Consider the following 122,625-nt stretch of genomic DNA (forward strand, 5'->3'; position numbering starts at 1 on the left):
GCCTACCCTCCACTCTTTTGCTATTTGCATTCTCCCTCTTCTCTCCAGAAGCTTCTCTTAGTTTCTTTTGCTGGCGACTGTTGTCACGTTGGTCTCAGCTACTGTGTGTTTGGGGACATCCGAGTGACACCTGCCATGTCCTTCGACTTTGGTATAGAGTTGTTAGGCGGCTAGGCTTTTACAGCCCTGCATTTTTACTTCAGGAGGGGTCTTCCCTCCCTTGACTCAAGTATTGGACAGTTAGTTATTTTACTTAGGAATCCGTACGTCAAGGCCAGAGCCAGGTGAATGTGAAGTTATGAACCAAGTTATAGCAGACTGCATATAGTTTTGGCTTCTTCTCCCCTTCTTGAAAAAATAATGTCTGCAATTTTTCATCTCAAGTATAATAAATTTAGTGTTTGCCATAGAACATTTGGTAAGGACTGCCCATGTTGTGGTGCTCAGATCCACTGGGAGAAATCAGACATTTGGACTCAATCCAAACTTAGATTAAATGAACTTAATTCATTTAATAGAATTGTATTGTATATATTGTAGAGCAAATACAGCATGCCATGCAAAAAGTGAATTAAGGTGGATTTTTAAGGTGGACATCCGAAAGGTGTATATTACCGATATCCATGGAAACCACATCTGATCAGAAAAATTGTCTTCTCTAAGTTGTTTCTTCTGTTTTTTTTTTTTTTTTTTTTTTTGTTTTTTTTTTTTCGAGCTGGGGACCGTAACCCAGGGCCTTGCTTCCCTAGGCACACCACTTTAAATCCCCCTGTTTCTTCTGTTCTTGCTTATAGTAATAGAAAGACAACTTTATCCCTTTCCCATAGCAATAGTACTTATACAAAAACAAATCAGCTGTTAATGCCTCACAGCCCATTAGCTGATTCTTATCTCACGTGCAGGCCATTAGGATCTCCCAGGTATTCCAGAGCAAAAAGTCAATACCCTTAAGGGATGCCTAGCTCCAGGTTAAGTCATCACAGAGGACTTGTGTAAATTATAACTCGGGCCTGAGCTCTAATGACTAAGATAGAGCAGTTCATTTCTCAGTGGGCAAAAACATAATGCCATTAGGTTATGGCTGACTGTCTTGTCACCATACCCAAATTTGAACCAAATCAAAAAGCAGGAAGAGCAGCCCATTTTTCTTTCTTTCTTTTTTTTTTTTGAAATTAATTTTTGATTACTTATTTTATGTATATGAGTAATCTGTCGCTGTCTTCACACACACCAGAAGAGGGCATTAGATTCCATTACAGATGGTTGTAAGCCACCATGTGGTTGCTGGGAATTGAACTCAGGACCTCTGGAAGAGCAGTCAGTGCTCTTAACCGCTGAGCCATCTCTCCAGCCCCAAGAGAATATTGTTTTCTTTCAAGTTTTTTTTTTTTTTTTTTTAAGATTTATTATGTATACAGCGTTCCACCTGCGTGTATGCCTGCAGGCCAGAAGAGGGCACCAGATCTCATTACAGATGGTTGTGAGCCACTATGTGGTTGCTGAAAATTGAACTCAGGACCTCTGAAGAGTAGACAATGCTCTTAACCGCTGAGCCATCTCTCCTGCCCCCATTTTTCATTTCTATAAGTTTTCTCTAAGACTCAACACTATTAAAGAAAATAACATTGTTCTTGAACTGATGTGTTGTTCATTACCTTAGCACTTCTTAATATTTAATGTGTGTCAGGAACTGGGGTTGGTAAGCTGGAGAATAAATGGGCTCCTGTCATTTGTATCTCATTTTCTAGCACGGGAGATTATACAAATGAATAATTATGAACTAGAGGGCTGGATAAATGGTTCAGTTATTAAGAGTACTGGTAGTTAGCGTCCCAAACACTCACACGGAGGCAGACTCTAATTATCTATAACTCCAGTTTGAGATCTGACACACACACAGATATGCACAACACAAAACACACAATAGTAATAATAATAATAATGATAGAACCATAAAAATTTCTAACTAGATAGGATAATACTTAACACTTATTACTTAGTTTCTGTAATCATAATACGACTATAAATACTTCTATTGCATTAAGGAGTCTAATCTTTATGAATCAGGTTCTGTGGATTTTGTGGATAAATGGATGTTGGGATGAAGATAAAAAGAAGGAACTAAAGAACTCCAGACTTGGACAGAAAAGGTGTCCCAGGGGAGATGACACTAGAACTGACTAAAGGGTTTATAGGGGCTGGAGAGATGGCTCAATGGTTAAGGGCACTGACTATTCCTCTAGCGGTTGTGAGTTCAATTCCCAGCAACCACATGGTGGCTCACAACCATCTTCAATGAGACGTGTCTGAAGACAGGGACAGTGTACTCAAATAAATAAAATAAATAAATCTAAAAAAAAGGTTTTATAGGATTTCATTAGGCAGTAGGGAAAGTGTGTTGAATCTTTAGATTGTCCATTAGTGCTTTTTGGTGTGGTCAGAGGACAAGGTGAGATAGAATGCAGCAGGAGATTGGAACTATTGAGGAAGAGAGAGTTGGTTCAAGAATGTTGCCTAAGTGTCAAAGAAGGCTCTGAGCTTTTTAAAAATAGGTCAGTACTTTCTTTTGGTCTGAAACTCTATATGTAGCTTGGCTGACCTTCCATTAAAAATCTTTATTTTATTTATGTATATGGATATTTTGCCTCCAAGTGTGTCTGTGTACCACATAGATGCAGTGCCTGTAGAGGACAGAAGAGGGTATTGGATTCTTTGGAATTGGAGTTAGAGATGATTGTTAGCCTTCATGTCTGGGAATCAAACTTGGGTCCTCTTGAAGACCAGCTAGTTCTTTTAACCTTTGAGCCATCTTTCCAGTTTCTTGGCCTTGTTTTTGTAATCCCGAGCCTCTCACATGCTGGGGAGGTCAGAACTCTATGAGGTGGTAGACTTTGCATTGGAATCATTTGAGGGTATGTCTGTTTTCAAACCTTCAGAGCAAATAGAGATGACTCAATGGATTAAATGTTTGAATGGCCATAAAAAAGAGGAAAACTTAGAGGAGTAGTTGTATAATTGGTGTTTAAGGTGTTAAATAGTTGTCCCTGCTTCGGACTCTGAGATTCTGTTGATTGAATATGCTGTCAGTGGATCTTAGGTTCAAGTAAGGAAGAAATATAAGTAAAATAATTTCTAAATGCTGCAAAGAAACTAGGTTTAAGTGAAAGAGAATGCCACTGGTGTGTATGGTGTATGGTAAGTGGTCTCATACCTAAGCAGGTAGGTGTCTGGAAGGAAGTGGCACTTCTGATTTGCCTTGAATGGTGACAAGAGGAGAACTACATAGAAATGTCTAGGCAGAAGCCTGAGGCAAGAATGAGGTTGGCCTGTGTGGTGGTTTGAATATGCTTGGCCAATGGGAAGTGGCACTATTAGGAGGTGTGGCCTCGTTGGAAAGTGAGGCACTGTGGGGGTGAGCTTTGAGGGCTCCTATTGTTTAAGCTCCACCCAGTGTGGAAAAGAGAGCCTCCTTCTGGCTGCCTGTGGAAGGAAGTTCTTGACTGCCTTCAGATTAAGATATACCATTCTCAACTCTTCCTCCAGCACCATGTCTGCCTGCTGTGTGCTGCCATGCTTCCCTCCATGGTGTTAATGGACTGAACCTCTGAAACTGTAAACCAGCCCCAATGAAATGCTTTTCTTTATTTCTTTTTTTCTTTTTTTTGGGGCTGGGGACCGAACCCAGGACCTTATGCTTTTCTTTATAAGAGTTGCCTTTGTCATAGTGTCTTTTCATTGCACTGAAACTGTAACTAAGACAGCTTGTTTGAAGGCCAGTATAGCTGGTGTACAAGAAAACTGTGCCAAGAAATAATGTTGGAGAGGCAGGAAGAAGTTATTTGAACACAACCTTGTAGGCTAGACAAGGCCTGATGTAAATTTAGGAAGACCATTCTGGTTGCTGTATGGAAAAGTGATTTTGGGGGCTGTTTTCGTTGAATATGTAGACACTTCTAGTATGTAGACATTTCCTAATCTTCAGAACCCACATATAAACTAATTGGAAATAAAATATTTATAGTTGTAATTCACCTTAAGACGAGGTCAAAATGAATTAGGTTGGGCCTTAATCCAATGACTAAAATCTTTTTAAGAAGAGTGAAATTTGGGGTTGGGGATTTAGCTCAGTGGTAGAGCGCTTGCCTAGCAACCGCAAGGCCTTGGGTTCGGTCCCCAGCTCCGAAAAAAAAAAAAAAAGAAAACAAAACAAACAAACAAGAAGAGTGAAATTTGAACTTAGACACACAAGGAAAATGCCATGTAAAGGAAGCAGAGGTTCGAGCAATCTCTCTACAAAAGCTTGGGTAGCATAGCAATAGAGGAGAGGTATAATCAGACATACTTTTTATTTATATGTACACGATAACAGCAGTTTCTGTCTAAAATTGTATTATTATTGTTATGTATGTGTATGGGGGGGGATGGGTGCATGTCCCAGGAAGGACCACTTATTGAACATTTGGGTGAGACAATGTTAAGAGGCTGGGTCAGGTGGTAAATGACCACTGTGTGAAACAGCACAGAATGGGATTACAGGGAAAGATAGAGCTGACTTGTGCTGGCTAGTTTTATATCTACTTGGTACAGCTTTGACACCTTTTAGAAGACGGAACCTCAACTGAGAACACGCCCTACCAGATTGGCCTGAGGGCAAGCTTTTGGTGCATTTCCTTGATTGCTGATTGATGTGGGAGGCCCACATGATCTTATTGTCCCAGGTGTGATAATAAAACAGGATGAGCAAGTGATGAGGAGCAAACCAGTAAGTGACTTCTGCTATGTCTTCTCTGATTCCTGCCTTCAGGTTTCTGCTTTGAGTTCCTGCCTCTATGACTTCTGCTCCAATTTCTGTCCTGGCTTCTCTCAGTGATGGACTTAGAGCTGTGAGCTAAAATAAATTCTTTCCTTCCAAAGTTGCCTTTGGTCATGGTGCTTCAACACATTAATAGAAATCCCAACTAAGCCATGACTGGATTAAATAGAAATCAGGAACTTGCAAAGTGATATTAATGAAAGCAATCTTGTATTTTGGAGAGGTTAGAACAAGGTATTCTCAACCTTGGTACTACTATTGGTAGTTTGGCTGGAATGTTTCTTTATATGAAGTGCTATACTGTGTTCTACACGTTTCTTTATGTGAAGTGCTATACTGTGTTCTATATGTTTCTTTATGTGTAGTGCTATACTGTGTTCTACACGTTTGCTATCCTTGCGATGGGTTTACCAGATGCCAGTAACAATTGCTGACTTTTCCATACCCCAGTTTGTGACACTAAAAAATACCCTCAGATATTTTCAAATGTCCTCTGCAGACAAAATAGGCTGTGGTTGAGAACAACTAGTCTAGACTTTTAAATAAGACACATGCCTAGCTATTAACTTACTGAGTGAGAAAATCTTTATTGTGTGTATAACCTTATTACTCCAAGAATTTGGTAGGAAATGAGTCCTTCCTATGTATTAATGTCCATATTCTATCTGTAATGATATCTCATTTTACCTCGTATTGGTGTCATCATAACATATTAGATCTTCTCTGTCATTTGCTTCCCTCACTGCTGTGATCTAATACCCAACAGAAACAACTCACAAATGCAAACATTTATTTTGGTTCCTAGTTCAGAAAGTATAGTCCATCTTGGCAGGGAATTCATGGCAATTGAGGCAGTTCTCTCCTCAGCCATCAGCGGGAACTTGATATACAGTTTGGTCATATGCTTGGGGATCAAGAATTAGGTGGCTCTATAGGGAAGCATATCTGGACTGTTGCCCTCAGTGGCCACCCCAGTTGCCACCTCTACTTCTGCCAGCTGCGTTTCTTCTCCAAAGGTTCACAATCCCCCCACAAAGAGCTACTAGCTGGGACAAAATACTAAGCAATGAAGGCCTGTGGGAGACATACATCTGTCATTCAAAACATATGGCTGAAAAGGATTTTGAATGTAAATATGTAGACAATTGTCTGAATCTGTATTTATCCCAGAAATTATTTTGGAAAAAGCCCCCACAAAAGTCATATTACTTTGAAGGGGCTCAAGACCCCTTATGAACAACAATGCCAAGCAACCAGAGCTTCCAGGGACTAAGCCATTACCTAAAGACTATACATGGACTGACCCTGGACTCTGACCTCATAGGTAGCAATGAATATCCTAGTAAAATGAATATCCTAGCAATGAATATCCTAGTATCACCAGTGGAAGGGGAAGCCCTTGGTCCTGCTAAGACTGAACCCCCCAGTGAACGTGATTGTTGGGGGGAGGGGGGTAATGGGGGGAGGATGGGGAGGGGAACACCCATAAAGAAGGGGAGGGGGAGGGGTTAGGGGGATGTTTGCCCTGGAAACCGGGAAAGGGAATAACATTCGAAATGTAAATAAGAAATACTCAAGTTAATAAAAAAAAAAAAAAAGTCATATTACTTTCTTTTTCTCTTCTAGACTTTTCCTTACCAGAATGGTATAAGAACAAATAACCTAAAATTTCATTTAACTTTCTGTTTTTTGGGTCTAGATAAAATCTGATTTGTTTTGCAAGTTAATTTCTCCATAAAGGGAATTAGCTGTAATGAAACAGCTCTTACTGAGTTCAATGACAGCAAGTTGTACACTTTCTCATCTAACAGCCTGTTGGAAGGCATTGTTGTAGTTGTGTAGATAATAAGGCTATTTAATTGATTAGATACAGATCAAGAGGTCGGTCAGTGTTGGGATTATAGACATGAATTTCCAGAGTTTGCTGAGAGTAAATTTTAAATTTCTCATAAAGAGATCATTTTGATTTGCATTTCCCTGATGACTAAGGACTTTGAACATTTCTTTAATTGCTTCTCCACCATTTGAGATTCCTCTGTTGAGAATTCTTTGTTTAGCTATGTACCCCATTTTATATTGGGTTGTTTAATTCAGTTTTTTGGGATTTTTGGAGGTTAACTTCTTGAGTCCTTTATATATTTTGAATATTAGCCTTCTATTAGATGTAGGGTTAGTGAAGATCTTTTCCCAATTTGTAGGTTGACAGTTTGTCCTGTTGATTATATCCTTTGCTTTGCAGAAGCTTTTCAGTTTCAAGAGGTCTCTTTCTCAATTGTTGATCTTAGAGCCTGAGCCATTGGTGTTCTGTTCAGGAAAATTTCCCCTGTGCCAATGTGTTCTAGGCTCTTTCCCACTTTCTCTTCTTTTAGATTCAGTGTATCTGGTTTTATGTTGAGTTTTTTGATCCACTTGGACTTGAGCTTTGTACAAGGTGATAAATATGGATCAATTTGCATTCTTCTACATGCAGACCATCAGTTAGTCTAGCACCATTTGTTGAAGATGCTTTCTTTTTTCCACTGTATGGTTTTGGGTTCTTTGTCAAAAATCAAGTGCCTATAATTGTATGGTTTTATTTTTGGGTCTTGGATTCTATTCCACTAATTGTAGTGTCTCTCTCTTACCAATAACATTAAATTTTTATCACTATTGCTCTGTACTATAGCTTGAGGTCAGGATAATGATTCCCCCAGAAAATTTTTATTGTTCAAAATTGTTTTGGCTGTCTTGGGTTTTTGTGTTTCCATATGAAGTTGAGAATTGCTCTTTTGCATGTCTGTAGAATTGTGTTGGAATTTTGTTGTGAATTGCATTAACTCTGTTGATTGCTTTTGGTAAGACATGCATTTTTCACTGTTATTCCTACTGATTCATGAGAATGAGAGATCTTTCCATTTTTGACATCTTTTTTGCTTTCTTTCTGGTAGGACTTGAAGTTCTTTTCATACAGCTTTTTTTACTTTTTTTTAAATATTATTTGTGGCTATTGTGAATGGTGTTTCCCTAATTTCTTTGTCAACCGGTTTATCATTTGTGTAAAGGAAGGCTTTGTTTCACTTTGGTCTCCTTTAGTCATTTTATTGCTCTAGGTAGAACTTCAAGTATTGGATGAGGAGAGAGTGGGCAGCCTTGTTTTGTCCCTCATTTTAGAGGGATTGCATCAACTTTCTCTCCATTTAATTTGATGTTGACTATTGTTTTGTTGTATGTTGCTTTTATTAAGTTTAGGTCTGTGCCATGAATTCCTGTTCTCTCCAAGACTTTTAATACGAAGGGGTGTAGGATTTTGTCAAAGGCCTTTTTGGCATCTAATGAGATGAGAATGTGACTTTTTTAAATATATTTTTTATTAGATATATTTCTTTATACTTCAAATGTTATTCTCTTTCCCGGTTTCCTGTCCATAAGCCCCCTATCATCTCCCCGTCCCCCATACGAGTATTTCCCCCACTCTAACCATCCCCCTTACCACACCAAGACATTCCCCTGCACTGGGGGTCCAACCTTGGCAGGACCAAGGGCTTCCCCTTCCACTGGTGCCCCAACAAGGCTACTGTCGGCTACATATGCAGTTGTAGCCCTGAGTCAGTCCATGAATAATCTTTGGGTAGTGGTTTAGTCCCTGGAATCTCTGGTTGGTTGGTATTGTTGTGATTTCTTTATCATTTCTATTTCCCTTTTAGGTCTTGGAACATTTTGTTCTATTCCTTCACATGTTTGATTGTATCTTCCTGCATTTCTTAAGGGGTTTATTTGTTTCTTTCTTAAAGGCTTCTACTTGTTTGCTGGTCTTTTCCTGTATTTCTTTAAGAGAATTGTTTATATCCTTCTTAAAGGCCTCTATTATCTGCATGAGATGGGATCTTAGCTCAGAATCTTGGGGTTTAAGTGTGTTAGGGTAGCCAGTGCTTTTCTGTGGTAAGATGGTGCCAAATTATATTGACCTTTTTTGCTTATGTGCTTGCTCTTGCCTTTTGCCATCTGGTTATCTCAGGTGTTACCTGGCCTGGGTGTTTCCAATTGGAGCCTTCTTGGAGGCAGGCAGTGCTGTGCCTGATTATAGAAGGCCTTCTGTGTCTCTGGTTAGAGAAGTCCTCCTGGCATACAGACTGGGCTCTGGGGTGGGGGCACAGGCAGGCTCATCTGCTGTGGGTGCAGGTGGCGATGCAGTGGTGATGGGGCTCCCGCAGGGCAGGGTGGGACAGATCTCATGTCTGCTGGGCTCTGTGAGAGTCTTACCTGGCATGTGTATTGGGGCATGGGTTTCACCTTGTCCTAGGTTAGCAGACCTCCTAGGAGACAGACAGGGCTGTGGGATCAGGGAACAGGCAGGCCTGTAATCAAACTCTTTTTTTCCCCTTGTGGAAAGGTTTAATGAGAGAAGAAGAGGAGAAGAGGAGAGGAATAAAGGCCAGCCATGGAGGGAAGAGGGGAGGGGAATGAGGAGAGAAGGGACAAAGGGGAAGAAGGGAAGAGCAAGAGCAAGAAGCAAAAGAGTGAGAGCGTAATCAAACTCCTAAACTAAGTTTTGACAAAATAGATCAATTGATGTTTTCAAATTGAGTTGAAAACTGCCACTGCCTTAACTTTTCTGTGTGGAGTCATGTCTAGGTAGTCCCTAGCTATCTGACAAATGAATGTATTGCTTGAGAATAAAAAAAAACCTAACAATAATAGTTGACTAGAATAAGAGTAGAAAAATCTGGGCTTGGCCAGGTGGCACATACTTTTAATACCAGCACTTGGGAGGCACAGACACATGGGTCTATGTGTTTGAGGCCCACATAGTGAGTATACATACATACATAGTGAGTTCCAGGATAGCCAGAACTACATAGTTAGACCCTGCCTCAAAAACCCAAACAAAATAAAAAATAAAACAAACAAACAAAAGAACCCAACCAAACCAAACAAATAAAACAACCTAAACTGAAAGAGAAGAAAGTCAAATTTTAAAAATTACTCAAGGGTCATCTAGGTGGCTCAATGATTAAAAAAAAAATGCCCAGAGTGCCCACTATGAAAACCTGATAGCATGAGTTTCACCTCCAGAACCCATAGAAGTGTAAAAGAAGAGAAATAACTTAATAGAGTTGTCCACTGGACAGTGAATGCTATGACAAGCATATTGTCCCTACATACATTTCTCAGTCTTCTTGCTTACACACACACACACACACACACACACACACACACACACACACACACACACACACACACACAATTAAAAAGGCCTCTTTAGGCCAGACATTGTGGCATATATCTTTTATCCTTGAGTTTCAGGCCAGCTCAACTGAACAGCAAGACCATGCCTCAAAAGCGAAACCAAATAAAACCAAGCCTGATAGAATAGTTTCTATTATAAATGCAATGTCATTGCTCGTACTTTTGTTAATGCCTAGCTATTATTTCTACCTCGAGGAATGAGAGCCTGAGTCAGCTTATGTAATTAGGTCAAAAAGAATCAGAACATTTTGAAATTGCAATTGGAGGGCTGTAAAGAGAGACTTGTTCTTCTTAAGACATTATACCACAGTGATGATTCTTATTAGGTTGGAGACTCTAAATCCCATCTTTTGCTTTTAGTGCTACTTAATTTCTTCAGTGTCAACTCTAGCTTAACTGAAAGTCTTGAAAGGCACAAATAGAAATTCCAGAGTTAATTCCTCTTGATATTTTATAACTTGCTTAAATTTATTAAATAGTAGCTTAACATCCCTGGGGAATCTCAGACTCCTTAGGATTATGATTGATTGATTGATTGATTTGTAAAATGGTTAGCTGTACCTTCCAATTGACCTGTGATTTTGAAGCTTGTCAATCTTGTCATTTTATTGGTGGGAACAGATATAGAGCTGTCAAAATTTACTTGAACATCTTTGTATAAATATGTTAATCTCTTTATTTCCTGAGTAAAAAATTCTGGGTAGTAAAAAGGCTAGGTTCTGGTGGATTTTTAAATATACTGTAGGATTTTGTGTTTTGGAGAGACATAGATTTCTATATTTGTTAGGTCTGTAACTGATTGCAAATGATTATAGAAACAGGTTTTAGAGGGATTCTTAAAAACTGGGACTATGTTTCCCTATGTAAAGCACTTATCATGTTATTAGGTATTAATTAATGGTAGCAGTCTTCTGTAGTACCAGACACATGGAATACTGGCTGGAATAGTAAATATTGAAAATGTTGGAAAATACTCAATATAGTTATATATCTGAATAAAGTGCTAAGTAGCTAATTACTAAACAGAAAAACAGGAAAGGACAACTTTCAACTGTATTCTTTCATGTGAAATATTTCTGTATTAGTTGAGAAATTGTTTACTTTTGAAAAATTAATTATCCCCTCTTGGATAATCCCCCCACCCTGGTACATCAAGTCTTTGTCAAATTAAGTGCACCCTCTCCCACTGAGGCCAGACAGAGCAGCCATGAAAACTGAGCTTCTTGTCTGCTACATATGTGCCAGAGTTCTTATTCCAGCCAGTGTATGTTTTTGGTCAGTGGTTCAGATTCTGAGGGCTCCCCGGGGTCCAGGTTTGTTGGCTCTGTTGGTCTTCCTGTGGGTTCTATCTACTTCTAGGCCTTCAATCCTTCCCCCCCCAACACACACACCCCCAACTCTTCCATACATGCTCCAGACCTCCGTCTAATGTTTGGTTGTGGGTATCTGCTTCTGTTTCAGTTCACTGCTGTGTTGAGACAGAAGACAGTTATGCTAGGCAGTCTGCCAGCATAATAAGAAAATCATTAATATAGGGGCTGGAGAGATGGCTCAGTGGTTAAGAGCACTGACTGCTCTCCATAGGTCCTGAGTTCAATCCCCAGCAGCCACATGGTGGCTCACAACCATCTGTAATGGGATCTGATGCCTTCTTCTGGTGTGTCTGAATTTACAGTGTACTCTACTCATATACATAAAACAAATAAATCTTTAAAAAAATCATTAATAATGTCAGAGATTGGTTTCAAGTTGGGCATGTTATTGGTCGGCCTTTCGTTTGGTCTCTGCTCCATTCCTGCATTTCTTTCAGGCAGGATAAATTTTGGGTCGAAAGTTTTGTGGGTGGGTTTGCATCCTTATCCTTCCACTGGGAGTCCTGCCTGGCTACAGGAGGTGGCCTCTTCAGGTTTTGTGTCCCTGCTACTAGACATCTTGGCTAAGATCTTCAGCACTGAGTCCTGGGAGCTTCCCCTATGCCATATCTCTGAGACTTCCTAATAATTTTCCCCTCCCCACCACCCCAGGCAGCTGCAGATTTCCATTCATTCTTTTTGTCCACTAGGACTATCTCCTGTTTCTCTCCACACCTAATTCTGCCTCTCTATTCCCCACTCCCTCTTCTCCCTCCCCACTCCCCAAATTCCCTTCCTCCCTCTGCCTCCTATCTCCTTCTTAAGTGTGATTCAAGCATCCTTTCTTGGGCCTTCCTTGTTTAATTTCTTTGGGTCTGTGGGGTGTATCATGGGTTTTCTGTTCTTTATGGTTAATATCCACTTACAAATGAGTACATACCATGCATGTCCTTTTGAGTCTGGATTAGGTCATTCAAAACGATCTTTTCTAGTCCAATTCTTTTGCCTGCAAAATTCATGATGTCCTTGTTTTTAATAGCTGTATAGTATTCCATTGTGTAAATGAACCACTGTCAGGAGTCATCTATGTGAGGCTAAGGCTGGCAGGTGGCCTTCCTGGAGGTGGCTTTTGCATGGCTTACGATGAATAAGCTCTATGATGCAAGGAACCATAGAGACTTCATCCTAGGTTTGCTGCTTGCAGCTAATATGCCTTTCCTGTTATTGTTAAATATTATGTTACAATCACTAGGTACTAGCCCACACTGTTGAACAGATTTCTGCAGATCAGCAAAGATGTACTGTCTTGTAGTGATGCTGTATAGACATATAGATGATTTCTTAATTCTTAATGATGATCCTATAAGAATTTCTCAGATCATACTAATAATTATTAAGTCTTTTATCATAGGACTATTATAAAAGCCTTCTCTGATAGGAATTCTGCAATGAACTCTGCTAGTCTTCAACTGTCATGAGTTAATTGCTTCTGAGATAGAATTTAGAACATATCTCAAGAGGTAATAAAACGATTAACCAAAGGTCATAAACAGGGACTAATGGTTTACTATAGATGCAAGGACAGAAGATAAAATATTGACTGGACTTATCTGTACAAAACTTCGATAACTTAGTCACAAAACTTATGTAGAGCTAGTGACAGAAAATTAATGTTTAGCCAGATAATTAATTACTCTTAATTGAAAACATGTGTAAACATCTCTGTTGTAAACCTCTTATTCAATTTATGATTTGAATTTATGTTTGAACTTTTAGTGAACTTTTGTAAAAAAAAAAAAAAAGATACTTGAAAAAAACATGTGATCTACTCCCCCAAGAAAGGTAGAAAAACAAACAAAGGATGATTACATTGCATGACATTATTGTTACATCAGAGCCAGAGTAGAGAGCAAGATTAGGAGGAAGGACAACAGAGTAGACTAACTTAAAAAATTAAAAGGGAACTTAGTCGTTAAGAGCAATACAACAGAAATACAGAGAGAAAGAGGGACAAAGAAGAAGCTGCAGAGAGAGCAGGAAGAAAGAGCAGGCAGGCTTCTCCCAGCCATGGGACAGAACAGGTCTTTTCTTAACATTAAGGCACACATGTCCTTACTAAAGAGAAGTAAGGTTTAATTCATTTAGCAATAAAAGGGTAGATAGAAGCTTTTTGGAAGAAAACTTCCCTAACCTAAAGAGATGGCCATAAATGTACAAGAAGTTTACAGAACACCAAATAGATTGGACCAAAAAGGGAAATCCTCCTGTCATATAGTAATCAAAATACTAAATGCACAGAACAAAGAAAGGATATTAAAAGCTGCAAGGGAAACAGGCCAAGTAACATATAATAGCACATCTATTAGAATTATACTCAACTTTTCAACAGAGTTGAAAGTTCAAAGGGCCTGGACATCTAGATATTTTATGGTCTCTAAGAGACCATAGATGTCAGCCCATACTACTATACCTAGGTATATACTTTCAGTCACTGTAGATAGAGAAAACAAGTTATTCCATGACAAAACCAAATTTAAACAATATCTATCTATAAATCCAGCCCTACAGAAGATACTGGAAGGAAACTCTAACCCGAGGAGGTTAATTACAACCTCCCAAAAATCCTTACCGGACATAAATAATTTCACACCAACAAAACCAAAAGAAGGGAAGTGTGCACATACCTGCATGTACCTCCCCCCATCTCACACTATCACCACCTACCTCAAAATAACAGTAATTAACAATCAAGACTTTAATATTGCTCAACATCAATGGACTCAATTCCCCAATAAAGAGACACAGACTATCAAAATGGATGAGAAAACAGGATCCACCATACTGGTGCATACAAGAAACATAACTCAACATCCAACATAAACATTACCTCAGAGCAGAGGGCAGGAGAAAGTTTTTTCAAGAAAAAGGTCCCAAGGAGCAAGCTGGAGTAGCCACTCTAAAATCTAATAAAATATACGTTCAACCAAAATTAATTAAAAGAGATGGAGGATACACTTCATACTAATCAAAGGAAAAATCCACCAATACTGATGACTCAAATTCAGAATATCTGTACCCTAAATGAAAGGGTATCCACATTTGTAAAAGAAACATTACTAAGATTAAGTCACACATGAACAATAGGAGACTAAACCCAGGATAACTAAAACAATCCTGTACAATAAAAGAACTTCTGGAGGTATCACCATTCCCAATTTCAAACCGTACTAAGGAGCAATAGAAATAAGAACCCCATGGTATTAGAATAAAAATAGACAGGTTTTATCAGTGGAATTGAATGGAAGAACCAGAAGGAAATCCACACACTTAATGGACACTTGATTTTTGGCAAAGAAGCCAAAACTCTACCATGGAAAAAAAGAAAGCATATTTAACAAATGGTGCTGGTCCAACTGGATGTCTGCATGTGGAAGAAGGTAAATAGATCCATATCTACCACCTTGAACAAAACTCAAATTCAAATGGATCAAAGACCTCAACATAAAACCATATACACTAAACCTGCAAGAACAGAAAGTAGGGGATAGCTTTGAATTCATTGGCACAGGAGACAACTTTCTGAACAGAACACCAACATCTCAGGCTCTTAGAGTAACAATTAATAAATGAGGCCTCATGGAACTGAAAAGCTTCTGTATGTCAAAGGACACTGCCAAAAGGACAATATAGCAGCCTACAAATGGGAAATTATTTTCACTAACTCCATACCTGACAGATCTGACTTCCAAAAATATATAAAGAACTCAAGGAAACTAGACATCAAGAAACCGAATAACCCAATTAAAAACAGGGTACAGATCTTAACAAAATTTTCAACAGAGGAATCTCTAATGGCTGAGGACAATTTAAAGGTATAACATCCTTAGCAATCAGGGAAATGGAAATCAAAGTGACTCTAAGATTCTATCTTACAACCATCAGAATGTCTAAGATCAAAAATTCAAGCCTCAAAAACTCAACACCTGCTTGTGAGGATGTGGAGCATGGGGAACACTTCTCCAGTGCTGGTAGGAGTGCAAACTTGTACAACTTTGGAAATCAATTTGGTGGTTTCTCAGAAAACTGAGAATGGAATTACCTCAAGACTCAGCTATACCTGTCACTTTAATGTTTCAAACCTTATTTTTAATGATGGGTCTTAATGCTTTAATCTCCCTTGTAGCCCACCACCCACCAAAGGAAGTGGAAAAGAAGGAATATAGGGAAGTGGACTTGCTTAGAAAGGTTATTTGGAGCAGCTCCCATATGTGTTGCCTGGAAATCAGCAGTTCAGTTCACAGGTTAGCAGTCAGCAGCAGGCTCAATCCACTCACAAACACTTCACAGAAATATTAGCAGTCCTGTGTTTGCAGAGTCGGGGGAGCAAACAGGAATCAGCAGCCAGTGGTGGCACAACTTAGCCAAGACAGCAGGAGGGGTCAGGAGTTGACATAAGGCTGCGCCTCTTTCAGGGAAGCGAAGATCAGCAAAGATGCAGGACCCACAAGCATTGCATAGCTAACTGTACCCGCAAGGCCAAGCTCTGTCTCTGTTACTCCATGAAGTCCTATTTATACCCTCCAAACATCACATGTCCTCCACGTACCTTGCCTCAGCATGGGTCTTGTCTCAGCATGTGCATTCAATCAGCCTGAGTCTGTGGAAACTGCAAGAAACTGTGGTATACCACCAGAATTTGGCGGGGGTGGGGGGGGGTACGGTACGTTTCTCTCTATGGAGTTCCAACAAATGCAGCTCAACTATGCAATGTAAGGTGAACCAGTACATGCATGTTGTTAGTAAACAATCCTTCATCACGTTTTCTTTTCACGTGCTTGCTTTAGCAGAACATCTCTCTACTGTGTCTGCTTCAGTGCAACGTTCCTTCACAATTTGCTTTAGCCTTTCACACCTTTGTCCACGTAAATGTAATGTTTCTTCATGTGTTTGCCCCGGCAAAACACCACCCAACCAACTTTCCAAAGAACCCTTAAGTTTCCACTTCATATACCATTTCTGGACATATACCTAAAAGAAGTCCCACCATCCTACAAAGACACTTGCTTAACTATATTCAAAACAGCTTTATTCATATTAGCCAGAAACTGGAAACAAACCTAGATGTCCTTCAACTAAGAATGGATGAAAATGTGGCACATTTACACAATGGAGTATGACTCAACCATTAAAAACAATGACATCATAAAATTTGCAGGCAAATGGATCAATCTAGAAAATATCATCCTGAGTGAGATAACCCAGACCCAGAAAGACAAACATGGTATGTACTCACAAGCAGATAATAGGATAGCTATAATGAATATCCTGGAGCACCAGTGGAAGGAAGCCCTGGTCCTGCTAAGACTGAACCCCTAGTGAACTAGACTGTTGGGAAACAATGGGGGGAGGTTGGGAGGAACACCCATAAAGGAAGGGGAGGGGGGGGGATGTTTGCCCCGGAAACCGGGAAAGGGAATAACAAAATGTATATAAGAAATACTCAAGATAATAATAATAAAAAAAAAGGATAGCTATGCTACAAACCACAGACCCAAAGAAGCTAAGTAACAAGGAGGGGCTAAGGGGGTATGCTTGAATCTCACTGAGAAGAGGAAATATGGGACTAGGTGGGAAAGGAGATGGGGAATGGGAATAGGAGGGACAAGTTTGAGAGAGCTCAGAGGGAGAAAGTCCTGGGAGAGAGAATGGATTGGGAAGGAGGCATCTCTTATGAGATAGGACAATGGAAACTCTCAGGAATCTATGAGGGTGACTCTTAGCAATGGGGGATATGGGTCTTGAACTGGCCATCTCTTGTAACCAGGCAAGGCTCTAATGGAAAGACTAGAACACCAACCCAGCCACAAAACCTCAGACCCTCAATTTTTCCTGCCAACAAGATATCCAGGGGTAAAATATGGAGCAGAATTTGAGGGAATGGCCAACTAATGTCTGTCAGCTTGAGACCCATGTCATGAGAGAGAACCCACTCCTGACCCGAGCCTAGCATAAATGAAATGTCATCAGAAAGATTTTACCCAGCAACTGGTTGAAATTGATGCAGAGAGTCACAGCCAAACATTAAGTGGAGCTTGGGGAATCCTGTGGGAGAAGGAGAGGAAGGATTGAAGGAGCAAGAAGTGTCACAGACACCACAGGACAACCTGGGCACAATAGGGGCCCAACCAGAGAACATGTGGGGGACTGACCTAGGCCCTCTGCACACAGGTAATAGTTGTGCAACTGGTTCTTCATATGGGACTCCAAAAGTGGGAGCAGGGGCTCTTTGACTACACTGCATGGCTTTGAATCCCCCTCCCCTAATTAGGCTGCCTGGTCTATCCACAAAAGAAGATGTGCCTCGTCTTACTACACTTGATATGCCAAGGCCAGGTGATATCCATGGGAGGCCCTTCCTTTTTCTGAGGAGTAGGGGGAAGTGAGGTGAGAGGGAAGGACTGGGAGGAGAGAGAAAGGAAGCTGCAACTTCCCTTTTACATGGGGATGTAAAGTAAATAACCAATTTAAAAAAAAGAAAAAAATCATGACTAACTTTATGAAATTAATAATTTAAGAATTAGCTTCCCGATTATGTAGCCACATAGTTGATGCTCCTATTTATGTGACAAGATATTAATAAGAAAAAAATATAGGATATAATCAGGAAATGATACTACTTAGAGAAATTATAATTATAAAATCTGTTTTTATTATGTTTCCACCAGAAAAACCTATCTTTTATTTTAAAGTTTCATTATGAGATAAATACAAAGTAAATATCATTATCATTAGTGGATTGATATATGTATAGCTATGTAGAGTTTTTCTTTGTAATAAAATACCTTTTTACCCCAAAGGAGAAGAAAGCACATTATAATTCCAAAGGAACAATTTATATTAAAAAAAAAAATCCAATTTCTTTTGGTCTAAATCTGATCTTCATTTAACTCCAAGTAACGAGGAAATTAACAATCAGTGCTGGAACCTTACTTCTTACTATATATTTCTAATAACATTATTTTAAACTTATATACAACAAACCATGGTAACCATGTTTCTAATAGAAACAGGAAGTTAAGACCTATATTTGTAATGAACAAATGTTGAAATGTCATATAATTAGGAAATCACTTGTACAACATGAATACTTTTTTTTTCCTTTATAAAAATCTTTTAAATATGTTTTAGGACACTTGCAAATAAATTGTAAATTTAGGTGATAGTTCAGTTACAATATTAAATAGTAATATCTTCAAGTAAGAATGTCTAAAACATACTGCTGTTCTGTACTGATGTTATTCTCTGAAGACTAGAACTCTTGCCTCTTTTGGGGGAGTTGGTGACTGTGTGTGCAAATCAGGTTCTATTTTCCTTCTAAGCGTTCCTTTACTAATTTTTCCAAAGAGAAGAGATGCTCGTCTGCATCTTCTGGCACAAGTTTCCTAATAGAATCTGCAAGTTCAAAAAGATATTCTGTATTTCTTCCACTTGGACCAGCTGCATTAAAAATTTGTTCAGCAATGTCTTCCAGAGGTGCGGGTCCAAGATAGTTAGGATTGTCACATGTTCCAATGTAGAGCAAAACACTGAATGGTTTTGTTGTGGAATCTTTTGGATAAAAAATGACTGTTGTAGTTCTGTAGCCTCCTTTCTCTCTGAAGTCAAGGTATGTTTTTACTTCCTCTTCTTTCCCGACTGGTAGTTTGTAAGCAACACCCCATACACTGCCCTGTTGAAAAATGAAAAGAATATACTGTTTTGTATTTGTAAGGCTATCATAATATGTGAAGATAATTTTGTGACCTAAGATATCTTGTAATCTTAGAAGTCAATGAAGTTTTGTTTCCACATGTCTCAAAGGGGTAGATTGTAAACAATTAAGAAAAACAGCATTTAAAATGCTGGTTTTAGAAAGTAAATAAAATGCTTCATTTTTAATAAATAATTGAAGCAAGCACAGCAAGTCCCTTCCATCAAAAGTTTATAGTAGATCTTATTTCTAAATTATTATCAAATGTTCACTGATCATTAAACTCTGTGGAAGCCATTTGCTCACTAGGAGTTACAGTCATTGGTTTGAGAATAAAGTACTTTTAGATGGCTTTCCCACTATAAACTCTTAGAATCATTTTGTAACCAAGACTATATAATTAATGGTACCAATGGTTTCCTGATTCTTTTTTTTTTTTAATTTTTAGATAACTTCTAGCATTTTTGAATAAGGCTGGCCTTTAGCCTTTCATTCTTCTGCCTTAGCTTGCTGATTATAGGCAGGTGGTAGTATTGGTGCTGCTTGATTTTTGTTTTGTATAATTTTTCCCCCAACTTTAAAGAAACTGGGTACTACTGTCCATGAAGTTTTGAGTGCTTCAAACTCATTTCAAAATCACAAGTGCTGTTTATAAAATCAGTTAGAAATTTTTTTTTTAACTGAAAAATAACTGATTCCAGGCAAGTTTCAAGAGTGCTTGAAGGATTCTATTTGATTCTTAGTCATAATCTGGCTGTACGGTGCCTGTTCCCATTACAATTAAAGAGGATCATAAAATTCTCCATCGTAAAAAGGAGATTACATATAATTTAGTTGTACTTGGTTGCTTTTTGAGTTCTGAGTGTTAACTTTCCCATTGGTACAGAAAAGAAGCTGGGCAGTGGGTGGTGATGGTGCATGCCTTTAATCTAAGACAGTCAGGACTACACAAAGAACCCCTGTCCACCCCCAAACCACCGAACCCGAACAACTACACAAACCCCAAAACCTAGGTCAAACTCATGTTTTATCTGTTATAGAGTAGCTTGATCTTCTTGTACTACTCTTAACAGTGCCAGCAGGGCTGTATCTGACTCTTTTGCCTGCCTTTGGGACCCTTTTTCTCCTACTGGATTGCCCTGTGAGTCTTACTGCAACCTGATATGCCCTGTTTGGTTGAGATCCTTGGGATGCCTGTCCTTTTCTGAAGGGTAATGGAGGAGAGATAGATTGGAGGAAAGAGGATATGGGAGGAAATATGAGGGAGGGGAAACTGATTTAGATATTATATACATAAAATAAATAATTAAGTAAACAAACAAACCTCAAAAACCAATACAGAAAGAGTTCTCGACTTAGTTTAATTCAAATTTTCTGTGATGACTAATAAAATTTCACTGATTATTAAAACACAGAGCTAACATTTTATTTAATTAGAACTATGTAAAAAAAAAAAATATCATACCCCAGGATCTTCAACAAGGGTCACAACTCTTCCAGGCTGTTTTGAAAAAGGTAGAAAAAAGTATTTTTTTCTGAATTAAAGTTCATTAAATCACTAAACATTAGCAACTTGTCATACAGTAAAACCCTACTACATCTAAGAAGCATTTTACTTAGGGAGTGGGTTAAAGCATTGCTAAGCCACACCTCTAACAGATCTGATTCTGTAGGTTTGAGCCTGATAATAGTTATTTACAATAGCATGCCAGCTGGCTTAGTCAAACTCTTGGGTTCGTGTTTTCAGAACCTCTACTAGGCTATACTTAGGTCTTAGGTGTGAATGGATGAATGATTTTTACCTGTAGCTATGAGGTACCTTTATTTTTGTATTTATGCCACAGGGTGCTTCAAGGTGGCTGTTTTTAAACCCTCATAAATAAATGTTACATTGACTTATTTAGAGGCTAACACAGATTGACCATTGTATCTATCCTGCTTTTCCCTCTGAAGTGCTAGCATTATAGGCATGCCCACCAAGCCTAGCTTAGAAAAAAACATTTTGTTTTTCTGGGGGTTTTTTTGTTTTTTTGTTTTTTTTTTTTTTTGCTTCTTAAACTGTTCACTGTTCTTATACAAGACAGACTACCTGGCAGGACAAATGCATTTTAATTAATTACATTTTTATTGATTAATCACTTGTTCTTTCAGATAGTCTTCGGTGTGTAGCCTGGGCTGGCCTAAAACTCACTATGAAACACAGGCTTGCCTTGAATTTCTGGTGAGCTTTCTGTCTCAGGTTCCTGGGACTGGTGTTTGTAGCAGAGGGTTCCCCTATGTAAGAGAGACAATTCAAAAAGATGACTGGAGATTGCATAGAGTCAGATTTGTAAAGTGAGAGGGCAGAGTTGAGGAAATGGAGGTGCAGTTAGTAGTAGAAGTAAATAACTTGCCTATCTTGGACCTTGGGCTTGAAAAACAAACAAAGGCAGACTTGAAGTTAGTGGAACAATGGAAACAAGAAACCACTAAAATGTGAGAAAAATTAGAAATTAAAACCTGTAGCACTTGGGTAGCAGGTGATTGATAGAAGTATTTTGGGAATATCAGATTGGTAAAATGCAGAGTGATTACAATAGAAGGAGGAAGAAATACCTTCAGTGAGAGTGACACATTTTGTATTTCAGTTCATTTCCCCTTCTGCCCAGCTGATCCAGTTCTTGATAGTTTTGTCTTTTAAAATTATATGTATGTATACCCCTACCCCCCATAGATAAGTAAATATTTGAAAAACTGTGTCTGTGTGGGGGCATGTGCATGTGAGGCCAGAAGAGGGCAGCAGATCCCCCTGGGAGCTGGAGTTAGATTGTGTTCTTGCTGTCCATTGTTAGACGCTGAGAACTGAACTTGGGTGCTGTGCAAGAACAGTATGAGACCCAAAGCCATCACTTTACCCCAATTTGGTTCTTTTCTATTATTTGGTTATCTCCTTAGACATTTCTCTGCCTGCTTCTGATTTTAATTCCTTCTAGTCAAGAATAGCTTTCTGGCTTTAAATCTTTCAGGGTTGTTTATAGAATAAAACTAAAGGTGCTTTGCTAAACTAGGAAACATTCCTTCCCACTTTTCTCATTAAGGTATATTGACTTACTTAAAAGTCTTATTTATATAACTCTTACTGCCACACCTTTGAACATTTATATTCAGAAACAGTATATGTTTCTATTTTTTTTTAAATAAGGAAACAATGAAACTGAAGAAAAGGTTCTTTTCTTATTTTATTTTATTTTTTTTTTTAAGATAGGGTCATGTGTAGCCCAGGCTTGCCAGCTATTCACAGTGTAGCTGAGAATAATCTAGAACTAACTTCTGATATACCACCTCGATCTCTTGAATGTAGGAGTGAGGTTTCCTCACACCCCAGTTCATGTGGTAGTAGGGTTAACATTAACTGAGCTACAAGTTGTCCCTTTCTTTCCCATCTTCATTTTTGAGATAAGACAGTGTCTTGCAGTATAGCCAAGGCTGGCCACAAAGTGGCAATCCTCTTGCCTCAGCCTCCTGAATTCAGTGATTACAAGTGTGCATCTGTGGCTAAGAAGAGGTCGTTCAAACTGAGTAGGATTAGAAGTTTTTTTATTAATAAGTCATGATTGGTGTTTTTATTGGACAATGAGAAATGCTTTTAATCTAGAAAAGTTAAGGATTTAGCAAGTATTCCTGATTTTTTTCAAATTAAAATGATTTTTTTGCTAGGTGTGATGATATACATTTGTACTCTAGAGTACTTGGGAGGTGGAGAGAGGAGAATCAGGAATTCATGGTCATGTTTGCAATACAGCAAGTTTCAAACCAGCTTGGGCTATACAAGATTCTATAGCAAAGAAAACAAAATAAAACAAGCTTCCTTTTTTTTTTTTTTTTTTTTTTTTTTTTTTTTTTTTTTTTTTTTTTTTTTGTTATAATTTTGGAGAAAAATTCCCTTAAGTCAAATCTTTGTTTTGTTGAGAAACAATCATTTTTATTATACAGATTTATACTTAAATAAATTTAGAAGATAGGTATGGTGGCACAGGCCTTTAAACCCTGCATTTTGGGAGGCAGAGAAAGTTGGATCTCTGAGTTTGAGGTTAGCTTGGTCTACACAATGACTTCCATGCCAGCCAGGAATACATAGTGAGACTCTGTCTCTAAAAACAAATAAACAGAAACCTAGGAAGAAGTTAAAATCTAATGAAGAAATTAAAACAAACTATTTTCTCTACTATAGTATATGAAACAAGCCTTCCATCTGTATAGCTGATTTTCTTACAACTAACTTATTGGGTGCATACTTTTGTAAAAATACAGTTTATATCCTAAGAACTGAGTCATTCTAAGTGGCTGAATAGTTCTGGAATAGTCTTCTGTATTTTTGTCCAGATAGTTAACATTTAGACAAATGAATATCAAAATGTGAAGTCAAGTTAGGATGTTTTTTTCTAGTTCTTTAATAGAATACTATATTTGGAATATATTTAGTGCTAAATAGTTCCTTTAATTTTCTAGGATGGATTCTGTTGTTGTTTTGAAATGAAAGATGTAAAACTATTAGCCAATACAACTCCCTTTCTTAAGTCTTAGTAAGTTGAAGCACAAAGAAACATTGGCTTTTATATGTTATAGATCTCTGCTGGCATTAAAGGCATGTACCATTCATTATGCTGGGGTCTCTGGCCCTATTTTTTAAAAGTGATACACACATAAACAACACTATCACCACCACCACCACCACCAACGACAACAACAAAACCTGAAAACAAACTGTGGACTTTTGAAATATTGAATTGATTAGACAATTTCTTCCCAGCAGTCTGCTTGACAGTACACATATCTTAATGTGCTATGTAAGAAACATACCCTTTGATTGAGCCTAGGTAGCAAAATATGCAGTCATAACTACATAACTGCCCGCTTAATGTTTGGTCATTAAAATGAAAACTCAGATATATCTCAAAACCGATACCTACAAGGCATTTTATTTGCTTTAATTCTTTAATGTCTTAAATATTGTTTTATAATAGTCTTGGTAATTCTTTGGTTATGATGTTTCTGTTGGTGTAAATAACATTTGCCCTCCGTCTGGGTTCCAGTACCTTAATGCTTAATTGACAAACTGTAGTTAGAATGGTTCTAACTCAGATGCTTTTTCCTGATTTAAAGCTTGTGTCTTTTGAGCAAGTATAAACTACTTCAGAACTATGATCTTTCCCTTCTAAAATCTTTTCTGATATCTGGCTTTCAGCATTTCAGAATATTATGCTTTAGAGTATTTTTTAAAATGGTGCTGGGAATTGAACTCAGAGTCTTACATGTGGTAGGCAAGAACTACTAAGCTATAGCCCCAGCTCCTTTTTAATTTCTAAGTTTGATGTCCAGGCAGGTATTGAACTTGCGATATTCTTTATAATTACAAAGTTGTATCAGCAGACTAGGCTAATTTTAAGAGTATTTTAGAGAACACATAAGCATTCAAAATGTAGTACTCCAAAGGTTAGATGTTAACCAAACAAGTTACTAGTTACTTCATACTTGTTTTATTTATTTATTTCAGATTAGTTGTTTTGCAGCCAAGGCAAAACTGGTTTGATAAATAGCGAGCTGCTTCTAACACTCTGAACCCCTAGTGAGCTGAATGCCTTATATGACTGACTGAAAAACAGATCAAATGATTTGTATTTACATTAATAATTCAAGAGAACTATGGAGAAGGAACCACTAAAGTAATGGAGATTTTCACTGTATTACTCAAAATGAACTGCAAACCTCACATAACTTTGCTTATACCTCCCAATCAAAATAGTCACCACTGGCATAAAAATTGGAAATGACTTTAGGAACTAGTTCTTTTGTGCTCTTAGGCATTTTAAAACTAAAACATTGGAAACATAAATTGGAAATTTACATGCACATGTAAATTCAGACCAGTAAAAACCTGGTAAATGTAGACATAACAACGAATTTACACACTGACCATGTGGTGACATGAAAACTCAACTTTATTAATTTTCTGGGGCGGCAAAGGTTGCTAAAACAAGGGTGCCGTCCTGGCCACTTCAGTCTTGGTCGAGATCGTGTGTCTGTGCTTTCTGCTTTAGAAACTAATTACTGGCTTCTGAAGCGGCCTAAAGATGCCCAGTTCTGGAGAGAGGTAAGGGCCAGTGGCCAGTGAAGTTGAGGAGAGCTTTATCCTCTTCCAGTTCTCAGCTGGGTAGGTGGGCATGCAGTGCTGGCTCCTTACCTTGCCGGGGACCCCGCGGTGGTCGGTGCTGCCTTGCCAGAAGCGCCGGCTGTAGTTTGTGATGTAACCAACCAGCTTGTCCTGGTAGGGGAAGTCCACCTTCCAAATGAGGGACCCATAACCAAACACCCACATCTTGCTGGACCGGCACCCGGACTTCAGAACGAGACTGCTGCGGAGGGGAGTAACCGGCTGCTAGGGCAGTGCCAGGTGCACTGGCCACGCCTGATGTGCTGCGCAAAGCACCCTGGGTTTTCAGATCTTCTACCGTGCGGGAGGGGTGGGAGTAGGGAATGGGAGGCAGGGGACTACATTACCCACAATTCTTTAGAGATTTATGGCGCTCGTGTTGGAGCAGCACCCCTCCCACCTTTTTTCCTAGTGAGACTAGGAAGAGGAGAAAAGGCAGGACGCCTGTCTTAAAGGGCACGCGTATGGTTACCACAGTTAGCACGTAGGTATTTTGTTGTGTTTTGAAAATTGGCCAGCTGCCCACATGTAACAGCAGCCAGAGTAGCAGATCCCGGAAGTATCTGTATGACCAAATACTTTGTCCTTTGCCTTTCAAATAGAAGGAGAAATTTTGCAACAGTTTTATGTCTGTGAAAAATCAACTGGATTCTAATGGAAGTTGCTTACAGGATTGGCGGCGGGGTGGGGGGTATGTCTGGGCCTAGGTATGGTGAAAGAGAGAGGTTTTTATACAGTTAGAGACCTCTGGAAGAGTCCGCAGTGGACAAGACCATCTGAGAAGAGAGAGGGAAAGAGAAGATAAGAGAGGGGAACCAGGTGCAACAGCAAGAGGTTCAAAGGGGATTTGGTTAGATTATATAAGGAAGGGCCACTGGTAGAAGGGTAGTACAGCCCTTGGGCTGAAAGAGTTTGGAGTAGGGGCTGGGGTATGCCAGCAGGAGAGTCCAGAAACAGGTAGGGACTGAAAGATGCATGAAGAATTTGGTAGCCAGTGTCTATTTTGATGCTAAATAGGCGCCTGGGCCATTTCCCCCACTTAAACCTACCACATACTTAAACTTCCAAGAACAGTTCTCAATCTCTGTGGCTCGGCGAAGAGAAGTTCCGTTCTTCCATTACATATACTTCATCAATGGTTTTTACAATGTTGTATATAGAATCCTTTTCTCAGATGAATAGGTGCTGTTTTGTTTAATGAAAAACTTTGAGAATAATGCATATTCTTTACTGAACACTTAACTGGATGGTTGAGGAGGATTCTTATATTTAGTTTCAAATGTATTGTTTTTCCTGGATTTCCTTCTTAACTTTTAAGTTTTTTCATTGCCTCCCCATCAGGCAGTTCGAATCTTGCAGAACTATGGCAGGACATCTTAAATTTTAGGTAAAAACACTAGTGGGAAAATCTGTAGAATCACTGGTGACTATTGGGAAAGATGTTTTCTTAGTATTCCTTTGGGTTGTGTTCTTTGTACTCTTAAGGTTATAATTTATTTAAAAAGATTATAATATATCGTATATTTTAATTTCTCAAAAATTGAAAATTAAGTGATATATACACACTCCCCATTCCCCAAAAGACCAGAGGGTTGGGGTTTTGTTCTTTGTCTTTGATTGGCACCGCACTGAAAAGCAAGCTAATGTCCTAAATGTTGCTATAGTGATATAAATAGTAAGGAAGCAAAACAATCTGCGTAAGTTGTTGAGATTTTTAAAATACATACTCTAGGGGAAGGTTCCTAACACTGAACTTATTTATATACAGGCTTTTGAAAGAGCTGTAGAGGTAACTACTGAAACTAGAAAATTTGGCTTGGATGTGCATTTTTCTGGAGAGAAACTTGTTTCATGCATCTCTCTGAGAGGTCAAACATTCTAAGAAATTGTAGCATCCGTTGAATTAGTGCTATTTCTCACTTCAGCCATCCTGGTTCTTTCTGGAGGTATAAGACTAGAAATGTTGGGTCCATTTGTGAGGATTTCTGTTTTTGATCTTTAGCATTGTAGAGGAGAATGCTAATACACATAAGTTCAGAGAGTATTTCTTGAAAAGCAGTCAACAAAAGCTGCTACAAAGAAAAGCTCAGCTTAAGAATAAGCACTCCTTTCCATAGTTTTTCTAAGTTGTGGTTTCACAACGCCTGGCATAATTATTTTTCTTAACCTCTTTGTTGTCATTTTTCTTAAATATCTTCCTCATTTGGAAAAATTCAGATATACAGAAAAGCTTATAAAAGTGTAACTACTATTCATGTACTTTCTCTGGTAAACTTGTCTTGAATATTTATTTACCAACAGTTAATGCATTTGGATTAAGTTGCATGTGCTATAACTTTTTACTACTAAATACTCTTATACATATCGTTTAAAATATAAGAAAATTATTAAAAATTGTATTATAAAATGTCTATCATATCCAAATTTCCTTAATTATCTTAAAATTGTTCTGGAGTCACTAGAGAATAGGTAGGTGTTGTAAAAGGTGATATCTTACACACAGCTTATGTTGACTAGTTGGTGTTAGAGATTGAAAGGAAGGCTGCTGTTCTTACAGCATATTTTATCTGGACTTGTTTTTCTTTTACAAAGCTCAGAGATATTACTAAGTCCTCTTTTTTTTTTTTAGGTTATTATATATTGTTCTGAATCCACTAACATTATTTGTAACAAAGAGAGAAGCCAGTACATTGGAAAGGGAATCATATCTACATATTTTTACCTAAATGGTGTTCTTTAAATATTTTCATAGTTGTACCCTTGTGTGTGTTTTCAGAATAGAAATATATTTTCCTTTATTAAACAAACACACTTAATGCATTATCAGTATGTTATTTGTTTTCTTTTATGTATATAATTATTTTGGCAAGAAGTTAGCAAGGTTCAGCATAGGTTAGCATTTCAATATCCTCCAGTTTAGCCATAAGCTACCTCTGTAGTCTTATTTTTCTACTGCTGTTTGTTTATCTAATCCTTCTTCCAAAGTGAGCTGTTTTGCTTACTCATTGTGCCTTTCCCTTTGCTTACTCACCTCCTTTTTGTTTATAATTTTCCTTCTATCCAAGGTCTGCCTATTATGTAATTTTGAAATGTTCTCTTATGTATGGAACAACTCACATCCCTCATCAAGTAGAAGTAGATTTTAATTTATATGGTTTTTATTCTGTTTTACTTCCTATTATAATGTGTATTTTCTGGGTTGGATCACATATTTATCCTTCCTATGAGGCTGCAAACAACTTGACATAGTATCTGTGTGACTCTATAGTCCTCATTGCTGATCACTTAACTGGTGTTTAAAAATTAACTGCTAATTGAAAATTATGTTTGTTTAGTAATAAATATTCTTACTTATTCTAATGGAGCATTTGACCTGATGAGATTAACTTATTCATAGCTGACATTAGAAATTTGCTTGTTATAGAATGAACTTCTGCAGTTACAGTTTAAGTTTTATTTTAAAGGTGACCATGAATAAGTTTAAATTTATGAAAGTTTAAATTTATAATTGAATCTATTTTATGCTTGTTTTTAATGTCTTTCCTTAAACCTTTTCTTTTTTGATAAATTGCTTAGAATAGGTTCTAGAAAGTTTGTTTTGTTTTTTTTTTTATCAGTATTGGACTAGATATGCTTGCATTTTCTGACAACTCTCCTTCCCCAAGGGCCATTAGGAAAACTAAAAAGTGGGATGAGAATGGGACTGAGAAGGTTGCTCCTTGGGACATCAGGATTCCCCAAGACTCCTGAATCTCAGATCAACATATGTGACTAGTTTGCAATCTTATACTGAGCTCTGTGTTGGGCTTTGCTTGCTGGAGAACATGAAATGAGCTGTGAAGGGAGGTGAGGTGGTAATGCTTGTGTATGAAGGCTGCTATCTGTTGGTTTTGCTGGTTTCATTCACTTGGACATTTTCAAAGATGGAGCTCCTGAGTGTTTTATCCCCTTCTGGAAAGGACCAACAAGAGTAGGAAAATATCTCTACTTATCCTTGTTTTCCTCTAACACCATTCCCTCCTTCCTTTTTATTTTAAAAGACATTTTGAGGTTTAACTGTTTCCTACAAAGAGTAGTAAGATGGGATTACAAGTGGTGGTCTGCTCTTAGCAGTAGACTCTGTGCTTTAGTGTGCTGTGATTAGGTAGCCTGCTGGAAAGATCTGATAGACATTTTCAGAGGGAGAAAGATAGAACAGTAAAAACTCCCTTGATATTTTAAATAATATTGCTAGGAACTGATGTGAGAGATGTACGGGTTGGACTATATCAGAGGCTGTGTGTGATATAAGAGTTTCTCTAATTTTCTCTTGTGAGAAATACAAGACAGGTCTACTGTGGTGGTCTAATATCTAGTTCAGTGTTATTTTACTGACTATAGCACTGTCTTCCTGTCTTGTTTTATAGACTGATCAAAAAGATGGATTTTACAGAGGCTTATTCAGACACATGTTCTACAGTTGGACTTGCTGCCAGAGAAGGCAATGTTAAAATTTTAAGGAAATTGCTCAAAAAAGGTCGAAGTGTGGATGTTGCTGATAACAGGGGATGGATGCCAATTCATGAAGCAGCTTATCACAATGCTGTAGAATGTTTGCAGATGTTAATTCATACAGGTAAAGTAAATGCAAGCTATGGGAGGCTGTATATGTAAACTAAAATAGGAAAATGGGAGGATGGTAATAAGTGATTTGTTTTCTGTAATCCTAAAATAAGTCCCTCTCCTATTAAGGATGCTAAGATGGTATTCCATCTAGACATCTATCAATATTGCCCTTTATACTGGAAGTGTTTATACTTTACTTATTCTATATTTATTTATTACATACCTTTTAATTTGTGTGCGCAAGGAATGCATATACTATCCTATGCCTATGGAGTTCAGAGGGAGGGAGTCAGTTCTCCCCTTTCATCATGTAGGTTCTGGGGATTAAATTTAGCTTATCAGTCTCGGCAGCAAGCATCCTTACCCACTAAGCTATTTCACTGGCTTGCTTATTTATTTATTTATTTATTTATTTATTTATTTATTTACTTATTTATTTAGAGACAGAGTCTTACTGTAGCTCTGTAGCTCTGGGTAGTCTGGAACTCAGAGATTTGCTTGCCTGCTTCACCTGAGTGCTAGGATTAAAGGCATCCACCACTGTACCTAGCGTCTTTGTTTATTTTTATTAATTATGCTAGGTGATATGTAAGAGTAGACTGCCATTTTAACTGTATTTGGAAATTACTCAGGCTATAGATTCTCTCTCCCTCTCCCTCTTTTGGCCTGGAAAAGGAAATAAACAACAGGCATTAATTTTTATTTGCATTAATCTTTTTGAAAACTAAAATTTTTATTTATATATATCAGTGCTTTGCTTGCATACACATGTGCATGCCTGGCGCTCTCAGTGGTCAGAAGAGAAAGTTGTATCCCATGGAATTAGAGACACAGAGAGAGGGTTATAAGCCATTGTCTTGATAGTGGGAACTAAACCCGGGCTCTCTTAAAGGGCAACAAGTTCTCTTATCCACTGAGCCATCTATCCAGCCCCTAATCTTTAAAAAACAACACAACACACTTCTCATTATCCTTATTTTTGAGAATTTTTTTTAATTACTTGGACTTTATATTTGCAGTACAGCATAGACCAGAGTACCTCTCTCTATAGTGCTTGTTATGTTGTGAGGAAAGACAGATAATAAATACAGAAAAAACATTAAGCAGGATTATTTCACTTTTGAGGAAATAAAGCCCATGTGGTATTATACATATTTTCCTAACTTTACATACTGAATGCTCAAAGCTTGAACAGTGCTATAGTCAGCTTGAACTATACTTGGCAGCAGTTTTTACTCTGAAGGAGTTACAGGTAGTAATCTGTTGCCTGATGTGGATACTAGGAACTAAACTCAGGTCTCTTATAAGAGGTGTGTGCTCTTAGCCCCTGAGCTCTCTATTTAGACTCTGCACATTAATTTTTGAGGCAGAATCTCTCAATGAACTTAGAGCTTATTGATTAGGCTAGGCTATTTGGCCAGTAAGTTTTAGAGTTCATTCTGTGGTGGACAAGGAAACATCAGTGCTGGCATTCCAAACTTGGTCCTCATGCTGGTGTAGCAAACACTTTTACTAACTGAGCTTTGTCCCAGTGCCAAGGTAGCCTATTGTAAAATGAAGATGGGTGATTGAGGCCCGGGGTTATGGATTTAAGTTGCATTCAGTAACATGTTTCTATGCAGATGTGGTCTCATGTTAAGATTATAGGTTCTATGAGGTTGATGGACTAATTAAACATTGTGATTTTGGCATGCTGGAATATTACAGATAGAGAGACAAAATTATCTAGGACTATCTTTAGTTTTTAAAAATAATATCCATTTATCAACCCCCCACATCTGTATCTGGGCTAACATCCTTTTAGCTACTGGGTAAAAGTTTTGGAGGCTACTAATGTAATAGGCTATTAGCTTCCAGAAACCCAAAGCTAAGAATGTCATCAGTTAACATCTAAAACCTGTAGTGAGCATTTTCTGTCTTTCTGTAATCCAAATATCTGATATTTTCACCAATGTATTTGGAAAATATGTACGTGTTTGATATGTTTGGTCTATGAATATAAAAGTTCATGTGCCTGTTTTCATACTTGAACAAGGTAACCTGAATCCATGTCTCCAGACCATGGTCATTGATATTTGGCTCAAAATATCTCTTATTCCCATTGACACAGGGCTGTATTTTGCATTGATAAAGCTTGATAATGTAATCTGTTTGACACAGGCTTTTCTGACTTTTATGAACCACTCTTTTGGGATTTGGCCTTACCAAACTTAGCTCAATTTAATCAGTCTTCTACCAAGAACTATGTAGTTTTGTTTTTCCTCTTAGTGGTCAGTAAAACTCAGAATAGTTTGCTACCTATCACTGTAGTAAGTGATAATAAGTCAAGTTATTATTCATAAGTGAAACTATACCTGTGTCAACAGATGTTTGGCTACATAGATGGCTGACCCAATTCCAGCTCACATGGTCCCAGCTCTCAGGTGTAACCAAGAACTCACAAGGTTTATGGAAGATGTATGTAATCACAGTGTTTGCCATTAGGGAGTCTTTCATGCTTCCTTTGTTCAAAGTTTAGTAAGTATGAGGCGCAGAAACTACTCTGCCTTTAATAGAAAAATGAGCAGAAGCTAAGGCATAGAGAGCTGAGCCATTTTCAAGTAGCATTCTCATCAGGAAAGGAAGAAAGTCAGAGTAATAGTTGAGTTCATTACAAAACTAAAAGGTTCCTTTGGTAAAATTTACACATTGATGTGAGGAAGCAAGTTAATCATTGAAACATCAAACCAATTTATATTGGGTTCTGATAGGCTAACCTTGAACTCAGATTCATTTTGTTTTAGCCTATCTAGTACTAGAATTGCAAGTGTACAGCCTTTTACCTGGCTGAACTCTTTTTTAAGTTGTCGTTGAATCTGTTTGTATGTTCATGTGTTGGCATGTGTGTGCATGATGTATGTTTGAGAGGGTGAGCGTACAATGGTGCATGCGTGGCAGTAGACAACTTTGTGTAGTTGGTTCTCTCTTTCCACCTTTATGTGGGTGCCCAGTATAGAACTCAGGTTGCAAGGCTTATGTTTCTAGTGCTTTTGACCACTGAGCCAGCTCACTGAAAACCTTAGAATGATACTTTGATGACTTTACTAAATTTATAGCAACTTTTTAGTACATAAATAGCAAAGTGATTGCATATCTACCTGTGTTTATTGTTTCATAAAATTCAAATTGTACTCATAATTCCATTGAGACTCACTAAAGATTAGGTCATCTATCCTTGTTTCATAGTTATTGAATCTGAGTCATAGAGAATTTAAATAGCCTGCCTAAAGTGTAATCCAAATTATAACTGGCAAAGCCAGGATTGTAGCCTAACTCTTCTAATTCCAAATCTTCTAACTCTTAATGTTACCTTTTGAACCACTGTTTTGGGGTTTTGTTTTGTTTTTTATTAGAACTTTTATCCAAGTCACTGTCTAAACAGAATTCTTTTCAGTGTTCTAGTAAGTTAGTACAGAGAACATCCCACGGTGACACTAACTGGTTGCCAAAGGCACTCCACTGAGTCACTTGGTGCAAACTTGTTTCCCCCTTTACTTCTGCTATAAGGATAGACAGTAATGTAAGGTGCAAAGTGAAGTACACAATGCTAGCGAGCTGGGTCTGTGGATCCAGCTTAATAGAGATCCAAACTCATTATTAGGATAAGTTCTGTTCTATTCACAGGAAGTGAGCTCAAGTGACACAACTTAAAATTTTAGGCTGAAGAGTAATCAGCTTCCAGAGCACTGATCATCCTTTCTTGAACACACACAAAGCAGAGCCTTGGAATTTGATTACCAGCTCCACGTCTTCTAACTCTGACTTCATTTTTGATTCCTCTCACAAGAGAAGCTACTCTGCAGAAGAAAACTTGAATCACATTGAAGAGTTTCTTTGTATAGAAATACAGAATTTCATATTTCTAGAACAAATGAGATTTCCCAAAGGAAATGGAAGTTATCCAGTTGTTTCTCTTTTAGTTTTGTGCCATTAATTCTTGTATGAAATTCTGAAATGTTGGTTCTTCATACTTTCCTCTGTAACTTTGTGGTCAGTGTTATGACATCACTGTCAGGTTCTTCATCTTTTTCATCCAAAGTTTGATTGAAGATCAAGTTTGAAGGTCCTAGCACAGGAGCTAGTGACTTTGTTAGTCTCCATTCCAAGTCTGCAGAGCCCATATCTTTCTAAAGGCATGCTGGTTACTCTTTCTGCTCTGGCAAATGCACAGAGTGAACTTCAAATGTTCACATTCAGATGATATTTCCTTTAAGTTTCTGCAGCATTAGTGATTTGCACAGAGTTCATAGAAACTGTATCCACTCAAGCAGAGACACTTTGTTCATGACGGCAGTGAGAGCCAGCTTAGTTTTATATAAGTAAGATTTTGCATGCATACAGCATATTGAACATAAAGACCACTGGGTTTGTGTTTTGTGGAATATTCATTAAATAGTTAAATCCTGTTGGAAGTGAGGATGCCAGGGCCTCAATGATGTTTGTCCTGGAAGCTGACCAGGTGAATATCACAACCTGTCTAAGTGTACCAATGAAGACACACCTTAAACATAATAATGTCTATAATAGTACTTTGATTCACCTTTACTTTTACATGCAGTCTCAAGATACCTTCCAAGTCTTTTTCCAGGCATAAAATAGATAGGAAGCCTATTGCCTATCTGTTTGATCCGTATAAGCAGAAAAATTCTCAAATAAATGAAAGATAGGCTACTTTGGATAGTGGCAAAAGGCAGTCTTGGCCAGTGAATCAATTTCCAGATTTGAGCCAGTTTGTAGATCCAGAACCCCTTTAATGAAGAGGTGGCCAGGTTCCCTAGGAAGGATCTTGATAAGACATCTAGAAGTTTTGCTGTTAGCCTTTCTTCAGTTTTTTCCCAGAGAAACCTATGGCCTTTTACAAGGGTAACTGTACACTGGAGGAAAGGAAATGATAAGACTTTCTGGAGTCTGTTGGATATTGGTTCTGAATTGACGCCGATCCCAGGAGATACCAAGAAATATTGTGGCCTTCCAGTTAAAGTAGGGGCTTATGGAAGGCAGGTGATTAATGGAGTTTTGACTGATGTCTGACACAGTAGGTTCAGTAGGTCCCCAAAAACATCCTGTGGTCATTTCCCCAGTTCCAGAATGTATAATTGGGATAGATATACTAAGAAGTTGGCAGAATTCTCACATTGATACCCTGACCTGTGGAGTGAGGGCTATTATATTTGGAAAGGCTAAATGGAAACTTTTAGAGTTGCCTTTGCCAAAGAAAATAGTGAATCAAAAACAATATTGTATTCCTGGAGGAATTGCAGGAAGTACTGCCACCATCAAGAACTTGAAAGTCACAGGGTGGTGGTTCCCACCACATCTCCCATTAACTCTGCTACCTGGCCAGTCCAGAAGTCAAATGGATCATGAAGAATGACAGCTGACTATAGAAAACTAAATCAGATAATAACTCCTATTGCAGCTGCTGTACCAGATGTAGTTTTGTTACTTGAGCAAATTAATACATCTCCCAGTACCTGGTATACAGCTATTGATCTAGCAAATGCCTTCTTTCCAGTACCTGTCCATAAGGACCACCGGAAGCAATTTGCTTTCAGTTGGCAGGGCCAGCAGCAGTATACTTTTACAGTTTTGCCTCAAGGATATATTAACTCTCCTGACCTATGTCATAACTTAGAAGGGATCTTGTTTGTACCAAGTGAGTAGGAAGTAGCAACCACTTTGGACTCATTGGTAACATATGTGTGTATCAGAGGATGGGAAATAAACTCAACCAAAATTCAAGGACCATCTATGTCAGTGAAATTCTTAGGAGTCCAGTAGTGTGGGGTATGCAGAGATATTCCTTCTAAGATGAAATATAAGTTATCGCACCTGGTCCCTCCCAACACCAAGAAAGAAACACAACGTTTAGTGGGTCTATTTGGATTCTGGCAACAGCACATTCCCCACTTGGGTGTGTTACTCAGGCCCATTTATCAAGTGACTTGGAAAGCTTTGTGTGGGGCCTGGAACAGGAGAAGGCTCTTCATCAGGTCCAGACTGCTGTGCAGGCTGCTCTACCACTCGGACCATGTGATCCAGCAGACCGGACGGTACTTGAGGTGTCGGTGGCAGATAGAGGTGCTGTTTGGAGCCCCTGGCAGGCCTCTGTAGGTGAATCACAGAAGAGACCTTTGGGATTCTGGAACAAAGCTCTATTTGCAGACAACTATTCTCCCTTTAGAAAACAGCTCCTCCAAATTTTATCTTCTCATTCCAAACCCTCCCCCCATCCATACATAGCTATATATTCTATTTACTTTTCCTGATCTGTTCCCACTAGTCCCTATATGTGACCTTTGTGGTTCTTGGATTTTAGCTTGCACATTGTTGATTTACAGCTAATATCCATGTTTAAGCAAATGCATACCACATTTCCCTTTCTAGGTCTGGGATGCCTCACTCAAAATTATTTTTCTAGCTCTATCATTTATCTGCAAATTTCATGATTTCATTTTTTTAAAAATGACTGACTAATACTCCATTGTGTAAATGCACCATATTTCATTCATTCTTCTGTGGGGGATATCTAGGTTGTTTCTAATTTCTGGCTATTATGAATAGAACATGGTTGAGCAAGTATTTGTGTGGTAGGATGAAGTGTCCTTTGGGTGTATGGCTAAGAGCAGTATTGCTGGGTCTCGATTGATCCCCATCTTAGCGAGGAACCACTGTGTGGGATGATTGCATCACACAGGTGACGGCAGGTACAGGACAGAAGGCGGCTGTCATAGGACAAGAAGGAAGGCGGCTGTCATAGGACAAGAAGGAAGGCGGCTGTCATAGGACAAGAAGGAAGGCGGCTGTCATAGGACAAGAAGGAAGGCGGCTGTCATAGGACAAGAAGGAAGGCGGCTGTCATAGGACAAGAAGGAAGGATGGCGGGAGAAGCGTTTGAGGGAAGTGGAGGAGACTGGAGGAGACAGAAGAGACGCTGCGGAGAGAACATGGAGGCTGATGTTAAGATCCACCTGTGGTTTTACAGGATGGAAGTGTAGGCTTTGTATGTTTTAGGACAATTATGTCTTATCAATTGGATCAGAGGTTATAGTGTTGTGGGTTCTTTCTTGTGGAGAATTGAGTTTGGGAGAGTGTGTGGCGGCACAGACTCTGGGCTGCCAGAGAGTTGGGATGTGTGATTCTGGCAAGATATCTACGAGATATCATGGGGCACTGTGGTGCCGGACCCAGTGGGGAAAAAGAAAGCCAATTAATATAACTTTACAGCAACACCACTGCACTGTTTTTCATAGTGGCTGTACAAGTTTGCACTCTCACCAGAAATCCATGAGAGATCCCTTTACTCCACATTGTCCCCAGCGCGAGGTGTCACTTGTTTTATTATCTTACTCATTCTGATGGGTGTAACACGAAATCTCAAAGTAGTTTTTATTTACATTTCCCTGATGAACTTTGTGTTGTGGTTTGCCCTGAAGTTATCTGTATTTTGATGCTAATTCCACTGCCCCAAGGACAGCTGCCCTTTTAGTACTCAGGACTCAGGTGACTTCACCAGAACCTTCTCCCCATTGAATTTGTAAAGTACAGGTGAGGGACAGGTACAGGACAGAAGGAGGCCTGTCATTGGAGGAGAAGGAAGGATGGGCGGGAGAGAAGTTTGAAGGAAGAGGAGGAGGCGGGAAGAGAAGGAGAGACAGGAGGGAGAGAGGGGAGAAGCCATGGCAGGTGATGTTAAGATTCTGCTCTGTGTATTTACAGGTTGTTATCAATGTTCCTAAGGAATAGATGGTACCGGGCTTTGTATGTTTAAGTGGGCAATTATATCTTACCAATTGGGTCAAAGATTATTGTGTTGTGTGTTCTTTTATGTGGGGGTTTGAGTGTAGGAAAGTACGGCTGGGATGTGTTTCCGCCCAGATAGCTAGCAGATACCTTGGGCACCGCGGTGCAGGACCTAGCGAGGTAAAAGACAACCGCACTTTTTTATTAATATATATTTACAACAACAACATTGCTTTGTGTTTTTCAGTTGTTTGAGTTTCTCCCTTTGAGAATTATAAGAAATAAAGGGGAAGAGGTGATTAGATAGCTCAGTGGATTAGGCACTTACCACCAAGTCTTTTATTCTGATTTTGTTCTCTGGTACCCACATAATGGAAGGAGAACACTGATTCCTTCAAATTGTCCTCTGACCTGCATCCATATACATACTCCTTTTTTTCTTTTTCTTTACATCATAGGTGCATAGATTTGTACAGCAGAGGGTTTTTTATTTATTTTTGTTTTGTTTCTGTTTTTGTTTTTTGTTTTACACTATGGACCAAATCCCAGGGCCACATGCTAATCAGATAGTGCTTTTTTATTGAACTGTACCCCTAACCCAATGTCAGGAGTTTTGTTTCCTTTAGTAGACTGTGTGTGTATTTAAATTGTACCAGTGGTTTGTACTTAAGGGTTGGTAATTAATCTCTAGTTTTATGGGATGAATCTCTACATAGATTATTATTTCCCTCTCTAGTGGTGGGGATTGAAACATGGACCTTGTACATGCTAGGTCAATGCTGTAACAACTTAATTATCTACCCCTGGGATTTTTGTTGTTTTTGTTATTTGGGTGATTTATCTCTTCTCATCATTCATTCACTCATCCGTGTGTGTGTGTGTGTGTGTGTGTGTGTGTGTGTGTGTGTGTGTGTGTGTGTGTGATGTGTGTGCGTGGGACTCAGGGATATTGGTTTTGTACTTTGGCTTATAGCTTTATACAATTTTATCATTATTGTCTTAAATATTCTTGGCTATCTAGACTTCAATGTCCCTTCAAAATACTTGATTTTTTCTTTTCCAAGTACTTTTTTACTTTATGGCCCTATAAATATGCTTCATGTTCATTTTATATATTAGGCCCAATGCTGGAATCAGCCATTTTTATGAGACCTGGTTTCTTTTATTGGAGAATGATATTCTAAACCAAGATCTGGGGACTGAATACCACTGGTATATGATTGCCGTTAAGCCCTTTCTGGAATTAGAAAATGAAATTATTGATTATAACTCATATGTGCATAATTATAGTTATTTCTGCATATTAAGTTAGTACTTTTAAATGGTTTTGTGTCAATGTTTGGACTGTGAAGTGGAAACTTTGGTTTCTTTGCAAAGTCAGTTTGCGGCACACAGGTGAAAGGATGCTATGCTTAAGCAGACGTGAAAGGGTACATAATGATTAGAAGGAAAATAAATATCACCCCACAGACAGTGGGAGGTAGAGCATTGGTTTGCCTTGTTCCACCTCACTAGTCTTCACTGTAGACACACATGTATTGGTTCACCTTTCATTGCATTGCTGAGCTCTGCTTATGGTGACTTCATAGCGAGGAACTTGCCAAAGAAATTCTTGTGAGGTTCCTGTGGCTTCTTGCTGGTTGGGGAGCCTTGCAGTTTCTTTTGTATTGAACTGCCCTTGCTGATTCATGGATGGTGTCCATTGATTGGACTAGACTGTAGCTGTTGGTTTGTGTGCAGTGTCTGCCAAGTGAAGTGGACTGCAGCTGTTGATTCAAGTGTGGTGTTTGCTGCTGGATTGAACTGCTGATAGCCTGACAAAGAAGATTAAAATCTCCCCCTAAGAAATATTGTTAAACAGGTCTACTTCTCCCATGTCCTAATAACTTTTCTAATATCTTCAGTGGGTGATGGGCTAGAGGAGAGGTTGAACACTTATTAAAGTAAGCTGAGAAAAATTTTTTGCCTACAAGATTGTAAACTAGAATTACATTCTAGATTCATTCTTCATTCTGGCTTTTCCATGGTTTAAATGAAATCTCCATTTCCAGCAAATCTACAGTGCATGGTTTGATGTAGTCTGTGCATAAATATAGTTTTAGAATTGTTCATCAATATCTTGTAAAGAAAAACCAACCCATTATCAGCTCCTAGACAGTGTTCATATACAGTTATGTATTATTTATAATCATAACATTATTTCCAAAATTATGTCTCCTCCTTCTTATAGAGTTTATGATATGTTTTAAATACAATTAGATTCTTTTTGTCACAATCTATACTCTTTTTTTTTTTTTTTTTTTTTTTGAGCTGGGGACCCGAACCCAGGGCCTTAACTTCTAGGCAGCGCTCTACCACTGAAACTAAATCCCCAACCCCTACTCTTTTTTTTTTTTTTTTTTTTTTGATTCCTCCTTTCTTCTACATAGTTGATTTAAAAAACAAGAAAGGGGCCATTGATATGGTTTTGCTGTCAAGATTGATGACCTGTTTGACCCTTGACTCCCACAGGTTGTTCTTCACATGAGTGCTATGGCACATGAATGTGCACATGCACGCATGTGTGCAGACAACTAAATATGTGATATAATGTAAAAAATTAAATGGATAGATTAAGAATTAATCTTCCTTTCCTTCAGTGGTGTAGCACATTCTTACTCCTTCCCCCAAAATTCCTTTCTTCTCATGGTCTGCTACCTTGGCCTAGGTGTCCTGTTGTCAGATGTCATGTCTGAGTCCTGGCACTTTCTTTGGGAGGTGCTTTCTTCTTTGTGCTTGTAGCACTACCACACTATTTTGCTTTTCCAACTTTTAAAGAATGGTTTTTATTGCACAAAGACCTTATGCTCCTCTCCATATTGGTCCTCTTTTATTTTTTGTCTTCTAAATTAGTTTACTATTTTTACCTTTCTTACCTATTATCAGCAACCAGAGTCACTTTATCAAGTTTAAAACTAATAAGTAGTTCTAGCAACAATTTTTGTTGAAATTATATTGCATTTTCTAATTATTTGGGGAAGAATTATTTGTTTAATGTTGAAATTTTAAACTGTTACCAATTGAATACAGTGTTTCTAGTTTCTCATGTCTTTATATCTATAAAACTATAAGTTATACCTGAAATACTCTCAGTAAACTGATCTGATTAAGCATCCAATTCTGATCACTTCTGCAACATTTTCTGTGATAAAGCACTTTGGTGAGTATCTTATGAAATGTGAGGCTGTATTTGTGAATACTTACAAACTGTGTTTTGAATGTTTAGGCTTAGACTGCCTCTTCATCAGTGAGTTACAATTATAAGAATTACTTAAAATAGATGACTAGTTTTGTCAGGAGAATTAATTTCAATTGTATTATTCAAGAAAAATGTCATTGTTTTATATATTCTTACTTGTTGAAGTGCCTTCACCATTTATCTTTGAATTTTTGGGGCTTAGAATTTTTTTATATATAAAAGCAGAGATAAGAAGAAACCTCTTACTATTATTGCTGAGCATTTTAAAGTATATATATATAATTTACATAATTTTCATGTTAACTAGAACCTTTAGTTTTTAATCAGAATTTTCAACTTAAATTAACTCCTAAGTTTTTTTGTCAATTGTATGTAACTGTTTAATAACTGTTTCTTTGAAATGTTTTTCTTTCTTTTATAAGTACAATCTTCTTTAACTACTAAATGATGGTCTTAAATTAGAAAGGGACTATATAAGGGCTAGGAAGACAGTTGGTAAAGTACTTGTCTCAGGGCTTACCACCAAGAAATAGACAAAATAGTATAGAGAGTCGATACTTTCCTAGTTCTAATATTTTTTTCTTTATTCCCCTTCCTGGTTTCCTGTCCATGAGCCCCCATTCCCTCCCCTCCCCATCCCCCTCCCCCATACAGGTATTCCGAAGGACCAAGGGCTTCCCCTTCCCCTGGTGCCCCAACAAGGCTATTCTCTGCTACACATGCAGTTGGAACCCTGGGTCAGTCCATGTATAGTCTTTTGATAGTGGTTTAGTCCCTGGAAGCTCTAATACTTCCTCTAATTCCCCCCAAGGGGATCCTATTCTCAGTTCTGTGGTTTGCTGCTAGTATTGACCTCTGTATTGGACATGCTCTGGATGTGTCTCTCAGGAGAGATCTATATCCGGTCCCTTTCAGCATGCATTTTTTAGCTTCATCAATCTTATCTAGTTTTGGTGGCCGTGTGTGTGTGTGTGTGGTGTGTGTGTGTGTGTGTGTGTGTGTGTGTGTGTGGCCACATGTGGGTCAGGCTCTGAATGGCCATTCCTTGAGTCGCTGCTCTAAACTTTGTCTCCATATCACCTCCTATGGATATTTTTTCCCCTTTTAAGGAGTGGGAGCATCCGCATTTTGGTCATCCTTCTTGAGCTTCCTGTGGCCTGTGGATTATGTCTTGGATAATTCGAGCTTTTTGCTAATATCCACTTATCAATGAGTGCATACCAAGTGTGTTTTTCTGTGATTGAGTAACCTCACTCAGGATGATATTTTCTAGTTCATTCCATTTGCCTGTGAACTTCATGAAGTCATTGTTTTTGATAGCTGAGTAGTACTCCATTGTGTGGATGTACCACATTTTCTGTATCCATTCCTCTGTTGAAGGGCATCTGGGTTCTTTCCAACTTCTGGCTATTATAAATAAGCCTGCTATGAACATAGTGGAGCATGTGTCTTTGTTGTATTTTATTTTTGTATTTTATGCATCTTTTGGGTATTTGCCCGAGAGAGGTATAGCTGGGTCCTCAGGTAGTGCAATGTCCAATTTTCTGAGGAACCTCCAGACTGATTTCCAGAGTGGTTGTACCAGTTTGCAATCCCACCAACAATGGAGGAGTGTTCTCTTTCTACACATCCTCGCCAGCATCTGCTGCCACCGGAGTTTGGCTGTGACATCTGTCACCCATTGATCTCCAGGGTTGATTCGGCTGATCTGGCTGACTAGGCGGGTGTCCCCTTCCTCCCTCACTGCTCCATGTGTGTCCCTCCCGAAGGTGCATGCTCGGTCGAAGAGGATGACCTGCCCTGAGTAGAGAAGGACCGGTCTTCGGTCAAGGGTATATGAGTAGCTGCGCTCCCCTGCTAGAACCTCCAAGCAAGCTCTCAAGGTCCTAGTCCTAATATTTTTAAGCTTATTATAAATCTAAAGGTTTTTGTGTCTTTTATTTGGGAATGATATGGTCTAAGTTGGCTAGAAACCCCTAATAAATAGATAAGGCATCAAGGAGGTAAAGCAAACCATAATAATAAAAATAAAATAATAATAATAATAAACCATAATAAACAATAATAATAATAATAATAGTGATAATAAGAACAACAACAGCAACTGCAACAAATTGGTGCCCAAAGTAGGGCAAGAAATAACTTATGGTTCCAAGGAGGTCATAGGTCAGATTAAGGTACAGCTGTACCCCTGGCTGACTGTAATCCAAGCCTTCCTTGCTTGTTTTCACCCAGAGCTGGGACACTCAGCCTCTGAGCCAAGCAAACACAGGACTGGCAGGGGCTGCAGAGGCTGTGGAGCTCTCTGCATGCCTCCTAGAGATTGAGGGTTGACAACCACTCATGCCAAACTAGCATGCATTCTGACACTATCTGGAACCTTGCAAGGCTTGGGGGGAAAATGTTTCAAAATATGAAATTTTAACTTGGTTCTAAGTAACTTCTTGTCCCATGCTGGGGCAGTTATTGTTGTTATTATGGATGTTTCTTCACCTCTTTGATGCCTTATCTCTTCATGAGGGGCTGGGACATGAACGTGCAAGCTGCATGCCTCCTACAGTCCAGCTCATGAGAGTTAACATGAAATAGGGTGTCATGCTGCTCTGAACCACCAACCAGTTTCCTTAAGATGTGGGGCTAATGAGGTATCTAGATAGGCCCCAAGTGTTTAATCAATAAGCTTTCCTTCCAGGGCATCCCTTCCTACAAAAGGTATTTAATCTCTGGTCCACCCTGAATAAGACATATGCATCTTCATCTACCATGAATAAAACTGTTGGGACAAGCAAGGACTGTCTCCTTCATCAAGGACCACCACAGGGGAGGCCCTCCTCATGCAGGAGCCATGCCTAAGTCTCTTGGCACTCACTTGGAGCTAAATTGGATTCTGTCCTGCCCTGTAGACTCCCATTCCCAACTCCTCAAGGTCCCCAGTGGTGTACACTAGAGGATGGCAACCACTGTTCTCAATTTCATGAGGTTCCCAGTGTCGTCTGGGTGCCCAGGAGTTTGAGAACCACAGCATCCATCCCAGCCCCTGTGGTTTCTCACCTGGCGAAATACATGTTGGAACCCCTATCATAGACTGTTTTGCCTTGCCTGAGTGGCATGTTGGCACCCCAGTGGTGAGGAAAGACCACAATGTAACACCCCTGCATTTTGCCCTCTCCTAAGGTGCATATTGGCAGGGATCTGACACCCCAGCAGTAAGGTGGAAATGCAGACCCACAAATATGTATCATTGTAGAGAAGGCTATTTGGACTCAATATAGTTTTGTTTTGATTTGTCAACATAAAAATGATTATATGTTCAATGATAATGGTGACTTTATATATACTCTTTGAAAAAAGTCAAAATGGAGCAGACCTGCACAAAAAGGGGCTGCCAGATTGGATCTGTTTATACTTATACTTCAAACTGCTGGACAAAATGTATATTATGTTGGGAGAAGGGCTTTATGTTTGTGTTAACAGAAAAGTAGAAAAGGCTTTGGGGGATTTAATCCAAAATATTAAGGATCAGATTTGATAGAGGGAGACCTCTGGAAGATCATAGCTACAGACAGGAGGAAAAGAAAAATCAAAAGGCCCAAACGGGTAATGTGTAATACCTAAGACCCTCCATTAAACTACTCTGAAACTGACTGGGATGTGTATATGTCTCCAGCAAGAGCTTCAGCTGTACGTAGCCAATGGATTTTGTTGGCTACATAGTCCTCAAGACTCATCATGCCATCCTTCCATATGGCATAGATAAAAATTTATATTGCAGTTTTGGTTACAATCCAAACTATCCCAAGAAAGATAGATGTCTTTCACCTACTCAAACAAAGAACAAACATTTGATCTTTATCTGATCTATATTCATTTCATATTCCCTACATTGTTATCACAAAAATGCAAGTTACATTTAATAGTTTATATATTTTCAGATGAAAAGGACCAAATGCCAATAGGTTGGAAGATCCTGGCGAATGCTGAGACTCTGACATACTTGTTCCAGCATCCTTCTTTGTCCAGCCTGACAGACTGATCCATCTAGGACTTTACAAATATCTAAACTTTCACAGTACTTGGAGACTAGATAAGAAATGTCGCAGCTGGCTTTCTTAAGACTTAACCATTTTTTTCTAATTTTTCTTGGGCTCCCAAAAGAAATCTTATGCCCCAAATCATCAGGAAGCAATTTCAAAAAGACCATCGTCCAAGTCCCTTAGGTTGGGGTGGATAGTTTTAGTCATTTTATGAGTTATGGCTATATTGTCATTTAAGGGGATGGTTACAAAATACTTATGGTCTTGGGAAGGGAGAAAACAATAGGTAGCTTAGACCAGGGGTTTCTCTCTTTCCATTTCTCTACCCTTTTTTCTTAGGTAAAAGGAAGAGGATTGAGAAGAAAATGGGGGTATAGAGATATCATAGGAATAATAGTGCAAAAGGATAGATTATTGACTCTACTCTTCAATAATTATGTAATTTTTGTTTGCATTGATATGGATTATTGTATATTGATACAGGCTTACAGTTTTCATTGGTATAAATCTTTGTATTTTGATATAAAATTAATGTTGATTTTGGTTCATCATAACTTATGTATGTTTCAACACTTAAAGCTATTGTACCTGTGCACTCATTTAAAAACATAAAGTTTAGCCCTAATCCTTTTAACAGCTACTACTGTAAACTTTTAAGGATGGTTAAGAAATACTAGTTAATAGTCAAACTCATGGTCATGTCAGATATTAGTCTAGCCAGATACTAGTCATATCAGATACTAGTCACATGTTTGAACAGATAATAAATATCTAGAAACAAGCAACATTTGCTTGTTCAGATATGCTATGAATAGATAGATGGTCTTCAGAAACCTCAGAGACCCAGAATATGGCATTTAAAGATTTTTTTTACTTAAGTCCTTTTTGACATTGAAACATGTCAGCTCCTGGCAGCATCCCATTTGACTTTGGGGGGAAAAGAAGGATGAGCATTGGAGAATCTCCATTAGGAGATGGTTTATAATGTATCAAGCTGCAACTTGGCAAAGAAAATGCCTTATTCCCTCTTCAGACAGAATGCTGTCCAAAATAGGCAAACAAACACAGGCAAAGTCCATTGCTGAACTCTGCCAAGACAGGGTAAACAAATCCTTTATATTTCTTGCTTCACAAAAATGTCTGTCAGATACACTAGGCCAGAAGGCTAAAGATGGATGCGTCAACATTATAGAGACAATTCGGGGAACTGTTCAGGCAGCCATTTCTTTGTATTTTCTATAGCTTTGGAAGCTGCTTGTCTTTATTTTCTACTTACTCAGGTAATATTTATTCCTTCTTAGGTCTCTGATGGGGTTGAAAACCAGATAGCAATAGTCTCACAATTAAACTTTAACTATAAAAGGTCTAAGAAAATATTTTGGAGTCTTCAAGTTATTTTAAAGATGATAAATAAAGGTAAGAAGGTCTAGAAGATGTTTTATGAAGGTTGGAGGAAATTATAAATGGTGTTTTAAGGATGGTAATTGTAAGTTATAGGAGAAAATTTAAATTTTAAGATGATGATGAGAAAATGATTTATGTACAGAACTCTAAACTAACCAAGATAGGATAGATAGTAGAGTACTTTCTTCTAAGTTGCCAAATGTATGTAGACTGGACTTTTGTGAATATACATATTACACCATAGATTTCATAATTATGTCACAATTGTTCCTACTATATATTGTTATTATTGAAAGAGAAAGAGCATTTTTATTTAGACAAAAAGGGGAAAATATAGGAGGTTGGTCTGGTATCACTATGTATTCAAATGCTAACTTCTGGCCCATGAGATGTGGTTGATTTGGAGATCCTCACGTACACCAAATAATGTTATGTAAGCTTTGCTATACCCACGTTATCCCTAATTGGTCAATAAAGATGCCTACAGCCTGGGCTGGGGAGAAGAGAATGGGACAGAACAAAGATTCCTGGGCTTGAGGTCTTGGGCAGGACCAATGAGGAGAGTGAGGAAGAAGAAAGAGGAGGAGTGGAGGAGGAGGCGGCAGCAGTGGCAACAGCAGGAGTGGCAATTGAGAATGTTCCTGAGACACAATGGCAAAGACCATATCCTCAACTAAAAGCCAACTTCTATCATCTATCTCCTCCTCCATCCTCTTTTTGACAGAGGAAAAGACAGTTTTCATACTCAAGAGATAAAAACTTCCATTACTAGCAGAATAAAGATTTAAATTCTTACTTGGGGTTCACATAGGGACAAAGCTAGGTTCTCACATAGATTTTAGGATCAAACAAGTCCTCCTTCAAATTCTTCCTACCACTGAATCCACCATTTGATGGGCGATGAGGATTGTAATCCCTCAGTTTGTTTTATCAGCTATTAAATTGAGAACACTTTAATCTTATACTCAGATTTCTCCTGAGAATGGGGCGTAAAACAGGCTATGCTGTGATTTGCACCTAACAGGTGAGCTCCCTTTCTCAGAGAAGACAAATGGTGTTCCTGAGGACAAGACTTGAGGTTGTCATCTTACCTCTGAACAATGTTAACATATGTATATTCACTCCCTTTCCCTTACACATGTACACATGTGAAGTTGAATAAAGTATTAAAAACTGAATAAAAGGAAGTAATACTAGAGTTTTTTTCTCATTGAAAATTGTAAATAGGGGCTGGAGAGATGACTCAGCAGTTAAGAGCACTGAATGCTCTTTCATAGATCCTGAGTTCAATTCCCAGCAACCACATGATGGCTCACAACCATCTGTAATGGAATCCAATGCCCTCTTCTGGTGTGTCTGAAGATAGCAATAGTATACTCATATACATAAAATAAATATAAAAAAGAGAAAATTGTAAATAAATTTGGAAATAAAACCACATTCATTAATATTTCACTAAGTCTTGCTTAAGCAAATCTTTGACAGTGTATCCATATCAAATCTTGCCTTTCAGCTCTTGCCACTCCCCTCTTCTGCTCCACAACACTTTAGAATTATAAAACCTGAAGTTGTGTGAGAATTCTAAGTAGTAGTAAGAAAACATGACAAGAGTCCTGTGATGTCAGTCTCTTTAGAACATGGAATTATGTTTTCATGGTCCTCCCAGGTTTAATGGATAGGAGTGAATTTACGACTTTTTATTGCCCCTATGGAAAAATATGTTATTGCCATGTGAGGCTTGTCCTTGTAATTGTACACTAATATGACTCTTCTTAAACCTTGGAGTATTGTCTGATTGTCTGATGCTATGAATGAACTTGGCTATTGCATGAGACTTTAGTCCTCCTTATTTACTGGCCACTTTCTCCCAGGTCCCATTGCCTCTAGAGTGTTAACAGTATTTGGGCATAGTTTCTATGGCAAGAATACCAAAGAGCTGTTTACACTGGAATCCTTCCTCATAGAGCTGTCCCTTGACTCACTGGTACTTTACAGTTTGATTCAATTTCTCATATAGTCTTTGATTTTCATGTCTAAGAAGTAGGACTGATAATCTTTTGGTCAATGGGTTTCCCTTCCTCCACAGATTCATCTGAAAACTACATTAAGACAAAGACTTTTGAGGGCTTCTGTGCATTACATCTTGCTGTGAGTCAAGGACATTGGAAAGTCACACAGATTCTTTTGGAAGCTGGAGCAGATCCTAATGCAACCACTTTAGAAGAAACCACACCATTGTTTTTAGGTGATGTATACTATTTTTGGTACAGGTGTACTTTTAAAATGTTTTTTGTTAGAGAAACTGTTATAGGATGTTTCTTCCTTTGAATTTTGAAACTGAAAAGCTATCTTTAAAGATTTTTCTCTTGTTTTTCTACCTTTGGGTGGTAGTAGTATTTGAATATGTTTATTTAAAGCTGCAAAACCCATTATGAATTGAAACTGCCCTGTTGTACAAGGCAGTGCTGAAGACCAATGAGTTTTTATTGGAGCAGTCATTGCAAGGTTATCTGCTAAGGTCTTGTGTGCTATTTCTTAGTATTAAAAGATTAAGGTTCCCTGGAAGGAATCATTTGTTGTCTGTAGATCACAAGTCAGATTTCTAAACTGAGGAACTTTTAATTCCTTAAGGTAAGTTGTTCTATTCCAATAACAATATTTTTTCTTTTTATTCTGTTGTCATATATGGTTCTCTTAAGATTTTAGGAACATATTTTCCCCATAAGGTTGACTGAGACATGCGGAAATTCAAAGGATGCCTTTGAAGTAGAATTAGTATAACTATTCTCTAGTTTTGGTCCTACCACATATAATTTGTATGATCACTTATATGCCTGTTGCTTCATTTATAACATGAAAGTATTTTATCTATCTAGACTTTGTTAAATCAGGAACAGATAAACCAGTTAAACAACCCCATAACTCCTAAGGAAATAGAAGCAGTCATTAAAGGTCTCCCAACCAAAAAGAGCCCAGGTCCAGACAGGTTTAGTGCAGAATTCTATCAGACCTTCATAGAAGACCTCATACTAATACTATCCAAACTATTCCACAAAATTGAAACAGATGGAGCACTACCGAACTCCTTCTATGAAGCCACAATTACTCTTATACCTAAACCACACAAAGACCCAACAAAGAAAGAGAACTTCAGACCAATTTCCCTTATCTTGCGTTGATAAATGGGATCTCATAAAAGTGCAAAGCTTCTGTAAGGCAAAGGACACTGTGGTTAGGACAAAACGGCAACCAACAGATTGGGAAAATCTTTACCAATCCTACAACAGATAGAGGGCTTATATCCAAAATATACAAAAAACTCAAGAAGTTAGACCGCAGGGAGACAAATAACCCTATTAAAAAATGGAGTACAGAGCTAAACAAGAATTCACAGCTGAGGAATGCCGAATGGCTGAGAAACACCTAAAGAAATGTTCAACATCTTTAGTCATAAGGGAAATGCAAATCAAAACAACCCTGAGATTTCACCTCACACCAGTGAGAATGGCTAAGATCAAAAACTCAGGTGACAGCAGATGCTGGCGAGGATGTGGAGAAAGAGGAACACTCCTCCATTGTTGGTGGGATTGCAGACTGGTACAACCATTCTGGAAATCAGTCTGGAGGTTCCTCAGAAAATTGGACATTGAACTGCCTGAGGATCCAGCTATACCTCTCTTGGGCATATACCCACAAGATGCCCCAACATATAAAAAAGACACATGCTCCACTATGTTCATAGCAGGCTTATTTATAATAGCCAGAAGCTGGAAAGAACCCAGATGCCCTTCAACAGAGGAATGGATACAGAAAATGTGGTACATCTACACAATGGAATATTACTCAGCTATCAAAAACAATGACTTTATGAAATTCGTAGGCAAATGGTTGGAACTGGAAATTATCATCCTGAGTGAGGTAACCCAATCACAGAAAAACATGCATGGTATGCACTCATTGATAAGTAGCTATTAGCCCAAATGCTTGAATTACCCTAGATGCACAGAACACATGAAACTCAAGACGGATGATCAAAATGTGAATGCTTCACTCCTTCTTTAAAAGGGGAACAAGAATACCCTTGGCAGGGAATAGAGAGGCAAAGTTTAGAACAGAGGCAGAAGGAACACCCATTCAGAGCCTGCCCCACATGTGGCCCATACATATACAGCCACCCAATTAGACAAGATGGATGAAGCAAAGAAGTGCAGGCCGACAGGAGCCGGATGTAGATGCGCTCCTGAGACACAGCCAGAATACAGCAAATACAGAGGCGAATGCCAGCAGCAAACCATTGAACTGAGAATAGGACCCCCGTTGAAGGAATCAGAGAAAGAACTGGAAGAGTTTGAAGGGGCTTGAGACCCCTTATGAACAACAATGCCAAGCAACTAGAGCTTCCAGGGACTAAGCCACTACCTAAAGACTATACATGGACTGACCCTGGGCTCTGACCTCATAGGTAGCAATGAATATCCTAGTAAGAGCACCAGTGGAAGGGGAAGTCCTTGGTCCTGCCAAGACTGAACCCCCAGTGAATGTGATTGTTGGGGGGAGGGCAGCAATGGGGGGAGGATGGGGAGGGGAACATCCATAAAGAAGGGGGGGGAGGGGTTAGGGGGATGTTTTTCCGGAAACTGGGAAAGGGAATAACATTCGAAATGTAAATAAGAAATACTCAAGTTAATAAAAAAAATGCTTAGGGATAAAGTTATTTTACATCTTGAAAAACATGGCTCCTTGTGTGGACTTATGACAAGCAGTTTACAGATTAACAGCAGTTAATGAGTGATATTAATGAGTGAGTTGCTGCATAGTATTATGTGAATGTCAAACTGGATAATTACATAATCTATGCAATTATCCTTCATTCTTCATGTTATTGCAATCAGTTCAACTATATATGATTATTACTCACTCTTTTGGCTGAAAGAGAAATTATGCTCCTTCACTAGCAGGAGTCTTTGGAATTAAAGATAATTCTATGGTTATGTATATATTTTCCTGATAAGTAATCTCAGATTAATTATTTATTTCAATAAATCATAATATGGATCACTACTTATGAAGTTGGTTCCTGAAAATAGAATTCTGCTATATAAATTAAAAACTTGATTCATAGTAAAAATTACACTTCATGGATCTACCAGCAGTGGTAGTAAGGCTTAGCAGTAACTCTTAGGCCTTAGCATGAGTCAGTAGGAGGGATCAGCACCGGGTGCACCAGGAGAAGTTCTCTTCAGGAATAGACAATCAGTGAAGAGAGATGGAGAAGTGTTGCAGAGCCAGCTCCACCAGCAAGCCCTCGCACAGTTCACCGAGTTCCATACTCCCGCCAAGCATCATGTGTCCTCTGTGGGTCTTGATTTAGCATGCGAGTCTGTCTTAGCAAAACTCCATGAGTCTATATCAGCTGACATCAATTACTCTGCCAACTGGCTTGAGTCTGCAGAAGTGGCCGCCAGCACAGCACCAGAAGTGTGTTGGTGCCTTTCTTTCTATAGAGTCATGACAAAATGGAGCTCAACTATGCAGTGTAAAGTGGACCAATACATGTGTGTCATTAGTGAAGAATCCTTCATCATATGTCTTTCCAGGAGCCTGCTTTAGCAAACCATCCTTTCACTTGTGTCTGCTTCAGGAAAACACCATCTAACACAACTGACTTTCCAAAGAATCCGTAAATTTCCACCTCAAGAAGATGCTACTTCCTTGAAGTCAATTATGACCTCTGACTCTTAGAATCTTCCTACCTCGTCTTCCATGTAGGTTCCTGAACCCTGATCCATTTAGGACTAAGTGTCCCAAATGTCTTTCCCTCTGCATATTGTCCAGTTTGAGTTTCTGTGTTAATTCTTATCTATAACAAGCAGAATTTTGTCTGATATAGGTTGAATGGGGCAGTGATCTATGTGTATAGATCAGATAGGAATCATTGCTACATTCCTTTATCAGGATGAGTATTAGACTTTTCCCTTGTCCTGTACATATCTAGTCTTAGGTTCCTGGTCGCCACAGCAGTGTCAGGTATGGGTTCCATCTCATGAGGTGGGATGCAATCCATTCAAAAAGTGGTTGATTACTTCAGTAACATTGTTCCACTACTGCCAGTATATCTTTCAGGCAGATCACTGTGGTAGGAGGCAGCACAATTTGTGGCTTAGTCATATTGTTGATTACCTTTCTCTAACCCATGAGTGCTAGTCAGTACAGGTGAAGTTTCTAGTTGGGAACCAGCTCTAAGGCCTTAATAATAATTATTCTTGTCTCTTGTGATAAGATAGTAATGATAGCAACCCTTTCTTTTATTGAAACTGCTTTTCCAGACTAGTTCTTCTGGACTGCATACCTTGTTGCACACTCAGCTGCATTTTTAACAAACTGGAGCTACATTGTCACCTTTATAGACAGAATAAATGTTTGGTTCTTGCTTTTTTTTTCATCAATCTCCTTTCATGTTTCATTTGGAATAATTTTTCATGTACATGGGGACCTGTACATATATGTAAGTGAAACTGAATTAAGATAGTTGATAAATGTTTAAGAATAATCATAGCATCATAATAATAATAATAATGATGATGATGATGATGATGATGATGATGATAATATGCATTCCAAGGTATATAAAATGATGAGAACATCATAGAAGTGTCCAGCTCTACAAACATTTTGGTGACTGTAATTCTCTGACTACTGTATTGTAGCTGTTGAAAGTGGACAAATAGATGTTTTGAAGCTCTTGCTTCAACATGGAGCAAATGTCAATGGATCCCATTCTATGTGTGGATGGAATTCCTTGCACCAGGCTTCTTTCCAGGTAATCTCTGAATTTATTATTTTATTTCCCTGTAAATTGTATTTCTTACCCTTTTCTATACAGTTTTTTTTTCTGTTTTATCTGTGATTTATAATGGCAAGTGTATAGAAAAGGCAGGGTAAATGCTAATGATCATTCTAAATAAGCCAGCAGTTATAGTGGCTGGAGCAGCTTTGGATTATAAGGATTATATAGGTAACTATCAGAATATGTGGGATACAAACTGATAAGGTGAAATGGTATGTTTCATTGTAACTGTATGTTTAGAAAACATGATATTTCCCTACTGCTTGAGTTAGCAAACTAACTTTGTAGGATTAATGGTTATATTTGCTAGAGGCCAGTATTTTATTTGTTTACATTTAATGGGCTGTGTAGAAGTGTAACCTGATGTCCTATCTTTTTTATCCAATGGAACAAGGCATTGCATTTTTTTTTAATTTTTCTCATTTCTTTAATGAGAAAATAAGAAAAGTAAAACACAATGAGAAAGAGTTTTTACTAACTTAAAAATATGTGTCTGTGCTTTAGGGAAATGCTGAGGCTATAAAACTGCTTCTTAAACAAGGAGCAGACAGAGAATGCCAAGATGACTTTGGAATCACACCTCTGTTTGTGGCTGCTCAGTATGGGAAGCTAGAGAGCTTGAGCATACTTATTTCATCTGGTAAGAAGCATAGCCTGTGTTTGCAGAAGATCATGGTTCTTTTTTTTTTTTTTTTTTTTTTTTTTTTTAAGGCTTGTTTTATTTTAATGACTGATCCACGTGAGGCCACAGCCTGGCTACTATGTACAGACATGAGGAAGCTTCATTTCTTGGTCTCTTTCCTCCTTGACAGAGTCTTGATGATCTCCTCCTTCTTGGCTTGAGGGCGCTCCTCCCGCGCTTTCGTGCTTCCTTGGTCTTAGACCTACAGCCTCAGCCTGGTCAGCCAGTAGCTTCTTGCGGGCCTTGTCTGCCTTCAGTTTGTGGATGTGCTCCATGAGAATCCGCTTGTTTTTGAACACATTCCCTTTGACCTTCAGGTACAGGCTGTGATACATATGGCGGTCAATCTTCTTAGATTCCCGGTATCTCCTGAGAAGCCGGCGCAGGATCCGCATCCTTCGCATCCAGGTCACCTTCTTGGGCATCCGAGCGTTGGCAATACCCTTCCTCTTCCCTATGCCCATATGCCTGCCCTTCCGCTGGGCCAAGGTGTTCTTCCGCATCGAGCCCGGAATGGACAGTCACAGGCTTCGATGATCAGGCCATCTTTGATCAGCTTCCTGATCTGCTGACGGGAGTTGGCATTGGCGATTTCGTTGGTTTCATTGGGGTCCAACCACACCTTCTTTTTACCACAGCGGAGGACGCTAGAGGCAAGCCTCTTCTGTAGCCTAAGCATACTCATGGCTGCAGACGCAGCAGCGAAAGGGGAAGAAGATCATGGTTCTTAACTGTGTTCTTAGGGAAGAATGATTCTTGAGTCAGGTGATGAAACTTATATAAGTAGCAACTAAAAGTGCATAGTTGATGTCAGTCCTAATTATTACTAAGTATGTTTCCAGGTAAAGGTTTCTCTCTGACTATGATTACAGATGTAGCATTTCTAAAAAAGATTGTGTGACTGTGGCATTCTTTGTAGAACATTGTCTGACCTGAAGGGTTCACCAGAGAAGGGCTTTTAAAGTCTTAGGGTGTATGCTCTGGCAGCTGAGAAACCACAGGTAGTTAGAGGGAGATACATACCAACAGGTTTGCTGAGGGTCTACATAGTGAATTCTAGGACAGCCAGTACTTCATAGAGACACCTGTCTCAAAACAAACAAACAAACAAAAAACCCTAAACAAAACAACAAACAAAAGCAAAATAAGCAAAAAACAAAACAAAAAAACCCAAAATCTCTACATATTTAAGTCAAGGTAGGAAGTGAAAAAAATAAACCTTCATGACATTCAAGTTATCTGAGAAATTGTGAGCCTAAACTTTAAAGATGAGGTCTCTCAAATAATTTCCTAAAATTATTTTTACATTAAGACACCCAGACTCTGGGTGTTAAGTGTTGGCACAGTCAGGGCATAGTAATTCCCATATTTTTTTTTATTTTTTTCTTTTCTAAATTTGTTAAATATTGTTATTTAGAAGGTATGAAGGTCTGTTTCTAATGCAATCATGTAAAATGATTGTTTACCTTCAGTGTCTTACTTTTTAAATGCTTCAGTTGTAGTCTTAGAGGCACTGGTTCCTTATTATTTCTGATACTTTGAAGTTGTCAGGCAAACTAGAAGTTTGGGGTGTGGGGGTGTTTTTTGTTTTTTTGTTTTGTTTTGTTTTGTGTTTTTTAAAAGCAGGGTCTTCAGCTTTTCTCATTGATTATATTTTTCTCTGTGAAGCTGACAGCAAGATGAGGCACCTAAGTCAAGAAGATTCTAATTGGCTAATTCAGGAAGGTTTCACCCAGACTTTATTTACCCTATTCAGCTTGTTCAAGGTGTTCTGAATAAAAGATAGTCAATCCTCCCCATTTTTATGGTGTTTTTTCTAATGAGATACATTTGAGAAATTTAAAAATCGGCACAATCATGTGATAGTAGAAGTCCTAACATTTTTAATGTTATTTGCTGGTGAGGTGATTGGGGGAAATATCCTATTTTTTTTTAACAGCTTCAGAAGTTTCTCAACAATTAAGGCCATTTTCAGCCCTTTTAAATCTTTTTGTTCGTTTTTATTTGTGGAAATAGGATCCTAGTATGTAGTTTTGGCTGTCCTGGAACTCAACAGAAAACTGCTTTACTCTCTGTCTCAGACACCACCATGCCTGGATGGTTTTCCAGATTGTATATAGTAGTATGAAAATAACAGTTTTTATTAAAATCTACTCAGCTCCACTAAAAAATATCATTCCTATTTATTTACTGTTGCCATTACTATGCAATACTCATGAAGGAAGAAATGTAATTGTAAGACTAATCAATATGGGGGGTTTGGGGATTTAGCTCAGTGGTAGAGCGCTTGCTAGCAAGCTAAGGCCCTGGGTTCGGTCCCCAGCTCCCTAAAAAAAAAAAAAAAAAGACTAATCAATATGGTTTTTAATAGTAGATTTCCATGTATATCAGTCATTTACTGGTAATGTTTTCTTCATAAATCTTAGTCTGAAATTAGTTAGTGACATCAATAAGCTCATAAGTTCCAATAATACATCAATAAAACACATAAGTTTCATAACTTATACTTTCTTGGGAACTATCATCAATGATTTTCCATTATATTTTTTCCATTTTTTAAAAAAGACAGGTTTGCCTCAAACTTGTGATATTCTTTTCTCAGACTTCCAAGGACTGGAATTATAGGTTTTTACCATATCCTTTCCTTCTAAAATATACTTGAGAGATGGCTCAGTGGCTAAGAGTTGCAGAAAGATGGAGTGCAGATCCAGCACCCATGTTAGATGGTCTTACTATTTTGGACTCCGGCTCTAAGGGAATCTGATGCCCACTTCTAGCCTTCATGGATACTTGAATTCACATGCACAGATATGTGTGCACATATACACATAACTCATAAATACACATTAAAATAAATCTTTAAAGAATATTTGTACTTTGAACCCACAGTGCCTATTTGGCTAGGGAAAAGAATAAGTAGCTTTCATTGAATAGGAGTTTTATTTTTTTGTTTGTTTTTAAGGTGAATTCTAAAATATCCTTTATGTTCTTAACTAATGCAGAACAAAAACTATTTAAACAATTCTCAGCAGGTTAGTGAAATAAATCTATTTTTCAATAGCATCTGGTAAGGGTGAAAGCTGTTTTAGTATGAGAACCTTTTATGGCAGATTGAAATTTATGCTTTCAGCTTTCTTCTTTTTAAAAACATCTATGTCCATTATTGGCTAAGAATTTTGTTTTGTGTTAGGTGCAAATGTCAATTGCCAAGCCTTGGATAAAGCTACTCCCTTGTTTATTGCTGCACAAGAGGGTCATACAAAATGTGTGGAACTTTTGCTGTCCAATGGGGCTGATCCTGATCTTTATTGTAATGAAGACAATTGGCAATTACCTATTCATGCTGCTGCACAAATGGGCCATAGAAAGTAAGTGCTCAAAACAGAATAAAAATGGTCTCAGAATTAAAAGTGAATATATGAATCAGACTCTTTACCTCCAGGGAAATTGCTTGGTCATTCCTTTCTGAAACCAATTTTTGGGATGTTTATTTTTTTCTTTGCTCAGCTCCTCTACATCTTTCATTTTTCCCACTCTGAGGAAGAATGACTGTAGATGGTATAGATATTGGAGCAAAGGGATTTCTTTAGCTGATGGCCGTTCTTTCCCTTTCTTGCTAGTTTTATTTAAAATACCTTTAACTAGCAATCTTATGGCCTTATTCACTAATTTGCACTATCTCCCTGTTTGCAGAAAGTGTGTGATCCTTTTGGAATGGAGTCTTCCTTTTGTGTGGGTTGAGTCACCTACCCTATCTTAAACCCTTTGGCTAAACGTTTTACTTAATCTCATGTCTAGTCTGGTATTTTCCCTGCTTGTGTTACTCTTTATTTGCTAGAAGTCCGTAGGAAATTATTAGTATATTTTGCAGAAAGTATTGGCAAGTAGAGGAATTTTAGTTAGTAGCCTAGTTATTTCAATAAGAATAAGGCTCCCTCTTGTAAATAAATATGGACAGATTTAAAAATCATGTTTGCAGTCTTTAGGGTCATAATTCTACAATAGTGCTTCTAATTCATACCATTAATGTTTAATTAAAAATAACAAAATGATCATTATTTTTAGACAGTAGGAAAACAAAGTCCACAAGCTGACTATTTTGTCACTAGGTAGCATGTGTTCTCAGTGGTCTTTATAAACTTTTTTGCCTTGTGACAGAATAATTTTCTAGCCCTTCTTTAGAACTGAGACATGCTTATTTAAAAGGTGTTAAGCAGATTCTTAGTTTTAATAAAATACTTGTTTTCAATATTTGGTAATTCCTCTAAATGCTTTTTAAAACTTATTATTCTTTGAGACTTTCATTTATGTTTTGGACACTTTCACCTTTCTCCAGTCTTTTTCTTGTTCATAATTCCTTATCACTCAATTTATGTCCTTACAAAAAAAATTAAATCCATTTCTTCTAATTGTTGATTATCTTATTTAGAAAAAAATCTTTAAACAGTTGTTCTTAGTTTTAAATTGATAACCAAGCTCTCATAGGAATTTATTCTTAATTGTGTTCAATTTTGAAAATTCTGTTGCACTGATTTCGTCTGTAGCCTACTTCAAAGGTGCATCTGTGATTTCAGTTCTTCTTCAGTGTTATGTTAGGTCTGTTTTATGGAAGGAAAAGCAACCAAGAGAAACAGTCCTGGAAGGAGGGGAATTTCCCAGCTATTTAGTCCTTACAGTTTTATCTTCAGAGCTGAATAGTCTTCTCGGCAGCTAATTGCTGAGGCAAGATTACAGACAATCTAAGAACTACATTTTAGCCATCCTTTTTTCAAGCATTCTCTGTCTAGCAATTGCTCCTTTATAAATCCACCTCAGATATTAATGATTATGTTTTTTCCTGTGATTGTAATTTTTTACTATAAGTTAGTTTCTTCTGATTAAAATTGTAATTTCTCATTTTATGTCACTTGCTATATTTTAAAATTCTTATTAATGGGAAACCAAACTGATTAATATTTGAGAAGGAAATACTTTATTTTGTTTTCTGTTACTTGTTCATATGTAAAACAGAGCCTTGCTGAGTAGCCCTGGCTCCTGGAATTTGTTATTCAACTGTGGTAAGCCTTGAAGTCATGACTATTCTGCTTCCATCTCTGACTGCTAACTTACAGGGTTGTGTTACCACATCTGTCCATTATACAATCCCCAGTGCTGAACCCAGGCCCACCTTAATGAACAAACACTCTACCCTCTGGGCAATATCCCTAACCCCTTATTTTCTCAACTAGTTTATATTTAGTGTACTAATTATTTAAATAATTTATTAGGTCCTGAAATATCAAACATAAAATTGGCATGGGTCGTGGTGGTGGTAAGGCAAATAACACTTAATGAGGAAAACAGATATATTTACTATATTACTCAGTTCTTTTTAGGTCTATTTAAGCTTGCATTAAGCAATATTATGGGTAACATTTTGTAGTAGCTATGAAGCATGTAGACATTCACTGTAGTTAGAAAATATAGGAAAGACAGAAAGATGTCTTTAAATCATCCAGTCAGTGGGTGATTCTTAAAATATTTACGGGAAAGATTTTGTCTACTCTTATGCACCTGAAAATATTAAATATTCTTCCATTTGTGTATTTGAAGGACCTTGGACTTGTTAATACCACTTACTAACCGGGCTTGTGACTCTGGACCAGACAAAGTGAGCCCTGTTTACTCTGCAGTATTTGGAGGACGGGAAGAGTGCCTAGAAACGTTACTCCAGAACGGCTATAGTCCAGACGCACAAATGTGCTTGGTGTTTGGATTCAGTTCCCCTCTCTGCATGGCTTTGCAAAAGGAGTATGTACATGTGTTACATTTTTCTTGTTTTTAATTCCCAAGTAACTTTTCTTCATAGTGGAAACTTGGTATCTCTGTTAGTACTAAGCTAAGTTGCTAACCTAGAAGAAGTCTGTCCTTCAGCTTAGCAGAAGTGAGCTTGATAATGCCAGATGGTTTCCCTTTGGATCTGGATTACAATTTTTGCATAACAGTTTTAGGAATACTTTAAATGTATTAGTGTAAATGCAAGCCTACTCTGATGTCAAGAATCAGAAATGAAACTTCATCAAGTAAGGTACTGACTGCTTCAGATTATTTAACTTTACCTCCCCTCTTTTTTTAAGTTTACAAGCCTTAGAATAAACTGTGGTTTTCAAATACTGTTACATTTAACATATTTGATATGTAGCATTTTCTAATGTATATCATAATTACATTTTAAAGTCATATTAATTTCTCATACTCTGCTATAGTTCTTTGAATTAAAATAATGAAGAGTTAATGCTATGTAAGTATTTGGCCATTGGAACTCCTAAAGTTTTAAAATAGACATCATTAGCTAGATGTTGTAGCTCATACCTTTAATCCTTGTAGGCAGATGAAAAAGTCAATCTATGTACATGGTAAGTTCCAGGACAGCCAGAGCTATGTAAAAAGACCTTGTTTTTTAAAAATCAAAGCAACAACAACAGATTGAGAATATGGGGATGGGGATATAGTTCAGTTAGTAAACATGAATACTTGAGTTTATTCATTCCACAGAATCTACTGGGTGTACAAGTGTGTACATTTAATCCCAGTGCTAGGGAGCAGGCAGGTGACTGAAGGATTCCTGAGGAAGCTGGCCAGATAGTCTAGCCTGATAGGTGAGTTCCACACCAGTGAAAGACTCTTAACTCAAAGTAAATGGATGGTCTTCCTGAGTATGACAGCCAAGGTTGTCATGTAGCCTCTCTATGGGCACACATGCACACACACTTACACAAACCCTAACCCTAACCCTAACCCCTAACCCTAACACAAATAATAAAGACTATAAGAAAAACCATATAAAGTGATGCCTGTGCTCCATTAATGCTAATCGGTTGTGTAAATAGATGCTGTTTTTTAAAGGTCTGACCATTTATTTATTGCTCTTAATAACACTTTAATTATTTTATGTGCATGGGTATTTTGCCTGCATGTATGTCCATGCACTGCATTTTACAATGTTCACAGAGGCCAGGAGAGGGAAATGGAGTTATAGACAGTTGCTAGTTGCTATGTGTATGCTGGGAATTGAACCTAGGTCCTCCTCCAGATTAGCAGCCAGTGCTATTAACTGATGAACCATCTCTCCAGCCTCAAGACTCTCACATTTGACTGGACTGAGACTTAGAAGTAGAAGCTCTCAGTTGAGGATAGGCTACATCTCTTTATGATCTGTTCCGGGCATTTTTCATTCTCTTAGCTAAAAATTTAGCATATTCTACAGCCTTCTTACTTTCTCAGTATGTTGTTTCTTCAGAGTGATATGCTGCCATCTGTGTTGCACGACACTTGAAATAACAAACACTGAATCTTGTGGACTTTGGTCCTGGGCTTCTTACATTCTTTGTCCATAGCTTTCTGACAACATATTAACAACGTCATCTTTAAAAGATTGGACAATTTTCAGATTCTGTTTGTTTTTTTGGGCCTCAAGTACAAAGGAATGGGGATATCTGTCAGTTCAGGAATACTTAGATTGGCATCCAGAATACATTCCCCAACAGACTTACAGTCTATCTCTAGTTCTCCTTGGTCTAATGAAGCACCCCTTATTCAACAACAGGTACATTCTGCTGTGGGGCAAGACATCCTTCTTCATGGGAAAACATTTGCTTTACCCACCAGAAAATTAGGCCACAGGCCTTTTCCATTCCTTACCCAGAAGACTCCTCAGGCCATAGATTATATTATTTTTAGTGATGTAGAAGTGGCTACAGGTATACTACAAACTTAAATGACTTTGTTGGAGTCTTAATTATTGTAGTGGTGAATTGTTAATATGCTTAATGCTCCCATCGGCTTCTAGCCACCTACCAGAGCTCTCTGGATTTGTGACATACCTACAAGAGCACTGGTGCACGTACACACACACACACACACACACACACACACACACACACACACACACCAGCTTAATTTTAATATGCTTTACTAGTTCGATGGCTGGGCATTTCCAAACCTCCTTACAGCTAGAACACACTCCCCTCTGGTAATCCTGAGTTAACATTTTCTAAATTTATATTTTGTTTTTGCTGCCCTCTTCTTTTTGGGTGGCCCTCCCATGGGGCTGCTTTCCTTCGTGCCTACATTTCAGTCATCTCACCTTCCTCTCCATGGTGTGGTCAGTTCTAAGCCCTTTTCACGGTGGAATCCTCCTCCTCCTCCTCCTCCTCCCCTCCTCCTCCCCTCCCCTCCTCCCCTCCCCTCCTCCTCCCCCTCCCTCCCCTCCTCCTCCTCCTCCTCCTCCTCCTCCTCCTCCTCCCTCCTCCTCCTCCTCCCGACGACTCAGTGGATAGATAAAGGCACCTGCCACCAATCTGACAACCTGAGTTTGTCTCACAGGACAGAAAAAAGCAACTCCTCTAAATTGTCCTCTGAGTTTTATGTGTTCTCTCTCTCTCTCTCTCTCTCTCTCTCTCTCTCTCTCTCTCTCTCTCTCTCTCTCACACACACACACACACACACACATAATGTGAAAAACAAAACAATGTATTGACTGTATTTACTGTATTTTTCTCTTTTTAAAAATCTATACTGACATTCTCTATATAAAATAGTTCATTTTATTTGTTTCAAATTTAAGCTTCCACATTTTAGTATGAAGGTTTGAAATTCTGGTTAATCTGAGTCCCACTCTAATCACAACTTTAATAATTTCATTGTATAAGCCCTCTCATGTTATCTCCTGAGCTTCCAGGATTCTCCTTTCTATGCCTTCTTCCTTCTGGGATTATATGTTTACACCATCAGAGATTGCTGCTGCTCCCCTTCTTTTTCTTTCCTCCTTTATTCTTCCTTTTCCTCTTTTTGGGAAACGTTCATTTTGCTCTTTCTAATGAGAAGTGGATCAGGCAACAGTATTCTTGTGATTGAAGTACTTGTGATTGCAATTATTTTTTTCTAGAATTGGAAGTTCTAGACTGCTTCATGCTATTTACAAGATTAAGACAGATGATGTTTAGTGGGAGAGGTATTACATAGGCTTCCAGCATTAACTGAAATTGTGCAATGTATTCTATTTTCACCTCTGAGTTCTAAAATGCTAGTAAATAACATTAGTTGATTAGTACCATAGAAAGAACTCAAGTGGTTTGTAGGATTAATGGGGTCCCACTTTGGCTCAGCCTCAGGGCTCTGCTGCTTGGAGGGGGGCAGGATGCAGAAAGTTGACCTTGCTTTCCCTTTGCCGCAGCCACTGGGCGGGTTTTGGGCCATAGGGCATCCCGGGACACTGCTCCGGGGATGGGGGAGGGGGAAGGAGGAGGGGGAAAAGCTCAGTCTGAGAGCAGGAGTTGGCTTGGGGGTCCCTGAGCCTGCAAGGAGGCCAGTGCCGTCTGGTTCTCAGGTTGCTGGGCATCCAGGTGCCTCCAGAATGCCCAATGGATGGAAAGAGGGGGAGCTTTGGCTAGCCCCACGGGGATGAGTCTTTGGCTTTATGGCTGGCTGTAGGCTTGAGCTTGGTGGCGACCACCACTGGGAGTACCGGGAGGCTTTCCACTGCTCCTCAGAGCAGATCCTGGTGAAAAGAGATAGTCCGTGGTTTTAAGGTGTTTATTGTCATGGTGAAAACCATACCCCACTTCTCAGGGTGGGCCTGAGATTAAATTCCTTTTGCAGGGAAGAGTGTCTGGAAAGGAAAGCTTCTTTGGCTAAGCCTTCAGGCCTTTGGGTACCTCATTATAATGGAGATCTGTTCTGAGCCTATGTGACCTGAGGTCATGTCCTCTACCTGTGGTAGGGCTTGGGGGGGGGGGGTTGCCCTTTTATGACTGATGGCCACAAATCTATGGAGGGCTGTAGCTAGTGACTGGCCTGGTTTCCTGGGAGACAGGCGAGCTGCCTACAGGGTCACCAGGGTTCAAACCTTCTTAACCAGGAACCAGGGTGCTCTGCAATCCCTTTTTTCAAAGGCTATTTGTCACCTGTAGCAGTGAGTTTCATATCCTTCCCTGTCTCCTTGCATCATCACCATTGAATCAGGTAGGATGTTCTTTGTCATTTATGCTACTCAGCACAGAACATTTAGGTAGCAGGAGAGTCTTTTCATGTCTTGGAATCCCTGAAATTCTTTTTTGCTTCCCTCTGGAGGGACAGTGAATTCCTGTTTCTTGTAACAAACCTTAAACACTTGTATGACATCTTCAAATTTTCCTGGTTCTTCAGCACACACAATCTTTCATGATTCTAATACTTCTGACAAAACACTGGGAGGCTGACTGAAGCATTCGAGCACTTCTGTGCTCCATCTAACAAGTTTGCATAGAGAACCCATAACATTTCAGCATCTCCATTGCCCACACTTACTTGTTTCTTGTCCTTGAGGTAGTCATTCAGTACCCTTACAGCTTTCCCTTTCCTTGACACTGACTCTGGGGAGGTCTGTGTGCTATAATGGCTGTCTGTTAAGTAGCACGCGCTTTACTTTTTCTGCTCCCACTAGCAAGAAAGTTTAGTGGGTTTTATTTCAGTTTAGTTACATTATTGGATTTGTTGTTGCTGCTAGTGATATTACTGATCTTGCACCACTGTGTAGACTTCTACTTTTCAAAACCTACTTTACTTAGGGTCCTTAAATGCTTTAGCCTCCCTTCTAGCCCACTGACTAGAGGCAAGAGAAAAAGAAAGTTAATAGGAAAAGAAGGTTGTAGACCTGCTTACAAGTGGTTCCTTAGGGCAATTCTACTGTTCATTGTCAGGATACCAGCAGTCCATTCCAATAGCAAACATCAAATGTGAATCAGTAGTGGCGGCACAACAGAAGTGACCAGAATCAGCTGGCATAGCATGAGTTCTTTGGTGTGTTTCTCTCTACTGAGTGCGGACCAGCGAAACTTTGCACGGTGTACCAATGCAAGAGCATCCTTGCACTGTTTGCTGGATTCTATTTATACCCTTTTCAAATATCAGGAGCCCTCTCAATTGTCCTCAGTAAAACATCACATGCCCTCTTACAAGGCAGCTTCCAGAAAAACATGACAGCTTCCCTAGAAACATTACATGTCACAACTGAGTTTTTAAAGAAGTCAGAAATTTCCATTTCACCACTGTTTTTCTTCGTTGCTCAGGCTGGCCTCCATCTTGCAATTCTGCCTCCATCTCCACAGCGCTAGATTAGGCCTGTGCCCCAGCGCCTGGCAAGAAGTGTTTTTATTATATTCAGTCATGGTGGCTGAAGGGATGGGCCATGCCCTTGGAGAGGACCTAGATTAGGTTCCTAAAACCCAAGTCACATAGCTTACAATTGCCTCTAACTTCAACTCAAGGGGATCTGATGTCTTTGGCATCTATGGGCACCTGTAATCACATGCAAATACACACAGTTAAAACTAATCAAACTAAATCTTAAAAAATGTAAATCTACCATTGGAAGGCAGCGTCCTTATTTTCCTCCTGCAGTAATAGCTTCTATAACATTTTGTATGATACAACTGGTCATTTGGTTCCTTCTTTCCCCCCTCTTCACAAGTGCTTTAGGGTTGTATTTATGAACTCATTTTCATTCTCTCTCTCTCTTTGCTAAAGATTGAGCCTGGAACCTTGAACATACTAGGCAAGCACTCTTCCATTGAATTTTCACCATAGTTGTATTTTTTAAATATGGATTTTTGGGGGATTAAAATCATGTCCTCATAGACAGTAATGCAAACAGTTTACTGACTGAGCTTTCTCCTTATCCTCCTGCAGTTGTATATTTTTTTATGTTAGAGCATGTGTGGTTTATTTCTATTAATAATAATAATAATATCATTTTTTAATCCTTTTTTACAGTCCTGTCCTTGTCCGCTTCTCGGTCTGCCCTCCAACAGTTACTCATCCCATTCCTTCTCTGTGTCCAAAAGAATGTCACCCACCCCCACCCCTCTAGACCTCTCCATTCCCTGGGGCCTCAAGTCTCTCAAGGGTTAGGTGAGTCTTCTCTCACTGAGGCCAGACCAGGCCATATATGTGTCCAGGGCCTCATATCAGCTAATGTTTGCTGCCTGGTTGATGGTTCAGTGTCTGAGAGATCTTGGGGGTCCAAGTTAGTTGAGACTGCAGGTCACCCTCCTCCTCAGCTTCTTCCAGCCTTTCCATAATTCAACCATAGGGGTCCCCAACTTCTGTACATTATTTCGGTGTAAGTACCTGTACCTGACTCTTTTAACTGCTTGTTGGGCCTCATGGAGGGCACCCATACTAGGTTCCTATCTGTAAGCATACCATAGCAACAGTAATAGTGTCAGGCCTTGGAGCCTCCCCTTGAGATGGATCCCAACTTGGTCTAGTCACTGAATTCTCTTCTCCATTTTTGTCCTTGCAGTTCTTTTAGACAAGGAAAATTCTGCTTCAGAGTTTTTGACTGTGAGATGGCAAGCCCATCCCTCCACTTGATGCCCTGGCTTTCTACTGGAGGTGGACTCTACAAGTTCCCTCTTCATCTAAGGTTCCTCCCTCTGAGTCCTGAGAGTCTCTCACCTCCCAGGTCTCTGGTACGTTCTAGAAGGTTCCCCGAATTCCTACCTCCTGAGGTTGCCTGTTTTTATTCTTTCTGCTGGCCCTCAGTCCTATTTCCCCCACCCCCTCAATACCTGATCATGTTCCCCTTTTCTCCTCCCTGTCCCTTCTCCCACCCAGGTCCATTTCTCCCTCTGTTTCCCCCCAGCTCCCCCCCTGTGATTGCTTTCTTTTTCCTCTCAAGTGAGATTGAGACATCCTCACTTGGGCCCTTTGGCTTGTAAACCTTGAGTTCTGTGGATTTTATCCTGAGTATTCTGTACTTTTTTGGCTAATATCTACTTATTAGTGAGTACATACCATGCATGTTCTTTTGGTTCTGAATTACCTCATTCAATATACTTTCTAGTTCCATTTATTGTCCATGCAAAATTGTCATGATGCCCTCATTCTTAATAGCTGAATAGCTATTAAAACATTGTGTAAATGAACCACATTCTCTGTATCCATTCTTCCATTGTGAGACATCTGGGATGTTTCCAGCTTCTGGCTATCACAAATGAGGCCACTATGAACATAGTGGAACACACGCCCCTGTGGCACGGTGGGGCATCTTTTGGGTATATGCCCAAGAGTATAGCTGGGTCTTCAGGTAGATCTATTTCAAATTTTCTGAGGAATCTCCAGATTGATTTCCAGTGTGGTTTTACCAGTTTGCAGTCCCTCCAGCAATGGAATAGTGTTCCTCTTTCTCCACATTTTCGCCAATATGTGCTGTCATGTGAATTTTTGATCTTAACCATTCTGAGTGCTGTAGAGTGGAATCTCAGGGTCATTATGATTTATATTTCCCCAATGACTAAGTATGCTTAACATTTCTTTAGGTACCTCTCAGCCATTCAATATTCCTCAGCTGAGAATTCTTGGTTTAGCTCTGTACCCCATTTTTTAATATGGTTATTTGACTCTCTGGAGTCTAACTTCTTGAGTTCTTTGTTTATATTGGATATTAGTCCTCTATCAGCTGTAGGATTGGTAAAGATCTTTTCCAAATCTGTTGGTTGCCATTTTGTCCTAATGATAGTATTCTTTGCCTTACAGAAGCTTTACAATTTCATGAAGTCCCATTTGTCAATTCTTGATCTTAGAGCCATCGATGTTCTGTTCAGGAAATTTACCCCGGTGTTCATGTGATCGAGGCTCTTCCCCCTTTTTTCTTCTATTAGTTTGAGTGTCTCTGGCTTTATGTGGAGGTCATTGATCCACTCAGAATTTAGCTTTGTACAGGGTGATAAGAATGGATCGATTTGCATTCTTCTACATGCTGACCTCCAGTTGAACCAGCACCATTTGTTGAAAATGCTCTCTTCTTTTCCACTGGATGATTTTAGCTCCTTTGTCAAAGATCAAGTTACCATAGGTGTGTGGATTCATTTCTGCATCATCAATTCGATTCCATTGATCTACCTGACTCTCTGTCTCTCTGCCAATTCCTTACAGTTTTTTCTTTTGTTTTGTTGTAGTTTGGTTTTGTTTTTTAATCTTTATTGCTCTGTTATATAGCTGGAGGTTGGGGATGGTGATTCCCGAAGAAGTGTTTTTATTGTTGAGAATACTTTTTCCTCTCCTGGGTATTTTGTTATTCCAAATGAATTTGCAAATTGCTCTTTCTAACTCTATGAAGAATCGAGTTGGAACTTTGATGGGGATTGCATTGAATCTGTAGATTGCTTTTGGCAAAAGGGCCATTTTTACTATATTAATCCTGCCAACCCTATGCGCATGGAAGATCTTTCCATCTTCTGAGATTTTCTTCGATTTCTTTCTTCAGAGACTTGAAGTTCTTGTCATACAGATCTTTCACTTGCTTGGTTTAAGCCACACTGAGGTATTTTATATTATTTGTGGCTGTAGTGAAGGGTGTCATTTCCCTAATTTCTTTCTCTGCCTATTTATCCTTGGAGTAGAGGAGGCTACTGACTTGTTTGAGTTAATTTTATATCCAGCTACTTTGCTGAAGTTGTTTATCAGGCTTAGTAGTTCTCTGGTAGAACTTTTGGGTCATTTAAGTGTACTATCATATCATCTGCAAATAGTGATATTCTGACATTTTCCTTTCCAATTTCTATCCCTTTAAGCTCCTTTTGTTGTCTGATTGCTCTAACTAGGACTTCAAGTACTATATTGAATAAGGAGGAAGAGAGTGTACAGCCTTGTCTAGTCCCTGATTATAGTGGTATTGCTTTAAATTTCTCTCCATTTAGTTTGATGTTGGCTACTGGCTTACTGTATAATGCCTTTATTTAGGCCTTGAATTCCTGATCTTTCCAAGACTCTTACCATGAAGGGGTGTTGAATTTTGTCAAATGCTTTCTCGGCATCTAATGAGACGATGATGTGGTTTTTTTCTTTGACTTTGTTTATATAGTGGATTACGTTGATGGAATTCTGTATATTGAACCATCCCTGCATCCCTGGGATGAAACCTACTTGATCATGATAGATGAACATTTTGATGTGTTCTTGGATTCAGTTTGTGAGAGTTTTATTGAATATTTTTGCATCGATATTCATAAGAGAAATTGGTCCGAAGTTCTCTTTCTTTGTTGGGTCTTTCTGTGGTTTATAAGAGTAATTGTGGCTTCATAGAAGGGACTGGGTAGTGTTCCTTCTGTTTCTATTTTGTGGAATAGTTTGGACAGTATTGGTATTAAGTCTTCTATGAAGGTTTCATAGAATTCTGCACCAATCCCATCTGGTCCTGGGCTTTTTTGGTTGGGAGACCTTCAGTAACTGCTTCTATTTCTTTAAGAGTTGTAGGACTGTTTAGATGGTTTATCTGATCCCAATTTAACTTTGGTACCTGGTATCTGTCTAGAAAATTGTCCATTTCCTCCAGATTTTCAAGTTTTGTTGAATATAGGTTTTTGTAGTAGGATCTGATGATTGTTTGGATTTTCCTCAGTTTCTATTGTTATGTCACCCTTTTCATTTCTGATTTTGTTAATTTGGATATTCTCTCTGTGCCCTCTGGTTAGTCTGGCTAAGGTTTTGTCTACCGTGTTGATTTTTCTCAAAGAACCAGTTCATGGTTTTGTTGATTCTTTGTATAGTTCTTTTTGTTTCTAGTTGGTTGATTTCAGTCCTGAGTTTGATTATTTCCTGCAGTCTACTCCTCTAGAGTGTATTTACTTCTTTTTGTTCTAGAGCTTTTAGGTATGCTGTCAAGCTGCTAGTGTATGCTCTCTCCAGTTTCTTTTTTGGAGGCATTCAGAGCCTTTTTTTTCCTCTTAGCACTGCTTTCATTTTATCCCATAAGTTTGGGTGTGTTGTGGCTTCATTTTTATTAAGTTCTAAAAAGTCTTTAATTTCTTTCTTTATTTCTTCCTTGACCAAGTTGTTATTGTTCAGCTTCCATGTATATGTGAGTTTTCTGTCATTTTTGTTGTTACTGAAGACCAGCCTCAGTCTGTCGTGATCTGATAGGATACATGAAATTATTTCTATCTTCTTGTATTTGTTGAAACCTGTTTTGTTAATCATTATATGCTCAATTTTAGAGAAGGCACCATGAGTTACTTTGTTTTAGGATGAAATGTTCTATAGATATCTGTTAAATACTTTTGGTTCATAACTTCTATTGGTTTCACTGTGTCTTTGTTTAGTTTCTGTTTCTATGATCTGTTCATTGATGAGAATGGGGTGTTGATATCTCCCACTATTGTGTGAGGTACAATCTGTCCTTTGAGCTTCAGTAAAGTTTCTTTTATGAATGTGGGTGCCCTTGCATTTGGAGCATATATATTCAGAATTGAAAGTTCATCTTGATGGATTTTTTTTTGAAGAGTATGAATTGTCCTTCCTTATCTTTTTTGATAACTTTTGGTTGAAAGTCAATTTTATTTGACATTAGAATGACCACTCAAGCTTTTTTCTTGAGACCATTTGCTTGGAAATTTTTTCTCAGTCTTTTATTCTGAGGAAGTGGCTGTCTTTGTCACTGAGGTGTATTTCCTGCATGCAGCAAAATTCAGTCTGTTAGTCTATGTCTTTTTATTGGGGAATTGAGTCCATTGATATTGAGAGATTTAGGGACCAATGTTGTTTCCTCTTATTTTTGTTGTTAGAGGTGAAAATTTTTATGTGGGTATCTTCCTTTGGGTTATTTGAAAGAAGATTACTTTCTTGTTTTTTCTAGGGTATAGTTTCCTACCTTGTGTTGGAATTTTCCATCTATTATCCTTTATATGGCTGGATTTTTTGAAAGATACTGTGTAAATTTGGTTTTGTCATGGAATATCTTGGTTTCTCCATCTATGTTAATTGAGAGTTTTGCTGGATATAGAAGCCTGCCTGGCATTTGCGTTCCATAGGGTCTGTATGACATCTGCCCAGTTTTGTTGTAAAAATATAAAAAATAAAAAAGTCTGTCTTTTATCCCGCTAGGTTCAGCACCACAGTGCCCCAAGATATCTGCTGGATATCTTAGTTCTCAGTCAGCAAAGCGTCTCACCTGTTCTGCTCCATCCTATATCACATTGCCAAAGGCCTCTCTGAGCCTGGCAGCAATCTTTTTACCGATTTAGTTCCCAAGGCAGGTTTCCATGCCAGAAACACACATCCCAACTCTGTGGTGGCCCAGATCAGCTGCCACACACTTTCTTACACTTAAATCGCTACATGAAAGAACACACAGCACAATAACCTTTGGCCTAATTGATAAGATATAATTGCCCACCTAAACATACAAAGCCCAATACACATCCATTCCTTAAAAACATTCATAACAACCTGTAAAGGTACAGCGTGGAATCTTAACATCACCTGCCATATTGTTCTGCCATGGCTTCTCTCCCTGTCCCTCCTTTCTCTTCCTCCTTTCCATTCCAGTCTCCTCCTCTTCCTTCAAACTTTTCTCCCGCCCATCCTTCCTTCTCGTCCAATGACAGGCCTCTTTCTATCTTGTACCTGCCTCACCAGTGACATCATCCCACAGCCCGGGATCTTCTAACTTTCATTATCTTTGTTGAGAAGTCTGGTGTAATTCTGATAGGTCTGCCTATATATGTTACTTGATCTTTTTCCCTTATTGCTTTTAATATTCTTTGTTTTGTGCATTTGGTATTTTGATTATTATGTGACGGAAGGAATTTCTTTTCTGGTTTAGTCTGTTTAGAGTTCTGTAGGCTTCTTGTATGTTCATGGGCATCTCTTTCTTTAGGCTAGGAAAATTTTCTTCTATAATATTGTTGAAGATATTTACTGACCCTTTATGTTGGGAATCTTTGCTCCCTTCAATACCTATTATCCTTAGTCTTGATCTTCTCATTGTGTCCTGGATTTCCTGGATGTTTTGGGTTAGGATCTTTCTGTGTTTTGCTTTTTCTTTCACTGTTGTGTCAATGTTTTCTATGGTATATTCTGTCCCTGAGATTCTCTCTTCTATGTCTTATATTCTGTTCGTGATGCTTGCACCTATGACTCCTGATCTCTTTCCTAGGTTTTCTATCTTCAGGATTGTCTCCCTTTGTGATTTCTTTATTGTTTCTGTTTCCATCTTTATATACTGGATAGTTATGTTTGTGTTTTCCTATAATTCTTTAAGGGATTTTAGTGTTTCCTCTTTAAGGGCTTCTACTTGTTTACCTGTGTTCTCCTGTCTTTCTTTAAGTGTGTTATTTATGTCCTCCTCAGAGTCTTCTAACCTCATCATGAGATGTGACTTTAAATCACAATATTGCTTTTCTGGTATGTGGAGGTATCCAGGACTTGCTGTGGTAGGAGAACTGGGTTCTGAAGATGCCACGTGGCCTTGGTTTCTGTTGCTTAGGTTCTTGCACTTGCTTCTTGCCATCTTGTTATCTCTGGTGTTAGCTGGTCTTGCTATCTCTCAGAGTGGCTTGACTCTCCTTTAAGCCTGTGTGTCAACACTTCTTTGAGACTAGCTCTCTCCTATTGGGATTTAGGTACAGAAAGCTGTGGCACACGGTCAGCCCCAGGCCCAGATGGAAACCAGAAGGATCATGTTTCAGACTACTCCTCAGCTCTTGTGTCCGGAGGGCTCTGGGCAGGTCCCTCAGAGCTGAAGTGGTGGTCTTACCTGTGTTCTCAGGTGTGTCAGCACTCCTGGGAGACTAGCTCTCTCCAGGCAGGATCTGGGTACAGAGAACTATAACACAGGGTCAGCTCTGGGCCCAGACCAAAACCAGAAGGATCCTATCCCAGTCTGCTCATCTGTTCCTGTGTCAGGAGGGCTCCTGGTGGGTTCCTCTTAAGCCAGGCATTTGAGCAGAAGTGGTGGTCTCACCTGTGCTCTCTGTGTTATTTCTGACCTTCCTGTAAGCCTGTGTGTCAGCACTCCTGGGAGACCAGCTCTCTCCTGGCGGCATCTAGGTACAGAAAGCAGTGGCACAGGGTCCCAGATAATACTGTTAATTCAAATTTCCACAAGTGGTATATAATTTACTTTGAATTTTATCTTTTGAACAAATTTCCAAAGATTATATAACTGAATAAGAAATCTGAAAATTGTAATCCTTACTTACATTTTATATTTGTTTACATAGCATATCTCAATGTCTATAAATATATTTACCTAAATGTATACAGTATATCACTTATTTATTTGTTTTCATATATAGCTATGCAGTGCTAGAAAAGTAATGTAATTCACTTAGAGTTACACAGCTAGGTGGTTCCTTGGGCTGTGCTCTCTAACATGCAGTTTTACCTAATTGTGCCCAGTGACTTTTCAAATGGGAATTACACCTGCTTTTCTTCCATGTAACTATCAGTATTTGATTATCTGTTGTTAAGCAATAATTTAATAGGTAAAAATGGTAAATGTTTATTTCACAGAAGTGCTTAAAAGGGAAATTAACTTCATAATACAGAATTGTTAGTAGAACAACTTTTACTAGAAATTCTTTCCTGTATGATAAGTATGATATCTGTACCTACCTACCTTCATATTTGCTGAATATAAAACAGTGGAAATTGGCTAAGGATATATAACATGGAGATTTCTAGAATGAATCCATCTTCAGGGACTTACCATGTTCTTCATTGGCTTTTTTAAAAAAATATTATAGCCAAAATGCTTACTTGTAAAAAAAAAAACATTATAGTTTGAAAAAGGGTTTTTTTTGTGAAAGATATTTTAAAAATCTTAGTGCTGAAAGTACAAACAATGCAGAGGGATTGATACATAAAGTTTTCTTTCTCATCTCCATCTAAACTTAGTGCATGTAAAAGCCATTAGTTATACCAACTGCCTATTTTATTCCCAGTTGTAACTACTATTAGAAATTTAATAAGTATTTGTTAGCAGTCTAACTTTTAAACTTCTTTGTTTTTGTTTTGTTTTGTTTTGTTTTTTTGTGAAGCTGTGAGTTCTCTGGAGTTGTGAATATTCTTTTGAAGTATGGAGCCCAGTTAAATGAACTTCACTTGGCATACTGCCTCAAGTATGAGAAGTTTTCAATGTTTTGCTGTTTTTTGAAGAAAGGTTGCCTGGTGGTACCTTGGAATCATACATCTGAATTTGTAAGTTATGCAGTTAAAGCACAAACAAAATATAAGGCATGGTTGCCACATCTCCTGCTTGCTGGATTTGACCCATTGATTCTGCTGTGCAGCAGCTCATGGTAAGAAATCCTTCTAGTGAGCCTTTCCCATTGGTGATGAGACTACCTCAAAATCAGTTCTTGAGATGTCTGGTCTATGGAGTGTGTGTGTGTGTGTGTGTGTGTGTGTGTGTGTGTGTTTGTACATGTGTGCACTGGTGTCCTTGTGTATGTGTACTGACCACCATAACTGCGTTGTGTCATAGTATTGACCACTGGTAGCTGTGCTGGTTTGAAAGAGTTGGGGGCTGCAAACAGTGAAGAGGATGTTAAAGCACAAAGTTCTATAAGAAGTGTCTACATGCACGAGGTTAGGAAAGGTGTAGCTTTCAGGGTATCTGAGGATATAACTTACTTAGTTCTGGTTGATTATCATGTCAGCCCTTTATAAGAGATTGTATGAATGTTGAGTCAGGATTCTAGGTGACAAGATTGTTTCAACATACTTTGCTTTGACTTCATGCACCCAAAAGAATGAAGTAGTTCTCTTACTTCTATCCTTTGTGAAATCTCAGAATTTGTGCCATCTTTTTGTGTTCCTGCCTACTTCTAAATTAGGAAAACTTACGGATGGAAAAGGAATTAAATATCGATAGTTTTCCTTTGCTCTCCAAAACCTGTGAAAGAAAAATAATTAAATTTTGACTATTATCCTTTGTCCTCTACCCAACTAAGTCAGTGCTTGGTAGGGAGGGTGCAATATTGAACATAGCCCCAAAGGTTCATAAAATATACTACTATTCTTTTTCAGTTCAGATGGTTTTCTTACTCCATGTATAAGTAGTTGAGATTTTTCCCCCCCTGTGGTTAATACATCCTTGACACATACTCCATTTCTTATATTTGTTGAAATAGAAAAGTGTTAAACAAATAAATGATCTATTTATTTAGTTTAGCGTTCTTAATTGAGAATGCCGGTTTATATACCTCACTACTAAAAAGTCACTTTACATTCCGGGATATCTGTATCTATCCCTCCCTTTTCTCGATGTGCTTTCTGAGAAACCAACAACTAAACTGCCCTTTCTGTTTTCCTTTCTTCAGTTGTTTTCTTGGAATGCCCGCAGAAATTGACCATAAAAGGAATTTGTTTTGTACTAACTGAATGAGAAAAAGAAATTTTAAAAGGGTATAATTGTTCCTAAGAAGTTGAGGTTTTTATTATAGGTAGAAGAGAGCATCTGGGAGATTTCAGAGTGAACATGATCTTTTTACTGAACAGAAACATGTGAGGAGAGTGGGGGTGGAGGGAGGAAGAAATGGGAACAAGGGACCAAGATCCCAGGAGACCAAAAGACCAAGAGACTGGCAAAACAAAAATGGCTGAGTTATGTATGAAAGAGGAGCTAGGGAAAGGCCCAGCCCAGTCACTGGGCTGGAGAGTTCATCATAGGTGGTAGGATAGACCAACCAGGATGTCTCCTTAATGGGTACTTGAGAGGCTGATGGACAGCGCCTGCTCTGATAAGTTAACCGTAGCCATTTGTCTAGGGTTGGAGACCTAACAGTTATATAGTAGTTCTGGATTTTTTTTTTCAAACAATGTAAGGCTGCATAGCTGAACTTGGATGAGTAATTTGCTAGGATTTTAAGTTTTTGTAGTTGTGACTGTATTTCATGTGTATAATGATGTGAGATCTCCTGGAAAATACAATACTGAAGTTTTCATATTCTAGTAATATATTTACACACATTATAGCCTTTAAAAGTGTGTTTATCATATTTCATATATTATTTTTATAAAGTATGTAGAAAGAGTTAGGTTATGTATTATGTAAGAGAGCTAGAAGCTTAAAGAATTTAGACATTTATTTAGAAGTATATTAGAAATTGGGATTTACTTTAAACCATTTTTTTTTAATTTTCATTAGATTTCATTTCTAACATTTGGGGAAGCCTCTTTTAGGTGGATTGGTAGGGAATCCTGTGTTGTTTTGAAAAAAGAGAGGGAGGAAGATCTGTTAGTGTGGACCTCATATTTTTGTTCTTAAGGCTGAATGTTATGTTAGATCACTCTTTAGGGCTGAGTCTATAATGAGGAACGTTCTTAGAACAGCTGCATAATATCTGGGAATACTAAGGAGATGGGGGCTGGGAGTGGTGGAGCCATCTCTCTCTTATGCTCAGCTTAGGGATGAGTGGAGATATTTGAGCTTTATCCTTTCTGGATCACCCTGTGTCTATAGGGATAGACAGACTACATTTAGTGAGACAGCTCAGGTGAGAGGAGGTAATGGCAAGTTCAGCCAAGACACTGGTGTTTGTTCCAATGGAAAAAGGAAGTCCCTGCTTTTCAGGAGTGTGGAAACTCCTCTTGGGGCCTCTTGGATTGCTGCACACAAAGTTATTCCTCTTCTAGGAAGAGGAGTCTAATGAAGTTGCCTTAGTTGTATGGATACTCTCTGTGGTTTTGCTCTGGTTTCCCTTTCATCATTAAGTTCTTGTAAAAATAAAAGCCTGGTATTTGCTTATGTGGTTAGTACTAGAAGCAGATACACACACAAATATTTATTTTCTGATTGCCTGTTAATATGTTGTTCATAACAGGGTTGATTCAGTCAGTGACGACATCCTTATCTTTACTTTGGAATTTTCTAATTGGAAGAGACTTCCTCCAGCTGTTGAAAAGATGCTCTCAGTTCGTGCAAACTCCTCTTTTGCTCTTCAGCAGCACATGGGTAAGAAAGCACAACTTTTAGCACACTGCTACTTTTTCTTCTCTTGATTCTCTACTTACGTTGAATTTTTGTAGATTTTTCAGAGAACATAGTAAATTAGGGATAATATGGATTTCCTCATATGTAGAAAGCATGGAGGAAAGGGTAGTAATTTCCTCTGAATTATATCCGTTCATAAGTTTAGCCTACAGATCTTACAGAGAACAGCAGTTGACTATTTTTACTCAGTGATAATCTTTTGCTTTTCTAAAGATACATAAGCAAAATACTTAGTTTGTATTCAAAAGTTTACTAAGCTTAATATTTAATATTTCTTTAGAGATTATTATAGATTTGTGTTCTATCTGTAAAGTTATCATCTCTGAAAGGAAATATTAACATATTTTATTTGTACCTGTCTCTACTAATAATGTATTAACCTGTTTGTATACCCTGTGAACTGAGTGAAAATTCTGTGAATTGATTATTTTGTTGTTGTTGGTCTTTCTCTGTAGTCCAGGCTGGTACTCCTGCCTCTACTTCTTGTGTGCTGAGGTTACAAGTATATGTTTCCTCATATACTTGATTGACACTTATATGACTATTCTAAAACAGATTTTTTTTCAAACTTTACTATACTTATTAAAATTTTATTAGCCAAAAAGTTAAAAACTACTCAGTGGGATATTTTTTTTTTCTCTTTTTTCTTTTTTTTTTCGGAGCTGGGGACCGAACCCAGGGCCTTGTGCTCGCTAGGCAAGCGCTCTACCGCTGAGCTAAATCCCCAACCCTCAGTGGGATATTTTTAATTTAATTTAATTTTTTTATTCATTTTACATCCCACTCACTGCCCCCCTCCCCATACCCCTCCTCTTTGAGCAGATAGGGGCCCTCTGGATATCAACCCCCAGCCCTGGTACTCCGAGACTAGGTCCTTCCTCTCCCACTGAGGCCAGAAAAGGCAGCCTGGCTATAAGAACACATCCTACATACAGGCAACAGCTTTTGGGATAACCCCCATTCCAGTTGTTCAGACCCTACATGACGTTTCAGCTGCACATCTGCTGTATATGAGTGGGGAGGCCTAGGTCCAGTCCATGTATGTTCATGGGGTTCAGTCTCTGAGAGCCCCAAGTGTCCAGGTTAGTTGATTCTGTTGATCTTCCTGTGGAGTTTCTATCCCCCTCGGGACCCTCAATCCTTCCTCCTAGTCTTCCATAAGAGACCCAGGCTCCATCCACTGTTTAACTGTGTTTGGTGTCTGTTTCTGTCTGAGTCAGCTGCTAGGTGGAGCCTCTCAAAGAACAACGTGTTCTTGTCTGCAAGCATCACAGAGTCATCAATCACTGGGGACTGTGCTTGTCCATGGGATGGGTCTCACGTTGGCCATTCCTTCTGTCTCTGCTCCCTCCCCTATGCCTATATTCCTTGTAGACAGGATAGATTTTATTTTATGTAAGAAGCTCAGTTTAAATATAATATATCCAAAGTATTCCTACATATTTTCTCTGATTTATTTAATTTTGATTATATGTTATAAGATTACGTGATTTAAGTTGGGAAAATTTTTGTTTCATGTTTATTTTTATATAAAGTGAAACTTCTTCAAAAACAGTTTGAATAGGTTTTTAACAAATCAACCTATGTAGAAATGGCCTGTAATTTCTTGAAAAATTACATTTTAGTAAATTTTTTCAATTTAAAGTGCTCTTGAACTTAGGCATATACAGACTGTGAGGAAAGTTTCTGTTCAGAGTCTCCAGGTGTTCCAGTTTAGAATTTCTTTAATGATTATATGTAATTCTCATCAATAGTATTTGCAGATACTTTTCTGATTTTGTATTTGCATCATTAGAAAACAGATATTTATTCAAAGCAGATAGAAGTGAATTTGAAAACAAAAAATCAAAAAGGGCACATATGCCAAATGGGAAAATTATTGTATGTCTAGATCAGTGATTTTCAACCTGTGGGTCATGACCCCTTTGAGGTCACAAATTGGATATCCTGCATATTAGATATTTACTAGTAGCTTATGCTTCTCTGTCTTTTCTCTAGCTACAACCTCTTTTCATATATATATATATATATATATAATCTCCAGCTCTATATATCCAGTAGCCATTTGGATGTCACTATTTCATATTTTACATTTGGATGTATCCACAATTGAACATGCAGTTTTTCTTACAAAGCCTTGAGTTCTTTCCGTTTTCTAGTTCTATAGGTCTGAGAGCTTTGAGGAATATTATTTTCCAAGAGAATGACTTAGAGCCGTTGAGCTGTTTGCTATTCATCTTATTCACAGTAGTGATGTCTCAGTGGTGTGCGTAAGGTTTTTTTTTTTTTAAAGGCCTATGCCGCCACACTTGGCTCTTTTTTTAATTTAAACTTATTTATTTATTTTTATTTTATGTGCTTTTGTGTTTCTGTGTGAAGGTGTCAGACCATGGAGTTATAGACAGCTGTGGGCTGCCATGTGGGCGTGTGTAGATTTTGCCCCCTGTTTGCAAACAGGTTTTGATTATTATCTAGGTGGTAATATATTCAATTCCCAGGCCAGTTACACTGGTTTATACCTGTCATCTCTGCATTCAGATAGCTGAGAGAAGAAAATCAAGGTCATGGCTAACTTAAATCTTAAAGAGAGTCTAGCCTGTGGCTACATAGTGAGACAGTTTTAAAATCAACAAATAAGATAATACTTATAGGGGTTGGGGATTTAGTTCAGTGGTAGAACACTTGCCTAGGAAGCGCAAGGCCCTGGTTTCGTTCCCCAGCCCCGGAAAAAAAAAAAAAAAAAAAAGATAATACTTATATAAGAGTTCTTATTTTACTTTATAATGAGGTAAGAACAACCATTGTTAATTTTATGCATTAAAAAGAAGTATATGCTGGGATGTGGTGGCGTATGCCTTTAATCCCAGCACTTGGGATGCAGAGGCAGGTAGGTTTCTGAATTTGAGGCCAGCATGGTCTACAGAGCAAGTTTGAAGATAGCCAGAGCTACACAGAGAAACCCTGTCTCCAGAGAAGAAAGAGGGGGAGGGGAGAGGGGGAGGGGAGAGGGGGAGGGAGGGGAGGAGGGGGGAGAAGGAGGAAGAAGAAAGAAGCAGAAAGAAGAAAGAAGAAAAAGAAAGAAAGGAGATCAAATTTCAGTTAAACCTGAAATAGCTCCAGCAAAAATACATTATGAATGCCTGTCATACCTTGCCTATCAGAGTAGCTAAGGCATTAAGGTTTGGTTTTTATATGGAAAACCCTGTCTCAGCAATGGAGAGAAGGGGAAGAGGAGCTCATATCAGTGACAGTTCAGTTAGCTGCCGTGTTTACAGTCCTAGCTTGAACTGTCAGTACTATAAAACCTACAGAAAACAAAAATAGCCGAGTTTCTAAACATGATCATAAACTGTGTGTTTGTCTTAATAAAAATACTGTATTCCAGTCTCTCAAATCTTTTGGAGGGTAATAGGTAATAATTGTCAATCCTCTGCATCACACAGTTTTTTTCCTGTTTTTCTAGAAGATTGTCATGTAATATATTTTGATCATGTTTTTCTTCTTGAATTCTTTCCTCTACTTACTCAACTTCAGATTCATTCTTTCTCCTTCTCCCTAACCTCTTCCTTTCTCTTCAAAACCTCAAAAGATGAAAATCAAAACAACCAACAACACAGAAATTAACACCAACACTATTGCACCAATATATCCTACAGGCAGACACATTTTAATTAAAATCTTTTTTTTTTTTTTTTTGTCAAGTATGATGCCTGTAGTCAAAGGCAGGAGGAGCATCTCTGCTTAGGATAACCTGGACAAGGATAGCTTGGACTAGTGTGTACAGGCAACATGGACTACAATTTCCCTTTTCGTTTCTAGTATTATTGGGTATTTTTTAATCTGAGAGATAACTGTATCTTTTTATTGGAGCCAGAACTTTCAAAGAGATATATTCCTCTGACAGAAGTTAAGACACCAAAATTTTGCTAAGTATCTGTTAAGTCTATGACTCATCAGAGATGTGACTATGGTTTTTATGCAAAGTCTCGTCCCAGTCACTTGTCTCTTAAATATTGTTTGAGCTACTTCCAACAACTGAGAGCTATTTATACCTTTAAAATTTTCTAACTTCAATAACTTTTTAAAATAATCTGAGGCCCACTGGGTGGCAAAGAAAAATTTTTAACAGCTTTATTTAGTTTTTCTAAAAATAACCTAGTGAATTTTTTTTTTTTTTTTTAAAGTCTCCTTGGTCAGTGTTGGACAGAAGGGAAAATCCATTCTAAATAGCTTTGTCTTTATAGTGCTGGGTCAAAGATGCTTACTGCCACTGTGGCTTTTCCATGGTTTCTGAAGTTCAAGCTCAGGCTTTCACAGCAAGAGATCTTACATGCCCAACCATTTATTCAGTCCACTGTTAGTCAAAATTATGTTTGTTTCTTTCTCCAGCCTCTGTTCCAAGCCTAACCCACCTTTGTCGTTTGGAAATTCGCTCCAGTCTAAAAGCAGAGCACCTTCATTCTGACATTTTCATCCATCAGTTGCCACTTCCCAGAAGTCTGCAGAGCTATTTGCTCTATGAAGAGGTTTTGAGAATGAATGGGATTCTAGAACCAGCAACTAAGCATGATGGAGAAATCAGGAAGGCCACCTGACACAGGTCTTTTAATTCTTTTTAGTCACAAAAGATGGCGTGTGTGATTGTTTGGATTTGGGGATAATAGGAAATGTAAATGTTTACAGCTTGGTTTCCCAGTTCTTCTCTTTCCCAATATTGTGAACCTTATTCATCTTGCCTTACTCAGTTTATTTTCAGTGCACTTTGTTGTACTGTGGTGCTGAATGTGACATCTTTCTACTTAGTGTTCATGTTCACCTTTGCTAGAAGCTAAGGATAGAATCCATAAACTTCCCAGGAAGAACTTATAGCCTCTGTTCTTTTGAATAATGTACCATTGTTATTATTTTATTTAGGGACGAATATCTTCAATGTTTATAAAGAATTTTCCTCCATGTTATAATCTGTTCTCATTTCTTAGTTCAAGCAGTTTTATGAGGTGTTGATACTCTTGCATTTTCACATGTAAATTCAGGGGTGACTTTTTTTTAAAGAACATAAAAAATCAGTCATATTATTATCTTCTGCCCCCCGCCCCCCCCCGCCAAGGTTTGTTCTTTATACTTTTTTGGCAAAAGATAAGCCATTTTTAGTGTGCAAAGACAAGAACACATCTAAATTCAAAGGCATGAACAATTTTATGTCATCTTTAGAAGTATTTTACTGCACTTAGAATATTAATAAAGAAACTTGAAAGGGACATTCATACAGCACTATCTATAGAGAAAGAATGGCGCACATTTCAGTAATTTAATACTAAATGTAATAGCCAGGTTTCATTTAGCTCCAGAGTAAGAGGGCAGCTTTGTTCCTATTGATCACCAATAGTCAATTATATCACATTAATATAATGTTTTTCTTTCTTAATATCTGGATGTATTTTCAGATCATGGATAAAATAAGGACCTCAGAATACTGCCTTGTGAATTTTTACAACTGTTTTATCTATACCTCAAGTCAAGAAAAATCAAACATGATCAAATCGGTTATCTAGGGGATTAGAAACTAGCCTTAAGAAGAAGGTACTAGGGTGTGGCTGTCATGACAGGCAGCGCAGGAGGCAAGCTTTCACGTTTACCAGCAACCTGTGATTGGGTAGATCAGCTGGGCCCCTCTCTGGTATAGGCCATTGAAAGAAGCACAATGAAGATGGACTTCATGATAACTGATTGGGAAGAAAAACTCATCTTTACATTCAAGTCTAGTTTGGTGAGGATATAAAGTTAGGTATTGAAAATGAGGCAGAAATTCTGATTGTTCAGTTAATAAATATATTCCAAAATTTAATTTTTTTAAAATAGTGTGTCTTTTATTTTTCAAACTCTGTATCAGGTTTTGTTTTTGCTTATGACCAAGTGTATGTAGAATACTTTAAAAGAGTATATCTTTTACTGTATTTTGTTCATGTCCAAATGTATTACAAAACCCCGATTTCCCATAAGTTATCATTGTGGTCTTATTTTTTAAGTCCTGAAAGTCAATATAGATAGCCCCTAGCTGATAAATTTTTGACTTTACAGTAGTGAAAAGATGACAAGCATCTCATAGAAGCTGCACTTTGAAGCTTGATCTTTTCCTAGGCTAGGAATAACAGTATTCGCTTGGATTTTGATGGTGCTGAGCAGTGACCGTGTTGTGACTCCTGGCCAGCCATGTGGACAGGAGGGTGACTGTAGAGGGCATGAGTGCTCACAGATAAGTACTGGAGAAACCAAGGAAGTTAAACACATAGGCTTATCTCTTCAGTTGATGGGTGTGTACACCTGTTTTTCCAGGCATGTGTCATTGTGTCAGGAGTTCCATGTGGGTAAAGCTGAGACCAGGAGATCCATTACTTAGGTCCTTGTGTGACTCAAGGCAGTTATTTGAAAACTCCTGCATTCTGATCAGAGCCAATGGGGACCTCAGGCATCTCAGAATCACATTCCCTTTGGGTAGTGTTTCTTAGTTAAATATGGTCACATTTGACAACTTGAACATACCGTTATAGTAGTTTTACAATCGTGCCATTTCCATTTTCCTTGCCTTTAAAAATTTTTTTCTAAGCAAACAAGCAAACCAACAACCGCAAGGAAAACTTAGTAACTCTGACTTTACAGGGGGTTTTTTTGTTTGTTTTCTCTTTTTTTCTCTCACCTTCACGGCCCAAATGCTGGGTTTTTGGTTTTGTTTTAAATCTATTTATCATTGTTACTGCTTTATTAAGTGACAAATGCTCATTGGTGCATAATGCCTTGCAGCAAATAAACAATTATTTTGTCCAATAAAATCCTGCCATTTTAATTATATGGAACTGATTGTGCATGCTTTTTTTCTGTGTCATATGGTACAGCCTCTACTGTATTAACATCAGTAGTTCACAATGAGGTCAGCATATGTTATATTTTTTTAATGAAGAATTACTTTGAATAAGTTGGATGTAGATTTTAAGTGGTCTTGTGGAGTTGCTTTGATGAATAAAATGTTAATTGAAAGACATTTATTAATCTTTTAAGAAATTCTCATAGAGGGGTTGGAGAGAAGGCTCAGTGGTTAAGAGCACCGACTGCTCTTCCAGAGGACCTGAGTTCAATTCCCAGCAACCACATGGTGGCTCACAACCATCTGTAATGGGATCTGATGCCCTCTTCTGGTGCGTCTGAAGACAGTGACAGTGTACTTATATAAATAAAATAAATCTTTAAAAAAAAAAAAAAAAAGAAATTCTCATAGAAATAAAGGAAATGACATTTAAGTGTTTGATTTGAAAAGAAAATACAGGATTTTAAAAAAATTAAAGGTAGAGGCAGGAGGATTACAAATTCAAGACTATCCTCAGGTACATAGGCAGTTAGAGGCCAACCTAGGATATGGATGAGTCCTCAAAAATATTGTGTGCCTGTGTGTGTGTGTGTGTGTGTGTGTGTGTGTGTGTGTGTGTGTGTGTGTGTGTCTGTGTCTGTGTCTGTGTCTGTGTGCGTGTAAGAGAGAATCTTTACACATACATACATACATACATACATACATACATACATACACTGACCCCCCCTAGACAAAAGAAAGGAAGGAAGATATAACTCATCCTCCTCCCTTCTAGGTCCATTAGTTTGTCTTTGAGGTTTTTTATGGTTCTGATCTATGCAGGTTAAGGAACTTAAAAATACATATAGTTAAAATTAACCGATTTCACAATGTTTCCTGGACTATTCTTTGTTTTCTTTATTGTCTACAAAAAGGGGAGGTACTAGAGTCTGTGGTGGAGTGATATAAACGTTGGGGGCTTGGTGCATTTGGACTCTGAGAGGACTCTGTTACACTCAATTCTCTCCTTCCATCCAGGGGTGAGTCTTTATCACCCCTTGTGGAATGTGAGCTTGCCTTGTTGGGCCCAACTTAACATACATTTTCTTTGTCTTTTTTTCCTGCTTGTAGCTTGCTAGACATAGTTTCCCTTTCTATTCATGAAGGGTTACCAAACTGCACTGGGGAGTCTGAAGAGAGGCCAGAATCAAAGTCTTTTTCATACAGCATTGGGACTACACAACAGCCCGTCTGGGCTGAATACCTTCCTTCCCAAGGCACAGATCATCACAGCAGAGGAAGAGTGCCCTTCATCTTCACCCACAGGTGGTACTCTAAATATGGGACAGCCCATTTTCCCTCTTCCACTGTATACTCAATAAAATAACATAAGTAAATTAATGGAGTTTCTAGTTATTTATTTGTTTGAGCTGGTTACATTCTCCCTGAAGATCTCAATTCACCCCCAACTCCCACCCCATTCTTCGCAAGTGTGTGTGTGTGTGTGTGTGTGTGTGTGTGTGTGTGTGTGTGTGTGTGTGTGAATGTCTAAGTCTATCTGTGAACTATTTGAGCATGCTTGGTGCTCACAGAGATCACAAGAGTGGTGTCAGTAGTCCTCGGACAGAAAAAGCAGCCAGTGCTCTGAACTGCTGAACCCTGTCTCTCCAGTGACAAGTTTTCTGCATGAAACCACTCATGATTTCAATTTGAATGTTTTAAAACTCACTATCCTTTGATGTCCTTGCATTGTGACTTGCCTACCCTCCACATTGCTCCAATTTAGGGTAGCCACGCATGGTGGCAACTAACAAATGAATACACTCATGCCTAGGTCTTTGGAAATGGTAATGAAATTGATAACACACCCTAAAAGAAAAGGGATGTCACTTACTCTCACCCAGCCTCCTGTCAGCTCAGCAAGTTCAAGACCAAATTTGGACAATATCTACAAGATTTCACATTCTTAATGTTGAACGTTTAGGTAAATAAAGCTTGCACAGAAATTAAGCATCTAAAATCCTAGGCATTACTCTCCTGTTCTTTTAATTTCTTTTTACACCAACCAATGATTTGATTTTAAGTAAGTACACACACCCTGTAGAACCATTGAATTTGTATGTCTTACCTACAGAGTTTACCTGAGGCTTAAAGGACTGGAACACCCTGAGCACAGCTCTATGTATTGGAAAGTTTACCTAATAAGGATGATGGCTTCACATAGCCAAATGTCCCCACATTATTTTTAACTTCAGCAGTTCATCTATGGCAGAATGGTACACTGCTTAGCTAGTTGGGGTGGTTGAATATGCAGAAAAGGAACACTTGTTAGTAAACTTTTACTGTTGTATTTTTCTGGGGGGAGGGCTTTTAAAAATATGATAGAAATTATATTTTCTACACTACATTTTGATTTTACTTTCCCATCCCCAAACTTTTCCTAGATCTTCCCCACCAACTCAAATCTACCCTGTGCCCACCCTTAGGTTTGGTTGTATATGAAGCTGAGACTCCAGTGGGGAAAAAAATGCTCTGTTCTCCTATGGTTATCAATTGGAGCTGACTTCTGTGCTTGGTATTTCAGACTTGTCTCCTTTATCCCCTCTTAGAGTTGTGTTTAGACCAGTGTCAGTCCTTGGGTTTTGAAAAAAATTAAAGCAGGCAACTATTGCCTGCACATATCAAAACTGTTGGCTACTATTTGAAGATAGTGCTCTGTAAAACTTAATAAAGCAAAGTTGAATACAAAGTACACAAATGGGAGACTATAACAAAATAGGATTTCTTATGTACATAGAAATTTTTTTCTTTTCATTTCTTTTTTCTTAAGAAATTCAGGTTGTCTCAATGGTATATATCTTTAATCCCAGCACTACTTATTAAATAGATTTTTCCGGGGTTGGGGATTTAGCTCAGTGGTAGAGCACTTGCCTAGCAAGTGCAAGGCCCTGGGTTCGGTCCCCAGCTCCAATAAATAAATAAATAAATAAATAAATAAATAAATAAATAAATAAATAAATAAATAAATAAATAAATTTTTCCTCTCATTTATAGAACAACTAATTGAAGGACAATATTAAAATTAAGGATAATCCTTTCCTTCATTCTTTTTTCTTTCTTCTGTTTTTTTTTCTTTCCTCATTCCTTCCTGGGATCACTCTACAAAATGGACTGTTATATGAGGTACACTTAAGTGACCTCTACCTTATGCTAGAGAAAAATATGAAGAGCACCCACCCCACCCCCCAACCAATAGCAGTGTACACAATAAAACAGGTATCAGTTTCTCTGCCTTAGGGCCTCAGTGAGTTCATGATAATTTTTCTGTCTATAAATACACACACATGCATATGCACACATTTCCATAAAATATATTTCAAAACAGGTGCTTATTCTGAATCTCATTTTATGTCAAGGGTCAGAAGTGTTTCCTTTCCACTCTCAACATGTAAATTGGATTATATCCCTGTCATCTAGAAGATAGGAAGCACAGAGAACAACAACAAAAAGACAAGGCAAAGAACTTTAGAGAGTGATCAATTGATCACTTTGGTTCATTTCTTTCCTCTGTCACCATGACCTGTAATCCAAACAAGAGAACATTAAGAAAACATAAAACAAGTCCTTGTGTTGCTTCCAAGTCCAAATTGTAAAAGACAGATGCAATGATAATCAGAGTGCTCAGTGGAAGTGGGTATTATATAAAGGTTGCATAGTAGCCAAGATGGTGGCCAACCACACAGTTACTGGAAAAAATAATGAATAATAACCTATAATTCTCCCTCTCCTCCATCCTTTCTCAGACATGAATAAAATTTTAAATTAAACTTAATGTACAATGAACAGAAGCCAGGTGTGCTGTTGACCATCTTTAATATCCATCACTCAGGAGGCTGAGGCTGGTACAATTTTGTGAGCTGGAGAGAGGCTTAACCTAAGTTACTGATCTTGTAAGATTCAAACTTTAAGGACAAAGGCTGCCTTAGGGAAACTCCAGGTGGCTGGGACTTCAACACACTGTCCAAAGAATTTTGGATAACTCCCTCTTCTAGGAAATGAGCTAACCACCCTTAGCAGTCCCCCGTCCGGGTGAGTGAGCTAACCTCGTGCCAAAGATATTTTCCCACCAAGGGCCTCCAATGAATTCAAAGGACAATAGGCAGCCACCAATGAATTCAAAAGGTAATAAGCCCCACCAATGAGAAATAATCAACTCATGCTGTAACCTAAAGCTGATACCCTGAAAAAGTATAAAAAGTGTGTGCTTTTGTTCTTCTGGGTCACCTCTGTCCTGTTTACAGGGCCACTCCAGCGCACTGGATCATCAAACCTCTTGCTTGATTGCATCACTCTCCGTCTCCGTGTTTTTGTGAGTGGGACCTCCTAGAAGTAGGGCTGATCGGGATCTACAGTCTCCACAGCTTCATTCAGAGACCCTTGACTCAAAGTTATAAAAAGAAATATCAAGAAATAGATATAAATTAACTTGGAATAAAGCTAAATAAATAAATAAATAAATAAATAACAAGGGATGGCAACACTGGGGTGGCATGGCTTATAGAGGAGGGGAAAACACTGGCTTGCCATTCCCTCCTTAGTTAAACAAAGGAGAGAGAGAGAGAGAGAGAGAGAGAGAGAGAGAGAGAGAGAGAGAGAGAGAATGAATATGAATGAGAATGGTGATGATAATCATAGCTCTTGGTGGGACTGAATTTGCCTACTCTGTATTCATAGGCTCATGCTGCCATGATCTGCATGCACAGCCAGCTTTCTTCCTTTTTCCTTTTCAATGGTTATCAGATGCAGTGAGCTGAAAAATGGGGAACTTCATGATCTTCTCAACTGAGACCTGGCCTCTTCAAGAAAAGCAAAGAGGTAAGGGTCTAGTGTTTGGTAAGGAAGAGTTGTAATGTCCCAAGTGACAGGAGAACATACATTCGGTCTGTTCTTGCTGACCATTTATTCCTGACTAGGACCATCAATCTGACCTCCACATGCAGGCAAGAGATCCTGAACTGAGGGTGAGAGCCCAGAAGAATTGGTCAATGAGTTTAGAATCTATGAGACAGTACACAGTTATTATAGGGAGGGCTCTGATTTCCTTTGCTCACCACCCGTCATCAATTTGGGTTCTTGTGCTTTTGAGACAGGGGGATCAATCATCTGGAATTTAATGAGAGAAAAAGAGCAAACAAGGTAGTAAGAATTCAAAGCATATACAAAGCAAGTGGGCAGTCAGATATGGATATTGAGATAGAACACCATGTCTCCTGTTCCTGCTGTCCCTTTCCTGTTGTGCTTCCCTCAATGTGGGAACACACAACCTGAAAGCCAGTTTTCTCATGTGAACTCTGTCTAGATAGAATATTAAGTGTCCCTAAAGACAGAGAGCTTAGAGGAAGGAAGGCTTGGTCCCAGTGTTCCTCACATAAAGAACAATAGAAAAGCATATTTTGATTTATAAATTTTGTAAGTCTTAGGTCCTTAGCCACTGAAATTACATTTAGCAGGCAAGGACATCTTGATATATATCTTCAATGAAATAGGTAATGGTGTAGTAAGTCATTCTGATCACTGACTCACCAAGCTCCTATAGCATTCACTGTTGCATCTTTCCTTAATCTCTCCTCCGTGGTTTAAAATGGAGACATTCCTGGAATGCTATTGAAAATGTTTCAATGACATCCTTCACAATAGTCCCAAATAATATAAAATACCTTGGTGTGACTTTAACTAAGCAAGTGAAAGATCTGTATGACAAGAACTTCAAGTCTCTGAAGAAAGAAATTGAGGAAGATCTCAAAAGATGGAAAGATCTTCAATGCTCATGGATTGGAAGGATTAATATAGTAAAGATGGCCATTTTGCCAAAAGCAATCTACAGATTCAATGCAATCCCCATCAAAATTCCTACTCAATTCTTTATAGAGAAAGAGCAATTTGCAAATTCATTTGGAATAACAAAAAATCCAGGATAGGAAAAACTATACTCAACAATAAAAGAACTTCTGAGGGAATCACCATCCCTAACTTCAAGCAGTATTACAGAGCAATAGTCATAAAAACTGCATGGTATTGGTACAGAGACAGGCAGATAGATCAGTGGAATAGAACTGAAGACCCAGAAATGAACCCACACACCTATGGTCGCTTGATCTTTGACAAAGGAGCTAAAACCATCCAATGGAAAAAAGATAGCATTTTCAACAAATGGTGCTGGTTCAACTGGAGGTCAACATGTAGAAGAATGCAGATCGATCCATTCTTATCACCATGTACAAAGCTTAAGTCCAGGTAAATAAAGATCCTCCACATCAAACAAGGTACCCTCAAACTAATAGAAGAAAAAGTGGGGAAGAGTCTCGAACATATGGGCACTGGGGAAAATTTCCTGAACAAAAAACACTAATGGCTCATACTCTAAGATCAAGAATCGACAAATGGGGGCTGGAGAGATGGCTCAGCGGTTGGGAGCACCCGACTGCTCTTCCAGAGGTCCTGAGTTCAGTTCCCGGTGACCACATGGTGGCTCACAACCATCTGTGAAGAAATCCGATGCCCTCTTCTGGTGTGTCTGAAGACAGCTACAGTGTACTTATATATAATAAATGAATAAATCTTTAAAAAAAAAAAAAGAATTGACAAATGGGATATCATAAAACTGCAAAGCTTCTGTAAGGCAAAAGACACTGTCATTAGGACAAAATGGCAGCCAACAGATTGGGAAAAGATCTTTATGAATCCTACATCTGATAGAGGGCTAATATCCAAAATATACAAAGAACTCAAGAAGTTAGACTCCAGAGAGCCAGATAACCCTATTAAAAATGGGGTACAGAGCTAAACAAAACATTCTCAGTTAAGGATTATTGAATGGCCAATGGTTACAGATGTGCCAGGGACCAAGCCTGCTTGTTCTGCAGGTGCTGGGATCCAAACTGAGGTCCTTATGGATTGCATAGCAAGTGCCTTAACCATTAAGCCATCTCTCTCCAGTCCCTGACATACTATTCTTAAATGAGCTCGGAAAATAACTGCTGGGTTAAAATGATTTCTGTACCCCTTGTTTACAGTTTTACTTCTGGTCTAGAAACTTGAGGCTAGTGTGTGGGCAATGTAGAGAGACCTGTTCAAAAAAAAGAAAGAAAGAAAGAAAAGAAAATGGAAGCCAATGGTACAGTGCTTGTAAGTATGTAGAAGCCCCTAGGTTGGATCCCCAACACCTCTCTCCCCCAATGTAATAATGACAATATTAATAATAATAACTATTAATATAACAACAACAATAATAACAATAAACCCAAAGTAGAAAAAGTGTTACATCTTGCTAATAGTTATAACTACCGTCTAGTCAACATTACCTACTGGGTACTGGGATGGTAGAGTATAGTTAGTTATCTGTTGGTCCCAAGTCTTTGAATACATTTCTTTTGGAGCAGTAAATAAAGGGTAACCTAATAGCCATAATATATTCTGGTTTGGGGATTAACAAGCCTGTTATAAGTTACTTTGTTTCTTAAGACATTTCATGTGTGACATTGGTATCAGGACAACTCTTTTGTAAGGCAATTGTGTAAATTCAGATGTTACTCAAAGTTCCTGTATAAATGTGGATACTAAGTATTCCATCCAGTTCATGGCAGTGGTGGCGGCAGACGGACAGCACCAGGGCAAGGTACTTGGCCTCCCAGGGTAAGGGCTGACAGGCTGAGGGATGAAATCGAGAGCTAGCACCCCCTCAATGTTCTCACTAATTAGTTTTCCTGCTTCCGGGTCCTGGTAGTAAGAGAGATCGCCCAGTTCATAAGGTACCTAGATAAACCTGTGTGTAACCACTCTCACTGCCTTTCTGTGTTCAAGCTTACTGATCATAAACTACGGGGACTGAGATCCTGTCAGACAGAGGAGAGGTGTGTGGATTGAGGCAGTTCTCATTCACTCATGGGCATGTGCTGCACAGCATCTCCCACCCCCACCCCCCTGGAGCTGAGTACCGAACCCAGGGCCTTGCGCTTCCTAGGCAAGCGCTCTACCACTGAGCTAAATCCCCAACCCCTCCACAGCATCTTTTAAGGGTACTTCAGTGCACAAAGTACACAGAGGAAAAATGCCACCTCTGCCAAGCTCTCATTCCATTCTGCTGAAGTTATTTAGTGATAAGAGCAAAGAAAAAAGTACATATAGCATATAAATAGCATTTAAATATATTTAAGTAAATAACTCTTGAGTCTCTGGTGTTAGAAAGTTCAGTTCAGATGGAAACTTGTAGTTTTAAATTGTAGCAAGAGCTGTTGGCCTTTGAGACTACGAGAGTAAACCTTTTATTTTGTCCAAGCTAAGGCTGGAACTTGCCTGTATTTGAACTGTCTTTAGTTGTACTTTTCCTTCTGTAGTGAGCCTAGGACTTCATGGTTACCAGGTGTGCCCACCACTGAGCTCCATCCCGAGGTTTTTGGAGGGACGATTTGAATAGTTTGCCCATCCTTCTTCCTTCCCTCTTTAGACAGGGTCTCACCGTGTAGCCCTATCTGGCTTTGAATGGAAGGTGTTCACCACCAGACCCAGGAGTATGACAATACTGTGGGTCACAGTAGTATGCATGGTAAGTCTTAACTATCTGGAAGGCTGAAGCCAGGGGATTATTTGCCCTGTATGTTCATTATCAGCTTGCAAAATACTGAGCTCTGTGTTTAAAAGGAAGGAATGAAAGGGAAGGAACGAGCTAAGGAAAGCCAGAGGCCAGCCTTGCCCTGTGAATGGTTGTGGGGTTGCTGAAAAAGGTCTAAAAGTCCTACCATGATAAATGCCTTGTAATATTCTGAGGATGGTAGGGTGTTGTGTATTTTTAAATTGCTCTATGGCTTATTTTTCCTAAACCTTTTTTTCCTTTTAGGTAGAAGAGCTTAGTAAAATACTGCATTGTGAGAAAAATGAAGATAATCAAAAGTCTGATGTAGAAGTACAGACAGAGAGCCACGCTCCTAGGTCAATTTCAGGTGTTCTGTGTCTAGTACCCTCAGAGCATCCATAGCACATGGGTGCAGTGTTTCTTTAAAAATAATACAGACAAAGTACGTAAATATGAAGAATCTGATACAGATTTCTTGTCACTTCTTTTGGTCAATTTATGGATGACAAACTAGAAATGTATTATAATTTCCTCAATGCTTGTGTATGTTTTCCCTGCTGCACTAAGTGTTCTTGTTGCTCAAGTCAGGTCCTCAGTATGGAGATAAAGGAATTTATCTGGAATTGCTGGGTAGCCCAGGTTGGTTTCATTCACCTCAGGCTCTCCAATGCTAGGATCCCCCTCCCCAGTAAACCCCCATACTGATCATACTGAATAATTTTGTCAATAAACCTGCTTCCCCACCCTCCCCCCATCCCTCTTACATCTGCCCTGGCCTTGTGGCCAGATTTAATGGATGGAGCTTTGTGTTCCACACTCAGGGGTTCAGTGGGTGTCTGGTGCAGGTCTGTGTTTGCTATTTGGATTTTGCAATTAACAATTAAACTTTTCCCATAGACTCACCAGCTGTTTGCTTGTTTCTTTTCTCTATAGATTATTACTATCAGACATATTATAACGATGATAATCTTCCCAGTAAAGAGACGGAACTGTCTGCACAGCAGAGTCAGTTTGTTCAAGCGTCTGCTCTCGACTCTAAAGCCAAGTCACGAATAGACAGTGAGAGCTACGGTACTGAGATGGCAGAAAGTGTTAACCACAGACACGAGGATCCCTTCACCTCCGATTCACAGGTAATAAAGGCTAACCATGAACCCGAGGTCCAGGAGATGGGGAGAAAGATAGGATTCCTTGGTCCTGTAGGATACAAACATGAATTACAAGTAGTTGTGAGTGAGTTATAAAATGTATGATTGTGCACAGGGCACGAGTTTTGTTTTGTCTTTTGAAATAAAGTTTTGCTTTGTTGCTCAGGTTGGCCTTGTTCCCCTGTGTCCGACCTCGGTCTGTGTGTACCTAAGAGCGTAGGTTTGTACCACACACTCAGCCGTGGTTGCTAAAAAACACAAGTGGGAATGTATTTACAGTTGTGATGATTTCTGTTTATGATTATATGAGCTATATTGTCAGTATAGTTTCGCTCAGCCCATGAACCTTGGAGCTCAGTGCAGTGACCCCGGAGGTAGAAGGTGCTTGTTACACAAGCCTGACGGCCTGAGTTCAGTTCCTAACCCTGCCACCTCCATAAAGGTAGAAGGAGAGAACCAGGAGCACACGGTTTTCTCTGACCCATGTGGGTGAGTGCACGCAGGGGCTCTCACGTTTACAGTCACACAGGATAGTGAGGCCCAAGAACAGTGTCGTTTTACATGTTTGTACCCAAAGTAGTTATTGGTTATTTTGACATGGGGTGGCCCTCTGTTGCCCACACTGATCTTGAATTCTCAGGCACAAACTGTCCTCCGACCTGAGTCTGCCAAGTACTGCGCGTGTGCGCAAGCTGGCCACACCCGGAAGTAAAGGGCAGTTTCCTCTCTTCCCTCACCCACCAATCCCAGGGCTGCGTGTGAGATGCCTCCTCCTCACTTAGATTTCCCGGATGGTTTTCACAGTTGTTTTAATTATGAACGTTTAATCTCGAGTTTCTCTGTCTCTAGGTTTAAAGTGTCTTTACTGTTGACGTATCGAATAATTAGATCAATTGTTTAGAGATACTTCATAGTCTATACTTTATGGTTGCTTCCTTACGTTCCCACACATTTAACTTTGAATACTTTTTACCATTATTGTCTTTAAAACTCAAACAAGATAAATGCATAAATTCTGGGGATAAATGCAGCTCGAGGTACAGCACTGGCCTCGCATGTGCAGGCCTCTGTCTCATCTGCAGCAAAAACAAAAAAGACAAAATTTAGGACCGCGGTTAAATTAGAAAACATTTGAAAATGGTTCTGATTATAATTAGCTGCGATGTGCTTCCATTACAAACTGGAAACAAACTGAAGCACCGTCCTAAGTCCATGTGGTTTCGTTTCCTGGGGTCCAGCTTAGCTGACATGTGTGTCACTTGGTGGCGTGTGCTTCCGGGTTAGCAGGAGGCTCAGCGCTCGGAGGGTCCTCGCCAGCTGAAAGCCTGAGAGCCGCTGCACCCGCTTTACTTTGACCACAGCACTGGTTTCTACTATGGTTCTGTAAGTATCCCAGATCTTCCGAATACCGCACTGTTGAGCTTTCAGCTGCCTGATAACAAAAAGTACGTCCTAGCAGAAGAGAGGAGGAACAGTTGGCAGAGTTTAAAATTGGGCTCGAGGGTTGGCTTCCATCCCTGAAACTCTTCCCAGGGTCTTGTCTGTCAGTGGTGGTGTCTGTTGGACTTTGTAACGTTTTGTTGACTGCAAATGGAGCAGCATTTGCATTTCAAGCATTTCTGTTTTTCATTGTTTCAGTCCCTTGTTCAAGTTTTCCTTCCTATTTTGAACTTTTGCCTCCAATTTTCTAACAAGAAACAGGAATAGAAAATTAGTGAACATAGTCATTTGTTTACCCTTTCTTACACCTGATCCCCGCAGCCCCAGTTTTGTTGGGCCCTACCTTGGGGTGTTTCCCTTCCCCCTCTTAGCCTGCTATAGCAAGAAGTTGTTTGCACCCTTGGCAGCTGCTCTCAGCCTGATTTGGGCCTGAGACTGTCCATGACACAGATTTCTCCGGTTCTCCTGTTTTCCTGGTTGGGGATTTTCACCTGCTTTGTTGTTTCCCCACAGCTTTTGCCTGGGGTGTATAAGGAGATCTCAGTAAAGCCTTGGTGGCACTCTCTGAAAACGGGTTGCCCATGTATGTGTTTTCTTTCAATCCTGCATACCTACAGGCATCGTCGCAGTTTCTTTATTATTAAATGTTAAAGTCAAGAGTTAAGTAGTGGTACGAGGCTTGGCCGCCGGGTCCCAGGACACTGTTGGTCTCCTGTGCAGTTTGTCATCCGCACCTTAGTGTTCATGCTTCAGAAACGTTTCTTACATTTCTTTTTAATGTGGTCAGTTGAACCTTATGAAATTACCATTTCACATAAAGTAAAACATTGTAAATACTTGCAGTTTCATTTGATGCAATTAAGATTAAATTTTTCTCATTGTGGAAAGCAGAGCAGACATTAATAATTTTTAAAGGTTTTTTTCTAATTTCTCTAATTCATCTGAAAATACAATAATTGTTAAAACAAATGTATCCACTGACTATATTTGGCATTTTTGTTGTTTATTTTTCTCTTTTGTTTCATTATACATGAGTAAAACTTACTTTCTTGACTTTGAAAGGAGAACCAACTGTATTATGATGCTTCCACTGGGATTTATTACTACTGTGATGTGGAAAGTGGTCGGTACCAGTTTCACTTGCACGTAGATTTACAGCCTTACCAGACCTCTAGCACAAAACCAAGCAAAGATAAAAAATTAAAGAAGAGAAGAAAGGAACCAGGTTTCTGGACAGCAAATGAAGAAAAGATAATGCTTTCTTTAAAATTTTACATTATTTTAGTATCATTAATTAAGCCACAGATTTTATGAATGTAAACATCATTCTGTATCTTTGTATTTTAAATATATTTGTTAAGGTTTCAGATTCTAAAACTAAGGTTCAAGCGAAATGAATGGTTTTTTGTTTTTTTTTACAAACTCAGTCATTAGAAGTAGGTGTTTTGTAAAGTTTCATTAGAAGTAAGTAGTATGTAAAATTTGAAGGAAGTGTTTATTTAAGATATTAAAACATTTTACAATGTTTAATGCAGAAAGAAAATCCAGACATTGATTCAGTAAGTTGGTTACTACAGTTCACAAAAGAAAAATAATTTATATATTGGCACATTTGGACTCAATTTTTTTTTTTTTTTTTTTTTTTTTTTTTTTTTTTTTTTAGACCGAACCCAGGGCCTTGTGCTTGCTAGGCAAGCGCTCTACCACTGAGCTAAATCCCCAACTCCCGGACTCAATTTTTTTAACCAACTAGTTTTTCACTTACTAAATTTCAAACTTAAAAGTGTCTTCCTGGTGAATACGGATTGAGGTACATCTTAGGATTGAAAGAGTTGTTGTTATTTGTTTTAAATGATTTATCGTTGGTAGGTGGCGGTGGTGGTGCACACCATTAATTCCCAGCACTTGGGAGGCAGAAGCAGGCACATCTCTGAGTTCAAGGCCAGCCTGGTCTACAGAATAAGTTCCAGAACAGGTAGGGCTACACAGAGAAACCCTGTCCGGAGCTGGAGTTAGAGTTGTTTGGGAATGGACATGGGTGCTAGAAGGAACTTGGGTCCAATGCAGGTACTCATAACTGCCGAGCCGGCGTTTCAGCCTGGTTTGGTTTGGTTTTTCTTTTTTTTTTTCTTTTCTTTTCTTTTCTTTTTTTTTTTTTTTTTTTTTTTTTTTTGCTTGTTTTTTGGAAAAAAAGGTTTACTGTATCAATAATCACAAGGATTTTTGTTTGCACAAGGTGGAGAACCTCATCTAATAATTTATATTCAAAAAAATTAAAGTGACATGGCCAGATGGAAAGACCTCATCACCGGTACTTGGAAGGGACCTGATCCTGTCTCGGTTAGGGCCTGAGGCTCTGTCTATATTTTTCTCCAGGATGCCGAGACTCCTGTGTGGGTGCCTGAGCGTTGTGTTCCTCCTGTCATCACTATGGATCCTGACCCAGGAGAAGACCTTTTGGGCATTCGTGAAGAACCTACCCCAGTGCCTTCTTGGCTACCAGTTTGTCTCTGGGAATGGCAGTCATTGAGGTTGATGAGGAGCAAGCTAACATAACTGGGATTTTTGGGCTTTCTGAGTCCTTATGCTTCACCTTAGTGAAAAATGTTTCCTTGCTGTCTAATAATTCCTCCATTTTTCTTTGTGGTTTGGAATGGTACTAATGCTGGAGATAGTCTTAACTGTTCTTTGCAGGAATGCCATCTACGAAGCTGCTGGGGATCAGAGGACTCACCCTGGTTGTGTGGATCCCAGGCATAGTTCCATTGCCTGTCAGTCATTCGGGAGAAAATCAGCTGATCCTGACCCGTCATAAGAGAGACTTTGGTATTATCATTGCAATTATAACAGCCATTGCCACTGCAGCTACTTCGGCTGCAGTGTCCAGGATCGCCCTCCCAATCTGTTGTTATGCCAAGCAAGGTGAATAAACTTTTAGGAGAAGTTGCTGAAGCACTTTCCACGCAAAATAATTTGAATGCTTTCATACAATTGGGAATTCTAAATTTAAATCAACAGATAGTTTGCAGGAACAGCTTGATATCTTATGGGAGACCCATATGGCCTCCTGTTCTCCTATTTTCATGCATGTTTGTGTGACTCCACCTAGAGTTCAAAACTTTACATTGGTCCTTTCTCAGCTTAATAATTACCCGAAAGGCCCTTGGAATGAGAAATTTACCAATTTCACCACTCAATTGACTATGCAAATTATCCAAATCAATGAAACTCCAGTTCCTCCAGTGTCTGGCGTTACTTTGTTTAAAGGCCTTAAATGTGTGGATTCATTTATGGGTCTTCAATTCTATTCCACTGATCTACTTGCCTGTCTCTGCACCAATACCATACAATTTATTTAAATCACTTTTGCTCTATAGGTGCTTGAGGTCAGGGATGGTGATTCCCCCAGAAGTTCTTTATTGTTGAGGATAGTTTTTGCTATCCTGGGGGTTTTTTGTTATTCCAAATGAATTTACAATTTGCTCTTTCTAACTCTGTAAAGAATTGAGTTGGAATTTTGATGGGGATTGCATTGAATCTGTAGATTGCTTTTGGTAAAATGGCCATTTTGACTATATTAATCCTGCCAATCCATGAGCATGGGAGATCTTTCCATCTTCTGAGATCTTCATTTTCTGTCTTCAGAGACTCGAAGTTCTGGTCATACCAATCTTTCACTTGGTTGGTTAGAATCACAGCAAAGTATTTTATGTTATTTGGGACTATAGTGAAGGGTATCATTTCCCTAATTTCTTTCTCAGCCTGTTTATCCTTTGAGTAGAGGAAGGCTACTGATTTGTTTGAGTTAATTTTATATCCAGCCACTTTGCTGAAGTTGTTTATCAGACTTAGTAGTTCTCTGGTGGAACTTTTGGAGTCACTGAAGTATTATCCTATCATCTGCAAATAGTGATATTTTGACTTCTTCCTTTCCAATTTACATCCCTTTGACCTCCTTTTGTTGTCTGATTGCTCTGACTAGAACTTTGAGTACTGTATTGAATAAGTAGGGAGAGAGTGGGCAGCCTTGTCTAGTCCCTGATTTTAGTGGGATTGCTTCAAGTTTCTCTTCATTTAGTTTAATGTTGGCTGTATACTGGTTTACTGTATATGGCTTTTACTATGTTTAGGTATGAGCCTTGAATTCCTGATCTTTCTAAGACCTTTAACATGAAGAGGAGTTGAATTTTGTCAAATGCTTTCTCAATATCTAATGAAATGATCATGTGGGTTTTTTTTGTGAGTTTCTTTATATAAGAAACGTGTGTGTGTGTGTGTGTGTGTGTGTGTGTGTGTGTGTGTGTTGTGTGTGTGTGTGTGTGTTGATGGATTTCTGTATATTAAACCATCCCTGCATCCCTGGGATGAAACCTACTTGATCATGATGGATGATCATTTTGATGTGTTTTTGGATTCCATTTGGAAGAATTTTATTGAGTATTTTTGCTTCAATATTCATCAGGGAAATTGGTCTGAAGTTCTCTTTCTTTGTTGTGTCTTTGTGTGGTTTAGGTATAAGAGTAATTGTGGCTTCATAGAAGGAATCTGATAGTGCTCCATCTGTTTCAATTTTGTGGAATAGTTTGGATAATATTGGTATGAGGTCTTCTATGAAGGTCTGATAGAATTCTGCACTAAACCCGTCTGGACCTGGGCTCTTTTTGGTTGGAAGACTTTTAATAACTCTGCTATTTCATTAGGAGTTATGGGATTGTTTAGATGGTTTATCTGATCCTGATTTAAATTTGCTACCTGGTATTTGTCTAGAAAACTGTCCATTTCATCCAGTTTTGTTGAATATAGGCTTTTGTAGTAGTAGTAATAACTACATGTAGTAATTTTTGTAGTAAAATTTTGTAGTAATTTTGTAGTAATTTGTAATAATTTTGTAGTAATCTCATGATTTTTTGAATTTCCTCAGATTCTGTTATCATGTCTACCTTTCTGATTTTGTTAATTTGGATACATGCTCTGTGCCCTCTGGTTAGTCTGGCTAAGGGTTTATCTATCTTGTTGATTTTCTCAAAGAGTCAGCTCCTGGTTTTGTTGATTCTTTGTATACTCCTTTCTGTTTCAACGTGGTTGATTTCAGCCGTAAGTTTGATTATTTCCTGTCTTCTACTTATTTTGGGTATGTTTGCTTCTTTTTATTCTAGAGCCTTCAGGTGAGCTGTCAAGCTGCTAGTGTATGGTCTCTCCAGTTTCTTTTTGGAGGCACTCAGAGCTATGAGTTTTCCTCTTACCACTGCTTTCATTGTGTCCCATAAGTTTTGGTATGTTGTACCTTCATTTTCATTAAATTCTAAAAAGTCTTTAATTTCTTTCTTTATTTCTTCCTTGACCAAGTTATCATTGAGTAGAGTAAAGTTGAGAAGTTCAACTTCCGTGTATATGTGGGCTTCCTGTCATCTTTGTTGTTATAGAAGACCAGCCTTAGTCCGTGGTGATCTGACAGGATGCATGGGATTATTTCAATCTTCTTGTATCTGTTGAGGCCTGTTTTGTGACTGATTATATGGTCAATTTTGGAGAAAGTGCTGGAAGAAAGTATATTGTTTTGTTTTAGGATGAAATGTTCTATAAATATCTGTTAAGTCCATTTGGTTCATAACTTTTGTTAGTTTCTCTATGTCTCTGTTTAATTTCTGTTTCCATGATCTGTCCATTGATGAGAGTGGGGTGTTGAAGTCTCCTATTATTATTGTGTGAGGTGCAGTGTGTGCTTTGAGCTTTAGTAAAGTTTCTTTTATGAATGTGTTTGCCCTTGCATTTGGAGCATAGATATTTAGGATTGAGATTTCATCTTGGTGGATTTTCCTTTGTTAAATATGAAGTGTCCTTCCTTATTGTTCTTGATGACTTTTGGTTCAAAGTTGATTTTATTTGATATTAGGATGGCTACTCCAGATTGGTCCTGAGAACCATTTACTTTGAAAGTTGTTTTCTAGCCTTTTACTCTGAGGTACTGTCTGTCTTTGTCTCTGAGGTGTGTTTCCTATATGCAGCAGAATGCTGAGTCCTCTTTACATATCCAGTGTGTTATTCTGTATCTTTTTATCAGGGAATTGAGTCCATTGATATTTAGAGATATTAAGGAATAGTGATTGTTGTTTCCTGTTATTTTTGTTGTTAGAAGTGGAATTTTGTTTGTGTGCCTCTCTTGTTTTGTTGCAAAGACATTATTTTCTTGTTTTTTCTAGGGTGTAGTTTTCCTCTTTGTGATGCAGTTTTCCATCTATTATCCTTCGAAGGGCCGGCTTTGTAAGAAGATATTGTGCAAATTTGGTTTTCTCATGGAATATCTTGGTTTCTTCATCTATGTTAATTGAGAGTTTTCCTGGATATAGTAGCCTGGGCTGGGATTTGTGTTCTCTTAGGGTCTGTATGACATCAGCCCACTATCTTCTGGCTTTCATAGTCTCTGGAGAGAAGTCTGGTGTAATTCTGATAGGTCTGCCTTTATATGTTACTTGACTTTTTCCCTTACTGCTTTTAATATTCTTTCTTTGTTTTGTATGTTTGGTGTTTTGACTGTTATGTGATGGGAGGAATTTCTTTTTTGGTCCAATCAATTTGGAGCTCTGTAGGCTTCTTGTATGTTTATAGGCATCTGTTTCTTTAGTTGGGGAAGTTTTCTTCTGTAATTTTGTTGAAGATATTTATTGGCTTTTTAAGTTCAGAGTCTTCATCGTCTTCTATACCTATTATCCTAGGTTTGATCTTCTCATTGTGTCCTGTATTTCCTGGATGTTTTGGGTTAGGATCATTTCGTATTTTAAATTATCTTTGATGGTTGCAACGATGTTTTCTATGCTACCTTCTGACCCTGAGAGTCTCTCTTCTATCTCTTATATTCTGTTGGTGATGCTTGCATCTAGGACTCCTGATCTCATTCCTAGGTTTTCTATCTCCAGGGTTGTCCCCCTTTGTGCTTTCTTTATTGTTTCTTTTCTATTTTTTTCAGTAGCACAAGCTTCATTTTTAAAAAAAATTATTAGATATATTTCTTTACTTACATTTCAAATGTAATTCCCCTTCCCACTTTCCTGTCCATAAGGCCCAATCCCTTCCCATCCCCCTCTCCAATATGGGTATTCTCCCCATACATCCCATTTATTGCCCCTCCCCAGATTCCCCTGCACTGGTGGTCCACCCTTGGCAGGACCAAGGGCTTCCCCTTCCACTGGTGCCCCAACAAGGCCATTCTCTGCTACATATGCAGTTGGAGCACTAATTTTTCGGTAGTGGTTTAGTCCCTGGAAGCTCTGGTTGGTTAGCATTGTGGTTCTTATGGGGTTGCAAGCCCCTTCAGCTCTTTCAATCCTTCCTCTAATTCCCTCCAAGGGGGTCCTGTTCTCAGTTCTGTGGTTTGCTGCTAGCATTGACCTCTGTATTGGACATGCTCTGGATGTGTCTCTCAGGAGAGATCTATATCCGGTCCCTTTCAGCATGCATTTTTTGGTTTCATCAATCTTATCTAGTTTGCGGGGATATATATATGGGTCACATGTGAGGCAGGTTCTGAATGGCCGTTCCTTGAGTCACTGCTATAAACATTGCTTCCATATCCCCTCCTATGGATGGATATCTTTTCCCCTTTTAAGAAGGAGTGGGAGCATCCGAATTTTGGTCACCCTTCTTCTTGAGCTTACTGTGATCTGTGGATTGCATCATGGGTAATTTGAGCTTTTGGCTAATATCACTTATCAATGAAGGCATACCAAGTGTATTTTTCTGTGATTGAGTAACCTCACTCAGGATGATATTTTCTAGTTCATTCCATTTGCCTATGAACTTCATGAAGTCATTGTTTTTGATAGCCCAGTAGTACTCCATTGTGTAGATGTACCACATTTTTTTAATCCATTCCTCTGTTGAAGGGCATCTGGGTTCTTTACAGCCTCTGGCTATTATAAATAAGGCTGCTATGAACATAGTGGAGCACGTGTCTTTCTTGTATTTTGGAACATCTTTGGGTATATGCCCAGGAGAGGTATAGCTGGGTCCTCAGGTAGTGGAATGTCCAATTTTCTAAGGAACCTCCAGACTAATTTCCAGAGAGGTTGTACCAGTTTGAAATCCCACCAACAGTGGAGGAGTGTTCTTCTTTCTCCACATCCATGCCAGCATCTGCTATCACCTGAGGTTTTTATCTTAGCCATTCTGACTGGTGAGAGGGGGAATCTCAGGGTTGTTTTGATTTACATTCCCCTGATGACTAAGGATGTTGAACATTTCTTTAGGTCTTTTTGGACATTTGATATTCCTCAGCTGAGAATGTTTTGTTTAGCTCTGTACCCTGATTTTAATAGACTTATCTGGCTCTCAAGACTCTAACTTCTTGAGTCCTTTGTATATTTTGGATATTAGCACTCTATCAGATGTAGGATTGGTAAAAATCTTTTCCCAATTCGGTTGCCATTTAGTCCTAATGACGGTGTCTTTTGCCTTACAGAAGCTTTGCAGTTTTATGAGGTTCCCATATGTTGATTTAGCTCCTTTGTTAAAGATCAAGTGCCCATAGGTGTGTGGGTTCATTTCTGGGTCTTCAATTCTATTCCACTGATCTATCTGTTTGTCTCTGTACCAATACCATGCAGTTTTTATGACTATTGCTCTGTAATACTGCTTGAAGTCAAGGATGGTGATTCCCCCATAAGTTTTGTTTTTTTTTTTATTGTTGAGTATAGTTTTCTCTATCCTGGGTTTTTTGGTATTTCAAATAAATTTGCAAATTGCTCTTTTTATCTCTGTAAAGAATTGAGTAGGAATTTTGATGGGCATTGCATTGAATCTACAGATTGCTTTTGGCAAAATGGCCATCTTTACTATATTAATCCTGCCAATCCATGAGCATGGAAGATCCTCCCATCTTCTGAGATCTTCCTCAATTTCTTTCTTCAGAGACTTGAAGTTCTTGTCATACAGATCTTTTACTTGCTTGGTTAAAGTCACGCCAAGATATTTTATATTATTTTAGACTACTGTGAATGGTGTCATTTCCTTAGTTTCTTTCTCAGCCTGTTTATCCTTTGAGTAGAGGAAAGCTACTGATTTGTTTGAGTTAATTTTATACCAGATTAATGCTGATGAAGGTTTATTGTAATCAAGCCTTTACTGATCAATCAGGGCCACAGAACATACTCAGGAGCTGAACTTTGACCGTGAACCAGAATGGTACTGAACTTTAAAGCTTGGAAACCACACATGTGTGTCAAGCTACAACGATGTCTTACCAATCAGATTCAGGGCTAGGGGTATTCCCTGTGTAGTTGATCTGTGTCTAGTGATGCAGGCAGGATGTAGGTTTTACAGTCTAAAAATCATATCCATTTTCTCTTTGTGGCTAGCAACAGGTATTGTATTTTAGGGAACAAAAGATGAATAACAGAAGCTGTCATTAGGAACAGTCAATATATTTTGTAGAATAGGGACCATGGTTATGAACAATCATGTTTTGGGGAACAAAGATGAATAATGGAAGCTTATCAGTTATTAGGGAGTCTCCAGCTCCCTTATGTTCTGGGAACTTGAATTTAGTTTCGCTCTATGATTAAATGAAGTCTGATAACAAAATGGCTGTACTTAGGAAAAATTTCTGTCACTTGTTCATTTGCATATTACAGTCTTCTTCAAATACATAAAAGTGAGTAACCCTATAAATGGAGTCAATATTAGGAAGCCTTTTCTCAGAACAGTTATTTACAAATATCTAAAAGAACATGTGCTGGCAAGAAACCCTACAAATGTAATCAATGTGATTGAGCCTTTTCATACACAGTCGTGTATGACTAAGTAGAAGAACACCTGCTGGAGACAAACACTAGGAGGTAAGCAATGTGGTAAAGCCTGTGCGAGTAGCAGCATTTCATGTAGCTGCGCTCAGGAGAAAAAGCCATGGTGCAAAGAAACCTGTGAATGGAGTCAGTGTGGTAAAGCTTTGCATGTCATGATCTCTTTGTGCAATATTAAAACCCTTAGTGTGTAATCAGTCTGTTAAAGGCTTTACACACCATAGTAGTGCTTAGGGACCTGAACGAATTCATACTGTAGGGGATCTATAAGGATCCTATAAGAACTTTAGCCAACATACTTCGGTTGCACAAGATTATTCTGAAGAAAATATCTGACGAGTGTAAACAATCCAAGCATTACAATGTTCTTCTTGACTTTATTTGTACTTGTACATTCATATGCACAATTGCTGTATTAATTTAAGTGATAAGATAGCCCTTTTAGATGTCACAATTCTCTTCAATTACAGGAAATAACTCATCCAGATGTAAAAGTTTATGGGTGTGAACGACTGCCTTTTTTGTTGCTATAATAGAACATCGTGCCTAGGGCAACTTACAAAAGAGTTCAATTTGACTTATGGTTCCAGAGGACCATGGGGTCACCATGAAAGTGGCAATGCAACAACTGTCATGCATGATGGCTAATAGAGGGAGCTTACACCTCACATCCCCAATATCCAGCATGAATTAGAGTCAGACCTAGGAATGGTGTGCAGATCTAAACTTGCAAGTCGACTACAAGTGATATTTCTCCTTCAGCAGGGCAGCATTTCTTAAATCTTTCCCCCCCAAAATAATACCAACTGAGCAGCCTTGATTTCTCTGACTTCACGCCTATGTGCTTGCTTTCTGTTTCTATTCGTGATGAAGAAACACTGTACATAACCTCTTAGGTGCCTTAACTCCTGAGTTAAAGGAATGGATGCTTCCATAAGAAAAACATTCATGAATAAAAATTATTTGTTTGAAATTTTCTTCTTAATTGTGTGATCTCTCTCTCTCTCTCTCTCTCTCTCTCTCTCTCTCTGTGTGTGTGTGTGTGTGTGTGTGTGTGTGTGTGTGTGTGTGTGTGTGTGTGTGTGTGTGTGATTTCTTGGGATCTTGTAGCAGGAATTACAGGGATTTGTCAATAACCTGACCTTGATCCCAGGAATGAACTTGTCTTAACTGCTTGGCCATGTCTTTAACCCTGTAAATGTTTTAAAGACTATATTTCACTTTGATGGTAGGAAATAAAGAATTCACACAAAGAGAAATGCCATATCTATGTGAGTGATCTGATAAAGACTTTAGACATCATCATTGTCTTCAGTTTCAAGGGGAAATAAATCTTGCTTCATTTCTTTTTCATCATAGCCTTAATGAAAGCAAATTGTTTTCTACATTCACTCATGTGTAATGGTGGAGACACCAATTCTGGGTGTGGCTTGTATTTTGCAACTTTTGGAGTGGTTATTGAAGTTTGGTGTATGTGTGCCAAATCCACTTACAGAAGTATGGTAGGCTATTATAGTTCTGTGGCTTCTGTTCGTCTTCTACTGCACTGTCACTTGGTGATAGTATTTGTCTGCGGCTGTGTATGAAATGGGATCTCTATTAGCTGAGTGGTTCGTTGCTTAGTATTAGACAGTGTGTTGTCTGTGAAAGGGTGGTGGGTGGTTGTTCCTCATTGTGTTTTTTATATTTTCACAAATTCCTTTGAGATGATGTTTGTCATGAAGCCTGGCTTGGATGCCAATAATTAGTCAAGGCTGTATTTGAATTCTTGATTCTCGTGTCCCAGCCTTCTGGGTACAAGTCCAAGAGTAGTGGGTGTACCCCCAATGTGTCCTGTTTTGCCAGCTCCGTTTTAACAATGCTAGTCAGAACACTGTACATAATACATAAATAAATCTTTTTAAAAAAAAAAGAATAAGGGGTTGGGGATTTGGCTCAGTGGTAGAGCGCTTGCCTAGGAAGCGCAAGGTCCTGGGTTCGGTCCCCAGCCCCGAAAAAAAAAAAAACAAAACAAAAAAACAAACAAACGAAAAAAAAGAATAAAAATGCAAAACCTTTGCCAAGAAAAGGGAGAATTCTTGTCTCTTCCCTAAGAAGGTAGGTGAAACTTAGTTGAGATAGCAAAAGGCTCTATGTCTGTTTGAAGAAGATGGTTTGTTACCCAGATGCTCTGCACATAAACTACAGATCAGAAGATTACCTTTGATGTGGGAGCACAGTCATGTAACATACATGTAGTTGAGCAAGTTTGCACATCTTGTCCTCCAGCTAGAGTCCTGATCACATTGGGAATAGGCTACTGAAATGTGCTTCAAAGACTCACTCACCCAGAAACAATTTTTCTTTTAAAATTAAAGACCATGAAAACTATTTTAAAATTTAATTTTTATTTTAAATCTTTTATTTTTAGATTTTATTTATATGTAATATATAATGTAGTATTAAATTTTTTATAAAACTATTATAGAATTTTTCTAATAAAATAAGCATCACACATGAACATTTGTGTAAAGGAAATTTACTGTACACAGTACCGCACCTTTCTCAGAATTAATCTTTCATCATCTCATTATATGAAATCCGTTCAGTAGAAGCCACCAGGGGGCGCCCTCAGCGCTGTCTTCCACTTGTGTCCTTACGCAAGGTGGACACAAGGTGAGACTGGAAAATAGACTTGAATGAAAGTTCAACAGGAAAAGCATAAACTTCAACACAGAGGCAATGAGACAGTGAGGATGAGCCATTCACTTCTGAGGAAGAAAAATAAAAGTAGAGATCCGGGTGGAAACAAGAGACTGCAATTCTCACACCTACCACCCCGACAGTCCCTTCTCCACATCCCAGTCTGTGACTCCCCTGTACCTGTGTGCAGAGCGACGCCATGACAGTCACTGGTGCACCGGCTGCTGGTCTATGTCGTACGTGTGGAAATCTCCTTCAGTCATGAGGAAGAGTTTTCTTTAAAATCGCATCCTCAGGAGGAACAGAAATGACTGGGACCCACGGCTCCTGTTGTCGGTAACATCCTGGTCTCCACTGGCAGCCACCTTTCCTCCTTCCTGTCTGCGCCTGTGTGACATCAGAAGAACCAAACGCATAAGTCTTTTCTCAGAAGATGCGATTAAAGGATGTGGCTGAAAGAATAAGAGGAAAGGATAGGTCAGGCAAGCATCCACCACGAGTCCAGCTCGGCAGTGTGGGGGCTTTAATTCCCCTAGAATCCTGATTAAATGTCGTTTCTGCATTCTAAAGGACAGGGACAAAGGAAGAGACTTGTGGGCATTCTGTTTACTTAAGAAAACATTTCTAGTCTTGAAGTCATACCTGCCCCGAAACGCTCAGCCTGCACATTCTCCACGCCACGCCACGCCTCCCTCCACCGCACTCCTGGACCCCGGCTGTCAATCACCCAGGTTCTTCCTACCTGTGAGGTCTGAGTGAAAACGGCTCCCGTAGGCCCATAAGGAGTGGCACTGTTCGGTGTGGCCTTTGTGTAGGAAGTTTGTCACTGTGACTTTGAGAGTTCAGATGCTCAAGCCAGGCCTAGTTGCTCCGCTTCTCTTCTTGATGCCTGTCAATCCAGATGTAGAAATCCCGGCCACCTCTCCACACCGTCTGCCTGCCACTGTGCTTCCCACCATGATGATAATGGACTAAACCTGTGAACTGTAACCCTAACTAAGAATCTTCCTTTATAAGAGTTGCTATGTCCATGGTGTTTCTTCATGACAGGAGAAACCCCAACTAAGACACTACCCATTTGATTTTGGGGACCTTCTTGGTTAGGTTTTCTGGGACCCAAACTGAGGGCATGGGAAAGTTCTGAGGCAGGTGGGCCTCTTACCTGTTCCTTTATTTTTTGAGACAGAGTATTGTTATGTAGCTCAGGCTGGCCTCAAGCTTGCAATCCTCCTGCCTCCGCCTCTTGATTGCTGTTCTTATAGCTTATGCAGCATCGCACCTGGAAAGCCTCACAGACTTTACTCTGGAAACTTCAAGGTTTCTGAACAATCAGGAAATGGGTTGAGGTAGGTTAAATAGTCCAGTCCTTATTTGTATGTTTTTCCGATATTTAATTGGCTCAATGTCCCAGCTCAGAGATGCTTGGAAGTAGGAAATTGTGAGGTGAGAAATGGCCAGTGCAGGCACACTGACAGCCATGAGGACCGACGGCTTGATAGAGTGAGTGGTAATCAGCTGACTGCCAGTCCCACCATCACATTGGAGCTGTGTAGGAGCCAACAACCCCAGAATTCCTGGCCACTTCCAGGATGTCCTTGTGCTCAGAGTCTCATTAAGTAATTAATATTTACTATGAGGACCTTGGGCCACCAAGAGGAGTAATTATACTCTTTATTCTGATTCCTGAGGCAGGCACTTACATAATAAACTTAATTAACATTAAAAATAATTAACACTTACTTAACTCTGTGTGCCAGGACTTGTGTTCCATGCTTTATAGGGATTATTTCATTGTAGAAATATTCCCATATAAAACAGCTTTAACTAAAAATATTTTGCTACTTAAGCTTTAGTTGGCTGAAAATTGTACATTTGTGGATGTCGGATCCCCTGGGCCCCATCAGAGGCTGCCCCTGCTGAGCCTTGCTGGTGCAGTGGAAGCTTTTTGTTCCCAACACAGGAAGGTCCTGGCCTTTTTGTTTGGCCTTGGTGGGTTAACCTCCGGCACTAAGATCTTTTGAAGTCAGCGCTGGGTTTCAGTTTCTGTTTTCCTGCTGAGAATGTAAATTTGTTTCTCCATTGTGCTTTCACTGGTGGGTTTGGGGTATATCTTCTGTGAACCTCAGTAAAAGTTTTGGCATTTTCTTTTTTTTTTTTTTTTTTTTTTCCGGGGCTGGGATTGAACAAACCTGATCGGAATATGCATTTTCTATTAAACCTTGCAGGCCTATGTCTGGTTCTTGGTACTGTGGCAGCGCAGGCGGCGTCATGTGGAAAACACATTTACTAAGGAGGCTTTGATTAAATGATGGATTCCATGTTCTCCTTTGGACTGGGTGTGTGCATAAACACATTTATCCTAACAAGTGCGTTTAGTATTTATTTTTGTACTGTGCTCTGTCCTTCAGTAGCACCAGTAATTCCTTATCCATGGGAAATGCATGGTGAGACTCCAGTGGTATAGCACCAAGCCTTATGCGTGCTGTTTTTCTGTACATGGATGTCGATGAAACTTTAGCCTATAAATTAAACACAACAACAGGTTAACAGCCATGTTTAACTGAATCCTACATTAAAAGTAATGCAAATCGGCTGTTTTACCCTTAAAATATTACGTGCACTGCTCTTCCTGTGATGATGTGGGATGGCAATGCCACTCCGTAGTAAGATAAAGGTAGCCAGAGAACACAGCACTGTGGTAGCAATGAGCTTCTATGGAAGGGTTATCCGAACACAGAGCTGCAGTGACAGTAGATTTGAGACAGAGACAGTGATGGAGCAACACATGGGTGGGTGACGTACACAGACTGGATACAGACAAAGGGATGGTTAGCATCTTAGGTTCAAGAAAGACAGCACAAAACTGTGCTGAGGGCTTTTCTGTTCCTAAGCTACCCATGGCACAGAACTCATACAGCTTTTCAGGGGACACCTGCATTGCTGCCTTCCCTCCACCTTGGTCCCCTTCACTTCTCTGGTTGCCCCTTCCAATCTTCTCCACCTTGGTCCCACTTCCCCATGAGCTGCAGCCCTCACTTCCTGTCCATTGGTGAGCCTAGCTCTGCTTTTTCTCTCATGTTCACAGCCCTTCTTCTATGGCTCTTCTGTTCACCCTCTGGTGCTGGTTTGTCACTCCATTCATCTTCTGAGAGCTTCACTTTTCTCATATGAACAACAGGGATTATACCACTCACATCATATTGTGCATTACTCTAAATAACATGCAGAGAGATTGCCACACTAACGTTAGTTATCTGAGTGCAATGTGTATAAGATCCAATGTACTAAAATATGGTATTCATATCACATTTATTTTTAAAATTTTTGAAAAAATTATTAATTTTTATTGTACGTATAGTGTATGGTGGATGTGTGGGCACATACATATTATGTCCCATGTGTGACGATCAGGACAACTTTTTGGAATTGGTTCTTTTTACCTTTGCATGAGCTCTGGAACTTGCATTCAGGTCTTTAGGTTTATGTGGTAAGTGCGTTTTTATCTTCTCTGAGCCATGTTGCCTGCCCTCACATAGGTGTCCAGAAGTGTATTTTTAGGAATAAACATGGAACGATCTGCACAGTCTAAGCCTTGACCAGGGACCCATCTGCCGCTTCTGCTAATGATTGTCATCATTAGCCCCTAAGCCAACCTTCTCCAAAGACCTAGATACACAGATTTCTTTCTTGATGATTGAGCCACTGAAATACTAGGGATCTGTGCTGTAGAGTGAATGTTTATGTCCTCCTGAAATCTGTGTGTGGTAACGGGGACCACAGGGTGATGTGATTATGAGCCTCTGGCAGATTTCCAAGTCACAGGTATGTATCCCATGGGTTACTCATGAGTGTGGCTCTGTCCTTAGGAAAGAGACTCTGAGAGCTTTGTCACTCCCTCTGCCATGGGAACACAGCAAGAAGATTGAAGTCAGGTAATGGACATCTGTGGGCCTCAGCAGACACCTAACCTGGCATCCTGACTTCGTATTTCCAGTGTTTCTGTGCTGGAAGCTTATGTGACTTTTTATAATGACAGACAATCCCTGTTGGGTTGCTGAAGTGAAGTATGCGTGTGCCATGATGCACCGTCTGCAAACATGTGTGTGCCATGCACCATCCGTGCACCATATGCAAAGCAGTATGTAATGACCTGTAGATGGCATTTTTATGAAAGCAGACACCAATCTGCACAGGGTCCTGTAGAAGTGGGGCCTGTACCCTTGTCCCCAATTTTTTTTTTTTTTTTTTCGGAGCAGGGGACACCCAGGGCCTTTTCCACAGGGTCCCGTGAGCTAAATCCCCAACCCCAATTTTTATTTCTAGCTCTACTCCTTCTCATAGCTGTCCTGCTAAAGTGGAAGACGCTGTTTCTCTGTAACTATATTTCTGTTACTATTATCTTCCATCAGCTATTTTTTCCTTTAAATTAGAAGAGCATTCATGTCCTCTATCTTCAATTTTCTAATCAAACCATATATTCTGAACTCGAAAAGAAAAATAAATTTAAGACACGAGACAAATGCCTTTTTATTACAAAGAGCATCTCCCCCAACAAGGAACTAATAGGACTAATGTGTTCCCCAGAATTACATTTATGAGTCCGAAGCATTAAAGAAAAGTATTTTGCTTTCCAAAACATATTCTGTATTTTACAAGCATTAGTTACTGGTGCTTGTAAAACACAGCAGAGCCAGCCTGTTACAAGAAGTACATGAGGTCAAACACAAGCCAAATTGCTTTTTTACTTTCAAATCCCCAATCTTTATTTAGCTTTCATTTGTTCTTACCCTTTCTGTTGACTTTGGCACTGTTTACAATGATTTTCAACCAATAATTTATAAGAGCTACCCCCACTTGAAAGCAGTCCCCTTCCCTCCCATCTTTTTTCTTCCCTCTCTTGTCTCCTTCTTCTCTTTTCTGCTCTTTCTTCTTTATTTTGGAGACAAGGTCTCCGTATGTAGCTCAGGCTGGTCTCACACTCTCCACTCTTCAGCCTTAGCCTCCCAAGCTCTAGATATGAAGGCTTGCCATACCACGCGCATGTGTGACAACCTTTTCATTCAGACAGATTCTCTTTTCTGTAGTAGTGATGGCTTTTCCTTTGTATATTAGGCTAAACCTAACTTTCTTTCCCTCTCCAATTATTTTTACATTTTTAATTTAATTAATTACTTTATTTTTATGATTTCCTTCTATTCCCAGGACCTCTCCTAGGAAAGACAGAACAAATGGTGATCCCAGACTCAGAATGACTTACAGATAGAAATCCCAAGTGTTTGCTGTGGCGTTCAAGGTCCTCCAAGCCATCTGGAAGGGGCTTTTCTGCTTCCTGTTGATGTTTTCCACCCACACGGGGCTGCCTCCCCTGTCTGCCCAGTGCCCACAAGGAGCCCTCAGGAGCTGACATTCCTCACTGGCTCAATCCTTCTTTTTCCATCTGAACTCTCTGTCCTCTCAGCCCAGGACGTCCTCTCCCATCCTCTCTTGCATCCAGTAATTGCCCATGCACTGCATGCTCCTTTCCAACTCTCTGGTTCAGTCTTGTTGTGGGTTGGCCTGATGCTGTTCACATTCTGATGTTAATTCTGCCTCCTCCCGAGGGCTGCCCCAGGCAGTCCATCAAGTCTCGGTGACAGGTGAGCCTTCTTCCCATTTTAACTGGGGGAAAGGCTGGATTGGGCAGGGAGGGAAAGACTTAGGGGTGTGAGGTCTTAGAAAGATGGGGGCAGGTAAGAGGAGATGAAGACGAAGGAGGGAGAGAGGATGCAGGAGGAGGAAGCAGGGTGGACCAGAACCCTGTGGCCAGGAGAAACCGCAAGTAGGAAGGGGGTCTTGTAGCTGGGGAATAAGGTAGTGTCCTGTTGTATCTGCCCAATCTAAGCAGAGAATTTATGATTCTAACAACTGGATTGTGTGGTTTTTAAGCGGTTGGAAATTCCAGCAACACTGCCCATCTTAAATTCCAGATGTTCTTTCTTCTACCTTCCTCAAATATTGTTATTTCTTCCTAAAGGTCAGTGCCCCCTGCTTCCATTCCCCCTTGTTGCTTTGTAAGTCACAGATGTTTAAAACATTTTTGCTAGATCTGGAAAGTCACCAAGTGTTATAATTGAGAGAACCAGGCCCCAACTCAGGCCACAGAGCCTTGTAAGAATTAAGTTGAACTTACCAAAATAGGCTGCCGTAATGAGTCAGCCTGGTCTTATTTTTTCCCTAAACAGAAGGGTTCACATATGTATTATTGAACTAACCTATTAGTGTAGAATCTTACAAATATGTGAAAATCCAGTGTTTTCCAAATAAAACATGCCTATCTATTCAAATAGAAATCATCTTGTCAGTTTAATATAAGAGCTTAATACTATATATATATATATATAGAGAGAGAGAGAGAGAGAGACAGAGAGAGAGAGAGACAGAGAGACAGAGAGACAGAGACAGAGACAGCTTTCATTTAAATACATTGGAGAATGAACCCAAGCTAGTAATGGATCATAGCAGTAGAACGTTTGCCTATACCCATTACTTGGTATGCAATGCCTCATTTATAATATACACTGCTTACTAGAGCAACAATGGATAAAGGTGAAGAGATTATGAAGACAACAGATCCAGGTTGTGTAATCCCCAAAATTAACCTGTATGCCTCACCTGCCCAGGGACCAGGTAACTTCCTGGGAAGCTGGAAGTTGTAGTTTTTAGAAAATAACAAAGTCCCATGGGAAAATAGCTGTCCTACAGGTTTGTCCTTATAAACTCCTGCAACACATGGCTCGAGGCCATTCTTAGCTGGGAAATTCCAGGAAATGGTCCTCAGCAAAGTCTATCCCTTGGTCAATATTTAATATTTAAAGATTTCTTTAAATTTGGCTCAAAATGGTGGAGCTGGTTTTTCTGGCCAATCTCAGGATTAACAATCCATCATTACAGTTGTTCACTTGATTACCAAGGACACCTAGGGCCATAGGTAAGGAGTTCTGTTATCAGGTGAAATGATACAACAGGGGAATAACCCCAATTAAATGACTGTAAAGGATAACATATGCCCAGATCCCTAGGAGTCCTGAGAAAGGCCAAGGCACAGCAGCAGCTCCCTGATCTCCCAATTTTATTATGAACCAGGAGTCGGTCTTCTCGCTGTGCTTGGCTCTGGATGGGTTTTGTCCAGGGCTATGCACCAGGAGGACGGCATCTAAGCTTGGCAAGGGTAGCTTTAGAGAAGCTGTTTTCTGTCGTGGACTTTTTAATGCACCTAAGTGAATAAAACCCTCCCTACAGATCGACTGCAGATACCACCCCTTCCAGGCTCCAGTGGCCAAGCTTAGTCCAGCTTTTGATAAGGGACCGTCAAGTTTGCTGAAAACCAATCATCATTTACCTGAGTCTCAAGCACACCTGGGCATTTGACAAGAGGAGAGTGGCCATCTAGACAATGAATGTAATTATATCTGTGTCATGGCTTTTAGGCTGCCCCAAGAGCTGTGTTACAAAAGAATGCAGAAGGCAAATGGCCCTGAAGGCAACCCCCTTAGTGCATTGTTTATTTTGAATAAAAATAACAAAGCCTTTTCTTGCTTGTGATTTACTGTGTGGGGCACTTAACCATCCTCTCTCTGCATATAGTAGACTGCAGCTTTAGTAATTAATTTTAATAGATTCCCACCAACTTCTTGAAACCATTTCTATTTCAAAAAGTAAAAGATAAAAATAGATTGTAACTGACAGGAACCATGGTCATATTTTCAGTAATTATGCTAGAAGCATTTTATAGGAAGTGGATTTTTGATGTGGAAGACTGTATGAACTCTGAGGCTAAGTATGGGTGAGATGATTTAATGGAGGGTGCTATGCATTCACATTTGAATCAACTCAAGGTCTGTCTCATAAAAATGCTTGGGTTGCTTGTGTTCAAACTATGCCATTGTCCTGGATTTGTTGTCAGAGGCCATCAGATGTGCACACAACTCTTTCTACATTGCTGGCTGCATGTACACAGAAGCTATAAAGCTTTCCCAGGAGCTCTCATTTTGTGGACAGGGCAGAAATCTAGTACTCCCTACTGTTAGCCCATTTGGCCTTTCAGGCAGGTGTCTTGGCAACTGTGCTCCCTGCTCTTGTAAAAGTCACAGAGCTTTTGATTTTATCTTAGACCCTTAAAACTCAGAATGTGCAGAATGATTACTGTTTTCTCATCAAATCCAGAGAGGTCATACCCATTTGCTTCTATACCCAAATTCATCCTATATCACACACACACACACACACACACACACACACGTTCTCACCCAAACTCATGCACACTCACACGTGTATACACCTTCTTGATTGTGTGAGACTGATGTCCAGCCAGCTCTGGGATCTGTCTGCCTCCCTCCTATTCCACAGTACTGAGGTTACAAACACATCGGCACCATGCCTAGTTTTCAGGTGGGTTCTGGGCATTTGAACTCAGGTCCTCAAGCTTGCACAAAAGTCATTTCACCACTGAGCCATCTCTTCTGTCCCTCTAATTTGTTGACCTTGGACAAAAGCCAGGCAGCTTAAAAACAAAGGTGGTGTATAACGCATTCTTCCACCAGCAGGTTGTCAAGATTTTTCCAGCCTTTTTGATTTTTAATTGGTAGCTCTCTGAACTCGATCCAGTCTTCTAAATGGTAATATAAGGGTGCTGCTTAAAACCTTGTTCACTAAACTGCCTGCATAACCTGCTTTCTTATAGCAATCAAAGGACCAAATTTTTCATTTCTAATTCAGCCACAGCCCCATCCACAACGGTCTGGGCCCTCCAGACTGAGCCACATAAAATTAATGTTTTTGAGAGTTAAAGGCAGCTTTATATGCATAATACATGGTCTATCCTATCACCAAAGTACAGTGACATGGTCTACATTGAACAGTTACTGTACACGCAAGGCTCTGTGTAAGACTTAAGATGATGTTGGGATATTATAAAGACAGAATCAGGCAGGAGGGGTTCATGGTGATGAGAACAAAGCTGCTCCGGTCTCCTGTCTGAGAGTTGAGCTGCTTCCTCACAGATCCGCAGTACAGAGGCGAGACCAGTGTCAGTCTGTCCCTTCTTTGCCCTCCCCAAATAGAGAGAGAGATTGGTCAGTTAATTTATCAAAAGTGTGTTTTTAGTTTATATTCTAGTAGAATATAGGTGATATAAAAATTTTAAAATAATACATACATACATACATGACAGGAAAAGACACACTTAAAAAGACATTAGGAACTAACCTGGGGTGGCTTGTTACCACCCCACAGGTGCTGAAAACACACAGTAAGCTCTTTGGTTTAGATGAAGATGTTTTAAAACAACAAAAGTCATAATAGGACCATAAAGGAACAGAAGAAAGATTTGAAAAAAAAAAAACTCTTTTTCTCCTCTCCTCTCTCAGTTCCCTGTCCTCCACCCCTTTCCCCATGGCAACTTCCTGGCCTTGGTCCTTTGGGGCCAGTGAACTTGCCACCAGAAAGCATCTTCAAATAAACCCGTATTTAATATAAAAAAAAGAATTATTTGAAGAAGCAATTGTTTATAAATTTTAAAAATTAAGATTGATACCAGCTACATAACTTAAAATTGATAAAATATCAAAAATATATATAGATCTGAAAATTAAAACTATAAAGCCCTATAAATCAGAAATCCAACCAGATACATCTGTAACCAAAACAACAAGCCTTTCAAAAACCTATACATATAGTTGTGCCATATTTGAATTTCTGAGAAGAAAAAATTTTGAAGGCAACCAGAGAAATAATAGCAACATTAATGCAGAAAGTGAAAATAAGAATTATAGTCATTGTCATAGCAGAACTTGTAGTAGCTTGAAGGTATCTTTAACATGACTCTAGGAAGAAAGAAACTACTAATCCATAATTGTACACACAAAGTAAAGTAAAGAGAATAAAGACTTGGGTAGGCAAACAAATGTTGAGTACACATCATCTGTGTACTCAATTCAATCAGTGGATCAATTTCATGATAAAATGTTTTTCAGGCAGGAAAGACTATGACACCAGAGAGAACTTGGATCTATACTGTGCAAAAAACACACTAAGAATCAAATAAATGAAAGTTTAAATAAATTTTATTTTAACATTCTCTAAAAGAAAATTGGCAGTGGTAAAAATAGTATCAATTGTCTATGTGTTTACAGAACACTCAGAGGTAAAATATGTGCTAATGCTAATAACAGCACCACAAAGTTAGGAAAGGAAATTGAGAATTTATTGTGCTAAGTTCTTCATAGTGCATATAATTTGAAGGTAGATTCAGATTCATAAAAAGTGTACACTGTAAACACCAGGATAACTACAAACATAATTGTGATGCCAGATCAAGGAAGACCTGGAATTTTAGAACCATGAGGTCCTTTACTGCAGGGACAGCACTGGAGTCTCCTAGGAAGTCAGAGTAGAGCTGCTTCAGGACGTAGGCTTGGTCTTGTTGGAGGACGTGTGTCACTGTAGAGCTGGGCTGTGACGTCTTATGCTTAAGCTCCACCCAGGGCAGGAAGACGTCACTTCCTGGCTGCATTTGGATCAAGGACTCTCAGCTTTCTCCAGCACCGTGTCTGCCTGCAGCTGCCATGCTTCCTGCTAAGATGACGATGGACTGAACATTATCTGAAACTGAAGGCAGCCCCAGTTAAATGTTCACCTTTGTAAGAATTGCTTTGGTCATGGATTGCTTCATGGCAATGAAACCCTAAGTCACTGGTTCTTTTTGGCTTGAATTCTAATGTAGGGAAATTCATTAAATGTTAACAAAATGCTTTTCAAAGAGACTAACAAGGAATGAGTAATAATTCAGCCATAATGATGAAGTGAATAATAGAAATGTCCAATTTATAACTGGAAATGACACAGATTTTAATATTCAACACAGAAAAATACATTAATCATGAATTGTTTAAACACACCAAGTAAAAGACAGTGAGTATTCAACTGGTTAAAAAGCAATATTAAACTTTGTACTGTCTACAAGGATGTTTATGGGGCACACCTTAACCAATAGAATTCTGAAGTCTCTATACTAATGTTGGACCAAGTAGAACTCAGAAGATAAAATTGTGAAGAATGTGGAAAGCCGCAATAACATTCGCCACCACAAGATGGCGCTGGCTTCCACTGCACCCCACGTGGAAAGCCGGGATAGCATTCACCATTACGAGATGGCGCTGGCTTCCGCCGTGCCAGCCCGACTTCCTTTCAGGAAGCTAGCTGTGTGTGCATGTGCAAGAGTGTGTTCGTGCCAGGTCTTTGCCCACTCCAGGGCGTGCCTATGAGATCATGGGTGTTTAACCAATCAGGTGTGGATGCCGCCATACTAGGGTGTATATAAGCCGCGCCATTCTGGGGCTCGGCTCTCTCCTCTTCAAGATGTAGTAAACGCTTTGCTGCAGAAGGATCCTGGTGTCCGCGAGTGCGTTCCTGGTGGCGAGACGATAGCGTGGGACAGAAGAATGATGTTGTTTGGGAGGAAAAGGCTAATTACTAAGAATATATAGCAATCCAAAAAGTATATGCATGGAATGTGAGAGTTTCTAAGGAGGTGGAATAAAGCCTCAAAAAGAGTCCAGGTGGTGGTAGCTCACACCTTTAAACCCAGCACTTGGGAGGCAGAGGCAGGAGGATCTCTGTGAATTCCAGGCAAGCCTGGTCTACAGAGAGAGTTCCAGGACAGCCAGGAACACAGAGAAACCCTGTCTCAACAAACAACAAACAAACAAACAAAGCTTAAAACAAAAAGCAGAAGAAAATGTGCAAACCCACAAATGTAAATTCAGGACTCCATTTTTGAGCTGTGCTTGGTGGTTTTCATGGCTGTAATCCCAGCATTCAGGAGTCAGAGGCAAGATGATTGCTTGTTTGACCCCAGGCTACCCTCATTCCCAACTGTACAGCCCCAGGCTTATGTGCAGCTGAGCCTTTGCGTTCCAGCTAAGACTAGAAAATGGACACTTTTGGGTCTAAACCTCGATTGCCAGATACCGCCAGGTGTCTGCTGAGACATTTATCCAATTGGGTTTGTCTCAGACCTTGCACGGACAGCTACACCCAGGCTGGCAGGAGGAATGGTCTAAACAACACATGTCTTGTTGCCATCTTGACTATGGGATAAAGAAGGAGGAGTCATAGCTTCACCACTGACTTAAGGGCAGCCACATGGCTGGCAGCCATCTCTGTTATGGGTCGGAAAAAACAAAAGCAAAAACAACGGACCTCGCTTGGTGGCCCTGACAGTCAAACCTTGTAACATAATAGTAACCCACTTGGTATTAATTGAGAAGGCGTTACATTGTTTTCTCTTGTTAGAACTTAGTTTTTGTCTTCCAAAAATTATGGTTATGCTCTGTCTTTACTCTTTTAAAGGTATTCATTTTATTTTAACACACAGGGACAGTTTAGAGCAGATAACTAAAAAGACAAAGGTTGTTTAACTCAGATTCGCTTTGGTCCCCCCAAACCTGTCAGAGAACCTGCTGAACATGGAATTTAAGATGCTTAAACTCACCATGACAGAGACCCCCAAATCCTAGCAGTGACCCCTTAAAGGCCTCCAAGATGTGGAAACAATGACAAAGGACTCCACGTGGACTGGGGTGCACTGACCACTGGGCGTTACTGCCCCAATGCCTCACCCACTGCCGGGACCCTGCCCAAACCGTGGACAAATGGGGCACAGGACAGGCCTTGTGTTGCCTAAGACAAAGTCAGGTCGATCTCCCGAGTTTCTCCCCCAGGAAGGTCAGGGTTGCCAGGCTTGGCAGCCAAGGCTGACCTTGCGGTGGGATGAAGGCATCGACACAACAAGATCCCAGTCGGGTGGGCATCCGGGTAACTGGCAAATCTCTGCCATTAATTGATACGTAGGCCTGTGAGTTATCCTCCCGCCTACTCTGGTAAAATCTACTCCTCTCAGGTCTCTGAAGGGTTTGAAGACTGGACAAAGTTTCTTTACCTAAAGAAACTCATTTTTCTGTAACGGATCCTGGTTATCGACCTCCCGTGTCTCATGATGAACAACTGGATAGAAGGAAGCGGTAAAGTTTAAAGTTCATGCAAGGTCTTAGGATACGAAAGTTCTGAGAAAGTGTTTTTGGCTCTAAGGTGTTTTAAGGTTGGTAAATGCAGGTTACGAGTGTAAATGCAGGTTACAAGTGTTAGAGGATGGAATAAAAAAATGTGGAAAAGAATGAAAAACGCTTCCTGTTCCTTCCCCTCACTGTGGTCCTGGTGCATTGAGACTCCCAGTGTTCAAGTCTTTAACAAAATCCTCCCATTGTGGCTTTTGCTGGGGCTCTAAGGCCTTGACTTCCTCCGGCCCCAGCATCGGGAATCCCCGTGTGCACAGTCGGGGGTCCTCGTCTCCAGTTGGTTTCTGATCAACCAATAACGAGCCCGGGGCCAATGGCCGGGCAGGTGGAGTGGGCGGGGCTTGGAGGTTCGCGCAGGTGAGGAACTGGGAGAGAAAAGGGCGCAGAACACCTGACGGGGGAGAAGGTCGGACCTCAGGGCCTCAGTCACGAGAGAACCAGGGTGAGTGGACGCGGGAACTGCCCCTGGGGTAGCAGAGGTGAAGTCCAGACTTTAAAAGATTGAGTTGCAGGGTTTGTGGGTCCTGCGTCCGCTCTGCCAGAGGGCGTGGCTGCTCGGGGGCGGAACGCGGGAAACCGGAGTTTACCCCACGCTGTCGCTCGGTGGGTGCTGGGCCGCAGGGAAGCCCCGGACCCCGCTCCAGGAGTGGGGAAGCTCAGTCTGCGGTGCAGGACAGGGGGAGCTGGCTCAGTGGTCCCGGGGCTGCAAGGGAGGCCGGGGCCATCCGGGTCTCAGGCTCCTGGACATCCCGGCGCCACCGGGAGCCGCGGAGGAGCTGAGAACGGAGTGGGGGCCGCAGGCTGGAGCTACCCCGAGGCTGGGGTAGGGAAAGCGGGGAGCTCTGCCCGGGCCCTCGGGGAGGCTTCGGCTGGACGGTGGCAGCCGGCTTGGTGGTCACGGCTGGGAGCGCGGGGAGGCCATGTACGGCGGCTCTGTGGGCGGAGGCCTTCGTGCCTCCCCACGGCGGATCGGGCTGGAAAGCCAGCCCAGGTTCTGAGGCGTTTATTGTCATGGTGGAAAGTGCATGTGTAAAACCGTACCCCACTTCTCAGGGTGGGCCTGAGAGTAAATCCCTTTTGCAGGGAGGAGTCTCTGGGAAGGAAAGCTCATTGGCTAGGCCTCCAGTCCTTTAGGTGCCTCATAAAATGTAGGTTTGTCTTGAGCCTTCATGACCACAGGTCACCTGGGAGGGGCCTGGGGCGTTGCCCTTCACTGATGGCCAAAATCTATGGGGGGGCTGCAGCTAGTGACGGGCCTGGTGCTCGGGAACAGGGAAAGGTCATACCTTCCCTTGGGGGTCTCTGGTGCTTGGAGCCTTAGCTCAACCAGGCACCCACAGTTACTGTTCATGGTTGTACAGTTAACTCTGGGGCAACAGGGGAGTTTGCTAGCAGCGCCAACATTAAGGAGTCAAAGCGTATTAAAATTAAGTGCGATGTGCATGCGTATGCGCCTGAAGTGTGCATGCTTGGTGTGTTTTCATTCATGAATCTCAGGTGGTTGCTCCTTCTGCAGCATGGCTTTCAGTACAATTACACACACTGGAAACACTAACAACTTTCCTTTTAAGTGTCTTTCTGCCCCGCCCATCCAGTGGAAAGTCTTCAGACCTCAGCAGTGCTTTCCTCACCCCCTTACCACCCCTGGGGTGCAAAGTGGATGGAAGGAGAGCAGGGTGGGGAAAGCACAATGCATAGCGACTGTCTCCCTGGAGCAGACAGCAGCCTATCCAGAGGTACAACTTTTGGGATCCCCTTTCAGTCTTGGGGGAGGCGCCCATTTAGGGAAGGAGGACTTTCTACCTGGGGATGCTCCCACGCATCCTTTGACCGGTTTATCACGCCGAGGTTGTCATTTCACGGATAATGCGCAGTAAAGGACGGGCACGGAAATGTTTCCAGCTTGTCCTTGTGACATTGTCAGCCAGGATGATCGTGAAAACCAGTTTATGTCCGGCTTTAAGTCACTGTGTCAAATGGCTTCCTGTGTCCTTGCTCCCTTCCTGTCACGTGGCTCATCTGACCTGTAAATCCCCTCAGTTCCAGTGCGGCCCCTCAGGCTCCAGTGCAGCCCTCTTCCCGTCAGGATAGGAACTTTCCTCGTTCCTCGTTGAGGTTAAGTAGGAGGATCGCCAAATGGAGGAGGGGTAAGCAGCCCCTGGCTGGATCTCGTCCCACTTTGCTGTTTTAAGACATTTCACAGATTTTCATACACTGCACAGAGGGCACTGCATGCAGTTTGTCAAAAACCTAAAACCATG

General features: G+C 39.4%; 3 protein-coding genes and 1 pseudogene across 4 annotated transcripts; 2 read left to right on the top strand and 2 right to left on the bottom strand.

The window, feature by feature from the left end:
* Window positions 1-18,077: 18,077 nt before the first annotated feature.
* Chac2 (ChaC glutathione specific gamma-glutamylcyclotransferase 2) lies at window positions 18,078-25,593 on the bottom strand. Of its 2 annotated transcripts, XM_032916596.1 has the most exons (3): window positions 25,362-25,591; window positions 20,607-20,642; window positions 18,078-19,120 (listed from the first exon to the last, which is right to left on the bottom strand). In XM_032916596.1, exons 1-3 carry the CDS (start codon window positions 25,494-25,496, stop codon window positions 18,755-18,757), a joined length of 537 nt encoding a protein of 178 aa, XP_032772487.1. In that variant the 5' UTR covers window positions 25,497-25,591; the 3' UTR covers window positions 18,078-18,754. The 2 variants fall into 2 exon arrangements, with proteins under 2 accessions (XP_032772487.1, XP_032772488.1); XM_032916597.1 differs by lacking the exon at window positions 20,607-20,642 and having other exon boundaries at window positions 25,362-25,593.
* Window positions 25,594-26,023: 430 nt separating this feature from the next.
* Asb3 (ankyrin repeat and SOCS box containing 3) lies at window positions 26,024-83,753 on the top strand. The gene is made up of 10 exons (XM_032916598.1): window positions 26,024-26,288; window positions 29,738-29,946; window positions 48,481-48,639; window positions 53,102-53,214; window positions 53,746-53,881; window positions 57,114-57,291; window positions 59,516-59,713; window positions 73,765-74,025; window positions 76,552-76,682; window positions 81,111-83,753. Exons 1-10 carry the CDS (start codon window positions 26,263-26,265, stop codon window positions 81,314-81,316), a joined length of 1,617 nt encoding a protein of 538 aa, XP_032772489.1. The 5' UTR covers window positions 26,024-26,262; the 3' UTR covers window positions 81,317-83,753.
* Window positions 54,024-54,627, bottom strand: LOC116912509 (annotated as a pseudogene).
* A 4,623-nt stretch (window positions 83,754-88,376) lies between the features above and the next one.
* LOC116912064 (angiogenic factor with G patch and FHA domains 1-like) lies at window positions 88,377-97,706 on the top strand. The gene is given in 9 exon segments (XM_032915926.1): window positions 88,377-88,434; window positions 91,143-91,234; window positions 92,063-92,161; window positions 92,453-92,555; window positions 93,122-93,325; window positions 94,606-94,678; window positions 94,680-94,719; window positions 95,839-96,001; window positions 97,471-97,706. Coding segments are annotated over 9 exon segments (1,068 nt in total).
* Window positions 97,707-122,625: the final 24,919 nt, after the last annotated feature.

This window comes from Rattus rattus, chromosome 11 (genome assembly GCF_011064425.1).
Source record: "Rattus rattus isolate New Zealand chromosome 11, Rrattus_CSIRO_v1, whole genome shotgun sequence".
NCBI classification, from domain to species: Eukaryota; Metazoa; Chordata; class Mammalia; order Rodentia; family Muridae; genus Rattus; species Rattus rattus.

Bases quoted from the DNA above. Each gene is read 5' to 3' on its own strand.
- Asb3 (XM_032916598.1), top strand. From the start codon at position 26,263: ATGCCAGCAGGAGAGTCCAGAAACAG. The intron at 53,882-57,113 runs GTAAGAAGCATA...GTTTTGTGTTAG, and splicing joins GAGCATACTTATTTCATCTG to GTGCAAATGTCAATTGCCAA. The intron at 74,026-76,551 runs GTAAGAAATCCT...TGTTCATAACAG, and splicing joins CTGCTGTGCAGCAGCTCATG to GGTTGATTCAGTCAGTGACG.
- Chac2 (XM_032916596.1), bottom strand. From the start codon at position 25,496: ATGTGGGTGTTTGGTTATGGGTCCCTCATTTGGAAGGTGGACTTCCCC. The intron at 20,643-25,361 runs GTAAGGAGCCAG...TTTTCAAAACAG, and splicing joins ACCGCGGGGTCCCCGGCAAG to CCTGGAAGAGTTGTGACCCT. The intron at 19,121-20,606 runs GTATGATATTTT...ATTTTTCAACAG, and splicing joins CCCTTGTTGAAGATCCTGGG to GGCAGTGTATGGGGTGTTGC.